General features: G+C 30.4%; 6 protein-coding genes across 13 annotated transcripts; 4 read left to right on the top strand and 2 right to left on the bottom strand.

The window, feature by feature from the left end:
- Nucleotides 1–7,479: 7,479 nt before the first annotated feature.
- LOC129949961 (probable protein phosphatase CG10417) lies at nt 7,480–10,979 on the bottom strand. Its single transcript, XM_056061710.1, has 6 exons — nt 10,318–10,979; nt 9,752–10,244; nt 9,187–9,690; nt 8,702–9,120; nt 8,440–8,637; nt 7,480–8,378 (listed from the first exon to the last, which is right to left on the bottom strand). The coding sequence occupies exons 1-6, from the start codon at nt 10,426–10,428 to the stop codon at nt 7,971–7,973; spliced, it is 2,133 nt and encodes a 710-aa protein (XP_055917685.1). The 5' UTR covers nt 10,429–10,979; the 3' UTR covers nt 7,480–7,970.
- Nucleotides 10,980–26,029: 15,050 nt separating this feature from the next.
- Nucleotides 26,030–72,381, top strand: LOC129951587 (heparan sulfate glucosamine 3-O-sulfotransferase 5). 2 transcript variants are annotated; one of them, XM_056063823.1, is made up of 8 exons: nt 26,030–27,562; nt 40,279–40,389; nt 53,812–54,739; nt 59,656–59,983; nt 60,558–60,773; nt 64,359–64,711; nt 65,074–65,267; nt 66,701–72,381. In XM_056063823.1, the coding sequence occupies exons 3-8, from the start codon at nt 54,666–54,668 to the stop codon at nt 66,922–66,924; spliced, it is 1,389 nt and encodes a 462-aa protein (XP_055919798.1). In that variant the 5' UTR covers nt 26,030–27,562; nt 40,279–40,389; nt 53,812–54,665; the 3' UTR covers nt 66,925–72,381. The 2 variants fall into 2 exon arrangements, with proteins under 2 accessions (XP_055919798.1, XP_055919800.1); XM_056063825.1 differs by lacking the exon at nt 40,279–40,389.
- Nucleotides 72,382–72,611: 230 nt separating this feature from the next.
- On the top strand, nt 72,612–75,104 carry LOC129951584 (probable cytochrome P450 12b2, mitochondrial). Its single transcript, XM_056063815.1, has 6 exons — nt 72,612–72,803; nt 73,172–73,298; nt 73,358–73,604; nt 73,688–73,804; nt 73,862–74,288; nt 74,347–75,104. The coding sequence occupies exons 1-6, from the start codon at nt 72,729–72,731 to the stop codon at nt 74,920–74,922; spliced, it is 1,569 nt and encodes a 522-aa protein (XP_055919790.1). The 5' UTR covers nt 72,612–72,728; the 3' UTR covers nt 74,923–75,104.
- Nucleotides 75,105–76,188: 1,084 nt separating this feature from the next.
- On the top strand, nt 76,189–82,623 carry LOC129951585 (uncharacterized). 7 transcript variants are annotated; one of them, XM_056063816.1, is made up of 10 exons: nt 76,189–76,496; nt 76,584–76,650; nt 79,341–79,618; nt 79,782–80,161; nt 80,236–80,496; nt 80,575–80,866; nt 81,202–81,309; nt 81,425–81,478; nt 81,551–81,682; nt 81,980–82,623. In XM_056063816.1, exons 3-10 carry the CDS (start codon nt 79,393–79,395, stop codon nt 82,078–82,080), a joined length of 1,554 nt encoding a protein of 517 aa, XP_055919791.1. In that variant the 5' UTR covers nt 76,189–76,496; nt 76,584–76,650; nt 79,341–79,392; the 3' UTR covers nt 82,081–82,623. The 7 variants fall into 7 exon arrangements, with proteins under 7 accessions (XP_055919791.1, XP_055919797.1, XP_055919794.1 ...); XM_056063819.1 differs by lacking the exons at nt 76,189–76,496; nt 76,584–76,650 and adding an exon at nt 78,417–78,548; XM_056063817.1 differs by lacking the exons at nt 76,189–76,496; nt 76,584–76,650 and adding an exon at nt 78,456–78,595.
- A 985-nt stretch (nt 82,624–83,608) lies between these two features.
- On the top strand, nt 83,609–98,473 carry LOC129951583 (multiple C2 and transmembrane domain-containing protein). Its single transcript, XM_056063814.1, has 14 exons — nt 83,609–84,568; nt 88,339–88,729; nt 91,196–91,707; nt 91,772–91,880; nt 91,944–92,086; nt 92,205–92,396; nt 93,738–93,889; nt 93,960–94,475; nt 94,540–94,720; nt 95,086–95,264; nt 95,326–95,445; nt 95,515–95,718; nt 95,784–95,991; nt 96,055–98,473. The coding sequence occupies exons 2-14, from the start codon at nt 88,705–88,707 to the stop codon at nt 96,133–96,135; spliced, it is 2,622 nt and encodes an 873-aa protein (XP_055919789.1). The 5' UTR covers nt 83,609–84,568; nt 88,339–88,704; the 3' UTR covers nt 96,136–98,473.
- LOC129951588 (uncharacterized) lies at nt 84,581–88,307 on the bottom strand. Its single transcript, XM_056063826.1, has 2 exons — nt 86,499–88,307; nt 84,581–86,432 (listed from the first exon to the last, which is right to left on the bottom strand). Exons 1-2 carry the CDS (start codon nt 86,508–86,510, stop codon nt 85,596–85,598), a joined length of 849 nt encoding a protein of 282 aa, XP_055919801.1. The 5' UTR covers nt 86,511–88,307; the 3' UTR covers nt 84,581–85,595.
- Nucleotides 98,474–102,857: the final 4,384 nt, after the last annotated feature.

Below are 102,857 nucleotides of genomic sequence, written 5' to 3'. Positions count from 1 at the left end.
TGGTATAGATTTGACCAAATGGCGAGTTTGCGGAAAACGTTCCTTCCAAAGGCTTTCGACCCCAGCGATTGTCTCTTAGCGGAAAATGCAAGCGCTTAAACTTATTTTTTGGGATGCCTGGGGTATTATTCTGGCTATATAAGTAGCAAAGTCCTTCAATTGATTTCTTATAGATTTTTTTCTGAAATTTGAATTTCACTCTTTTTTATTTCAATTGATACAGATTTTGGGGTGTTCAGCCCTTTTCTTCAAACTTTCTGACTATTAAACACCCTGAACGAGGAACATTTTGCGTGGGTTTGTTTTTTTTGTCTACTTATTTATTTGGTAATAGACGGTTTGACGAGGAACTTTATAGGTATACATAGTTTGCTTAACTTTTCCATCGAAATATCAGCATAATATTTAGTCAAAATCACAATTCTTAAATTTTGGCTAACTTCTTGTGTTTTATTATTTGTAATGATATAAAAAGTGTTTTAAAATTTTGTAAATTAAAACTATTTGCTGATGATGGTTTATTTTACGTTGAAGATAATGATTTAACAAACAGTATAAGACAATTGGTAATGGATATTAATAACATACAAAATTATTTAAATATGAATAAACTAAAATTAAACACAGAAAAAACTAAAATAATGTTATTGCCAGAAAATAAAATAATTTGTAAAATAAATGAATTTCAATGTGTACAAGAAACCAAATACTTAGGAATAGTTATTGATTGTTATTTGAATTTAAAAAACACTTTGAAATGCTTTCTAAAAAAATTGCCAACAAAATCGGGTTTTTTCGAAGAATACGAAAAACGCTTAGTATTTCTATGGCGATCAAGATATATAACCCCATTATACAGCCACATTTTGAGTATTGCCCGACAATACTATTATTGGGGTCTGAATTAATGCTTAATAAATTACAAATTTTACAAAATAAGGGGATGAGAGCAATCCTATGTTGTAATCGTTATACGTCTATGAATTATATGTTAAATACCTTGAACTGGCTTTCTGTAAAGCAAAGAATTGTAATGAATACTTTAATATTTGTTTTCAAAGTACAAAATAATTTAATGCCTATTTATTTACAAAGAAGACTGATAACAAGGAGTCAATTGCGTCCATATAATCTTGGAAATAATAATAACTTGCACTTACCGTTTTTTGGAAATAATAGAACACAAAACATGTTATTTCATAAAGGAATTCAAATTTTTAACTGCCTTCCTAATAATATTAAATAAGAAACTAATTTAACTTGATTTAAGCACTCAATAATTTATTTTGTAAAAGAAAATTATTAATGAATACTGTAAAAGAGTTTACAAATAGCAAATTTAATGCTAAATAAATATATACTACTACTACCCATTATTATCAACTAATTGTTTGTAAATGTCGTCGAAGTTAAGACAATTTATTAAAAAGAGACGATATAAATAGGAAATCACAACTGTGATACCACGCGGCACAAAAGAAACTGCAAAGATAAAGATTACGATGTCAAAATACTTGTTCAAGTTAGCTATGGCTCAGTCTACTCATTAAAAGGGTCTCAAAAAGAATGCATGAGAAAAATTAATTATTTCTGTATTTTACCGTTTGCTTTTGGTTTTAAGTAGCAAAAGATTCCCGTTACATTTCTCAGTTTACCATATCAAGTGGTATAGCATTACAAATAGTAGTGTCAAAATAATTTTTCCGTCGATTGTATATTTTTGAACATGTTTGCTTAATTTTAAGAAAGATATGATTTTACGAGCATGATACTGTTCAATGGCATCTAAGAAATTGATGATGAAAATCAACAGGAACGCATATTTACTAATTGCTATAAACACTCATTGGTAAATTATTTTAGATTCAGATTCAGATTCAGATTTAGCAGCTAGATTCCCAAAATCGAGTGAATTGAAATCGAAATTTAAATTGAAAATCGAGTGAAATTGTTTTCAGGGTTTATCATTTGATCGAATTTATAACTTCGAATACTTTTCGAAATCACTTCAAGTGAAAAAAAGCAGCTGATATACAATGGGTTCAGACAACATAAGGGACTTGAAAGTTAGGCAAGTTTCTAGTATCTGATTGGCCAGCTGCCATAAAATTACCTTCCCATTAAGGCAACTTTAATGGAAAGTTGACTGGAAAGTGAGGCAAGAAATATTTCGCTAACTATGAAGTCAAGTCTACTTCTATCAAAATGACAGTTAACAATGTTTTTTCATTCAACTAAAAGCTGAACTTTATTACTCTATTATTTATTTATTTTCTGCACAACTTAATTTATTGCTATCTGTTAAAGGGTTCCTCGTCAATTTAAAAAAGGAAATAAGTAATGTTTCTTTACAATACAAAAGACAAATCCTTATGGACTTGTCTGTGGAGTGTTTTGTAGACAATAATATGTTTGGTAGTTCTTGTACTATGAACTTCAAGTAGAGGTTTGTGAAGTAAAGTTCTGAATTTGAAATTCATGACACTTGGAAACTAACTAGTTGCCTTGGTCAAAATTTACGTTCAAAGAATGAAGTTGACTGCAAATGTAGTCCCTTATGTTGGCTGAAGCTGTCCAATATCATATTAGTCAATAAATAATTCACTTGATTGGCATAATTTGTATAAATTCTTATGTTTTTATTTGTCCGGTGCTTTTCAATAAACTAAATACAAAATATAAATGGTTTTTATTTGCATGGTGTTGATGCACATATCAGTTAGCTGTAGGTCTGCAGTTCTTTGCGATAAGAAGTTTCCGATAATATAGTTTGAGAAAAACTCTGGTGTCAAAGCTTTTGAATGCTTTTGAAAATTTGTTTACTCAAAATGTTTTAAAAAAGACATTTTGGCGTTCATTTTAAATGCTTTGACCGTTTCTTCAAGTTAAGGTTTATTTTAATAATAATATTACTACTGTTTTTAAATAAGTTAATTTGGGCGGATTCAAATCACTTTAAAATCAAAAATATTGGAATGCAGAACAAGAAAATTCACTTCGTTTTGAGTTCAAAAAAATTAAATCGATATCGATTAAAGTGAATTTCAGTACTCCAATTTATATTTTGAATGGATTTCAGTTTCTTTTCAATTAAAAGTCAAATGTCGTTTTATTAAAACTATAGATGACAATGTGCACTGGAGCTGCTCCCAGACTTTTCAGGAGAACTACAATAAGACTTTAAGATCTCTTTTGTAAATGACTCATTAACGAAGCAACGAAACGTGAGGCAAGAAAAACGATTGCCACGGGCTATTTATGAAGTAAAACCTTGCATTAATAAACACACTAATTGTGCAGAACATATGCAGGTCTGCTAAGTCCGAACTTACAAATTAAAGAAACAAGGCCTGGATTAAATATAATAAAACAAAAGCTGATAATAACTTGGTAATATATAATGAGCTAAGAAATGTGGTTATTGACTATTCAGATATTTTTTTTAATGACTTTATTTTAAATACTGAAACTGACATAAAAACAACCCAAACAACTTTTGGAGCTATAGTAATAGTAAGAGAAATACTGACGTATATCCAAACTGCAAATCTTTTAACAACGAACTTAGCCATGACTCTGAAAAAATTTAAAATATGTTTGCTTTTGAAGTAGCGAACTTCTGTCAAACGCCTGAGTTATTGGCCCTCTCATTTGAATTCAGTTAGTCTTTGGATCTCTAGAGATGAAATCGTTTGCAAAGCTTCAGAACTTGACGTTTGTTATAGCCCTGGTCCAGATGCTGTACCTTCTTATATTTTGAAAAAATGCGCATCCTATTTATCCTATCCTCTTCATATTCTTTTTAATGAATCGCTCAAATCTTTTTCCTGATAAAAAGGGTAGTAAAAATGCAATAAAAAATGATCTTCCCATTCCAAAACTGTCCGTCATCCCTAAGTTATTTGAGTCCATTATTTGTAAAGTCATATCATTTAATTGCAAGTCTATAATTTGTGCCAGTCAGCATGGTTTTGTTCAAAATAAGTCAACAGCAACTAAAATCTTTCATTTCAGTTCTTTTTGTTTAGATTCGTTTGAAAAACGGAAACAAGTTGACTGTGTCTTCAAAGACTTCAGTAAGGACTTTGATAAATTGTGCCATAAGACATTAACTTCCAAACTTAAATCCCAAGGGCTTTAACGATAAATTTGTTAGTTGGGTTTCGTCGTACTTATATAATAGAACACACAGCGTAGTTTTTAGGAATGAGCGGTCATCATATTTGTATACCAACTCTTGCGTACCACAACGTATCCACTTAGGCCCTTTACTGTTTATTTTATACGTTAACAACTTACCTGCTATTTTAAAACACTCATCTGTTTTAATTTACCCTGAAGACATTCAAATTTTCAAACTTATTTACTCACTGGACATCCTACAGGATGATCTAAATAGTTTTCGCGAATGGTGTTTTATAAATAAGCCTTTACTTAACATAGACAAATGTATATCAATGTGTTTTACAAGCAAACAAAATGTTTTGACTTTCAATTATCAATTAACCTCTTCTTATTTGACTAACCTTTCTACTTTCTCTGACCTATGTATTATTCTTAACTCAAAATAAACTTTTACAAATCATTATGACTATATTATTAAAAAGCAAATAAGGCACTCGAATTTATAAAACGGTTTTCACATGATTTTCGCGACCCTCGTATTCTTAAACTTCTTTATATATCATTTGTAAGACCAATATTGGAATATGGCTGCATAATATGGGCTCCCTTTTATTCAGTCCATATAAACAGAATAGAAGGAGTACAAAGAAGACTCATGCACTTGTGCCTGCCTTTCTTCCCATGTTCCAATAGGCTCGAACTTCCGCCGGACAATCATAGGCTCGCGCTCATAAGTCTTCCATCGCTTTCTAAACATACGAGTATAGAGAGTACATTCAGCTGTGCTTTATTATAAAATTAATCAATGGGTCAGTCATATCACTATCAATTTTGGCACAATTAAACTTTATTTACAGCCGCACAAGTATGAGAAGACAAGTTCCTTTGCGTGCTATATCAAGCAGATCGAACTATGGTAAAAACAGTCCCCTACTACGTGACTCGAAAGTAGAATTCAAAACAAACAAACAACGAATGTGTTTGCGAGCGAAGTTTTTTTTTGTTGTCAAGGTGCAGGTAAAATGTTGAACATGAGTTCCATCTACCACCCCAATTACACCTCGAATGCGTGATTTTTTCAAAAATAGCGTTTGGACTTTCGTTTCTCTTCCTCATTCATTTCAAAACTCATCATCAGCGGGCACATGACTCTTTCGATTGAAGTCAAAACTTCGGCAAGTATTTTTGACATGGTTTGCTGCGTCCAGCGTTCTTCACACCACCGATTTGGTTTTGGTAACCTCCTGTTGCCAAAAACTTTAATGCTACTGATAACTTAATGATAATCGGAATAAAATTTTGTCTTCTGCTAGCAGTCATGTCGGATGATATGGTGTCAAGTAAGAACATAAATCCGTCTTTAGAAAAACGATAGTTCTTAACAAAACCAAAACAAAAGTATATATTTTTTATTAAGAATGCGTCCAAATATTCTACCATATACATATGTATATACATATTTAGAAACCTTTTCTCACTCTGTTCTATTATGTTGGAATTATTTCTTATTCTTCTGCGTTCAATTTGCTCGCACCGTTCTTCATCTTGCAAATTAAACCAAATTCCCATGGTGTCCATTTTTGTAATAATTATTCTTGTCCAAAAATTTGATGTTCTATTTTTTTTGGTTTGCTTTTAAAACTGTCAAACACCACGATACTCGTTGGAAAGTACAACATTTTTTGAAAACAAGTTGGTATAACCGACGTCCGATTCTACTTTCATACGGTTTGAAAGTAGAATCGGAAATGAGTTTCGAATAGAATCAAAAGTAGAATCGAGATACATAGTAAGGCCCCAGAATGTTCATAAACGGCAGAAATTACCGCCACGGGATTTTTTTGATAACCAAGATGTAAACGGAAAAGACTCTATCAACCTTATTTATTTCAGTTCGTTAAATACCAATGGGAGCAATGCTTAATTCTTAATTTTTAAGAGTTCCGTCCTAGATAAGGAATTTTCTTCCAGACTTGGATTCTTTTTCCATGAGAATTATTCTTTCGATTAGAAGCTACATTCAAAGCAGCAGTTTCTTCTTTCTAATATTTATATTTTGCTTTCAACTCCCGCTGCTTCGGCAATCAAAAATAAAAGGATGCACAACCTGCTCGACGCTTATTTCATGTATGATGGTTATGCAAATATCTTCTGGGATTCATCTTCGTTTGTCGATCGCAAATCTGACTTTGTGAACTGTCTAAAGCAGACCTAAGTTAGGCAAACGTTTTATTATTATTATTTTGTTACAAGATAATAAAATGAATTACAAGATAATACAATTTAAAGCACTAGGCCCAGGACTATCAGGTAAAAATATAAATAAAAGAGTTTACACGAATTCGGAAAACGTTCAATAAGCTTATAAGCTTATAAGTTGAAAAGTAGATGGTGAGTATTTCTCTGTTGTTACAGAAGGGGATCTTTGAGTGTCCCATTCGGAGTCGTATAAAGCACCGAATGGCGGTATGTTGCCCATTCATTTCGTCTTATATTTACCGTTATTGATGTATCTTTTTTGTTTGGTATAAAAGACGTGAGGAGGGCTTCTTTGGCTGTCTTTTTAGCAATATCATCGGCAAACTCATTGCCTTTGATGTCGACGTGCCCAGGTATCGATAGAAGTTTTACTCTGTCTTTGTTCGCGATGACTATATCTCTTGTTTATCGTATGGTTGGTGAGTTGTTGTTTATGTTTTTTACAGCGTTAAGGGTAGAGAGACTATCAGTGGATATAATTGTTGCTTAATTTTGTCGCTGAAAGGATTGCAAGGGCTTCGGCAGACAATACAGATGAGAATTCTGGCAGTATACTTTTGTGTAGAATTCGTTCAGATCCATCAACTACCGCGGAACCAGTTCCATACTGTTTTTTGGTGCCATCAGTGTAAACGAAGTTCCAGTTTGCGTCCCCGTATTTGGTGGGTAAATCTGTAAAAGCAGCTCTGTAGATTTCGTGGCTTGTAGAAATTTTCGGTAGTTTGTTGAGATCAGTGATGATTGAGTTTCGTGTCAGGAGCCATGGAGGATATGCAGATTCTTTTGTTGCGTTGTTCAATGTGATTGGGCGCGGAGTTCAAATTGTTCCGCGAATGAGCAGACGTTTTATAACATGATAAATCTTTAAAAACGAAATCAATGCGACTATCAAAAGAAGTCGTAGATAAATACGAGAATCGTAAAACACAACCAAACGAAACAATTACGTGGGACTTTTGAAGTTTATTGTAATTCCTGATACGGACTCTCTTATGGAATAAACTACGCAAAAAAATCGTAGTTTTTTGGGCTTTTAACTTCTAGTTGAAAATACTAATACCTAGATACAAACTTTAAATAATAAAAATCACTTAATTATTTGTATTTAAATATAATGTATTTAAATTTATTGATATCTTCTAAAAGGTTTCTCTTTTTTATCGATTAATAATGTCAACTTGTCTTTTAAAAAACAAAATTTAAAAACATTCACCTTTGCATTTGCATAAAAATGAAAGGAATGATTTAGATTTTTGATTTTCTGACATCTTAATGTTTGGAATTACATAAAAAGAAAACTTATACAACAAAAAAATGATAAGGAAAAGAACCAAAACTAAGTACACAAGGGAACATTGTTTCACATATGTTTAACTGCTTATTGTAATTAACAAAAAAGAAATAGCGTTTCCTTTATGGAAACGTTGATATATAAGTTGTGAGAAACACGGAGATACCAAACTACGCTTAGCAAAGTTACATACAATTTTTATTTTTTTGTTTAATTTTTCTGTTTTGTTTTATTTTTGTCCTCCCAGTTGCATCGACAAAATGCGTCTTCTTCTCGATTTGTGAATTGTTTGTGTTTACGTTTTTGAAGAAGTGGAGCTTGTGGTTGACGCTGCTGCGGTCGATGATGTTGCCGCTGAGGAAGTGGATGAAGATGTCGATGACGATGTTCCACTATCGCATTCTGCAACATTTGAAGATGCAGCGTCTTCGTCAGTCTTCAAGCGTTTATTTGAGTTCTCGGCTCCATCGCTGTTGTTAGCTGATGATGGGGAGGCAGAACGTTTCAATGATTGCAGGAGACTTGCATCGGCTGCATCTGCTTCGGCAATCTGCTTGGCCAAAAGAACTGGCTCTGTTTCCTCCTCCTTGAGTTTTGTAGGCATGTTAAAGAGGGCATCCTTGAAGCGAACAATAACGGCGGTCATATTATCACACCCAGTTCCATCGCCCAAAGTGTTTGGGGCAAGACATTTATCAAAGAGCTATTAAATTAAATTTATTTAAATAAAACAACGACATTATTATACAATAAGATTAACAAACCTCTTCGCAGACTTCTGAAACCTTCTTGTTTGCATCTTGAAGTCTCACACGCACAAACTGCACTACCTCCTCGCTAGACATAAAGTTCCAGATACCATCACAAGCGAGGACCATAAATTCATCGTCTTTATCTATGATCAGCTTTTTGACGTCTGGTAATGCTGAGATCATTTGTTCCTCGGCCGAAAGTTCAGAATTCTGAATTGAAATAAGGTGTTTCCTTACCAACTTCTCCTTGAAACATAAAATATTGAATACAAACCATCTTATACGCATGGTCGCCGATAGCACGCGACAGATTTAATCCTCCGTTGACTCTTCCGTCGAGGGTTACTCTCCCACCGGCCTTCGTGATACGATTGCTCTCTAACTCGTCTTCTGGTTTGTGGTCTAAGCTCATTTCTATGGCTTTTCCGTTGCGGCAGACCACGCAGCGAGAGTCTCCAGCATTAGCAACATATAAGTCGCGGCCGTGAAGCAATGCAACTACAGCGGTACATCCGCTGTCTTTGCCGGGCTCTTCGATCATATTCGCGCAAAAGTTCTCATTTGCCCGGGCGTCTTCTTCATCGTCCTCGTCTTCTTCTTCCTCCTCGTCCTCGTCTTCTTCCTCGTCATCGTCATCATCAGAACCAAAACCAACTCCTCGTGCATCTTCATCAGTGCTAGAGTTTTCTTCAGCTAAGAAATTTAAAACCAAGTCGTAAGAGCTTGAAAAATTGCTTAGTTATTGTTGTGTGTATGTACCTTGAAAATCTGCATCGCTATCGCAGGAGCTGTCATCATCCATGTCCGTAGAGGATATGCCGGATTTAGCAATTTTTTTTGCTGCACGAATAAGGGCAATTCCGGAGCACTTATCGCTGGATGTGGCCGGAGCAGCATCACAAGCTTGCGAAGGCGATGATACTTCTCCGTTTTGTTGCTTAATACTGGATGCAACAGGTGAAGCTTCGTTCGATGCTGCTGCGTCAGAAGAGGAGACACCCTCTGAGGCTACTGATTTGCCCGAAGTTACGCTGCCATTTTGAACAGACTCTTTGACAGCCACTTTCACACTGCTGTCTGGACTGCAGGTTACAGTCGATCCGTTAGCGGTAATGGGTGATTTTTTGTCGGTAGTTTCTTTAATCTGATTAGAACTGCTGCTAACTGTAGAATCATCATCCGTTTCCATTTTGGAATTCTGCACTGTTGTGGTTTCGGGTGTTTCTTCCTCACTGAGTTTTGAGGAGCAAGAAGCAGATTCATCTAAAAATATTTAAGAGTTATGGGTTCTGTTGTGACTTGAGAAGATTATTTTTACTATTACCATTCTCTTGGCGTCTTCTTCCTCGCAAATATGGCGACTGTGGCTTAGAACCACTTGGTCCGTCGATGAGTTTCTTAATGCTGGGCATAGATGGAGCTACGGCCGCCGCCGCCGCCGCAGGTGCTACGACGCCTTTATACTTTTCAAGTACAGCGTCAAGGGGCAAATTGCCCTCTTCCCGCAATTCAGCCAGATTTTCGACCTCAGCGTCGTCGTCTTCGGCTGCTTCACTATCGTCCAATTCAACATTGCGTTCTCCAGCCAAGATCTTTAATATCTGAATGACATCGGCTTCCAAAAGGGTTGCATCGAAACCGAGGAATGCGTTTTTCAGAGCCACTTCAAAGTCACCGTTCTTGTACGCTTCGAGATTCTTCAGGAACTCCGGAAGTTTATCAGCGCAATGAGCCGCAACTTCCGCACCCCCGTGCCCGTCATACACCGCAAAGAACGACGTATTCTTGTCAAAGTCAAGTATCGAGTTGTGTGCATCCTGGACACGAGAACACAAAAAAAAACTCATATCAAAAAGCGGCACAAGTCAAGTACACAAATAATCAACTCACCTCTTGACTGTTCCGCCATCCTTGCATGGAGCTAGCGCCAACCGAAAGGAAGTCACTCATTTCATCCGTGGAGATCTTGTCCACCTTTGGTTCGGATAAATAGGCTCCCATTGTTTCGCCGTCGTCGTCGTCGAAAATATATTCCACGAGCGGGAGAATGATTTCGATTTGGATTTCTTCGTTTTATGCTTTTGGTTTTATGGATTTGTGAAAATTTTGTTCATCAATAGTTCACCACAAAAGCGGCGAAGACCACGGAACGGACGCTTCCTTTCCTTTTCACACTTGAATGTCGTCAGATAATGCCACCCGAGTCAATTATTAACAGAAGAGCACAGATATACCGACGTCGATGGTCGACGACAGAATCCCTCAAAAAATAATGTATTTCTCAAAAAATTCTCACCACACGCTTTGTGATAGGGACAGGGAGTCTCAATTTTACAACTTTCTTCCACTTGCAAGCGAAAAAACTGTACGATTCATAAATGAACTGGGGTCTAATCTATTTAAGTAGCTTGATTGGATTTTCATTTAACACTTTCGGTTACAAAATATCGAATTTATTGTAATTAAATTGTAAAATTATGTATTTTATTAATTACATGCAAAAGCAAGTACGCATTGACAGAACGCAAGGAGAAGAAATGCGCGAATGGAATGGCGAATGGCGAACGTCGAACGATTTGCGAAATTTTTAATTTGCGTATGTGTCTTTCTCGTTTGCGCTCATTTGTTTGACGTGGTTTTAAAATAGAACATCTTTTACCGGTGTTTGGTATGCTAGTTGCCTCTTTTCTAATTGCAGGCAAATCCGAATGCTGTCTCGTTCCGTAGTCACATTCGAAAGGATTCAGTGCACGAAGATTAGGTTGGCAGTTGGCAAATGTGGTATAACACTTTCTGATTATGGTTTTACTTAAGGCGTAGTACTCACTATTTATTACCTTTGTTCTGCTTTGTGAGAGGAAACAATAATTTATTTGTTGTGGTTTTATTTTGTACTTCACTTAAATGCATGAATTTTAAAATCTAGTATCCATTTAAAACAAAAATAAACATCTGAAATCCATGTCACACAACAACACGTAATGTTTCTGTGCAAAAACGTCACGTTTATATATTTTATATATATATATACACTCCGCTCCACTTGAATATAAACAAACTTTTTTCTTACTATCAGAACGTGTAGCACTTTGGTAAATTTATAAATTCACCTCTTTGTTTTAGTTCCTATAAGAGGAATCTACAACGCACCAATCCACAACGCAAGGATCATTAAAAGTTATATAGCCAAGAGAAATGTTAACTTACTTCAATGGCCACCGTACTCCCCGGACCTAACCTGGACCCGGACCTGGCGTAAAAAAAACAGTGTTTTTAATGAAGTAATTAGAAAAGTGTTTAAAATAAGCTAATTGTATTTTCCTGAATTATTCTCTATATGTAGTTTTATTTGCAATAGATCCATCTTATAAGAACTAAAACAAAAAGGTCAAAAAAGTTTGTTTCTATTCAAGTGGAGCGGAGTGCATGTATGTACATTAATAAGAATAATTTGCTGGTATAAATAAAAACAAACACAAACAGTTAGACGAGATAAACATTCCTGCTTATGATAAAAAATAAAATCATTAACAATTATAACTGTTATATGGGCAAAAGTTAAGGTTTTTCTTTTAAAGCTCTGAGCAGATCACATAACTGTCAAAAAAAAATAAAACAATTTTTTTTAACAAGATATACATACATACAATAATAGAAGCATAAAATGTTTACATCGGAGTTAGCTTAGGGCTTTTTCAATTTGCTCAGAATAATTTAACCAAACAAATCGAGCGGAACCATGATCGAGGCGAACTTCACTTAATTTTTCAAATACAGTAATGTATTAGCACCTGGTAAGTTCCTCTTCACACCACCTGGGTGTCAACGCATGTACTGATTTTTTTTATTTCTTTTTCAACTCATGAGTCTGTTTGTATAAAGTACCCATGTGTATAAGATTTAAAAATATAAGTGTAAAATAACTTTGTCTTCAAAGATATAAATAATATTTTATTTGTCAAAAAACTTGTGATTCATCCCAAGACACAACTCATCCTAGGACAGCTCATCCCGGAAATTAAAAATACTTGTAAGCATACTTAACGAAAACAATTGTTTGTGTATTCAACTAGTTCGTTGAAAGCTTTTTCCTTTGGATAGCTTTATTTTAATTTCATATTGGAAGAACCAGGATGGAAAATAAATTATCTGAAGACAAGAAAGAGGAAGAACATGTATGTTTAAATTGTAAAGCAATCGCCTATTGGTTGTGTAGTTAGGTAGGTGTCTAAAACGAATAAGGAATAGTTCATTGGCGTGCAGATATAAAGATAGGGTCATGTTTATGATGATAATGAAGGAATGTTATTGGTAGGTAGAAGTTACTTAAAACAATCTAATCACCTTCCTTTTTTTCTTTTTTTCTACAAACATGGCGCAAACATGGAGTTATAAGGTTCAGTTTATTTTTTTCGTAAAAGTTAAAAAAAAAAAACAAACAAAAACGAACAGGTACAAGAAATTGCTATTTATGTGTTGTTTACAGTCAGGCTCTTGTGCGTTTTGGATTTTAGTTATGAAGTGACACGTAAACAGTAGTTGTAGACGTTGTACGTAATACAATATATAGGTGTACGTTGAAGAAGTGATTCTAATAGAAAATACATATACTCTTTCTCTTACAGTTAAAATAATTTAAAGAAAAACTATTCAAAATTTTACGTGAAAAATAAGTTTGGCTTCAAAAATTTAAATGACATTTCATAAATAAAAAAACTTTTTTCATTTTTTTTAACCGTTAGAGCGTTTTTATTTCAATTAATTTTTTATATATAAAATTTTTCAATATTGTTCAAAAATATTTTTGGTATGCAGTTGTTTAGTGATTGTGAATATACGCTCTACATTTGAGTTTCGTAAAATAATGTTGACCCGTTTTTGAAATATAGAATTCAATATTTCAATTTTTTTTAAAATCCAAAAAATAAAAAAATGCACTGCAAACTGCAAAAAAAATATTTAAATCAGTTCATGAGTTGCTGAGAAAATTAAAAAAAAAAACAAAATAACGGTTCTATGGGCGATAGCTTTTCGGAGCAATACAAAAATATGTTTCTCTTACTAAAAGAAGCCAAGTTAAAAAATACAGTTTTAAAGAAAATTTAAAAAAAATCTATCGGTACGTTTTTGAGAAAATTCTAACTTTCGTTTTTTGACCAAAAAAAATTGTTAGTTTCGATCTTGAAAAAAAACGCCTAAAGCGAATCTGCTCAAAACCTTAACTTCCAACTTTGAACTCAATCGTCCCAATAGTTTAGGCTGTAGGAACGTGGACAGACAGATAAAACAGACCGGAGGGAATCGCGTTTCTATCTATGTGAAGGTTCTCGTGTCGACTGCCAGATGCCGTGACTTGTTTTTGTTGGTTTAGTGATTTGAATGTAAATAACAGTTTGGTGCTCAAGTGTGTTTCATTTATTTCATAGTTTTGATATAATCTGTTCAAAACATTGCTCTTACTGATCAGAGATTTCTTCAGAGACAAAAATAGGAAAAACGATATTTATTACTAAAATTGTTTCTATAACTACAAACCAACATTTCTGCATTGATTTTCTTCCTTTTCCATTTAACGAAAACAAATTTAATTTTAAAAACGAATTTCAGTATTTTGAAAGATGTTTTTATTATTTCCATATATACATATTATCGCACCTCCGGTGCAATAATGACGTAAATGCAATTTTCTTAAATGTTCAGGATATATCGCCCTAAAATAGGCCTACAGAATCGACTTCAAGAGTCCTAAAAATAGCTGACTATTCAGTGAGTTAGAGTTCATATTCTTACCTTTTATATCTTTTACCTGTTTCTTTTTTGAGCTTGTGAAGGGTTTGAACTATTGTGGAGCGCAAGGTACATTACGACTTTGTTGCTCCAAAAAATTTTATAGTTTAAACTTTTGTGTCAAACAAAAAAGTGGCCTCTTTTGGGAACTAGCAAAGATACAATCACGTCAATTTTACCACGGATAAAACTTGACATTTGGGACATTATGGCGTTCTTAACTCAATTTCAGAAAAAATTGCGATTGCGTCGATATTGCACCGGAGGTGCGATATGTATATGTATGTATTTTTTATATTTAGTATTTATTTGTCGGGCCATATGACATTAAAATGTTTAAGGTATTTTTTAGAAGTGTGTTTACAAGATTCAAAGCTAAATCTGTTCAAAACAACCTTTTTGTTTATTTTTGCTTCATCTTAAACAAAGAAAAAATAAGTTAGACCACTATTGTATATGTTAAGATATGTCCTAAAAGAGATGATAGCTTGTTTTAAGCTCCTTTAGCATGAAAAAAAAAATAAATGGTTTCCGATGATTGTGTTGCGGATAAAAGTTATACTAAATTTTTCACGTTTTTACAATGGCAAAAATTTCAAACGTTACATTATTTGATTCTCGTTGAATTCTGTAGTGGGTGGGTAATTTTCTAAAATATATAAAAGTAAACGGCAGTGTGAAAACAAATATGGGCCGCAATGTGCTTGTACGTGGCTAAGCTTATTTTGCAAATCTCTGCAACTATGGCCGTCTGACAATGTACAATCTATAGAAATTGTTTTATACAAGCGCATTAAATATTTGTTATTTATTTTAATAAAATTAATTTAAAACTTTTAACATTTAATTTTTCTCATTTTTTTGAGTTCAAAGTCAAAGTTTCGAACTGCTTACTAATTGAATCATTTTACTAAAGGTAAATTGAGATGTTTTACGTTTAGAACAAAACTCTACCTAGCAACATGATAGTGTACTACATCCTGATTTTACGCAAAATAAATAATAAAATATTTTTATTTTGAGTGAGTGAGTTCTAAACACGATATGTGTATTCAAAATCTTTACTTTACATCCAAAACAAAAACTTCAAAAATTATTTTTTTTCTTAATTGCAAAACATTCACAAAAATTAACTATAGTACTTCAGGGAGCCAGGACGTAGTTATTATAACGATTTGCTTAGTAAAAATAACCAATTTTTAAATAAGTTCAATTTTTAATTTTTGCAGATCACTTTCTTGGTGTTGGGAATAACCATGTTTACGGTACCTGTTATCATTTGAGTATATTAACTTCCCATAGGATATAGTAATCGATCCGCTTTGTTTCAAGGTCCCTAGAGTCGAAATAATTTTTTTAGAAATATGTCTGTACGTGCATGTGTACGTACTTTCGCGACATTTATTTCGTCGTCCATAGCTCAAGAACCAGAAGAGATATAGTCTTCAAATTATACAGATAATAATGCAGAAAGATGCAGAAAGGGCATGAAGAAAATTGCGTTTGTGGTTTTTATTGCCATAGCAGTTTTAAAAAATGTGAACATTTTGTTTAACGCTAAATATCTTACGAACTAATGACACAAGAGACTTGAATTAAATTTTATCCAAAGGTTTTTTTAATAAATTGAAAAAACTGAAAAAAACCTGTCACCTCCAAAACTTTACGAATAAAAAATGATTTAATTTCCAAACAATTTTGTACAACGAAAAATAACGTTTTTAACATCTGGTAAAATTTTAAGAAATATCAAATTAACAGTTTTTTATAAAAATAAAAAACAAAAAAAACCTTGCTCAAAGTTGATAAAAATTAAATTTGGACTCAAATATCTTTACAAACTTGAGATTATTGCTTCAAATATATTGTTTTCAACGTTCGGTAAAATTTTGAGAAAAATTTAATTGACTGTTTTTACAAAAAAATAAAACTTAAAAGAAAATTTAGCAAAAGTTTGTAAAATTTGATTTTCGACACAAATATATTTTCAAACATTTAAGATAATAGCTTCAAACTTATTTTAATTTATAAGAAATATTTTTTTCAACATTCAGAAAAAATTTGAGAAAAAGCGAATTGGCATTTTTTTTACAAAAAATAAAAGCCTAAAAAAAATATTAAGACTTGGTAAAAATTTGCTTTCGACTGAAATAGCTTTTCAAAAATTAAAAATATTGTCGTCAAACTTTGTTTTATTTCACAGAAAATATTGTTTTCGATATTCAGTAGTTTTTTTTTAATATAACAGTCCATTTTTTCATAACAAATAAAATCTACAACAAAAAGTACGCAAATCCGGTAACAATTGATGTTCGGTTCTTCATATCTCTCAAATTAATTTCATTCATCCAATTCGAAAAAATTTAAGAAATGCTACTTGAATTGGTAAACACTTGTTTTCGACTAAAATATTATGTAACAAAACTAGATTTTCAAACTAAACTATTTCTTTATATGAAAAATATTGTTGGTTTTCAATTCAGCTGACAACTTTTGTAACAAAATACAAAAGCTACAAACTTTTAAGCAAGGCAAATCGACGGACGGAATGGAAAGTTATCAGTGTGGGTCGCATCCTAGCCTATTTCTTTATATGAAAAATATTGTTGGTTTTCAATTCAACTGACAACTTTTGTAACAAAATACAAAAGCTACAAACTTTTAAGCAAGGCAAATCGACGGACGGAATGGAAAGTTATCAGTGTGGGTCGCATCCTAGCCTCTTTTTTTCTTAAGTGTTTTATTTCTTGTGCGCTTTTTTTTTAGCAGGATAAGAAGATGTAACCTTAAAATAAGTTCATCTTTACGAATTATTCCCAGAAAATAAGCATTAGCATTTTAAATTGTTCCTCTGCCATATATAGCATTTTTTGATACCTACTTTTATTTGTAAGGACTCAAGAGCATGCGAAATGAAGTAACGAACCATTTTGATATTTTAATCACATTAATTAGTCAATGCTAATAAGCAGATAGATAAAACTACCTAACACATGTTCCGAAGGGAGAAGTGAGAAAAAACCTAACTGGTGGTAAATTTGAATGAATTCGAGCATTAAAAAAGTATAGCAAACGAAAGTATAGATACATAGGTACTTCTTCTTGCACGTGCAATTCAATGTTTTGTTTAGCATTGATAGCTTCTTTCTCACAAAACAAAGCCTTATGCCTCTGCTAATCCTGATAAAATAGGAAAGTGTAGAAGGTAAGATGGCATAGACATGGTAGCAAATTGGAAAAGCCCTATTGAATACTAATGATCTTAATGAATATTTATGTAACAAGATTTTGAATTAACGTCCGGGAGTACAGTAATTTTGCATGCAATTAAGTTAGCATGCAAATTTTCTGTGTTTTAAATCAGACGAAAGTTAAAGGACACACTCACTGCTGAAATCGGGATGGAATGTGGAGCTAGCGCTAGCCCACTTCTAATCCTTGACTTTATGGAGTATAATATGAAAAATTACGTCCAATCTTAGCTTTATTTACTATTAACATAAAATGCCTTTCCACTCATATACTCAAGTGAGATGGAGAGTTATTTTCTCGTGCTACCTACCATCGTTTATTTAAAGGAGTTTGTTATTCTGAAGATTAAAGCCAAGGAGTTGTACATCAAAGAGGACTCGCCTCGCTTCTTCTAAGAAGCTCGTTTTGTGTGTGAAACATGTATCTTGCATGTTGAGCACATACTTCTAACAAGCGTTGTTAGGAATTGTACATTCTGCAACCAGCACGTACTGATTTATTCATCACGTTGACATTTGCTTATATTTTTGCTTAGCTTAGGAAAGTTTTAACTTTATGGAAAATATTATTATTTTTCGTATCCCTTAAACGTTATTCTAAAACTGTGTTAAGAAGGAAGAAAATTTGTAATATTGTAATAGTTGTGTGAGAACAAAAAACGTTTGCCTTTTGTAGATATATGTATAAATTACAAATATGTACATATGTATGCACACCTACAGCTTAGCCCAAAATAATAGAGCCATTTTTACTTTTGATTTTGTTTTATTTATATTATTTAAAAATAAGATGTCATGTGAAAGCTTCATTATAATAGAGGTTATTATGTTGTTAAACTATTCAATTGAATATGCAATTTCAAAAAGGTCACATGTCGGATATTTTGTCAAATATGTTTTTTATACCAATGTCACGTAAATGCTTGTCTAAACCCATTAAGTTCGAAAACAGCGCATCTCTGGTATTAATTTTATTATAAACGAATTTAGATACAAAAAAATAAAATGTATGCATCAATTTGAAAAAAAAAAAAACATTTTACATGACAATATAGTGGATGTTATTTATAGAAATTTACAATTTAACTAGTCAGAATAGTATAAACACTTGATGAATAGGTTAAAAAAAGTCAAATTTTTTGTAGAATTTTAAAACTACAATGGATTTGGAAGTTATGTTCATTTTTCTTTAAATATTTCAAATATCATTAACACACGTCTTGAAGTAATTTAGGCAGTCCATAATAAAAACATATTTTTAAGTGAGATCTCGAAAATGCCGACGTTCTGTAAGAATGCGACCTAATGTCATTTAAATGGAAAACATCTACGGAGACCAGAAGATATCCGTTAAACATAACTTTTAAAGTGAAAACTAGGTACTTAAATTGCAAAAAATTACACATGTTCAAACGTGGAGGTGGCACCATAATCCTTAATGCCTATCTCTCTATAGGTGACCTAGATTCCAAAATCTTGACAGCCAAATTAATTTGCTAAGAATCACGAATTAAAAAGTGTTTACAGAATAATCTCCATTTAAATTAAAATGTTAAATTTTTTGATTCATCGCCTTACACAAATTCTGAACACATAATATTATTCACATTATTTTGGCCATAACTGTAAATAAATAACCTAAAGGAAAGAATATGACCTACATACAGGTTTTGAACATTTGTACAATTTTATATTTACTTACTGATTAATAAAAAATGTATTTAACTCTGTTTACTAAAATATTTGTGAGGAAGTGTTAACAATTCACACCTTCACAACTTATGTTCATCAAAAACGAATACACAACCTCAATTAAAAAATAAGATCTTATTTTCAGATGGGTGCTAGATATACAACATCAGCATGGTATAATATACTGTGTATACGTAAACAATATTTGATGATGAAGTTATAATAAAACACAAACAATCCTATGGCTTTCGAGTAGGTATGCTGAAGGTCAACATGAAACGAACCTGCTCCTACGTAAATATGAGGAATGCTGATTCCTTTTTCAAACTTCCATCAACCAACCGACGGATAATTGTTACCCTTTGCTCTGAGCCTTTGCACAAAAAAAATCATTCCGCCAACGATTCGTTTACCCAAACATACTGTTTATTTTATTTAAAAAAAAAAACACCATAATAATTAAGTGAAAATATCTTTTCCTCTTTAAAACTTTTTCCATTTGGACTTCCAAACACATTTTGCAATCACAAACCCATCAAATAAACCCAAGTTTTCAGGTTTCATGGATATGCTACCAAAAGTATATATTTTTTCATCCTACTAAAATCAGCATATAAACATTTAAAAGACTCAACTCTCAAGGAAGTTGAATTTTCAACCCTCTATCGAATTCCCATTTTATTAAACAAATTGTAAACCGCCATAGCCATAAGACCTTCAACCTTTCCTTTCTAAAGGAATCCCACATTGCCACAGGATTTCTTTTGTTGGCCTTTCCGAATTCCTTGCTGCCTTTTTTTTCTGCCAAATAAACAAAAAATAAAAAGAAAATCAACGTAAAAAAACTTTATAAATATTTCTTATATGTCTTTAAAAAGTCGATAAGGAAAATTGCAACCATATTGCTCTACTTTCATGTATCTTTATACCTACCCATAACTACAGAATAAGGAAAAGACTCAGTATGATTTAGATGAGAACTTTCCTTTTCGTTTTGTCAATCGAAAAATGTGGGAGTCAGAAAGGGAAATATATTTTTACCTTTACCTTAATGTTAAGACCTTTTTTTTCTGTATAGTTTGGCTTCAGGAGAATACTTCACAAAACTTCGACGAGAAACATCCAAAGGGAAATAAAATCAAGGACTTTGGTTTTGCGTCTTCAAGATTTGCAATCACAAATGTGCCAAGGACATTTGAATTACAAAAAAAAAATGATGGCTTAGAGGTGAAAGGGAAGGAAAGTTGTCAGTCGTGAGATAACAAACGTGTCATGATATTAGCCTTCAAGTAAGGAAATTGATTCGCCTTGGAGACAAGAAGGATACGAACAAGAACACCACCGAGGACAGACGTTGCGAGCCTCCCTCAAACTCATCAAAATAGTACGTGTGCGCGGTAAGCTAACATCACACAATGCACGTATTCATCAGATGCTTTTTGCAATTGAATTAATTTTAGAAGGAATGAAAAAGCCAACAAAAGGTATTCACTCCTCTTCGCTCTTCAAGCACAGAATTGCTTGGAAAAAATATCCCTGAAATGTCAATAAAAAGAAAAACTGAAAATTTAAAGGAATCTTTATGAGTGAAACGTGTGAGGCTGAGGAGGAAGAATTTTTTGACTTCAAATACAATCTATAGACCTTATCCGAAGGATGGGTAGGAGAAGATTTATGTGTACAGTGTACTTCTTCGGATGTGGAATTTCTCATAAAATTCGTGAGGAAATGGTATGGCTAGAGCGCTTAAGTTAGGGTTGATGTATACATATGAAACTTCATATGCACCACGTCCTTAGGGTTTGGGGAACAAGTATCGGGTAAGCTATTTAGAACGTTTAAATATTCTTCTTGTGATCGATGATGGTTTGTGGTTGAGTTTTTTGAAAACGTTATACCTATCCAATTTTTTAGGCATATTAAATACCTTTTAAGAATGTCAATTTAAAAAATTCTACTTTATGTATACAAATGAGCATATATCAAAAACAATACTAGAATCCGTAACACTGTCTGTGAGTATCGTTTTCAGTATTCTGTACTCGTACATTATGTGGAATAAATTATTATTCGATGAATCGTTTCTCTAAAATTTAGATGGACTAAGTCCTCTTGAAGACGATATTTGTGGGTAGTTTATCTTATTTTCATTAAAAAAAGCCTTAACTCAATCGATTTCTGAATCTATTTAAAATAAGTTGATCGAAAGACTTTCGGGAAAACACAAATACAAATGATTTCATAAAAGCTCTTGGAGTTATTATTACCAATAATAAAATTAAAAGCCTTCAACGTTCTTCGATGCATAGTAAATTCAAAACTTCTGATACGAAAGTTCTGAATATATCAGGTCCTTGAACATTGACAATGAACACTTATCAATAAGAACTCTATAAGACAAAATATATATGAAATGTAGTTAGTAACAGTCCACCTCCTTTTTTTTTAGAACATAATGAGTCAAAAACCATCTTGTTTCAGTGAAAATCTTGTAAAATAAAGTTAGTAATAACCATTAAACCAAAATCTGAAAAAATATTTTTTACAAGCATAAAAATCCAATCATCATATAAAACATTTATAGCGCAATTTGCTCCCATTTAATCACCTCATGCATAAATGGTAGCCAAGGAGTATAAATTCCGGTTATTTTGTAATTTCTGTCACTTTTATGATTCACGGTAATGTATAATGAAGACATTTCAAAAAGAAATTAGTATATCTGGCACACATTTAAGGTTTTACGACAATTTGATGGCTATAGCATCATAGACCGTGTTTTGATGGCGTTTTTCATATATTATAAAGTTCGATTTGTTAACATTTAAAAAATTTCCAATATCCTTCTTACTATATTTATAAGTTTGTTAATGCTTATGTGCTTAAAATTTTATCTCAAAAACAAATATTAAAGAATTTTGTAACAGAAATTGCAACTTAAATTCTAATTTCATAAAAATGCAAGAACAAATTAAGTAACTTTCTGGATGAAGTCGATAAAAGCACACCAGGACAAGAGCTTAGATGCACTGAAAAGATTTATGAATCTTGGCTTCAGAGGCCAAGCGATTGACTTAGTTTTTAATCTATACAACTTGACAAAACGTATAATTTATGATATTTTCTTCTCGTGTAAAAAGGAATAATCAGTGTGAAGAACCTTTTATAGAAAAGAGAATTCTATTTAATCCCTGTTCCATTTACCACTTTTCCTAAGGGAAATATGAGAATTAATATGAATTTCTGCCACACTTCTTCATCTATGTTATCTTTCTACCAGGGATAGGTACCTACATATATCTATAGTATACAAAAAATCAACCCCATTGGTTGTGAATTTGGTTAAACATAAACTTCAGCATCTCTATCAGCTTCAGCAAAATGTGCAGTAAAAAGCAACAAGAAACAGAAATGATAGCCCAACAAATCAATAAAAATCCCCCTTGTCTTAGCCCAGTGATTTATTAGCGCACTCCAACATCACAGACCCCATTTTCCAAGGCTGCTTAAAAAAAAGCAAACAAACTCAAATGAAAACAGCACATTTAAGCCAAGCCAACTTAAACGCAAAATAATACACACACATGGAGCAGCTTCCCGTTCCCATTTCTAAACGAATTCTCCTATCACAGCAGAAGCAGAAACGGAGCAGTAGCAGCAGAAGAGAAGGACTTCTTCTGGATCATTCAACCCGTATTCATCGTCATCGTCGGTCGTTGGAGTAAAGCAGTTAGTCGTTGAATCTACCCTGTCAGACGTTGTGTTTTCACCTTCTAACCGGTTGTTGGCATCTATGCTCCTTTGGCCGAGTTTGGTGGTAGGTGGTGATTTGCCAATGGCAGTATAGCGTTAGAGACATTAGATAAATCCTTTTAAGCTTGTGTCTGCACTTCTCGAACGTGTTTGTTTAACAATATATTTTTGTAGGGAACCTATGGTTCTGCTGAGAAATGTGGCAATCTGTCCAAATTCATACTTTCATCCCCTTATATAAAATAAACAAGCACACGACAACAAATAGGGGTGTTCGAAATGTACTGGTATTTGGTAGCATATAGTATAACCCCGATTAATGCTTTGTGTTTTAAGTTAAATTTGTTTTTGCATTGAAGATTGGTTGGGATGTTTTATGAGAAGCAATATTGGAGTTAATATGTCGATGGAATCAGTAAAGGAGGAGCGATGCTTTTGAAGAGAACAATAATTTAGCATCGACAGTCACGTTCTTTAGTAATTTGTTGCTGAAAGGCTGATGAGTTTCAGAACGAATGCAAGTAAATAAATCGAGAATTAAAAAAAAAGAAACAATAAATAACGCAGAGTTTTAGTTAGAATTAGAAACATATTTAATTGACATCGTTTTCTAAAGTCAAAAGGGGGGGTGTTTTATTTATATCAATGAAGTAGGTAGAAACAGGTATACCTATATTATTTCCAATTTTGAAATTAATCACCTTGGGAAACATATCTTGCAGCGATCTTGACTCTTCAGGAAATGACACTAATCCCTGATTTACGATTATTTATTTAAAGTGAGCTGGATAGAGGTGGCCGTCTCAAATATTTTGAAAGTATCCGCCTTCTCAATCATTATAGCGTGTGCCAGGAGGAATTTTTGGCGATAAAAGAAAACGTGATATCAACATCTGATATCCGTATTTTCTCAGATAGTCAGGCCGCTATCAAATCTCTGGACTCTGTCTCTACAAACTCTATAACAGTCCATAACTGTCGATCATCTCTTATGGAGATGGGACAACAGTTTCATATTCACCTTTGCTGGGTGCCGGGCATTAGAGACATTCCGGGTAACTGTAAGGCTGATGAAATCGCCAAGAACAGTACAGTGCAGCCAACCCTACCACGTTTGGCAAATGCTGGCATACCAATCGCTACTTGTAAACCGTTCCTAATGCAAGACGCTATGAAGAAGGCAAACACCAGGTGGAACAACATCACCACGTGGCAGGCCACAAAATACATCTGGCCAACAATAAATTTAAAGCGATCAAGATGCTTGCTATCTCTAAGCAGAACGCATATAAGCTCGATAATAGGTGTCAGAACCGAACATTGTCCGCAAATCACGCCACGCGGCTAGGCTAGGTATTCTCAAATGACTTTTGCAGAAGCTGCTCTAGCTCAAAAACGAAAGAATTACTAAATCTAGATCTAAATCATATCAGCATAATCAGCCACTCACGTTTCGTAAGGAACCCAAAGTGGTTCCATTGAGCTTAGGAGGAAGCCTTAAGATCCATGTGGTATCAAAATGGGCCATTAACTTGCCTAAGTGTGTCCGTTTCCATCATGGACAGCCACTCTAACCTAACCTAACCTAAAGCTACATATTTCGATTCGATAGTAATTACTTAACTTAGCCTCTCATAAGTTTAAAATATAAGCTTAAATATCGCTTGACTATAAAGCCATCGTATTGTAATGACTCTTTGCAATGCGTTATCAGTGATTAAACGATTATTATTATTATATTGTCAAAACCTTTTTGTATAGGTGCACCTAAATCACGTTTCTTTATTTAAAATACATTTGTATCTATAAAATATATTTGTTGTGTATATATTCATAAACGTGAACATTGTACATCTTTCATTATTGCATTTTTATTAAATATAAATTTTGTTTAATATCAAACAATTTAATTCATAAAAAATAACTACCCACATAATGTTCATTTGATTAAATGAAAGCTTATATACATAAGTTAATCACAATCGACTTTAAATAAATTATGTGAGCCATATACGAAACCACAGTTTTACACTCAATCCTTAAAATTGAATGACTAAACCTACCTCAATATAACACATAAATATGTACATATGAACCTATAAACTCTATTTACAAAATGTTTGCCAATTTGTTTTTTTCCATAAATTGGAAGTGGCCTGGAAATTATATTCCGCCATTTTTATTGGAACTTAATATAAAGGGATTTCAAAAAGTATATTCTTTTCAATGGAAAGCTCTACTAACTAGAGAGAGAAAATTATTTTTCCACGAACCTGCGTATTAATGTCACGGCTTTTTAAACAAATCAATCCAAAAAAAGGTACGCTCACATCTAGCATTGAGGTGAATAACATTCTCATGGATTTATGTTTAAATTTAAATTAAGATATTCTTAAAAATGTGTATCGAAGAAATTTTAATTACTACGTTTAAAAATACCATACGAATCCTCTGTAATACGAACAAAAACTTTTTTTTTAAAGCATGCAGTGTTACAATTAAGATTCAATGCAATGCAGTTCAATTTTTTTATTTAATCGGACTCCTTATCATTAAAAATGGTTTTTGAAATCGTATTTTAACTTCCATTAACGTGATAGAAACTAAAAACCTTTAGACAAAAATATTAGGTTTTCAATAATAAATTGCTTCTATAAAAATATTTAATACAATTTCAAAATGTTTAAACATCAAACATTTTTAAAAGTATGAATAAAATACTTTTGATAAATATGGGTTTCTTATGGCGCCTTCCATAAAAGAGCTTATTCTTCAAAATCTCTAGGTTAGGTTTTGCAAGAGAGGTAACATTTTTTGCCATTTGGTGAAGAGTAATCATTTTTTTTTATAGATTTACAAATACCACCGGGAACTTTTACTACTATACAATCCAACGCATGGCATTTTATTATTTGCAAAGCTCAACAATCCTGCTCTCTTAAACATGACATTTAACATTTCCTTTCACAACAGCGACTTTCAGCTATTTCTATCCCGCTTTAATCCACTGGATGGACATAATAGAAGTATTTGGATACACCGCATTTTCCAAAGGTTTTCCCTGCAAGAGAAAGTGCTTTTGGGATCTCTCCTCAAAGAAAAGTCTTTCACACCAGAAACATGTAAAGTTGTATCGTGAACGGATGTTTAAATTGTTTCGGACTTTTTCGTGCGGTTAAAAACAGGACACATATTTTCCTTTGACAAAAACTAAAAAGAAACTACCTTGTGCCATTTTAAGTTTCATTTATATTAAATAATTCTTAAGTTGGATAACAAAAGTGACAAAATTACAAACAAAACATCTTGGTTTTGAAGCAGAAAATTAGAAAAATTATTCAAAAGCAAATAAAGCAATAAATCTGGGTCATTTTAAGGATGTTGGTTATATTTAAATACAAATACCACTTAAGAGGAAACTATGCCAATGAGAAACCTATTTCAGATTTTAATTTATAAATTTAAAAAAAATACGAATAGATATTAAAATAATCTTCCAGTGCTTGTGTTGAGTTATTAAAATTATTTGTTTCCTACCAAACATTTCAAACAAACAAACGAAAATGAGAAAAAAATAGTACGTATACGCCCCACCATTCGCAAATAATAAAATATTTTCACAAATAAAAAATGTTTTTTTTTCTGAATTCATTAAACACAACAAAAATTACCAAATAGCAAAAAAAGGCGCGCATTTGTTTTTTAAACAATACTTCCTGTAGCTAAGGAAAATACTAGTTTTGTTTGTATTTTATCATTTGGAATTGATTTTCCTCCTGCGTGCGTTTTGGTTTAGAATTTTGAACGAATCCTTTTTTTACGGAAAAAAATACAACTCTTGGTATTGCGTGTGAGTTGAGTTAATTCTTATCCAACAACCGACAGAGTTGGGTTGACATGTGATTGTGTTTGTTTGGATTTCTGTGTGTGTGTATATTTTCCTTTTTGTAAACGTTTCAAATAAATTAAAATCCCTTAAAGTGTTCCTGTTTTGCAAAATTGATCGCATAGTATTTTTGAGTCTTTTTTACCTTTTGTTTAACTTCGAACATGTAAACATTAAAACAAATTCCATTATTGAAAACTTCCTTGAGTCGCGAGTCATGGCGAAGGTAGCTAAGGTTTGACTTTTAGCTGAGACACCCCCTTGTTAGACGTATTCCACTTGTTACCCTTGAAACGAAAAAGACTTTTTGTGTGTATAAGTGAATTTCAATTGAATTGAGTTATGTGATGCAATCGTGTTTTTTTTTTGTAAAAAAGTTGATAGATATATAAAATGCAGGTATAGAATAGAAGAATTGAGTGTTTATTTTTCTTTTAAACTTCTAACCAAGTCCTGGGGTTGATTCCTCATTCGAAAGAAAAAGTTCAATTATATAAAACAACCAAGGCTATTCGTGTGTACCTATGTATATACTCGTATACCTATGTGTATTCTATATATTTGCATTGAAAAACTGAAGTCATTTTCATGTTGCTCATGGTCTCGAGAAGTATCTTTGACTTTTAATTAAAGAAAATACCAACTTTAAAGTATTGTATACTATATGCGCGCGCTCATATAGGATAAATAAGTTTAAAGATTTTTTGGAAATAATATTCATGAAGTTTCACGGCGCGCGATGCAAGACGTATAATTTAATTGAATGGTAAGTGTCTATAATTCAATGAATACAAATAATACAACACAGTATAATTTAAAAATGTATTATTTTTGATATCTATGCATGTGTATGTGTAGATAGTTACTAATTGCTGGGTTACGATAAAATTTCATAATCCTAATATTATTCTTTGAACACTTTTTAACCTACCAAAAACAAAATAGAACCGGATAACGAAACGTTTTTTTTTAATTCTTTAACCTATAGAGAGTTATTTTAACATCAATTACAAAATTTGTATCTCTTTCAGTACAAATGATTTGAAAATAATTATAGACTCACTTCTTACTTAAGATTAAAATGAATGACAACACGTAACCAGCCTAATTTTTGGAAGAGTAAAGATCCAGAACAATTCTAATAGAGAATATCAAATAAGTTTCAAACTTTTGCCCTACAAAACAAAACGCTATACATTTAAATTTTGTTGTTTTTTCTTTGTATATAATATAAGTTCAAATATATTATATTTTTATAACCATAAGTATGCATAACAAATAAATAATAATAAACACTTGACATTTTTGACATGCAACTGTTTATGGTACGAAAAACTTTATTTTATGCTAATTTAAAAGCTTCTGTAGATGAAATCAAATGTATACAATCATTTATTTGTTAGATCAATATAAGTAAAACAAATTAATAATATGTGTACATTGAGTATATTTTTGGCAAGAGCCATATAAGCTCATACAATTAATCATATTTACATGAATAATTCTTTTCTATTTATAAATCATATTAGAACATTTTAGCTAGGATTAAGATTTGAATTGTATCCTTTATCACAAAGGTTTAGTAAGTACACATCAATTGTTAAGTGGTGTTGAACTTACAATGTGGAAGTTTAAAATTTACCAACTTCCTCCTAGTTTCTTCACATATCCAAAAACATATTAGAACATTTTAGTTATGGTTAAGATTTGAATTTTATCCTTTATCACAAGGGTTTAGTAAGTACACACCAATTTTTAAGTAGTGTTGAACTTACAATGTGGAAGTTTAAAATGTACCAACTTCCTCCTAGTTTCTCCACATGAGGATTGTTTTGCGTCTATAGATCTAAAAAAAAAAATTAGGATAATCTCTATTTTAGGTTTATGATTAGATCTCATGGTACTTGCTATGGAATAAGTCTAAGCAAAAAATAAATTATTTTAAACCCAAAGTTAAAAGAGATTGTAGTTATTTATTTTGTAGTTGAAATCAATGCAAATCCATGACTTTCGTTAGTATAACGAATCATGACGCAATTTTTAAAAAAACTTATACAAATGTGGTACAGAAGCGTATAGTTTTTGCCTCATCCTTCATTAGAACCTTCATGATTTGATTGAAATGCATAAATTAATTGAGTGAGAGTAAATTAAGCGTGGGAGAATTCGTACCGCATACGGGCGTGTAAGACCAACAACCTTTACAAACCAAAAATATGTCTAATTAATCATTTTCACACCAATTTTTAAGTAGTGTTGAACTTACAATGTGGAAGTTTAAAATGTACCAACTTCCTCCTAGTTTCTCCACATGAGGATTGTTTTGCGTCTATAGATCTAAAAAAAAAAATTAGGATAATCTCTATTTTAGGTTTATGATTAGATCTCATGGTACTTGCTATGGAATAAGTCTAAGCAAAAAATAAATTATTTTAAACCCAAAGTTAAAAGAGATTGTAGTTATTTATTTTGTAGTTGAAATCAATGCAAATCCATGACTTTCGTTAGTATAACGAATCATGACGCAATTTTTAAAAAAACTTATACAAATGTGGTACAGAAGCGTATAGTTTTTGCCTCATCCTTCATTAGAACCTTCATGATTTGATTGAAATGCATAAATTAATTGAGTGAGAGTAAATTAAGCGTGGGAGAATTCGTACCGCATACGGGCGTGTAAGACCAACAACCTTTACAAACCAAAAATATGTCTAATTAATCATTTTCGTGCTTCATCAAGGCCAAAAACTGAATTACCAATTTTAGCAAATGCTATATGACTTAAGTTACTTTATATAATTGCCAGAATTTTTTACAGAGGAAGAGTGACTTGGTTTATCGCTTATCTCCGTACCATCGCTGATTGATACGCCTTCGTTCGAGTTACTAAGGAATGGAGCATTATTAACATATCTCAATATATTTACAAACTTACAAAAAATTCTTATATGAATATGAATAACTTGTGTACCATATTCTCTTTCGGTAGTAAAATAATCCGAAGAGTAGCGTTTATTTCACTATTCAACTTTAAATATAGATACTAATTTCATCCTAATTTGTGTTGATAGATTAACTGTCATTTATTCAATAAAAAATCATTTTCAAAAATAGGTTAAATACAATATTCTTTGGAATTGAGTCCCATTAAAACATTAAAAAATAATGCAATGCAGAATTTACACAGCAAACACCCCTTTTTTAATATGAAGCTTTTCACTTTATTACTTTATTTATGAAATTTGAATCCAGTTCATGCCCGTAACCTAAGTACGTACTCGTAGTTTAAATAAAATTTATTACGACTTCATATCCATGACGATAAATTAATTATCTTTATTTCAAAATGCACTCAGCATATCATTCTAGGTTATGTATCGCTTGATTTCCATTATTTATAATTACCATCAAGAAGGATCTTCAACATACTCAGATCAATCTGCTGTGGATAGAAAAAGCTTACTTACTTTAGGTGGTACATTTCATATTTATGAAGTCTATTTGCGAAGCACTAAAATTTCGAGTATCTCTATCACCACAGAAGAACCATAACCGGGACTAAATGCATACGCCAGAGAGAGTGCAATATGGTTTTCCCAGTCTTCGGTACTTCGGCAGTATCCTTATGCACCATTTATTGTGTTGCGTGTGTTGTGATGTGTATCGGATAAAATCATATATACATGGGTTTATATATACATACATTCTAAATGAGGAAGTGTTTCCAACCCTCCGGCAAGTTCCCGTTTAACAGCCATTTGTTTTTGGCGCAAGAAATTTTCAGCATAAATAGTGGTAGCTCTGACCCATTTGCATTTCGATAACACGGGAATTCGCTTCCGGCGCTTGTTTTTGTGTTCTTGGTTCTAGGGATCTAGGATTCTGTAGAGAGATCAAAAACAACAAAAAATAAAGTACAGAGAAAAACTTTCGACTAGCTCTATGCAGGAAACTTCAACTCTCAAAAGCTAAGAAAAAATAAGTTTATCGGGGTTAATTTCGAAGCAGTCACAAGAAAATATGTACGTTCTACTTTTTTCGTTAAATATTTGATGAAGTCTTTTTGTGTTGCCTTAAATTGAAAGCATTCTTTTTAAAGACGAAACAATATAGCGAGGCATGTGCTGTGTGTTGTATGTATTGCATTTTATTGGTTTTAATAGGCGAATAAATTCTCAACAAAGACCATATGGACAAATCGAAGAAATCTATTCTTTGACCTTTCATAAGACTGCTTGACGGAAACTTTATAGGCATCAAAATTTAATTAAATTCAAGACAATTTTTAAAAAAAATTCCAAGAATAACTTAAGATTTTATTGAAAACCATTCATCTTGAAATTTGTACTAAACAAATAAAATGGTTTTAAAGTCAAAAAAGAGGCTGGGATGCGACCCACACTTATAACTCCCCATCCCGTCTGCCAATTTGTCTTGCTTAAAAGGTTTGTAGGTTTTCGTGTTGAGTTATCAGTTGAATTATTCTTTAAAATTTTAAAATTACCAACAATATTTTTCATATTAAGAAATAGTTTAGTTTGTATCTCGAAAACTAAGTTCGAGGTGACAAATTTTTTTGTCAGTTTTTTTGACCATCCAAAAATATGGTTGTACATAATATATTATATAAAATTTAATTCAAGTCTCTAGAGTTTTTTGTTCATGAGATATTTAGGGTTAACCAAAATGTTTATTTTTAAACTGCTATAGTAAAAAAAAAACCACATACTCCATTTTCTTGAGAGCCCTTTCTGCATCTTTCTGCCTTATTATCTGTATAATTAAATTTATTTAAAGTCGATATCTTCTGGTTCCTGAGCTATGAACGACGAAAAAAACGTCGCGAACGTACAGACGTACGGACGTACAGACGTACGGACGTACAGACGTACGGACGACTCTAGGGATCTTGAAACGTCGAGAAATGTCAAAATTTTCAATTTGACAAATCGGACCCATTCAAAAAATACAATATCACTGCAAAATCTTAAAATGTTGTGTGATAATTTCCATTCGAATTACCATCACATATGCATAGCTTCATTTAATTATTCATCCTTACCTACATTTGAATGAGATTGTTCCAAGTAAAAGTGAATTTTTAAATCAATATTTAAAATAGTAAGTGCCAACAAAAAATAATTCTAATTATTTAATTCGAAATTTATTTAATTAAGTTGGCACAATATTTCCACAAAGATTAAGATAGCGAATACGAAATGAATGCATTAAAAGGATATGACTGCCAAGCTGCAGCTATATGCAACAATTGAATTTTTTGAGTACAATCTTTTTTTTGGTGAAAATGTGGCATAATTATGACTCGATTAAATTTTGAAGGGATGTTGGTCAGCTGCCAAGTTAAGAATCCGAATAAATTATGCAAAAAGGAGAAAAATAGGGTTTTAATCGACTTACACTTCTAAATCAGTATGATATCGTGATAAAAAAAAACAAGTAAAACAAAAAATACCTTAAAAACTGAGTTTTTTTTAACCTTTTTTCGGCTTTTCAGCTTTATTACAGGTGTTTAGTTTTTTAAGTTTTTATATAAGGTGTTAATTCTTGATAAGCCAAGGTGTTTAAATTGGTTGCTATCAAGTTGGTCGTGATCTGCTTAAATAAAAATGCATATTAACATCTGTAGGTATAGCATATAGACTTGTATTATTCTTATTTGAATTACATTTGAGTTACAGTTTACATATACAGATTTAAAATAAAATAAATATATTATATTTTTCGATAAATCAGTTTTTATATTATTAAAATTAAAAATTGTATGGTGATATAAATATTTGTACAAAAAACCTTCAATAACTTCGTAAGATTTTCTTTAATATTCACTCGAAAACTATTGGATAGACATTTTTAGTAAAAACCATATATTCGAATAAAATGTGTGTTGCTTTTTAATAACACCCATTATTTATATGTAAGATCGGAGTTAACATGGAAATGTAATCAGATAAAAACACCTTGAGCAATAATTATTATATAGCTCAATTCAAAAGGTGTACTCAAAAAAAAGCTTTTTTCTTTGAAAACGAGTACTGATGTAAGTATCAACCGGCCCTAATTACTTTGCTTATGTTTCGAATCAAAAAGATTACCACTAAGCTTAATTCAGAACAGAAGAATATACCTAAAATTGGTCGTTTTTGTATGTGCCTTTTCAAACCCACACTTTCCTTAATCGCCTTTCATAAAAAGAATGTCAAATTTCTTGATTAGATTTTCTGAAAATAGTGACGCCTTTATTTCCGCTAAAACAAAAAGGATTGAGTTGTAGATGGCGGGATAAATTCAGGAATTGATGTTGTTATCCGCATTTATTGGCAACAAATACAATTTATTTTCTTTATTTTTTTGTTGGCTATTCTTTCACTGTATTATTAAGAAAATAAACGTAGTATATTCGTGTTCATAATGTCGATACTCGTATCTTCATCTAAAGTGTTTATTATATTCTAGCAAAAAAATAGCAAAGGCAGTAAATTTAGTCCGTGTTTGCTGCTTATCGAAACATCACAAAGGAAAGAAGTCATTTGCAGGACTTTTCCTCAGCCCGTCATTTGTTCAGCTTCCCACAACAAGTTTTTTTACAACCTTGCTATTATTTTTGATGGTTTGTGTGTCCAATACATATATAGCATAGATTGAGGAAAAGGACGTCTTTCTGGGGGAACAGTAAAGTATTCCTTTGACCATCGCTGTCGGTTATGGTCAACTACGTCGTCGTCGTAGTTGTCGAAGTCCAAGTCGAAGTCGTCCTTCCAACGTTTCATGTTATTATTGATTTTACGAATTATGCGAGACGCCATGAAATTCTTAATTAATTCGTCTGTTGAGAGCTATAAGAAAGAATTGGGCCAGTCGTGTTTTATTTGAATGATTTTGTACGTAATGTACCTTCGTACATATATTTCTAAATATACGAGTATAGTAATTCCTTCTGGGATATTTGTAATTAACATCTCTTTCTAGGACCTTTTATTGTTTGAACCTTTTCTAGTTCAAAGCATGGATAAACATTTGGTATCGGGGAGATGCGTGATTTAGTATGTAGTCAGTAAAACATGAAAAAGTAAGCACAATTATTATCCTACGGTGTTTTTGCGTAGTTTTACTAAATTACTTATTATAATTCGTTATTAGGCTTTTTCCTGTTTATGCATAAAAATGAAATTTGCAAAATATAAGTCAGAATTATTCATGGAGTCCGAAATATTTATTTATAATATCGTTAGGCATTAGTAAAAGCTCTCACAGAAAGAATTTCGCATTTCGATCTTAGGAAAGGAAAGCTAAACAAATTGTGAAGTCTTGATATGAAAATAAAGCCTAATATCTTGAAAACAAATTATAAAAACTTAATAATAATAACTCCATAATAATGATCATGGTATGAAGAAATTCATTAACCTGGCTCTAGGATTATAGACAAATTAAAAAAAAATTGTAATAATAGCTGCTATTTTAAGTTCTAAATGAAAAATTCCATACTTATCTTATCGAATTGTAATAAACTCTTAAAAAATTATTATAATATTATGTGTTTTTTAGATTCGTAAGTGAAAGAAATGGTAACCTTATTTAAAAACGATATATTTGTATTTAAATTAGTTTGAATCTGTCGTTCGTTGAGGTAGGAATAACTTGTGAAAGCATAGGCTAAGTTATAAATAAATATAAATAAAATAAATTGGGTGGCGCAACAGTCCGTTTGAAAACAAGGGCCTAGTGACTGACAACTCTCAACCATATAATAAAAATAAAAACTCAAACATAACCATTTCTAAAATTCTTCAATAGAAGATTTGATTATGTGTCATATATCTTACTTTTTTCAAAAATCTTTTCGTTTTAATTAATTTAATATTAAGTACTTAAGAAAAATAATATGATTTTTATATGAAAAGATCAATGCGTTTATGGATTTTTTGTTCAGTTAAAGAAAAACGACCATTTTTGGTTAAAAATAGCAAATTTCATGTGTTCTCATAATTTAATACAATGTATTCATATCATTGCTATACTTCCCTGTAAATGGAATTGAAGATACTTAACAGTTTTAATATTTCATTCATATAAGAAAAGGATGTAACAAAGTGAATAAAATAAGATAAGAAATTTGAATAATTTGAGTTAGGACAGGGTCATTAATAAATACATTATTTATTTCTTTTGGCCTACATGGATTCAATTCAATAAATATTTGAATACACAGTCAGAATGAAACAGAATAACATGCATATGGGTTATTATATAATTCCAAATAACTTGAGATCCTAATCTTCCTTCATCTTAACCTTAAATATCATAAAGCAAACTTTTTTCCGCACACATACACAACACAACACAAATACGCAAACGCTTTTGCATATACATACATATTTTTACTTGAACTTAAAAATTCGTGAAGTGGAAAAAAACCATAAAAAGGATGAATGAATTAAACTTGGTTGTTCCTTCCATGAAAGATATTGCTATAAAAGATTCAACCCTTAATTTGCATTTAGACATTGGGTTTAAATAAACATGAATATGTGTGTGTGTGTGTATGTTTTTGTTTTTGTGTTTGTGTAAGAAATCCTCTTGGGAATCCTTAATGAAATCGATTCTTCGTTTTATGTTCTCCAATTGTTTTGTTTATCTCGTTTTCGTTCTGGGTCAAAGATAATTCATGTCTCATAATAGGGCTGAGAAGAAAAGAAGTTCTAATCTTATCTAAGGTCTTTTTACCTTTTTTGTCTGAAAACTGTTGAGCACAAGAACTGTGTTTTTCTTCTTGTTTTCGTATCTTTGAATGTAAATACATTAAGGGTTTTTTGGAATAGCTGTACACCACACCAACCTCAGGGGGCATTATCTTATATTTTACTGGCATTCTAAAATGAATTATAAGATGGAACTTCACTGTAAAGTAAAAATGTTTGATGTATGTACGAAATCATTGGTTTTCTATGATGAAGTGTTAAAAGGTAAAAGCATTAGCCTGGATTTCTTTCAGGCTAATGCTGTGTTTTGTTCCATTCTATTTTTAACTCGATAATCTTGTCAACAAATAGATACAAAACCTTATTCCAAAAATGATGCTGATAAATCGTATTTCAAAGAAAGACAGACCATAGAAGTGACATAAAAGTTTTATTTTGAATAAATTACTACATTCAAAGTAAATAGAAAAATCAAAGCTTTCAAGACTAATCTAAGCAAAACCAAATAAGAAAAAACCTCAGCAAAAAGAACCAATCCTTTTCATTCATTATTTTAACGATCATCTTTATAAACAAACATTTTTCCACAAAAAAAAATAAAATGTAAAATTAATTGCAAATGATTTAATAAGACTTTTAAATAACAGGTGATGTACTGTAATTGCTTCCTTTAGTCACCTTTAAGTACTTAAAAATAAAGTTTCGATCAAAACGTTGAAAGCAACTTTAGCTATTTTCATTTCCTGTTGTTCATGTTAAATGCTACATCTATTTGTTTAACCCGTAATTGTAACTCCACACCTATGTCAATAAAGCACGAAGCAATTCCAACTTCTTCAACCTAAAGGAAATGTTTTTTTTGTATCGTTGTTTTTTTTATTTCATTTTTTAGAAATAATAATATGAAGTTGTTTTCTTCCAACTGCCAGCCGCCTACAGTCAAGGAGTACAAGGAGCATAATATAATGGCAACTGTTGAGTTTCAGAATGAGTTCATGCAATTCATGAACTTTTCTTTCACAAAAAATAATATTTTGCCTTAAATACGGAAGTTGTAGTTGCAGTTTTTGCAATTTTACATAAATATATACCCACAAGTTCACAATATGCATTAATGTAGGTACGTAAGTTCAATCCTACTTGCAATTCATTTTACCAAACAAAATAATTTTATTTCTTTTGTTTTTGTGTCTGTTACGAGTGAATATTATTATTATACCACCTCTAAAAACTTGATATATGGTTTCCATAGAGAATATACACTGTCTTAAAGTTTGTATGCACAAAATCTTCCAAACGACCCAAAAATGTACATGTAATGTATGTTATTGGCTCTGCGCTTATTAAAAACCTTAAAAAGATGCCAACAGGGATTTAGTTCACGGATATAAATAAAAGTGATTACAAAAAACATTTTTAATATTTTTGTCTACAAATGTACATGTTGAAGGAAAAAGAACTTTAACTCATAGGTGACGTCAAGTCTTATTTAATGTGTACTATAGATGTTGAACTTAGAAAAGTTTGTATTCAAAATTGAATGCACGAAGTAAACATTGTCAATAGAAAACAAAACAGAACAAAACGAAAATTCGAAAGGACACTTCATTTACCTTATTGCTCATCGCTACTCAAAAACAAGCTTCAAACAAGGTTAAATTTGTGTATCCCCCGCAATTCTTCTTAATTAGCTTAGCAGTTCTTACATGTTCAAGGCCTGAAACGAAATCTACAACAGATATAAATACAGTTGAACTTTTTGCACGTATTTCTATGCTCATAATACGTACATTGGCATTGGATAAAAGTCCTTACGAGTATATAGTTGTATAGGAGAAATTTTAAAGCAACTATTGCTGGAGAAAGAAATCGTTTAAAAGTCCCTCTAGGATATTTGGCTTTAAGATTATTTGGCACATTCACTTTCCCCTGTGTCAGTCTGTCAAGGTTTTGTACTACTTGTCTAGGACTGACTTGTCGTTCCGTTTGCCGTTGTCGGTTGACGGTTGACGCTTGGTCGTCCTGTAAATAACTTCATGCTCATTTTTGTAGCTTTGTTTGTGGATGGTGTGTTTCTGTTTATACAAAACATTTGTTGTCGCACGCATAATACTTGTTGTCACACACAAAATAATTAAAATTTGATTATTCATACTATGGATGGGGGGAAGCAGGCGTTCTTTGCTCTTTCTGATTTAATTTTAGCTCATTTATTTTTTATGACGTATCCTAGAGATGGTGTATAAATTAAAAAATGTAATTGGATTTTTCGGTCACAAAGGAATGAACAAAATGGTGCAAATGAGATTTTGTTGTTCTATCTTGGTCACAAGAGGTTCGCAATATTATTGGTGCATAAGTTTTTTGATTACGGTGATGTTTTAAAACAAAAATATTAACAATTTTGTTTATTTGGACGGTAATTAAATTCGATATACATAACTAATGTAATGAATAATAATTATATACCAACTTCGTATGTATGTTTAAGTATGTACCTGGAATTACATTATGTACATTATATTTGTTTCAAATACTTAATGCTTAAAATGCCATATTTTGTTTCTACTTCTGAAATGAGTTTATCAAACTTTAAGTTTAATTATTGTTTATATTGGTTCGTAAAATCAACTTTTTTTTAAATTAACGCATTCAAACGTAATGCTTGAAATAGATGACAAGATACAATTTAGAAATATAAAATAAATATATACATTTTTTGACCTTATTTTTAACTTCCCATAGGAAGTTATTGTAATGGGTCCGATTTGTCAAATTGAAAATTTTGACATTTCTCGACGTTTCAAGGTCCCAAGAGTCGAAATAAAAGATTTTTAGAAAGATGTCTGTGCGTGCGTGTGTACGTACGTTTGTACGTCCGTACGTCCGTATGTCCGTACGTCCGTACGTCCGTACGTCCGTACGTCCGTACGTCCGTACGTTCGCGACGTTTTTTTCGTTGTCCATAGCTCAAGAACCAGAAGAGATATCGACTTTAAATAAATTTTGTTATACAGATAATAAGGCAGAAAGATGCAGAAAGGGCTCTCAAGAAAATTGCGTGGGTGGTTTTTTTACTATAGCAGTTTGAAAAAATGGTGAAAATTTTGGTTAACCCTAAATATCTTACGAACCAAAAACGCTAAAGACTTGAATTAAATTTTATATAATAGATTGTAACGTGATACCAAACAGGTATATTTTTTGAAAAAAATCAATATAACGGTTTTTTTTTTAAATCAATAAAACTGAAAAAAAAAAATTTGTCACCTCCAAAATTTTACGACTGAAATATGATTTTATCTCTAAAACAATTTTGTGCAACGAAGAATAATGTTTTTGACATCTGATAAGATTTTGAGAAAAATCTAATTGACAGTTTTTTTTATAAAAAATAAAAATCTAAAAAAAAAAACATTATTCAAAGTTCGTAAAAATTGAATATCGATTCAAATATCTTTTCAAAAACTTGAAATTAGGGCTTAAATTTTATTTTATCTTATAAGAAATATTGTTTTCAACATTCTGAAAAATGTTGAGAAAAATCGAATCGACAGTTTTTTTTACAAAAAATAAAAACCTAAAAAAAAAATTTATAAAAGTTGGTAAAAATTGATTTTCGACTCGAATATCTTTTCAAAACTTTGAGATATTGGCTTTAATTTACTTTTATCTTTCAAAAAATTTTGTTGTCAACATACAATTAAAGTTTGAAAAAAATCGAATTGACAGTTTTTTTTACAAAAAATAAAAACCTAAACAAAAAATTTATAAAAGTTGGTAAAAATTGATTTTCGACTCAAATATCTTTTCAAAACTTTGAGATATTGGCTTTTATTTACTTTTATCTTTCAAAAAATCTTGTTGTCAACATTCAGTTAAAGTTTGAAAAAAATCGAATTGACAGTTTTTTTTACAAAAAATAAAAACCTAAAAAAAAAATTATAAAAGTTGGTAAAAATTGATTTTCGACTCAAATATCTTTTCAAAACTTTGAGATATTGGCTTTAATTATCTTTTATCTTTCAAAAAATCTTGTTGTTAACATACAATTAAAGTTTGAAAAAAATCGGATTGATAGTTTTCTTTACAAAAACTAAAAACCTAAAAAAAAATAATTTATAAAAGTTGGTAAAAATTGATTTTTGACTCAAATATCTTTTCAAAACTTTGAGATATTTTCTTTAATTATCTTTTAACTTTCAAAAAATCTTGTTGTCAACATACAATTAAAGTTTGAAAAAAATCGAATTGATAGTTTTTTTACAAAAAATAAAAACCTAAAAAAAAATAATTTATAAAAGTTGGTAAAAATTGATTTTCGACTCAAATATCTCCTTAAAAATTTTAAGTATTGGCTTTAAATTAATTTTATCTCATAAGAAATATTGTTGGTAAAATTTTTAAAAAACCGAATTGACAGTTTTTTTTTACAAAAAATAAAACTCTAAAATAAAACAATACCAAGTTTTACTTGGTAAAAATTTACTTTCGGCTCAAACAGCTTTTCAAAACTTAAAAATATTGGCTTGAAACTTATTTTATTTCACAAAAAATATTGTTTTCGATATTCAGTAATTTTAATATAAAAATCCAACAGTCCGTTTTTTCATATAAAAAATAAAATCTACAAAAAGAGTACGCAAATTTGGTAAAAATTGATACGAGTACATAAAGACAAACTTTTAAGCAAGACAAATCGACAGACGGGATGGGAAGTTATCAGTGTGGGTCGCATCCCAGCCTCTTTTCTTTTTTTCAGATAAATTTGGTTTAAAATTTTTGGCCATTATGGACTTTGATTGAATAACAATGTAAAAGTTTTCTTATATATAACGAACGAGCCATTCAATCAGAATTAAGGCACACATTGGTAAGCAAATCATACAATAATTTCAAAACATCATAAGTTATTTTTTATTTATGAACTACAAAGGATCCATCTTGACAAAGCACGAGTCTGCCTTTAATGTTGTTCCTCATTATTAAGGGTTCCTTTGTCATTGTCATTGAATACAATACATTTGTTGACCAGTATGAATATTGACATGTTTATAGTGAAGAAATGTTTATTTTGTAATATTTTATTGTAGTAAACATTTCTATACATTCTATGAAGCATTCAAAATGGACCTGTTTATATTTATAAGTTCAATAAAAATGCTTTTTATAATGATGTAAACGAAAACTATTTTAAAGACTTAACTTTGAAAGAGCAATTGAAATCATGTCTTCATTATTCTTTTAACAGGTGTCTTGTTATACATATGCGAGATATTTAATTTCTTTATATTCCAAATAGGGTAAATTAAAAACCAAAGAAATCAAGAACACAAAAATATTACTCTTCAAACTTTTATGTACAATGTTATGTCTTAGGGGAAGACAACTTTTTTATTCTTGAACACTTTTTATAGTTACATATACTTCTATGACACATAAGTAAATACATTTCTTGTGTTCTACATAAAAGGCGAAGTATATACTTGCCTAGTACCAGCTATTGATTTTAGTTATGTTTTATGATTTTATTTAAGAATCTATGCATTCTTATACACAAACTTTTCGAAAGTCAATCTCCAGTAAAAAACTCATTTCATAAAATAATTGCAGTGGCTTACTTAGACGCTGAAACAATCAAACTTGTTCAACATTTTGCGAAGTTTTCTTTTTCAATCGTTTTGTCAAAGTTTTACTTCTGTTCCATGTACATAATCTCAACTTTTTAATAATAATAAGTCAATAGATTACTTCTCATAAAAGTTTGACATTTTAGCATTAATGGCTAACAGTTTTAAGACTTAAGTATTTATAATTTAGAAGCAAATCTAAAACTAATATCATATCGGAAGATTCAAATTAACCTCTTTATAGTCTGTTAAAGATATCAATTTTGTCTTTCCAACTTCATACAAATGATCAGCTTACAAAGTCCTGCCCAGTCTATATACGAGCAAAAATCATATTTATAGAACTTAAACTGTGAATGTAAAACTAAATAATTCCAAATATTTGGATTATTTTTTAATTCGTTCTTCGTTAAAATAGTTTTAGAAGGCAAATGCAAATTTATTGATTTGTTAATTTTACAAAGAAACTCAAAAAATTCTATAGAACATCAGATTTTCACTTCAAACCATCATATCAAGGACACTCTATTCAATTATAAGACCATTGAAGGAAGAAGCAATAAAAAAAGTTCAAGTTCATATATACAATCTAAGTGGCTGAGTATTGATTAAATATTCTTATTCAATTTAGTGCGAAAGTTGACTTTATTCGATATGAACCTGAACCCCCCTCTGATTTGTTTTTGAGTGGAACCTTTATACCACTTTCTAATATATATGTTTAAGGATCTTAATTTAAATACGCAGTATTTAATTATTATTACATCATTATGTAATTGCCTATTATCTGTGGGATTCAAATCTGTTGATCTAAAATGTTTTGTTCTTGTTGAAAGCATGGCTTAAGTCCAAAAAAAATTTATAACCCCTTTTTGCTACTTACTAATAGAGAAACTTGGCATAAATGATGAACGTGTCAAGTGGATGGCTTTCGAGCGTTTCTAATTATTTTTACCTTCACAACACTTCTAAGTTATTGATTAATTTAATATCTAAAGCCAATGAAAACAAGAGGAGTTAGCTAGTCTTTGTTCGTATTCTATTGTTATATTTTTATTTATAGAGTAAGCTTTATTAATTAATTTACTTGATGTAGTTATAATTTTAAAATGCTTATAGGTCAAAATCAAGAAGGTTAAAATTTTCTCTACATTGATAAGAAGGCTCATGTGTATGATGATTATTTTAGTTCAATATAATAATATTGGTATGAATAAAGTTTTAACTAAGAACAAATCATTTTCATTCATTTGTCATTCATAAGTTTTTTTTTATAAACATAGGAGTGCAATGAAAAATGTAAATATTGAACTTTTTGACCCTTTTTTATTATAAAAATAGCTAACTTTAGCTAAATACATAAGAAATACAAACACAGAATGAGCTTAAAACTTATGGTATGTACAATACATGACCGAAAATATATGTAAAGAACGATTCTTTTCAAATTTAAAAACTTTTGTTGAGTCCCTTTATTAAAATACATACCCTTTATACAACTTAATGTTTTAAAGCTAATAATGTTAAAAAAAACAGCACACGCCGACTATCACCCTATATTACCAATAAAAAAAGGACTTTCGTAGAGGCTGGAGTTCAGAGGCTTGTATAAATATATCTAAAAAAACCTTTTTTATTTGAAGAAACAATTGTACCTATACCAACAACCTTTTTTATATAAATCCAAGAAGAATAGAAATGATACAAATGAATACCTATAAACGACGACGACAACGACAACGAAAACGACGCCATCATAGACAGAGTCTTGAGACAACGAAAAAGGAGTTTGTCTGTTGGGAATGGGATTTGATCCTGTTAAACCAATGCGTTTGGGTCTGGGTGACTGTTTCCATTGTCATTTTGTCTGCGACTTAACAACTAAGAATATGTGATGTGTTTTCATACAAAGTGTACATGTGTACATATATACAAATTTTGTATATATTTTGATGTTTCTTACTGTTTCGATGACAGCAATCCCAAGCTTTTGTTTATTATTTTATGGAAAATTATCCTTTTTTGAGTTCATCCCTGTTGTGTTAAGTTTGATTATACTTCGTCTGCGACCGACAAGGACCGTCGAGTTGTTGTTGCGTTCTTTTATGTTGATTCTTTGTTCCTTTTTTATTTTATTTTTAAGAACACAAGCTATGTAAAATGATCGAAATTAGTACAAATAAGAAAGTCTTTTGATTTTACGGTTTGTTATTTTTGCGATTATACTTAAATAGAGTAAAATAATTCTTCTTTTGTTCGTCCTTTTGATTAACCATTGAAATCATTGATTTTAATTTTGATCAGATGAATACAAACTAAATTAATTCAAAAAGGAACCTGAGCTCAATCTAAGTAAATAAGACAAAGAGAACTTAATTATTTAATCATCTGGAAAATGTTTTTCTAATAATAGAATTCTTGCAGTTAAGTTTGTATGCTCCAATAATTAATCAATACGCTTATATTGATTTAAGTAAAACTAAACAAACCCTTTATCAACACCCATCAATGCTTATGTATATTCCTTAAATCAGTTTATCAGTAATATTATACTACAAAATACCCAAAATGAGTAGGACTTGAGATTAAATTTAAAATAGTGAGTTAAAAGGCATAAGGAGTAAGAAGGGTAAGTAGTAAATGTATATTTACAAAGTGGTACTCGTAAATAGATAAGAGGGGAACACATTTGATCAAACTGTACAATTCATAGATTATCAATTAAATTAAAGCTATGTGCTATCAACTTATTTTTCTTTTATAAGTATTTTTAAGCTTTCAAAGTACCATGAACATTTTTTAAATTTTACAAAAGTGTTTTAAATAAAAGGAAATTCTATATACTAAGTATTAAATTCGTAAGGTTAAGTAAAAAAATATCCCATGAGCTCATAAAATAAAAAAAAAGAAGGTTTATGATAGCAAAAATTTCATTCAAAATGAATTCAATCTCGCAAAAAAAATTATATCGATTGAAAATTGATTTGAACTTGGTATTGTTAAGCTATTCCAAGGTTACTTCTCTTCATCATATACAAAGAAATTACTCCTTTGTTTTGGGGAAACTTTAAATGAAAAGAATCTGAAGACAAAGACTCAATTAATTTCTTAGTATATTGCATGTTCGAAATTGCAAGTGCAAGTAATACTTTCATCCATCCAAAGCCAATTTCAAAATAACCCTTGTCGAAAACAAATTAACTGCAAATACAAACTCGTACAATTACGAGAAGCAGAAACAATGAAATAGAAGAAATCATTATTTGAAGGTTTCTAGTATTTTTTCAGTTTATCCTTCAGCAAAATCGACGAAATAAAATATGCTATTACACTTACTGATCCAATCTCTGAAACTACTGTAGATAGAACTTTTCAGGGCTCATTTTTTAACACATGCAATCCTTTGTGTATTGTTATTCGATCATGAAATGGCAAAGCAATTTTATTGAAGGATATATGAATGTTGTACATAAATTGCATTGAAGGACTCAACAGTATAAGTTAATATATTTTGTTCTATTATTTTTACATGTATTGACGATAGTATTGGTTAGCATTGGGGCAGTGTATAAAAATAAGTTTGTAATCAAGCTTGATAAAACTACATTAAAGAATTTCAGATACCGATAGTGTTCATTATGTAGCCTCGGTCGCATCCTTGATTGTCTGTAAGCTCGATTAACCACTTTAACTTTTTACTATTAAAAATTTATTTATAACCTCTTGAATATGCGCAGTATATAAATACAAATTTACATCACAAGACGGGCGTTATTGTTTAATTCTCAACCTAAGTCCATACAACCCATAAAAATATAGATTTTTTTTATAAATTGATACCAGCGTGGATAGTTACATTGTTCCAGGACATAACTTTCATGGCTATCAGTCAAACGGAGTTGAACTCTATTAACTTCAGATAGAATAAATATATATCCATCCATAGTTAATTAATGTTTCGGTTAGCAAATTATACAAACTTTAAATGCTTATTTATTTAAATGACCTCTGATGGTAAAAGCTTTCACAGGCAATATCATTGTGTTAATATTTATGTAATATAACAAACCAAAACGTGAACTATAGGTACGTGTGTACACATTGGAACTGAAACTAAAAATCGATTCAGTCCCTTGAATTATGAATCGAGGACATGCGATTTTTTTTCTTACTTTTATTTCACTGGTGATGACGTTCAGATAAGTTATACGACGACATTAATACTTCCATTCCATTATTATGGTACCGATATCCATAAATCATGGTTCAGTAATGTACAGTACATAACCGAAAACGTGTAACAGTTCCGAAAAATATTTTAACGACAACGCACTTGATAGTTTTATGTGCCTTTGCCTCTATAGCATAGGTACAAGTTGCAATTTATACCCATAACCTAGAGACATACAAGGTTAACATGAAAAGAAGGGTGAATAAATCCGTACAATATCAAAGTTTTCACACTTGGCCCTTTGGAGTTAAATTGTGGGTGGTGTGTCATGTTTTTCAGTCATTTAAGGGTATTTAGTAGTATGTAGGTGCAGGAAGAGAAAAGAATATACGAGTAAGTTTTTCTTCAAAAAACCTTAACGCCTTTCTTAGAGACACAATTTGTCATGGAAGACGTTAAATGAGGAACTCATTATTTTAAATGTCCTTTGAAGAAAGTATTGCTCTTGAATGTTCTCTAGACATGCAACAAATCAATTTCATGGTTAAATATGCGTGTATTGTGATGGAGATACACAAGTACAAGTATAAACATTAATAAACCTATATGTTCATACATAATGTATGTAGGTTCATTAAGGTGGGTCAAATTGTAATATTTTTGATTTTTAACAATAAAATAGGTGAAAGCTAAATACAAAACTATAATAAAAAAAATGTATTCCTTGTTGCAACCAAGTTGTTAGAAGGGAAGTGACTAAAAAGCTTGATTTTATTGATGTAATAAACAAGAAGAGTAGGTTTCATCAAAACCGTTATAGGAGGTACAAAACAAAAAAAGCAATGCCGAAATTCAACTTCAAACTAAGATTTTTACAAAATTATCCTAAGTTTTGTGTTGTAATACTTTTTGAATATTTAAACCAGTATTTTGTGCCCTTGCAGAAACGCATATTATATACAATTTAAGTAAATTTTAACTTAAACCCGGTTGCAGAAGATGAAGACTGATTTCTACAAAACTTGATAATATTGTGGTAATCATAGTTTATCAGAATTTCATCACTGTTACTGTAAAAAGATTTATTTTTTTTTCTTTATATATACATATGTGAACCACCCTAATGTGGGTGTATATATTTTTAAATACATAAATATCTAAACTAAGATTTTCCTTTGAGGAAAAAGCCATGAAAATTCATTTTTATTTTCAACTCATGATGAAGGCTAATTGATTTTGTATTCCATATTTTAATACAATATTTTTACGATTCAAGAAAAAGAAATTATATCCTTCTGTGTCATTCAAAAAATATAAGGGAACCTTTTCTTATACAAAGTTGATTTCAAGTATATATGTACAGTGTACAGAACATAGGTACATACTTATCTGCGTTAACATTAAGTCAATAAACTCGTTTACAGATGATTTTTTTATGAAATTCGTTGAATCAGAAAAATAAGGAGAAAAAACACTTAACGAGAAAAATATCGATTTATTTAGCTTTACACGCTTTTTTTTCTTCTCACAAATAAATAATTACTTATTTATACGGTCTTTGTCATAATATAAAGTTAGCCAAAGGTATGAGTTGTTAATATTTTGCGTTAGTATTATTTCGAAATAGTTTTTCTCATTTGTATTGTTTTCAATCTTTATGTAAGCAAGATACACTTTACGAATTTATTTAAAAAAAAAAATTCTTAAATTTCGTAATAATTTTCAGTAAAATATAATTTTAAGAATTAAAAGATACTTTTCAAATTATGCTGCATCTTAGTATAACTTAAATGACAACATATTAAGTTAAAAAACACATCATCAAAAAGCTATACTATTTTAACGGTTAATATGTTTGGAAACAAATCAATTAAGAGTCTTATAAGTAGAAATTCCGTCCAATACCCTTTGTTTATATAGATTCACAATTTAGCCTGTGAAAATAATATTTTCATTTATATGCCTATGGCATACAGCTCATTATAATTTGACCCTTTGCTGAGAAAAATCACGCTGTAGCTGTAATGAATGAGGATTTACACCTGGCTTAAAGCACCTCAAATCAACACCACTTCCGATCCATCGTAAAATTTCTCATCCTTCGATTCTAAGCCGCTTAAAGTTGGAAGACATAATAAATGATTATGTCAGCACAGATAGCAATCTAGGAATTATTTTCAACCACAGTCTTACATGGAATGCTCACCTTAATAGTGTTATTTAAAAAGATTAGGGTAATGTTCTTTTATTTAATATTTTATGTTAAATAAACAAGAGGAAAAAAAAAACAAAAACAACTAACAAAAAATAATAAAAATCAAAACACTTAAAAATCATCAAATGGATTTCAAAGCATACAAAAATGTTAATTGGTGGTCAAATTTAAATTTCAATATTTTTTAGGGCCACCTTTAGCCATAATCACAGCTTATAGTCACCGCGGCATTGATTCAACAATTTTTAAGTAAAAGACGGGGGTATATTTTCCCAAAATTCCGTGATCTTTGCTTTCAATTGACTTTTGTTGGTTGGGTTGCAATTCTGCAACCTTCGCTTTATTTTTCCCACAAATTCTCGATGGAATTAAGGTCCGGTGACTGAGGTGTGGTCTTGAGCTGGTTTCTGGCACTTACAGCAACCATTCCTTCACAACAAATGATGTTTGTTTTAAATGGTTATCTTGTCGGAAGTGAATGGTTGCTGATGAATTCAGTTATTCTGCAGACTGTCAAATATTACTTTTTAGAACGTCGACAAATGTCCACTTGTTTATGATTGTGTCATTAAATTTAAAGCTTTCAGTCACATTTGCCACCATTGACCCCCACAACATAATATTTTCTTCCCCAGTGGCAAGCAAATTCACTACCTTGAACTGAATATTGGGCTTTCTTCAAACAATTTGGTGTCCGTCAAACTCAAATTAATTAATTTTGGTCTCGTCCGAGAACAAAACATCATTCCAGAAACTTTTTTGAGGTGCTTTTTAGCGAACTCAAGATGGTTTAGCTTATTCATTTTTCCGAGCAACTCTGCCGTTTAAATCATTCTTCAGAAGAACGCGACGAATAGTTTCGGTCGAAACTGGTCTTTCAATAAGTGTCGCTATTTCGGCCGCCAAATTTGGAACACTCGTTTTGGGGTTTACTTTGAATTTTCTTAAAATAACTCGTTTGTCTTGCTAAGAAAAGATTTTGTTCGTACTCTTTCAGGTTTATTTAGGGTCGTACTTTCATACTGATATTTGTGAAGTATTTTTTGGACCTTTGAATGTGTTCGGCCACAGATTTCGCCAATTTCACGTAAATATTTATTCTTTAAATGTAGTTTTAAAACTAATTGTCTTCTAGCTATGTCAGTTTATTTTATTTTCTCTGCCATTTCCACAAAAAATGAGGAAGTAAATATTGAAGCGAAAATTATTTCTGCGACGAACGTTGGTTTCAAATTCAATTTAAAAAACTAGTAATTATAGCAGTACATTTTTTGAAAACTTGATTTAAGAAACCATAAATAAAAAGTGTAAAATGAAATATTGAGATACTGAAGTTTTTTTTAAATATAACCTTTTGTTTATTGTTTAAGTTATGTTTTTGTATGTAATCGTAAGAAAAAAAAATAATAACAAATTAATTCCTTATTCCTTACTAATTAAAGAAATGATTTTCAACTTAATATCACAAGTTCAAGAACGTTAAAAAAATATTTATCATTTCAATTAAATGGTTTACATATTTTAAATGTTTTGACTGATACTATTGCTAAAGACTTAATTGCCATTAATGTTACCATTAAAATTAAATTTGTCTGCTTCTATTTTGGCCGCAATTGTATACATACATATGTAGATATTGTGCACTATTTACAGTGTACACATGTAAATAGAGTAGCCAAAAAAACTATGTACTACCCACCCATGCTCACTATACTTTACATAATGCTTATGAATTTGTATTCAAATTATTATAACCTAACGACCTTTATTTCAAATATCAAAAAATATATAAAACACATGTTGGGAAGTGGTATTCTTTAGAAAGCACAAAAAAAGCACGCGCCTGATTCTGAGTACGCCATTATATGATGAAAATAGAAAAAAAACACAAGTTCCATTTACGAGTATTTTCGTATTTTCGCATCCTCTTGGCATAAATAAAAATTACACATCCTCACAAGCAGATTCTATTCTCTAGCTTTTCTGCATATGACTTCATCATAAAGTCACAATCTGATGTTGAGAAAAAATAAAATGGGAACATGCATTCAAAGTCAAAGCAAAACATAAAGTTAAAACAAAATAACAAGGTTGGTAGGTCATGTTGTCGAGGAAGGATCAAAGGCTTCTTTGTTCTTGCAATCATTACAAATTATAAACCAATGGGACGGTGCACGGAAAAGGGGTGAAAATCGCTATTTGGGGAATAATAATTGAACTTAGAATAAAAGATCACATAAAATGGCTTTTTTTCACGTATACTATGTTCAATGATGCACGAGTTTAATGCAGTAGTTGAATGCAGGGACTCAAATAAAAATATTACTCACGGGAATTCAAATTTGGCTCTTAATACTTTTGCTAATAGTAAATACAATGTAGGTTTATAGTATGTTAGAAATATTCTATGTATATGAATATGTACTTCCAAAAAAATATTAAATAAACTTAAAACACTAAACATCAATACCTGGTGCAGAGTTATTGATGTTGAGAATTGTTTAAACCACCAAAAGAATATTTATAATCAAATTATTACAAAAAACCTTCATCTATAAATATTTCAACTATGTTACTTTCCCAGATAGTGGAACCGGCTCCCTGAAATTACGCCATAGGAAATTACGCCAAAAACTGTTTTGGAAAAAAAGCCCAAACAATTTTGCCGTAAAAAAATAGGAAAAAGCGCCCAAAAACAAAAAGGAAAATACGCCAAAAAGTGTGGAAATTACGCCAAACTTTTGGAAAAAGAGCCAAAATACTAAAATGGAAAAAACGCCCTAAAAAATAAGAACTTTTTGGTGTAATTTCCAAATTAGTTTTGGAAATTAAGCCTTTAAAGAATGAACAGAGCTTTTTCTGGCTTAATTTCCAAAATTAATTTGGAATTAAAGCCCAAAAAGTCTATAAAAGAATCTGAACGTACGACGTAACATGGAGCGGCGCGGTGCAACCCGCGTGGCGCGGCGCAACCGGCGTGGCGCGCCCCCCCCCGCCGTTCATTATATCATAGGTACTTGTTCCATTGTTTTGTAGAACACATTTTCTTGTACCTTTGTTTATTTAAATTTGTCAATTTTTGTGTATGTAAACCTGAAGGACATCTGCCACATTTTTCCGACAACACGGACATTGGTCAACGAAGTTCTTTGCTTTTACACACAATCCATCACTTTTTACTTTCATCTTAGCAGTACAATTGTTAATATAACAAATGTAAAGAACATCTTCTTTATACACACATTTTTTTTTATAATATATCATAATCAAAACTTTCCATTTTGTCCATCACTTTATCAAAATGCTCTTCAAAATTCGTGAAAAACATGTAAAATACTGTTCTTTGCCGTTATATATTTCTGTATACCATATGAATACATTCGACTAACATGTACTTTTTTGATTTTGAACAACGGACGGTTAATTTTCTGGCTTTTTTTTCTTTATTCGATTAGGAAAAAAAGCCAAAAAGTTTGTTTTGTGGCGTTTTTTGCTTTAAGATTTGGAAAAAAACTAAAAAGTTTATTTTTGGGCTTTTTTTCCTTTTTTGTTTGGAAAAAAAGTCCAAAAGCAAATTTTTGGCGATTTTTCCAAACAAAAATTGTTTGGCCTTTTTTCATTATTCTAAAAGGAAAAAATGCCAAAAAAATTTCGGAAAAAATAGCCAAAAAATCCGGAATTAACACCAAACTCTTTAGGTTCTTTTTCCTAGGAAAAAAAGTCAAAAAATTGTATGGAGAATTTTTGGCGTTTTTTCCATTTTATTTTTTTGGCGTAATTTCCTATGGCGTAATTTCAGGGAGCCAGTGGAACCATTTTAAAAATAACAATGTATCAAAGTGTCTTCAAAGCTTTAATACTTGTAATCCTATACAAAATTATAAGTTCAGCACAAGTTGGTATTTTAAATGGAAATATTTACAACTCTTTTGCATGAATATTTATTAACTTCCCATAGGAAGTTATTGTAATGGTTCCGATTTGTCAAATTTAAAATTTTGACATTTCTCGACGTTTCAAGGTCCCTAGAGTCAAAATAAAAGATTTTTAGAAAGATGTATGTGGGTGCGTGTGTACATATATGTTCGTGCGTCCGTAGGTTCGCGAATTTTTTTTGGTCGTATAGCTCAAGAACCAGAAGAGATATCAACTTTTTAATTTTGTTGTAAAGATAATAATGCAGAAAATTGCGTTGGTTGTTTTTTTACCATATCAGTTTAGAAAAAGGAGAAAATGTTAATTAACCCTAAATATCTTACGAACCAAAAACGCTAGAGACTTAAATTAAATTGTTTATAATATATTGTAACGTGATACCAAATAAGTATATTTTTGAAAAAAAAGTCCAACTAACTGTTTTTTTTATAAATAAAAAAACTGAAAAAAATGTGCCTGTTCCCTGGAAAATTTTACGAACAAACTCTGTTTTTAACATCTAGTAAAATTTGAGAAAAATCTATCAAGCAGTTTTTTTTATAAAAAATAAAAATCCAAACAAAATTACTCAAAGTTGGTAAAAATTAAATTTCGACTCAAATATCTTTCTAAAGCATTGGGTTTAAATAAATTGTATTTTATATAAAATATTGTTCTTAACATTCAATGAAATTTTGATAAAAATCAAATAGACATTTTTTTTAACAAAAAATAAAAACCAAAACAAAAAATTAATACAATTTTGGTACAAATTCATTTTCGACTCAAATATCTTTTCAAAACTTTCAGATATTGGCTTTTTAACCACTTTTATCTTTAAAAAAATATTGTTGTCAACATTCGGACAAATTTTGAGAAAAATCGAATATACAGTTTTCTTGCAAAAAATAAAAACCCTAAACAAAAAAATGAATACAAAATTTTAAAAATTGATTTTAGACTCAAATATCTTTTGAAAATTTTGAGATATTGGCTTTAAACTACTTTTATCTTTTAGCTTTTCAAAAATTGAAAATATTGTCTTCAAACTTCCAATTTTTATTTCACAGAAAATATTGTTTTTGATATTCAGTACTTTGTTTTTAATCGAACAGTCCGTTTTTTCATAAAAAATAAAATCTACGAGAAATAGTACGCAAATTTTGTAACAATTGATGTTCAGTTCATGATATCTCTCAAATTAATTTCAATTATCCAATATGTACAAATTTAAGAAATGCTACTAAAATTGGTAAAAAAAATTTTTCGACCAAAAATCTATTTAACAAAACTAGATTTTCAAACCAAACTATTTCTTTATATGAAAATATTGTTGGCATTTCAAAATGTTTAAGAATAATTCAACTGACAACTTTTTTAACGCAACACGAAAACCTACATATTTTTAATTAAGACAATTACAGACGGGATGGGAAGTTATCAGTGTGGGTCGCATCCAAGCCTCTTTTTTACCTTTCATTTAAACTGTTGATTGCAGCATTATTGCATCATTATCTGGATGGGCTGGCAAACCGTATTTTCATATACTCAAAACAGAAGCTTACCAAAAAGAAATGTCCTTGAAAACTGTATTAGTCTTAAAAGGAAACTAAAATAAATAAATTAATATTCTAAAACAGTAATTGAAGGGTACCAACATAAAAGTCCTTGTGCTTGAAGAAACAAAGCAAAGAACACCAGAAGCTTCATCGTTATAAAAGTCACGACTTTTCTTAAAGTTACAAAACACACTCACCCCTCTCCATCTTTTAGATGTGTTCCCTGGTTCGTGCAGTAAAATAATGGATGAATCCGAATCCGATATTCGTTTTGCCATTTGGGGATAGCATACTTACTCTCAGGCCTTAGTACATGATGACATTGTTCTCGGATTAGCGTGGTTACTTTGTCCAAAAGTTTTATCTTAGAAATAAAGGACGCAGCTGTGCATGAATTTTTGAGTTGTTTTCTATACCTACAAAATTATATAACAGAAAGGAGAATATATTCTTATTTCATTAAGTCTTGACTTTGTGTATATTCTCTGTGGATATCTAAAAACTGAAATGACGTGCCGGAATAACAAACAAATTACCCTTAAAAATGTGAAATAACCAAATCGACCAGGTGTTGAGGTTTTCTTTTCCAGCATTACAGCGTCTCGAAACAATACGAAAAATCTAACTAATAAGCCTCACTGTTCAATTGTTACATTGAATGGATTGAGAGTATTTTAAAAATTGTTAAAAGTAAATCTAAAGTTTTCTAGGAAAAAAAAACAAGCTGATTTTGTTTCATTTGATTACGTGTACAGCTTATTATTGTGTTTTTATTTTAAGTATATTTTCATATTTTATTTTTCAGAGAAATCTTTCACCAACATGGAAAACTATCATCACCATTTTACAAACGAAAATCGAACAGGAAATTCCCAACAAGCCAAGAATAATAACAAATTAAACATCCAACCAAAAGCGAACAGTTTCCGAAACTCTAACCAAAATTTAATTGAATGAATTGTCCTTCAAGTAATGACATCCTTTGAGCTGTTGAATGGACGCCAAAAACGAATCAACATCAGCCACGGTCTGCATCGTTGTCGTTGTCGCTGTCGCTGTCGTCCCATCTACGTTCCTTTCGTTGTCATCGTCAATGTCGGTTGCTTGAGGGCGGAAATTTGATTCTGTCAATAACTGCTACCAAGAAGGGCTCATGTTGACGCCATGCCAGTGAGATTTTACTCCTTCACTCAACATATATACTCGTATACACAAAGCACAGACCATCATTCAGGTCCTTGAACATGAAGAGCGTTCGAAGCGAATTTCGATTAAGAAAAGATTAAAGGATATCCTCTGCATACACGAAAAAGCTTAAAGGGAGGTTTAATATTTGAAGCGTCGTCGTCGTCGTCGTCCTCGTCGTCGTTCGGTCGTCTTCTTGACGTAATTCAAAGATATGGTAGTTTTATATTTTGATAAATTATTTCCGTGAGAATACCAATTGACCACAATCAATAAAAACGATACCCACCACACAAGTGTCAAGTGGCGAAATATTGTCACTTGAGATTCAGGAACAGACAACATATCAAACCGAAATACACTCGAGATTATTCGTCTCGGAAATCGTCATCTACCATCTTGAAGCTAATGGATGCATCCCAAACTAGAACAACTCAAGATCCACATCAGCAGATAAAAAATCGCTTATAACTGATGATCGCAAAACGACGCAGCGACGAGCCGACGACGCTGAGGGATTGTTCGGTGAAGATACCTCTGGATATTCTGTAAGTACTTATCAACTTCTTTTTGATCTCTTATAATCATAATATGTTTTCAAGTTTGTATATACATGTATCATATAATTTTCAACGAGTTTCAAAGCCTATGACAGACTCAGATGTTCCCCAAAACTGCGCTGCGCATTCCAAACACGCGTATCGAGAAAAATGTTGCCTTTTTTTGAGAGGCACTAAAAAGAAACACATGTCTCTGGGCTGTTTCTTAAATGAAATTTGTAGGGAGAATATTTTCCGCCAAAGGTGTTTATACATTGGAATTAAATTAAGCAGTTGGTAATGCATCACAAACTAAGCCTAGTTGATAGATGAGAATAATCAAAATTGTTAGGCAAAATAGATCCATAACCTTTCCGGAAAGCTGGTAGTAGAATAATTTTCTGATAGCAATATGGAACTTAAATTAGGACAACTTTCCTATTCTATGCATGAACGCTATATATGTAAATGGGAATCTACAGCATTTCCAATGTTTAGTTTTGTATTTTTTCCTAGGGCTGTATGTTGAGGGTGGGATAGATTTCACGACAACGCACGGTTTACCACACACGCAATTAAATTTACCTTTTAGGTTTACCCGAAACTTTAAATATATGCGGAAATTGATCTGAAACGAAATTCCTTTAAATTTAAAATGAGTGCAAACTTCATATTTACAAATTATAAACAATTCTTTAAAACAAATATACTTAATGATTAAAATATACGTACAAGCTGTTTTCTTTTAAAATTCAAACTCTTCGGAACACTCTAGATTCAGAAGTTTCTTCTTACGTTCCTAAAAAAACTTTATTTAAAAGTTCAAATAAACCTATTTGGTTCAACAAAGGTATATCAAGACTGAAAATATCTTGAATAAAATTAAAAAATCTTCAATTAATTTAAATAAACAGTTCAAACAAATTATAAGGCAGTATGAGTTTTTGAAAAAAAAGTATACAAGCAATACATCTCGTCCCTTGACTCGAATATTGAGAATAGCCCTTAGAGTTTCTGTTTATTTATTAACACGAAAAGAAACTCAACTGGGATTCCATCTAGCATGACTTAAAATAATGTGTTGTCCGATGATATTAATATAATTTGCAATAACTTCGCGTCGTTTTTTCAATCTAATTGTATTAATTTCAAATTAGACTATGCTATCACAATGATCCTATGGTTGATCTTGGTAATTTGCAGTTATCTGTAGACCATGTCTGACAAGTAGTTTTATTTCTTGAAAAAAGTTTTTCTATTTTACCAGACAATATTCTACCGATTCTTTACAATATTTGTGCTAATGTACTTGCTACACCACTTTTCTTAGTTGAAGGGTAGTGACCTTGGACCACTTCTTTTTATTATTTTTATTAACGACTTACCATTACATCTTACTTTTTCTAAATGTCTTCTACTTGCTGACGATTTGAAAATATTCAGTTCCATAAATTCACTTAACGATGCAAAAAAAGTTAAAATTGATTAAATAATTTGATTAAATGGTGTAATATCAATGGGCCATATTTTAACAATAAGATATAGCGTTGTGAAATTTTTTAGAAATCACAGCCCATTATATTATAATTATAAACTTGAAAACGATATTTTACAAAGAATTTGATAGCCAAAAGGATGCAGGCGTAATCTTCGATTCTAAAATGAATTTCTTAAATCACATAGACCATGCCATCTCAAAAGCAAATTCTATGCTAGGGTTTGTTTTTCGAAATTCAAAAGATTTCGAAGACCCCTATACATTCAAAGCTCTTTATTATAGTCTCGTCCGACCACATTTAGAATATAGAAAATAAACCGCGTCTAGCATTTGTCGTATAGTTCAAAAAAGGTTTTACAAAGTTTGCTCACAAAAAATATTTGGTTATTTAAATGTTCCATCTTATGAGACGAGGTGTATTTTAATTGATCTAAAACCTCTTGCTCAGAGAAGAAAATTAAACTCAATACTTTTTGCTTTTTATGTCTTGAATTTTATTATTGACTGTCCAGTTGTTTTATCTATTTAGAAAATTGTATCCTCGTGACTGTGATTTTTTAAATGTTCCTTACCACAGTACTAGCAGTGCTAAGTATAACCCTATCACAAGAGCTTGTATGGATTTTAATGAATAAGATTTTGCAATTAATATTTTGAGTTTGTAGTAATTGAATATTTTGAGTTTGTAGTATATTCAAATCTAATTAAGATTGGTACACAAGACAACTTAAGGCTACAGAAAGCGTTTATATTTGTAACACATAATAAAGATTTAGCTTTTCTAAAGTGTTTAATGCACTTGAACTTAAAGGTGTTTGAAAAAGTAAATTGATTTTTGTGGTTACCATTTTTTTGAAGTCCACCTAATTTAAACTTTGTTGTCCAGTTTATATAACAGAAACATACGCCCGACTGTCATAAAACAATTATTACCTTTTAAATAATTATTTAAGCTCGATCAGTTCGTCTCTAATATTTTCGTATTTCAAATTACTATATTTTCTTCCATTTATTTGTTTTGAATTACTTTCATTTCAAACATTGACTCAGTATCATTTCGTTTGGTTCACCCTAACAATTCATTTGTTTTGTTGGCAACCTTTTCGACACTTAGGCATTGTAACGCAAATTTTGTCTGTAAGGAATATTCAACTATCAGAAGTTCAGAAGGAAGAAACACAGGGTGTAAAATATAATGACACCCATTAAGCTTTGAAAGGAACACACTTTTATGACTTAACTTAATTGCTTTGGGGAAAGTAACCATAAAAACGATGTCAGTTTGGTGAGTTTATTTTTGTAGGACATTCATGTATGAACAACATACGCAAATAAATCTTATTCACTACCAGAACCAAGAGTTCTAAGTTTATTAATCTAAAAATTCTCAGGGATGCAATAATATTTATGTGTTTACATGTTAAAATAAAGAACAAACAAATGAATGTAGAATGAACAACAATGTACCAAAAAAAAAGGACACAACATAATATACCTTTTTCTATATAGATAGAATATTTTATGATCTTTTAAATTTGTGGTAACTTGAATGGGAACTTAAGGGAAACATTTGTCCAAGAAAATACGACAAAAATATGTATACATGTTCAATAGAACAAGCATAATTAAATGAAGTTTTTAGTACAAAATTGCATAGTCCTTAAACAATTCTGTATAGTATGTATGTTTTTTCTAGTTTTGCGTTTACGACATAAACAAAAATAAAATCTTATTTGTTTATTCGTATTTAATATAAGTTCAAGATTTTTCACAAAATAAGCGATGAAATTCCAAAGGAATCCTTTTTCCTTTTCCATTTTTGACATTCGTTTGAATAGTACTGATGTAATTATAATCTAGGTTAACTATTAAATACAAAGATACACGATGACAAATCTGTATGATGTTTAAAAGACCCTCGTAACTTATTTCATTTCCGCCTTTAATAAAAGGGAGGTAGTTTTAAGAATTTTCTGCTTAAGTGACGTTTTTTAGGTTTTTTATGTCCTTATTTCGATATAAAAACAAAACCTGATTCTAGACGTTTATGACACATATATTTGAACACTCCATGTCTCCCACTTTAAGAACGGTTACCACCATGCAAGCAACGTCCTAGTAGGAGGTCTCTTTTCTCCTGTGTCCTGTCTACCCACTTCTATTAAGTGCGAAAAATTTAAGACTAAAAAAATAACGTCAGTCAGGTCTTTAAGGATAATTATTTTAATAACACGTGATACATGGTTCGTTCTTTCAACGACGACGACACGACGACGACGACGACGTGTATCCATCAAGGCACACGATGGGAAATATGCATAATATTACCTTCTGGTTTTAGACACATGTAGGAGAGTATTTTCTCTTAGGACCGAAATGAGGTCGGCTGTGGATCTAGAGCTTTTGAAAACTCTTAGGAAGTGAATTTGTTGAAAGTAGACTGTCTGCTACCTTTTTATAAAGGTTCATTATATTGAGATTTTGAAAAAGCAATACAAAAAATTGTTTTATTTTATAGATACATATGAACATACATACATATATGTAAGTTTCTGTACGTATGTACTCTTGTGTTTTATTTGAATACTTGACTTTTTGAATTAGTAGCACACTTTTCTTTGACGCGAAACTTTTATATTTTACGCGGCATTAAACCTTTTTATATTAAATGCATAATCGCTAGTGGATTCATTTTATTTTTTGAACTCAAAATTTGAGATTATTCCTTTATCCTTTAAAAGAGTAAAAGAAATAGAATAAATGGACTCTGAGTAACTAATTGTGATGTCTTCATCTTTAAATTGCAAACAGAATCTCTCTTTAAACAGGTACAAAAGTACTTTACTTTTTTCGTTATTGTCTAGAGACTCTAAGCTCAATGCCAACCTTGTAAACGTACCCTCTCTTAAATACATGAAAATTTTCTTTCTTGTATCTTTAAAATTTCAAATTAAAGACAAACGCTCATTAAAACTCAGTACCTTATAATTAAACTTAACAGCTGAACACTCAACAACATCATAGCCTGAGGACGTAAATTGTTTGTATAGGAAAAATTTTAAAGGTGCCTTTCTTGTGTGTTTTAACTTCTGTTTAGCTTTTAATATTAAGTTGATTTTCCCGTGAGCTGTGTTTTTCACTTTATTTTCCGCTTTTATATGGCAGTGGGCGCAATGGTAATCCTTGACCTTAAACTTCTATCTACTATAAGAGGAATACAGCACTTTAAATGTATTTGATATTGATTTTTTAAATTTAAAATAGGGGAAGTTCTTACACATTTTTTTTTTTAAGTTATCCATTTGTTTATATAGAATATAAATGACATGTCGTTATCTTTTTATTTAAATTCCAAGTTTAGTTTGAACATTGAATTTCTATTAATCTAATTATAATTAATTAGATATGTTCTTTTTTGTTTTTGCAGATGGTTGCCCAAATCGGCGATGAGGCCGGTAGGGCCAGAAACATCACACACCGACTGCATCCTCGTAGTTGGCGTATCCCGTCCTAAATTAGCTGCTGTTTTCCTCACAGTCATGCTACTTTCCTTATTTTTAACATTTCATGTTCTTTACGACAGTGCCGTTTATAACATTCAAGCAGCGCAAGCAGTCTCCGAACGCCGCAGATTTACAATACTAGCACACAGAATGCCGGAGTTCATAAAGCCTGGTGAAATGAGCCCAATTAATCATCCGATGGTGTTTCCTAATCGTGTACATTTTCCGAAGACAAGTAGACGATTACCACAGGTACGAACATTTCAAAGGGTTACAAAATCTAAGTGTTATTAATATTATTATCATTTCTATTTTTCAATATTTTTTATTTTGAGAAGACAGAATAATTTCACCATTTGGTTTTGAATTAGAAGATTAGATTGCATGTTTTGATTGTGCAACTATTATTTTTTGAAAATTTAAAAATTTAAACTGTTTTGAATTATGAAAATATGCACAAAGTTCTTTAATTCCTTACTTGTAAATTATCTTCTATATTTATTTATCTACACAAACAGACTCTTATTTTAAAAGAACATAAGTGACTTGTTCAAATTCAGTTTCGCTACACAATCATAGCAGACGCCATTTCTAATTCTAGTTGAATAAAAGGGACCGTACTGAATAATTAACACACACTTCTTGAATTAATTTATTGCGAACACATAGCCCTAAGATTTTCATTTCATTCGCATACTACCAAAATTGACCCCTTATATTTGCTTAAACAATAAATCTTTCTCTAAGCCTTTAAAACGTATCTTTTTGTAATCCGGTAAAATTGAGTTATATAGCAACCTTAAGCTTCTTCTTTGCATATTATCAGGCTCTTATTATTGGAATTCGAAAATGTGGGACACGTGCTCTTTTGGAAATGTTGTATTTGCACCCAAGGATTCAAAAGGCTGGTGGAGAGGTTCATTTCTTTGATCGTGACGAAAACTATATGAGAGGACTGGAATGGTATCGAAAGAAGATGCCACATTCGTTTCGTGGACAAATCACAATAGAGAAGAGTCCGAGTTATTTTGTTTCACCAGAGGTAAGGTTTTGTTTTAATTGAAAGAAAATGTTTTTTATGTTCAATTTACTTTTTATTACGATGATTTGCGTTGTTTTTAAACGTGTTAATATAATCGATGTTAATTTATGGTATTCTATAGCTAAGAGTTTTCAATTTTGATAGTACATTTAACAATTGGCAAAGATGTTAACCTGTGTTTAGTTATTTAACCATTGACAAACTTAAGCTGAAACGAAAATTTCAGCTTATAAAATTTGATTTTATACAAATATTACAGCCATATTATTGAGATTCTTAAAAAACAAGTTTTTCAGCCAAAAAATATCAAAAGAGTTTTGAAGTTTACAGTTCATCACAAATTTTATATATCTTTATAATTTTTAAATGATAGTGATTTTACTGACATTTTAATATTATTTGTGGAAAACTTCAAACCCTTTTAAAATAGTTTTGCTATAAAACTAAATATTTAAAGAAATTTTGATTGTCTCTAACAACTAAAGCATTTCAATAAATCATACAAACATTTTATTGGAATCAAATTTCATATCAACATTATATATTTACAATGGACATACAAATATAAATCACTGCATATACGAAAAAATAATGTTTTGAATCCTATGCATAGCATATTTATGTGTAATTATCTTAATTACCTATCCTCACAGTAATCAATTTTAATTAAGAGTGTGAGTGGGTATGAGGGATTCATGCGTTTCACAGAATCAAAATCAATATCAATAGGAAGCTAGTTCCTTTTCCTCTTTAGGTATCAGTAAAATATTCCAAGTTACGAACAACAAAAACCAAGGCGGCTTCACTTGCATGAACTTTAGGTGGATATGGGATATATGAAAGCAAAAGTCAAAATCAATTGCACGGATGAGTTATCAGGGATTAAAAAAATTCATATCAATTCTGCAATTGAAGTGGTTTTGGAGTGAAACATATTAATATAATAAATAAAATCCAACAACCACTCTTTTTCAATTGAACAATTTAAAACTATATAGAATTTCAAAATTATAGAAGTAATTCTGTGCATTGTGAAAATTATAAGTTTACACAAAAGTTTGCGGGAAATTCCTTTTAGTTCATTTGGTAAAATGTTGTGTAATTGAATTAGCTGTCCGATAAAGGTCAAATATTTAACATCAAACATTGTTTTTTGAACTTACAAAAACTATTTCCTATTTTATAAATTCGAATGAAATTGTGAAAAGTTTATATTCAAAGATGACGAACATAAGTAACAAATATAAATTAATTCAATTATTTTAACAAATCACTCTTAATGATTAAATTTATAACTTTTCAAAAAAACTGATGGTTTGTGTATTTTTTTTAAAGGAGTTATATTCTTGCAGTTAAAAGTCACAATACTGTTTGGTTAAGTTTGCCAGAAAAATTTGGATAGTTTTATCCACCAAATTCCTTGTGTAACTATTTCCCAAAATTTAACAGTTTATTTATCACGTGGTAAACTTAACCAAATGCTTAACTTCTCCAGTGTTTTATATGATTGCATGAATGCCCTTATAATCGGTTTTACATTTTTTTAAAAGATGTTTGGGTAGAGGGGAGATAATCTACTTTAAACTGAAAATTAAAACAAAAGATAAGTTTAAAACAATGTGGGTTTTATTTATTAAAAAATAGTCCGACCCACAAATGGCTTCATATGTCGTGCGATATCTTTATTTTATTTTTATTTAAATAGGCAATCATTCTGCTATCGTTTTCGAGAGCTGATGTTTTTTTCGAAAATGGTACAAATATCATTGCACTCTTCTGAGATAATCTGTCTGCTCTTATTACTCTCATGTTCAAACATTTATTTTCGCCTCATTTCTTGTTCAACGACATATGTAGTGTTCGCTATTCAGTCAGTAATGCCCAAGTCTTCTTGTGTTTTTGTTGTTGTATTTAAAAGAGGAAAAATAATGAGAAAAGTCCTTATTCACATTGCATTCAGGTTTATTCGTCCTTATTATTTCATCTTATGCAAGACATTAACCGCATCGCAGAGCTCAGGAAATACATGAATGATATTTCTTTGTCATATTGTGCATATGGGACATTTTAACAATGCAACTGAGTTCAGCAAACTTTGGATTGTGCTTCATATCATACGGAGTCAAGTGCCTTAACATGAGTTGACATACATAATCTGTTATATACGAGAATGGCTACTATATGACTAGGAGTAGCATTTTGTATGTTAGGATTTCGTTTATTGTTGTAGAAAACGTAAGGCTTCATTAATTCAATAGGCAGTTATTTTCAAAGTCTTAAGATATACAAAAGAATGCTATACCTAACATTCAACAAAATATAGTATGTACAAAATAAGTTAAGAAAAATAAGTCCGAAATTGATTGAAATGTATTTCTATTATTTGTTAACCAAAACGTTTTTTGTCAAAATTTATTTCTTAAATTGACGTTAGCAAGGTGCTTAAAACCTAATTTTATCAAGCTAATTACTATGTTTTAATATCATCAAGCCATGTGCACCCACCGACCAACGAAACGTCTCCCTATATATCAGTATAGTTTCAGAACAAAAAATATATCCTTGTTCATATATGTATGTTTCTATTTAATTTAAAAATTAATATATATTCAGTGAAAACAGGCACTTGCTTGGTTTTAAACTGCACTTATTTGTCAAATTTAAACAAAATAAAAAAATGAGTTATATTTCCTAATAAGGAACATTTTAGTTAATTAAGTTTAATCGTGCTTTTTGTGCCAAATAAAATAAAAATAATAATAAATGGGATTCCTCGATTTCGTCCGTCTGTATGTTTGTCTGTCCTCACCCCTTCAGCCAACACCATTGGGAATATTGACTTCAAATTCTTAAATTAAGGCTGTAACCGATCCGTCTAAGCCGTTTTTTAATTTTATTTTTTTTTAACAACTAAAAACCGCTCTATCGAATTTTAAGCAAAAACAAAAAAGGTTGTTTTTTGAAAAATCAAATGGCATTTAAATTTTTTAAAACAAAGTAAAATCAATTTCAGTTTGGATGGACAATATCGATCAAAAACTAAATTTTACAAGTCGTATTCTTACCGATTTGTATGAGTTGGCGATATATTGGTGCTCGTATGAACTTTCCCTAGTTTGTTATTTTTTGAACAAAATGCCATTAGCAATATGGCCCTACCGTAGAAAAATTCTTAAATTTTCTTAAAAATGCAGTATGTCAAAAGTGTAATGAACTGATATATTTTTTCAAGCCAAAACCTATCTAGTAAAAGTAACTTTAGACAAAGTAAAATACAAATGCGCTCAAAATGCTTCTTTTTTTAACAATAAAAGTAAAACTTTTAGTCTTTTTAGTATATTAATACTTTTTTATAACAACGTTGATTAGATACCAATTACTAGTTTCCAATACAGTATTGGGTACAAAATTGCAACATCTCTACAAAATTACAATCGTTTAATTTTTTAGACAAAACAAACTCTCACAATTTTTGTTCAATAGCAACAAATTTGAAATCTAACTTTTGTTTTTAATTTTTAAATTATAGTATATGCAAAAAAAGGAATTCAATTTTATTAATTAACATTTTAAATTTTTGTCTAGGTTCCGGAACGTGTTAGAGCAATGAACGCCAGCATAAAACTCCTTCTCATTGTACGTGAGCCGGTAACGCGGGCCATATCCGATTATACACAATTACGAAGCCATGCTGCAACAGCTACATTGCCTTTTGCAGCAGATGGACCCCCACCACCCTCACAAACAGATAAGCCCCATTCGTCATCCTACTTTTCCTCTTCATCTTCCTATTCGTCCGCGATGCACAATAATAGATTGCCATCGTCCTCATCGCAATTATATGACAGTTATACTGCAAATCGACCGAATGCTATAGGAAGTGATACAACTACGACGACGCCATCGTCAACAGGAAATGGAGCCTCCTTTATACCAAAGTAAGTGAACAATTATTCATATGGTCATATTAATCATCCACCTCTAGACTTTGTTTTCATGTACATAGATAAATATTTTATAATGAACAATGCTTTTTGCTTGGTAATTTAAATGACCTTTATATGAAAAATGCATATATGACTTGACTCCGAGCGAGCTAGCTTAATGGAATTTATGAAGTAAACGTCCTCCACAAAATATTTCATTTTATGAATTTTTAACACACAAGTTTATAATACTTGTACTCGTCAAAAATTAAGTTTAACTCAGTTAAATAGTTTTGGATTTTTCATTTTATACTAATCATTCTATAAAATGACAAAACCAATATTGTGTTTAAAACTTTTTACCTTTTTTGTAGGTCATTTGAGGAGCTGGCTATATTTCCAAATGGCACGGTTAACGAATCCTATCGTCCACTAACCATTTCAATGTATCATCTTCATTTGCATCGATGGCTTGAAGTCTTCCCTCGTGAACAATTACTTGTTGTCAATGGTGATCAATTGATCGAAGATCCAGTTTCGCAACTCAAACGGATTGAGTCGTTCTTAGGTAAGCAAATAATACCCGTGTTTTGTTGGAAAATCTATCATTATCTATTATAGTAGGATTTAACACGAATAACAAAAACAATATTCCCATTACTACGGATGGGTTTTTGACATTTATACGAGTCTCGAATTGATCTTATGTGATTTCGTTCTCAAATGTTGGTACGATTGATATTGCATTTGTATATCCATGGCTGTGTTCGTTGAGTAGTTGTGCATTTGGAATCATGTGTTTTCCATTGGGGATAGATATCAATCTATTACTGTTGATATTATTTAGTTTTGATGAAAATGGACTAAATGGTTTTTTTTTGCAAGAGAAAACAAAAGAAAAGATAATTAAGTTTTGTTATGTTTCCACTAAGGGTTTATCTCAGTTTAGATTAAATAAATCTTTTTGGTGTTTCCCCTGCCCAAGAAGATTTAAAAATGATTAAGTTTGACAGCACTTTCTAAAATGCAAATGGTGTTTCAATGTTTCTAATGAAGTGCAAGTGAGAGAGTTTGATTCGGGTTAAACAACTAAAAAATTAATAGTTCAGCACCATATAAGAATATGCTACCTACTCCATGTGATTTTTTTTTTAATTTGATTAAAACAAAACTATATTTTTTGTACATAAATATGCCAATCAACAGACTATAACGCATTATCAGTAAAACCAACTACTTCACACAGGTTTTTCTTCACAAATTTTGACTCGACTCCGGTCCCCGACTGGAATCGAGGTGAATCAAATACATTTCAACTCGATTCAGGTATATAAATAACGTAGGCTCGCTTCAAGCTCGATTCAACACCACATGTTAATGAAGTAGTCTACGAACAAACCTCTTTCTTGTAGTTTTTCTTTTATGTCAAATTGTTTAGTTAAAACTTTGAAATCAACTATCACTTTACACAGACATATTTTTCTTGATTTTGATAGTCAGCTATCAAAAACTAGCTTACACGGTTTCACCCCTGGTTTGATTTTTTTTTTTATTTTTTGATAAATTATTCTGGCAAATATTCAATTGTATCAACTTTCAAATATAAAAACCGGACTACTGCGGATCATTTTTTGGCAATTTCTCACTGTACTATTTATGGAATACCAAAAAAACACGGCTAATAATTTAAACGATCACGCTACGAAACGATGGGTCCAATTGTTTCCCAAATGTAATGACTTTTTGAATGCATTTCATTTTTAATGTTTAACAATCATTTCAATAAAGCAACTCAAAATTAAAAACAAATAGCTTAACCTCGTATCAGAAAATATTAAAATTAAAATTTTATTATAGTCAAATCAAATGAAACTGACTTCAAAATATGTAGACTCATATATTTAAAATAATATATATATGTATATTATATTATAAATTATAGTTTATTTCTATACTCATGTAAAAAATGTTATATATTCCCAATTGTGCTCTATTTTAAAGGTGTTGAACATCGTGTCACGAGCAATCATTTTTATTTCAACGAAACCAAAGGATTTTACTGCCTACGATATGACAGCGGAGATCGATGTTTAAGAGAGACAAAAGGACGAAAGCATCCACACGTCGACCCGCTGGTTGTGTCGAAATTGCGCAAATTTTTTGCGGAACACAATCAGAGATTTTACGAACTAGTTGGTGAGGATTTGGGCTGGCCAGAGGAGTAAAAGAACAAAACCATTTTAAAAAATAGAAAAAAACGCTGCACAATATTACACGTTACAAAATATAAACAAAAATAGAACAAAAGAACTGATGGTAAAACTGGGGATGTTGATTTTTGTTTCTTAAAAATTGTATGTATATTATTTCTTACTTTTAACGCAGTTACTTTTTTATGTATATCTATGTGGGTCGTAAATGATAATTAATTACATAATATATTTTTTTATATTCGTATATAGTATATTGAATATACACATGTACAATATTAGTTAAATTTGTTATATAAAAGTGAATGACAATTGGCTGCGTGTGATTGACGGTGAATGTGTAAATTGTGTGTTTTACTTTGTAAATTGTGTATGAAATTATATCAATGATAAAATCATTCGGGATGCGCGAAAATATCCATTCAAACATTTTGTTTTTATTTTAAATTCCAAAATAAAAGCCAAAGTCATCTGCCCAATTAGTAGGTGATGAGGTGTAAAATTTCGTACCAACATCCTTTGCATTAGACGATATTAAAATTGAAAAAAAAAACATACATTCATATCAGTGATTGGAAAGGGTTTTCTTTAAATTTTAAGGTATAAATTGCTTATACCTTAAATTAAGTTTTTTATTTTAATAAGATTAGTTTTTTTTTAATTATTTGATAACACACAGATATTTAAAGATGATTCAAAAAATATGTTTAATTTTATTTTATTTTAGTAATTACTTCCTATATTAACAATAAATATCCGTCCAAGCAAGTGCAGTGAATTAGCTGTAGTTCGAGAAGAGTTTTTTATAATGTCAAACATTTGTTTTTATCGTAATTAGCAAGAGTTTAATTTTTTGACTTTCCATGTCGTTGTTTCCATCTATAGGCTTTAAAACTAAACAAAAATAGCTCACATCTTACTCCTAATCCGTATATCAAGCTGCTGTTTATCCTTTAGTTTTCAAAACTGGTCTAGTTATCTTTTTGTACTAAGAACAACATTACTTTGTTTATGTATGCATATGCATATTGTGAAAAATTGATCTTTTTCAAAAACTAGCTCCTAATAAACATCGACCATGTTATTTAAAAATTCCTGCAAAATCAATAGTTTTAATATACCTTTAAACCAAAAACCGTTTAAATATCTATCCTTAAACTATGTATATGTATCTACGAACATACCTACAACTATAACTTGTTTTACAAAGAGCATATAAAGTCAAAGTAACCATAACCATAAACAACCCTTTAAAACCAAACCAAATTTCATAAAATTTAAAAGCACATAGAACCCTTTTACCAAATAGTACTGCCTTAACTTCTTTTCCATTAGACTTCCGTCGAAATGATTAAGTTTATTGTGCTTGTATACTTTAGTCTCAGGTGGTGTTAGGAAAACGAAAGGAATCAGAAATATTTATGAATACCGTAGAGTGTATCGTGTAATAAAACTGCTTTTCAAATTATTCTGAGCATTAAAATATTCTTTTTTTTGGTTAAAGGAAGTATCGTTAAATACATTCGGACGGTCGGTTTAAAGTGGTGTTCTCTTTTGTAGTCTTATAATTCTATAACGCGTTAGAAAGGCTTTATTTGAGGGGTCTATAAAAATGAATAAAATGGGCTATATAATTATTTGAATAAATGTAAAAAGAAAATTAGGAAATATTAGCATGAATTTTGTCTTGAATCAAACAATTTGATTTGAGAGTAAGGAATTTTTGTATGGTATCATAAACACTAGAGAATTTGAATTGATTCTTTATAACTAATAACTTAATAGATGGATATAAATTTATAACTTTTTTTTAATAGTTGACGGTATTACCTTAACTCAATTGCAAACAATGATTGTGATAGCATACATAAACTTAAGAAGATTATAAGAACATTACTGAACTACAATCAAGGTTTCTTTGAGGAAAACTTCTAAGTCTGCAATCACAAATAACTAAATAGGATATTTGCATTTAAAAGCTTCTTTTCCAACAGTCGTATTTGTCAACACATTTATATTCTTTGTTAAATCTCAACTTTGAGAGGAATAATGAAAAACATTTGCTCCTTAGCCGTCAATGAGTTATTGGAGTGATAATGTCACTCTAACCAAAAATATAAAATTACATAATTAACTTATTCTACCCCTGAACTTTATTGTTAAGGTGCTAATCACTGCATTTGGAATTTTCTTATTTATTTTATATAAAACTTTACATTCACTGATAGGAAATAGTGTTCATTTAAACCCATTTGATACATTTAAACCAAAAACGAATTCGTAAGAAAAGCAATACAATATTTACAAAATATTTTTATCCATTAAATAAATTTAATACGTTTACGCATAGAATTTAAGTTTAAAATAAAATTGGAACTGTTTGGTGAGAATGAATGAAAATTTTATTAGTTTTTAGTAAAACTATAAATTAATTAAGTATGTAAGAAAACTAAATGTGATTTTTTTAGTATTTTAGGAAACAAAACAAAAAGTAAATATTAAATATCAGCTGATAAACTAAGACTTAGAATAATGAAAACAAAAATCGTTACATATCAATGTACACACACAAAAAATGGGTGACATATCAAGTCATTTTGGCGATAGATTTAAAATATTATAAATAGTAATTGATACATATCATGAGTAAACAAAACATATCAAACTTTAGACTTACATTATATACATTAAAATAAGAAAAAAAAAAACATTAAAATAAAACGTACTATTTACAATTCTAGTAATTAGATGTTATGAAACATGTTTGAAATTATTAATTTCAAGTTCTTACTTAAGTATTTACAAAAGAAAAATTATCAAATCTTAGTTAATTCTTAATTATTATGTATTTAAATGAATTCATCGTTGTTGCACAAAAACTATTTACATATTGCACAAGCTTATGTTTTCAATTTGTTTTTTTTTGTCATTAAAGCTAAAATGTTATTAAGAAAATTAAAATATTTAACTGTTCAATATATTACTTGTCCTATTACAATCTGTTTCGATTGATTTAATAAATATTTTAACGATTGTTATACAACTTTAAAATTTAGTAATACTTTTTAAATTTGTCATCTTAATGTGGAGAATTTTTTAATTTACATATAAAATAATAATTGTGATTTCTTAAGTAACACTATATATAGATAAAATAGCATTTTAATGTCTAAAAATTGTAATAATATAATTTTTTTCTTTTTTTTAAATAAATTTAACAAGGTGTTTTTTTATAAATTAAACATATCGTTATAAGTTATATAAAGTTGTTAACCTATACTTAACACATTTTGTTTTAAATTTATAATTTTAAAATTGTTTATATAAACCTTATGTTTTTCATTTGTTGATCTTATTTTGGAAAACTAGAAGCTATTTTATAAATTATAGTTAAAATATACATGTATCCACGTTTATATTAATAATTTGTTCTTAACTAGAAATTATATCGAAATCAATAATTATTTTGTTGATATCAAAACTAAAAAGAAGTTCTATGGTTTTGTTCTAATGACTTTTAATTAGCTTTGTTTCTGTCGATTTATTATCTCTTAATTTTGTGTATTCCTTTGATTCTATGTTCATTTTTGATCAAATTTTTTCCGAGAAGACTTTATGGGCAAGAAATAGATAGAAAAGTGAAATTCAATTTTAAATCTAGATTTCCGTCTTCTTTCTTTATATATGTACATATTATTTATTTACACAATTGGTATTTTTAATTTTGCTATGTTTCTGTATTTCTGCATATATTTTATTTAATTATTTGAATTCAAGTGATTCAGAAAAATTGTTAAAAGGCCGTTATTAATTCAAAGCATTACAAAAATGTATAGACAAATTTGTTTGGCCTAAAACCCACGAGGGGTTTTTATAGGTATGTATACCAATACCCATTCTAGTTCCTATAGAACCAGTTAGCAAAAAAATTAAATCAAGTTAATAATATATTTATATCAAAAATTTGTTTAATGCTTTGTTTTTTGTTTTTGTTTAATATTGTGTTAAATGAAATTATTAGTATTAAATGCTTTAATTTATAAAAAAAAATTATACAAATATTATTAATAAAATGTACCTATCCCTTGTTTGTTATATCCAAGCTTAATGATGTTAATCTTTAAATGAAATAAACATTAAAATAAAGAAATTTTGTTTGAAAATGAATTCATTTTTTAAGTAATTTGTTGAACTACGCATTATTTTGTAAACTTGTTTCATATTGAACTTTTAAAGTCTTAAATTTATGTTTGACTAAAAAAATAATATTCAAACATATCATTAATGCAATTCTAAATTAACTAAACGATTATAAGTAATAACATACAAATTGGTATCAGTTGCATATTTTCTAAGCCTCTCTATTCCATAATTGATTTTCAGATTACTTGTTCCGACAACACTCAATTAACAATCTTTGCTAAAAAATTTCATACAGCATTTGTTTTATTTAAATTCCCATGAGCAACGGGTCAAACAATAAGTATTGCTATATTAAAATAAAAGTTATCTCATTTAGCAATTTATAAGTTTGCAGAAGCTTAAAATGTGTAGTTCCAATGAAAACCAAAATTATAGCAATACAGAAAGTATATTCGAACATATTTTCGTACCAAAACACCACACAAAATGTTAAATTTCTAAAATATATACATTAAAATAAAAACATCATACATATCAATAAAACACTAAATCAACTTAAGCAGTTAGTAAACCAGAAATAAACAACGAAATTATTTTTTACAAATGTATATTTTATATTAAAAAAAAAACCGTAAAAAGTATCATAATTATGTATTTATATCATAAAATAAAAATATTATTACATTTTTATAATACATACTTATAAACAAAATAAAAAATGAACATTCCACTTTCTTAAGTTTAATGCATGCATATTACATACATTTGCAAGAAAAAATATATACATATATTTAGACCACTCTGTCAAAATTAAAACTTCAAAAAGTTAAATTTATTGAAAATATTAGTAACGCAAAAATAACTTCATATATTGTAAAAAAAATATAACAAACCTATTCACAGTAACCAAACTAAAAATAACTTTCGAATTTATTTTTAAGACAAATTTTACCACTATTATGCAAATTGTATTCGGATATTAAAATAAATATTACTCATCTTTCAACTGTATACTAACTTTATTTATTTTATTCTTAAAGTAAAAATTCTCTATCGCATATTGCCACCACTTTATACATCTTCATACAGAATTTAGAATACAAATTAAAATAAATCAAACCAATAGAAGCAACCAAATTATAAATTATAAAAATAAATAAAATTCATCAATATAAAGAAGATATTTACATGAAAATCATCAAACTTTAATGTACCTTAATTGCTATATAAATAATTAAAAAAATAGACATAAAGAATGAAACCGAAACATATCATTGTAAAAACAAATTAATGAGAAAATTATATTTAATAAATGTAAGAGTAATTAAATTTTCTTTTTTATTTTATGTTTAAGTTAAAATATACTCAAAAGGTAAGTAACCGTGATTTTCAACGAATTATTCAATTTAGCTGATACACAAACCTAACGTGAAAGCTAACAACCGGGGTACTCTGTACAATTTCCTTAAATTAAGCTCTGAGCTTTTTTCTTGCCAAATCTATTTACTAAAAATAGATAGCTATCATAGAATTGTTCTAAAACAGACAGTTCAAGTGGAAGTGCAGTTAGTTTCCTACCCTCGCTCTGGGAACATCTGTGTTTATTTTTTCCAAGAGTTGTAAAATCTGCAACTATATTTACAATTGATAAAATACTTTTTTTAATAACTCAAATAATGATTAGTGAAATTAAGTTAGGAAGCTTTGGACATAAGTTCTATAGACGGATGTCAGTGCAAGTTTCAGCAAAAGTAAGAACTAATAGTATATTTTGCAATAAACAATGTTTGTTATTGTTAAGATGCATTCTTTCAATCGAATACACTTAAGTTTACGTTGCGTAGAGAAAGCTCAATGGTGTAGTAACAGAATTATTCTAATTGACTGGTATTATTATAGACTTGTAACGACCTTAACTCAAGTACATTTGCACTGAGTAATGATACTTTTTATGCGCTTCATTAATTAATTCATTCATATGTGACAAGGGTACATGACATTAATTAATTGTGTGTTTTTAATATATTGGTACATCTGTTTTGAGTTATTTCTGCCATTATTTTCGTACCTTTCGTTAAATAATTACAAACATAACCATGTATATTTTTAATCGATTAAGCTCTCAAACACTGAAAATGGACCAAAAGAGGCATCAAAACTCGATCGTGAGTGGTTGAAAGCTAAGGATTTCAGTGAAATTCCAGGACCGTCAACGTTCAAACTACTATCACATTATCTTCCTGGTGGTAAGTTTTGTTTCAAATCATATATACATATTTATTTATTTAAATATTATTTTTATTAGGAAAACTACATAATTCCAATTTAATCGATTTCTATAAACTACTTCGTGATGAATATGGCGATATTTCTCAAGTTAAAGGGATAATGGGTAAACCGAATGTTGTTTTTACCTACAACCCAGCCGATATAGAAAAGGTATATCGAACTGAGGGTGTTTGGCCTATACGCGTTGGATTAGAAACCTTTACCTACTACCGAAAAAAGATTCGACCAGATGTTTTCAAAAATGTCGGAGGATTAGTTTCAGAGTAAATTTTTATTTTTATTTTCCTTGTCTTATACAAAAACAAGCGTATTTTTCCATAAAGCTAAAATATATATTTTATTTTAGACAAGGAAAAGCTTGGGCGGATATTCGAAACAAAGTTAATCCCATAATGATGAAAGTGCAAACTGTTAGGCACAACTTGCCTGATATTGATGAAATTTCCTTGGAATTCTTACAAAAGTAAGTTTGTACACAATTTGAATAACAACACTAACACTTACTTAAAATACTATACAGGCTAGAAAAACTTCGGGATCCAGAAACCAATAAAATTAAAACAAACTTTCATGATGAAGTCAAACTTTGGGCGTTCGAGTCAATCTGTTGTATTGGTTTGAACAGAAGAATGGGATTCTTAAGCAGTTCAGGAAGTATTGATCCAGATGCTTTGAGACTATCGGAGGCTATGTCAAAGTTCTTTCAATTGAGCTTTGAGTTTGATGTGCAACCTTCCATTTGGAAGTACTATGAAACACCAAAATTCAAAACCCTCATACAAACCTATGACGAGATAACTGACATTTGCACCAAGTACATCAATGAAGCAACCTCAAATTTTGGCAAAGGTGAAGGCCCTTCTGGAGTTTTGGAAAAACTCTGCTGCATTGATAAACAAATTGCTGTAGTTATGGCTATCGATATGTTAATGGCGGGTATGGATACTGTACGTCATACTTTTATTCGTCAGTAGAATTTGGTACATTTTCAATTTTTATTTTCAGACCTCCTCAGTTTTTCTTTCAACCCTGTATATGATTGCAAAACATCCAGAAAAGCAAAATGCCCTTCGTCGGGAAGTAACTGAAATTCTTCCAAACAATCATACTCCTCTGACAACAGAGAATACGAAAAATATGCCTTACCTTAGAGCCTGTATCAAAGAGGCTCTCAGAATTACTCCGATAACACCAGCCAACTTTCGTCTCACAGGTTGTGATGTAGTTCTTAGCAACTATAAAGTTCCAAAAGGCACTGGAGTCTCAATGGGTATGATGCCCCTAACCAATAGCGATGTTTATTTTCCAAAAAGTTCTGAGTTTATGCCCGAGAGATGGCTTAAATCCGGTGAGGGAGCATGCCCTCATGCAAAAGCAACGAATCCTTTTGTGTATTTGCCCTTTGGATTCGGTCCTCGGACATGCATTGGAAAACGAATTGCTGAAATGGAGATGGAAACTCTCTTAGCAAGATTAATTCGAAATTACAAGGTTTCATGGTATGGGGATGATCTCAAGTATACGAGTAATATAATATTGATACCAGCTGGCAATATGAGGTTTAGATTTGAGCCGTTATAAGTCTAGCATTATTTTTCGTTTGATGTTAAATTATTTTAAGTAACAGTATTTCAAATATACATGTATGAATGTACATACATATTTACAAAATGTTTGTTTCGTAATTTGAGTTAAATAAAAGAATGTGATTGGAGGTGTGGAACTTTTTGCACATCAATACTTAAAATACCTGTAAAGCAGAAGCTATGTATTTTATTTAAAATAAAATGTTAAAAGGTGTCTACAAAGTTACACACTCAGAATGATATGAACACAAATTTAATTGAGTATAAGAAACGTGTTTTTTTAGTTTCTAAATAGATATTGAAGATCTTTTTAGTACCTGTTGTAAATAAGAAAGTACAGACAGAACTGCACAGAAAACTGCAATGTTGTTCAAACAAAAAATTAAAAATAATGAAAACTTTTTTGTGAGTTCGTATTTAAATTATAAAAGTAAGTATATACTTAGAATGAGATAGGTATTCAGTTACGAATTTAAAAGTGTCTGTCTTGGGTAATTCTAATTATTTGTGATGAAATACTTATACAAGTTGTGCTCGTTTACTTAAAAACAAAATATTAATCATGGAAAAGTTTTAGCGATATTATTTGTGTTATTGTAAACTACATATCTAAAATGCTACTCAACCAATCAAGGACGTAATGGTACCCAATATTAAATTCTGATTATTATTAACGTCAACTATAACATAATACGATCCAACGCTTTTTAATAAAACCAATAACTGACCTTTTTTCTACTAAAAATAAAAAAATATCTTTATCATGTTCATTGTGCAAAGGTTAATAACGCCACTATCTCAATGGCTTAGTCGTCGGTCACCCACAATAATAAAAATATTCTGTTTATTTTGTATTTCAATAATAATCCATATTCACTTCACAAACTAAGATTATCTACTTTTAATAATATGAAGCCATACTTTTCCTTAGACTTGATGTTTAGCCTACAGGAGAGTATTTTACTATAAAACATATGCAAATAACAATTGCAGAACGAATAAAGACTTTTTTATAGCCTGTCCGGAAAAATGTGTAGCTTATGCCCTATATTCATATAGGTATTACATATTTATAGCAAATATGGTCTGAAAATAACCTTCAGTCCTTATCAAGACCATTATCTTTTCAATTAAGTGAAAATTACAATTTAATGCTTTTTAATGGCAAAACAATCCACTGTCAATCGTTGTTATTATTATATAAATTAAATCGTTTTATAGAAGCGGCAGCCCAAGGGACCACAAGTCTTGTGGCAGCCCAAGAGAGAGCAGCAGTATTAAGTTCAAGCCGTACCTACATACAAACATACATACAATCACGAGCTCATATTTAGAATAAAGCAAGTAAGAGCGAAATAGCTTTCTCGTTTCTCACTAGTCACCGAAACCATCTCCAGCATCAACATCAATATCAGTACGGCACAGCTCAGCACCTTCTCAATTCGAAAAGCCTTCTCGCATATGCCCATAAATTAACGCTATTTAGTTTAATTTTGCCCTTCAACGTAGCCGATTTGCCGATATATCGCCGCCAGTACAGAAATATTCATACAATTTTATCCATGAGAGGTTTGATGAATTTATTTTAAATTATTAAAAAATATTTTATTTCGTTGAAATTTGTTCTAATAAGTGAACTAAAAAAACTTTGTTTAGTTCCATTGATTTAAGTGCACTCGGTTTTTTTAATTTCGGAAGTCGTTTGTGGGTGAGCAATTTAACGGTGAGTAAAAATGCTGTTATACTAAATATAATATACACATGTACCTTCTTTCAAATAATAAGTAATTTAACCAACAAATTTGATGATTAAACCGATATTTTTTCGTACTATTTTTGTGGGTATGACCATTTTTTAGACCTAAATTTGAAGAAACTGTTCTGGTCTTAAAATCGATCAGATATAATTTATTGTATTGTTTATTTATTAAAAGTTACTGTCTGGCAATAAAAAAAAGTGCACCTTATCAAAAATCCCATAAGAAATATTCATACTCACTTTTCTGGTAAATCAGAAAATATTTTTTGACACTTTTCACTACGAATCTACTGATAATGAATATTCCTTTCATTTTGTTGATTTGATTGAGAAAAAATAAATCTTTGAGGCGCCTTGAACCCTACAAATAAATACAAAATTGCACAAACACTGCAAATAATTCGTGCCATTCTTCGAGAGCCCATTGCTGTTTTCATTTACCGAAGACGACGTTCTTTTATAGATACACTTTGCTCTTTGGATCACTGATATATGTATGTTATCAGTGCAGAAAAAACTTCGGTGTAGGTACGAAAATATTGTTCTATATATTTATTTAGGTTTTTGTTTGGTCTTTGTCGATGTTTAGCAATATTTGGTTTGTACCATAATATCTTCTGTTCCCAAGTTGTCCAAGAAAAAGCAATATGGATATAATTTTTCTAAACTCATAAATGATTTTTAATCGCTTTTTATGTTAAGGTGCAGTATGGCAAGGTGCATAGTGCACAGAAAATATAAAAACATTTTATAAAGGTTAATTTATTTTCAAAGAATCTCTGAAAATATCGATAACAAATACTAAAGTTTTGAATCCGGATAATTGTCGAACAAAATTGATAGTTTACAAAACAAATAGTAATGTGTTTTTTGTTTTAAGCATGCTTTGTGTTTAATCGTAAGGATATTTAACGTGACAAAAATTACAGTTCTCTAAAAATGTGTGTAAGTTATATTTTCGCAATTTTGACTCAAATTTTTCTAAGTCTTATCAGACCATAAAAATACTTTTTATTCCATCCGTAATGAGTCCAAAATCAACCGAATCCAAACTTTAAGACACATTCACTTAAAAGGCGCTTTTATAATGTTATTTTATGCACTACATATTTTTCGTTTTATAAAAAAGTTAAAATTCCTTGCCAACTAGTGGTATAAGAAAATATTCTTAAATAAATGGACGGCGGTATACAAAAGGAATACAAGAATATATGCAAGTATTTCAAATGAAATTATGAGATGCTGATATCTTATGAAATTCGGAAGCGTTTATTATTACCAATAGTTAATAAAAATATATCTATAATTTAAGTAGAAACATAACTTAGTTTAGTATTTGGAAAAATAAAAGCAAATACTGAATTCAATCAAATAAATACATAATACATAAATAAAATGAATTTTATATTCATCGAAAACAATGCATTTATTGTATTGTACCCATTGTCATCTACATAATTATTTGATGATTGGAGCAATCACATGTAATTTCACTTTTTCTTTAAAATTTTCCATCACCTAGTGCGTACATTCAAAATTTATTTTAAACTTCATAAGTTTTATATTAAATTCAGATCACGGTCTCAGTAAGTGCATTTTCTCGGTACAAAAGCTCAAGGCCATTCTTATGTTTAATAACAAATCAAAACTTTTAGTAGAAATATAATTCTATCTAAAAGTCGGAATAGATAGAATTCGAAAAAAGAAAAACTGTTAGTCGTAATATATTGGTGGCGGAGCGGAGTGCGCGGAAGCATTGTTTAAGCTTACGGAAAGCTTATAATTTAATATACAAACAAGCGAGGTGTCTTATCAATTTAATGACTGTCTAATATTTACTCCCGAAATGGCTTATTTTGCCGGTAATTCAAATACTTAGCATAGGCAAAAGCAGTTTGTGATATTTTTAGTAAGTGATTAGCTTCCCCTAAGTTAAAAGTGACTAATCTGTATGTGAACAAGACTTACTTGAATTGGTCTAGTCAGCAAATATAATTTGTTCAAATAGAATAAGATTTCAATTGATAGCCAAACGATGACAATGTAAACGAATAACAACGAGCTTTAGTCTAAGTGTAAAGTGTTTAACAGTTTTTTAACTTGATGATAGAGAAACAAATATTGCGTTTTCTAAATCTTGTATTATAACATGTGCTTGCAACACCTTTATTTACAGAATCTATTGATAAGTAAAGTTAGACTTTTTAAATTTAAATTAACTAATCAAGAAAAAGTGTTTTTCACAAACATTCAAAATCATTTCTAATTATAGATTTTTGTCTAGTATTAGGTATATGTATTACTTTTGCATATATTTTTTTGATTGTAGGTCAAATTCGGTAAACTTTAATTGATTGAAGTATCACCGTAACTATGATTAAACTAATAAGCATACAAACAAAATAGTAAAACCAACAAATCTAAGAATATATAAAATAAAGTAATTTATTAAATTAAAAATTACGTCATTTTCTATTCGGGTAAAAAGTCACTTTTGACATTCGCCCTGTATACTGATGATAACTTTTCAATAACCGAGAAATATGTTTGTTGATTGAGTTATTAACAAATAAACATAACAACAACAATTTTAAATCAATAAAATACATACCAAAAACAAAAGTGCACTTTTATTAATTTGAAAATATTTCTAGGCTTCCGTCCGGTGTATAAGAATTGAGTAAAACGCCCATATTATACTTTTCAATGAAAATGAGTGCTGGTGAACCAATTCAACGATTTGATTTCAACAACGACATCGATGTTGAAGAAGTTGAGGAATCAGAATACACAAATGGTCGACTTTACGATCAATTTTACGAGATGGCAGAAAAATTTTCTGGAACTTATATTGGCCAGTATATAACGGGGAAAATTGATAGCTTTTTGAAATTAATTGAAGATACAGCCAAATGGAGCTTGCCTCCAAAAAGTAAGTTATAAACCAACTAATTAATGAAAAACCCATTTCAAAGATTAATAATTGTTTTGGACAACTAATTTTGTAGTTTAAAATACAAAATGTATTTAATTTCGATATGTTTAAAAAAAAGGCCATTCTAACTTTTATAATATTATTGTTTTATTTTACAAAGACACAAACGAATCAACTGTTCCACTTAAACGACCCCTGCCTTGGATACCATTTATTGCGTTGATATTGGTGCTGCGCTTAATTCGAATAGGCCTTTCAATAGGTGGACTTTTAATCGGCAATGCACCTTTGGTTCCAAGTGATGTTGTGTATTTCATCCAAACCAGAAGAAGAAAATTAAGAGCGATTCGAATTGCTGGAATGAAAGAAATTGGAAAGAATGAAGAAATTCAACAAAACAAACAGAGAGGCGGCTTGGTATCAAAAATAACATCAATAATGTCAATGGCTATTTGTCGCCCAAAGTTAGTTGAAGATACTCATAAGATTTTGGTTAGTGGAAATTGTACTGAAGAAGCCGGAAGTTCAGGTTTAAATATGGTAATTTTTACACACTTTCAAAAAAATAAACGAATTATTCATTTAGTTATAAATTGTATTTCTATCTCCTTAAGACTCAACAAAACCATAATTCATCTAGAACTAAGTGTTTGGAAGATGAAGATGCCGACTTAAGCTTAAGTCAAATGCTCGACAAATACGGAGCTAGCAGCAACGAAGATGATGATTCTGATTTCGTTCCACCCGATGATGCCTTCAATGATGTAGACACTTCGTGTACTTCAACATCATCCACCACATCCGATGAGGAATATAACGATGAAGCCGAACTCCAATCTACAGAAAAGGAAACGCAACAAACAATGTCAAATAATGTAAGAAAAATTTGAATTGTGTTGTAAAATTTGCCAAAGCTTACGACATCAAATTAATTGGTAATCCTTTTTTAATAGATTGCTGAACCCGAATCTAATGATTATGTAACAAACGGAAATTCAAGCATAGAAAGTCAAGAACTTAGTATGGAAGTCAGAGAAAATGGTGAACATTTATCCACAAAACTCCGAAAACCAAAGATAATGCCAAAACCAATAAAAGAAGAACCTCTGCCACTACCTACTCAAGAAATTAAACAAGAACTTGTTGACACTGATGAAGATACAAATAGAATAGAGTTTGAAAGATCTGAAGATGTTAACAAATCCAGCGGCTTTAACCCCCATCACCACCAGAAGTCCATTGTCGGTAATGGATACTAAATAAACTATTTCTATTTCTTTCCATCGTCATATAAACTTCAATATTATCAATACAACATTTCAATATTTATCAATATAACATCACACTTTGTTTTAAGCTAGCAACTTGCAGTACAATTGTTATTAATATTATTTATTTATTTACAAATATTTTTCACATTTAAAAACTAAAAGGAAACGAATAAATAAATAGTTCATAATGCAATTAACATTTTTGTCTTAAGCAGTTACTTCATTTTTACCATATTCTTATATACTGATTTGCTTAGCAAACTATAATTTTAAATAGTTTCCATAATATTTTTCAATGTTTTGTTTTAGAATTCGAAAATGTTAACAAGGGACCTACTAATAAAATTGGCATCACTGAAAATGGCATAGATCAGCAAATTGAGAAAACAAATGGCGACCAAAAACTTATTCAAGCAGGTATTCATTTACTTTTTATTTTCAATCTGCCTTTTACTAACCTGGTTTAATGGTGTTTTACATTTCGCCTTTTCTTCCCTATAATCTGTGTTATATTCTGACAAATATTTTGAAGAAATATTTGTCACTCCTGCTACTTCCGCTGAAGATTTGTTCTTTAGCCCAGTCGGTGTGTGTTATATGATGTCTAATGTTGTCTTTTGAATTAAAACCATTGAATTGTTGCTTTTGATATTTGCAGGTTCCCCTGACTTGTGTGGTACTTATGGCTTTCAACCAACATCAATATTAAAGAATTGTCAAGCTGTTCAGTTAGAACAGAGAGGTTTCACGGGTGCAGGTGACTTTTCTTCAAACGAAACCTTTATGCAAGGTTCGTACTGAATGTTTAAGTTTTGTATATATAATTAGATTTTTAATAAGAATATTATGTTAGTTATTTTATTATATGTGTTTTGACTTTTCTATCCTCATAAAGATAAAAATAGCTTTTAATTCAATTTTTCAAATCATTTGCACAGAATTGGTTCAAAAAATGACATCAACTTTTTCACTAACATTTTTTTTTATTTTTTTATTGTTCAGAAATAAATATTTTTATATTTTGTTTGTAATAAATACCTACATATGTACATATTTTCAATTAAATAATTTAATTTAACTACCTTAGCTGAAAGTACGAATGAATCAGAAGCAACATCCAGGCCAACAAAGGGCACCAATCACTCAGGAAAACCAATCAAAAATAAATTCAGGGGAAAAAGACGATGAATGTATTGCTGTTTTATAACCATTCAACGATATTTTAGCTTCTAATGTTCCTGATAATGTAAACATACATATTTTGCTAAGCATTATGTTTAAGAGCTTTATTTGTATATCTACTGAACAAAAATCAGTTTTAGTTCTTCGGTAGTTGAAGTTATGTATGTATTTTTTTTTAAATAACTTAATATCTATTTATATAAGAGAAATCGAAAATTGTGTTATTTAAATATAAAATTACATTCTCTTTTTGTTATTATTATTGTTATTTTATTATAGGCTGATTTGATCGAATTCTATGCATTGCCTTAATGTAAACATTGTCGTCAAGAACTAATCGGTAGATTCACGCATATTAATTTCTGGGAAAAGAAACATGTTTATTTGCCAAAACCATATTTCTATTTGTTTACAGTATCAATACTTAATTCATAAGCAAACATAATTTTGCTGTTTCAACCAATAAAAATACACAAACATTTGATTAGATTTTTGGAAACAATAATAAAATAACTTCATATTTGAAGTTAACAATTTTACAATGGGAAACATTTTACTATCATTCACTGAATAAAAAATAAATTAATTGTTTGATTTTTGAAATAAGTTTGAATAGAGAAAACATAATTTTTTGTTAAAAAAGAAACAAGGAGTTATATTTTTTTTGAATTTGTATTGGAGCCACTTGAGTTCTTCAACCATCACATTTTGAACAAAAGTTTAGTATTTTGCGGTGTCAGCTCAATGCATTTCAGAACAAATAAAAAAATGCTATAATTTGACGATTTTAAGAACAAGTAGCCTATCCATCCATTACTCGCACACAGGAATGGTTGAGAGTTGTAAGTCTCTACGGACTGTTGTGCTACCTTATTATTTATAATAATATAAGTTGCATACAAATATAATAAACACAAATATTCAGAATTCAGAAGTTTAAAATAAGGTTTAACTAACCTTGTTTTTAAATTAATGAATCATTCATAAAGATAAGGTGTTTTGAAATTCTTAATTTTCATACTTTATTCAAATTATTTTTTATAATTAAAATTTAAAAAAATGAACTTTACTTTAATTTCATTCGAATAAAATAAAAACAGAAGTTTAAACAAATAACCGTCGATTCGAAAAAGCTCAACACGGCGCGTGACGAATTAAATAAAGCTCTACCTTTGACGAGCTGACATAATGCGTGCTTCAAAAATAATTCAGCAATAAATAAATAATTGTTTATTATTTTCAAACAAATTTACTGATGACGATTTCCATATGTCGTATCCATTCACAAAAGCCGAAATCAAGTACGTTAGTAATGAAAACATGTAGGGTTTACTGGCTTACTATACAAACACGACACGCGCAATAATTGTATATTGTTGCTCAATCATACAAAAAGCTTCATTTATCTGAGAGCCAGAGAGGAAACGATTCAACCGAAAACTTAAGTCGCACCCCTTGGCTGGCACGTCTTACCCCAAAGTCAGAGTCATTCACAAAGTTTAGGGGCTCTAGATTAGCATCAACCCTATCGAGAACAGTATTCGGGGATAAGCAAAGCGCTCCGGTCGTTGCGTAATATTTTTGGAGCTATTAATCGGTTGTGTCTACTATCCGTGATTTCAAGAGTGAAATACATAAAAAATATGAAATTTATGTATACAGAAAAATAAAACATTGCAAAAATACGGGAAATCACGAATTCAACAAAATTAGGTTAAAACTAAATAAATTACCGATTATAATTGGAATAGTTAATATAACTTCATCACAATATTAAACGTTTCGCTAGGCATCGTTTCAGCCAGCGCCAGCGTCAAAGAAAATTGCATATTTTCACCATTTTAAAGGAAAAAGATTCTCCTTACCAGGACGCAAGTGTGAGTTCTTCCTTTGGGTGTTTCGTGTTCATTATTTCTTTACTCTTGGTGTTCAAACGAGTACTGTTCGTTAGTTTCTTTGAATTAATGTCAAATATTTGCTTATGTATAAATAAGTTTACAAAAACAAAACTATACATGAGTACATATTATGTTCAGATGTTATAATATTTGTGGTTATTATTCTGCAGAAACTTATGTTTCACAAATGTGGTCTTCCTCTTCGAGCAAATAGTAGTGATTTAATAACAGAAAGGATCAACTCCCAAGAGAATAAAAAAAAAGGAACGATTGTTGAGAGGAATTGGAAAATCTGTGTTCCGAATAATTTAACTTGATTTTGTTCTTTTTGTTTGTCAAGGATAATCGAATTTAGTTTACACAGAACCACCAGAAACGAAATTATATCGGTTCCGTTTTGTTATGCAACGTTTTTTAAGCAGTGAATAATAGATTGTGTAGTGTTGATTGTTAATCATAGTTAAATTATTTATTGATTAAGTTTGTATACTGTGTGGCATCCCATTGACATAGTTATCTTAAATTAATATATGTATCTACTTACGAAGCAAGGGGTGTTACATAGACAAACAGATAAAAACTAAGATGGTGAAAACGTAAGTATTGAATTGTATCTTTATTCTCAATCGTTGTGAACAATGATGCTGTGCAATATTTTGTATCAAAGGGGTGTTTCATCAGGCATTTAGTTGTTTAATTGTTCAGAAAGATTGATTTTTGGGACAAGTTCAAGGTTCTTAAATCGAAACTGCATTTATATGATTCTGGTAGTTATTACAAAATAGTTTCAACCCTTGTTTTAAAGATTTCTTTGTCAAATTAAATATATGTTATCAAATACAATTAAAGGTTTTCTTATATCGATAAAAACATATTGTATCTATTCGAAATACTTTTAAAAATATTTTATTTTCGTTTAAATTGAAGAGTTTATGTTTCTTGTTCTACGTAGTATTTAGGTTCATCTTTCAATGGAAAAAACTGTCTGAAAAAATATCACAAAGGCTCACTTTTCATAGGTTTTGAAAATTAGTAAAACAGCATAATCACTTAAGACAAATGATAACAAATCCAGAAACACTAGATGCTTGTAAATATTGTATGTGCAATATAATGGAATGTGTAATTCTTGTATGTCAATTAAAATACGTGCATCAAATTTTGGACTTCATTATGCACTCACTAGGGCGGTAAAATAACGCAAAACTATTTTAGAATGCAATAAAGTGAAAAATATCATCATTTGTGTTTCTCTAATCTGAAATTTTACTGATTACTGTATATGCGTTGAGCGTTTTGGAGTGCAAATAACTATATTTTTTAATCCAACACTATGCAATTTTAACTTTCTGTCCTTCTTCTCTATATTATATGTATCTTTTAATTAAGATGGTATTAGACCGTGAGGAAAGAGTAAAATAAATATACTTCAGAATATTTTTTTTTCTTGTGAAATAAAAAAGCATCTTCTGAAAATAAGACTTATTTTAATAGAGCGATTTATTAAAAATAAATTTTAATATAAAATATTATTACTTATAATGAATGAATTTACTAACCGATAATTAATATGATAAATATGAAATCTTAAAACTTATTCGAACTTCTTTCTTAATTTTTTTTTTAATTTACCAACCTAAAACCATTATCATCAGCAACCCATTTGACTGAAACTGGTTTTCCATTTGCATCAATATACTCATATTGTCCACGTTTCACAACAGTCTCCTGGCCATTTCCATATTGAATTAATTGTCCTTCCTCTGAAACTTTAGTTCCATCTCCATTCTCATACGCATGACCAAATTTTTGGTTCGAGCTAGTGTTGTCACTATTTGAAGAACTGGCTGTCATCATTTTTGTAACATAACCACCGGTACGATAGTCAGGAGAAATTCCAGTAATCGGAAGATCATATAAGGTTGCAGATAATTGAGGTTCTGGAATTTCAAACTCATGTGTTTTTACTCTTGTTAGGACATCATTTTGAGAAGCAGCTGGTGAAGACTCAATAAATTTATTTAAGTTGTTATTTCTCCCAAAAGAACTTATAGATGATTCATCATAAGAAGATGATGGAAGCACTGTGATGGGCCTTACTAATTTAGTATTTGGCAAATCAACACGTGCTTTGACTGGCTGGTAATGATATTGAATTGGAACTGTTTTTGGCGTAATTCTAGCATGATAAATTGATTTTTGATGTGGATACAACTGATATGTGTAAACGGGAACATATTGCACTGGTGGTGGAGGTGGAGTATTAGTAGGCACATAGTATGTACTACTTGCCAATGAACGAAGATAATTTTGATAGGCAATATTATCGGTTTCACTTTTTGGAGACTCGCTCACAACTGCATCCGGTTTTCGAGTTGGGTTTGATGACCCAAAAAGTCCAAAAAATGATGCATTTATATCTTGTCCTAGTGCAAGGATGAGGACAAGAGTAGTTGCTATCTAAATATATAATAAAATAATATGAAAACAATTTAAATAAATATAAAATACCGAATTTTTGTTTACCTTCAGAGCCATGTTATTAATAACTAGAGATTTGTGTTCGAACTGATAGTTTAAAATGTTTGGTTCGATCTTTTATACTTAAATTAAGTGATTTCAGAAGGAGACACATGGCAGAAAAACATCACAGAACATTAAAGTGTTCATTACAGAACAAGAAGTTAAACAATGGAAAACAAATTTAAATGCCATTAAAAATGAAATGCCCTAGCCCTATGACTAATTGCATTCTAAAAACGAAGCACTATCATCAGAATATCTTTAACTGAAAAGAAACGAGAAACCCTCCTATACATAAGTATCTAATTAAAAAGTGCTCTTTCGATGACAATCAAATTGGAAAGTATTGATTTATATTCAATGTAATATTTCTTTAATTAATTTCTGTTTAATTAAAAAAGGAACAATATTTTTGTGTCAATGGTATAAGAACAACTTATTTTGTAACATTATTTTCTTAACTAATTAGTTGGATAACAAAAGTTTTATGTCTAGAGATTATCTATCAAACCTTTATTAAAAGAATAATATGCATGTTTTTAATATAAGAGGCTTTAATTCACAAAACTATAATTTGTCATCAGAGGGTGAGCATGTCTCCACCAAAAGGAACAAAAGAAAGTTTGTGCTTGGAAAAATGTTTTAACTTTTTTTAAATTTGAACAGGATGTATAGAGTTAATAAAGTAGGACTAATACTTGGTAAGACAACCATACAAATTTGCAGAAACAACATGAAATTCTTCACTCTAATAAAACAGCTTAATAGCGCAAACAATTTTTCATTAACAAATTGAACGCTGCTAGTAGATTACTTTAACTTTTAGGATGAACGAATTTAATGGCTTGATTGCCAAATTTAATGAGCTTCACAGATATCTTTAGTTGAAAAAAAAAACAAATAAATTAAGGTCTACAAAATAGACACTTATAAAAAAATATAACTTAAACTTATAGTGAATGATGCATTGGGATTTATGAAAACTTATCCCAAACATAGATTTGTACCTACAAAAGTCTGGTTAATTCAAGTAAATGCTTATTTTTGTGGCCCTTCATCGAAATGCACAACGTACAAATATTATAAGTTATTCTTTTATTTTCAACATTTATTTTTAATATCAATAATAATAACAAAGTGACAGCGTATTTTTTAAATTAAATTTCTGTTATCATTTTTATTTCTCAACATAGAATTTTAAAAATATTAAAAATAAACTTCAGACAATGTGAGTATCAAAACTTAATTTAAAAAGTCACTTTTGAGCTTTTCTAACACGCCTCCATGGAAATATAATTTTATTAATTTAATTTAGTCCTTGTGTTAAATGTATGTATGTATTTTTATGCACTTCTTTACCACATGCGAGTAGGTACTAGGACGAATAGAAAATATTCATGTTCATAACTCTGTGTGTGTTCATTAAGTGAGCAGGGAAATAAAATGAAATCCTTTTCGGCTCAAACCATGATAAGCCATTCCTATGTGATTGTATCTTTGAAGCACTTAACATGCGAACAAGCAGTACACGCTATGACCGAGTTGTACACTCATAAAAATTAGGGTTGTAAAAATAAGTGAATCATAAAATCAGTTATATCAAACTGGAGAAGCTTAGTTAGGAAAAACAAAGACAGTATGATTGAGAATACTTAGGTAAGCAGTAAGCGCATAAATTTTAAACTTTAGAGAAAGATTTATTAGGATATTTAAAATAAGAAACGTTGTATTATGTACTCTTAACAGCATATTCATATTTTTGTCAGGATAATTAACCTCAACCTATTACTAATCTTCCATTTTTACATTCCATTTAAATTCATATTTTCGCATTGAATTTTAGAATATCCTTATGAAAAACAAAAACGATGAACAACAATGGAAATATTGAACGCACATATGTCGACGAACTGCAGACGTACTATGAGAAATAGTTCCGTAAAATGCTATTGGATCAAAACAATGGCAGGGCAACAACACGTTTGCATGTCAAACGACCATAAAAACTACGTTAATATGGAAATTGTATGGGGTACCTATGAAAATATAAAAAACAACTTTTGAACTCCTTTACAACGAGGAGGCTCCTGCACAAAACCACTAACCCAAAAGAACGAATGTCTGTAGTATACACATGGGTCCAGCTGAAAGGAGTCTATATAATTTGATTTGAAATATTTGATTCTATTACCAATCAAACGCCGACAACATGGCTGAACATCTACAATCAACAAGTAAGTATCATAGTGCACTATTATTTAAAAACCAGAATTACATATTACAAACTTTGTATGACAATTTTTGTGTAAAACAATCCTGAAATTATTTAAGTATAATTATACATATGCACATACATACACATTCCCATTTAATAGATTTTGTTATCCTTCTGCAAATCTTTTATTTTTGTAATGCTTCCAAGTATTGGCGTGTCTCTCGAAAGTCGTAATTTTCAGTTTTTGCTGTTGTGGTTTTATTTTAATATGACGATTTGGACATGAATGTTATTTATTACACTCAACAGTTGGGTGTTGAAATTTATGATGACACCTTGGAAAGTTTTTTAGATTTTACCTATTGAACTTGTTTATGCATCAACTACATGCTTTTTGAAAATGCATAATTTCATATTCTTTGATAGTTTATTGCAGACGCTTGTATATAGAAGTATCTGCTTCTTTTGACTTGAACTTATTTAATTATAGCATTTGGAGGTTACCTTCTTCTGGTATTGTTCATATCTTGCAAGTAAATTGTTGAAAAGATAGATTAAAATCATCTTTTTAAATGCTATTTCGATTAAGTTAATTGTTCTTGAATCTAAGCTTATGTTGGAAAATCCTTTAAAGTTCACATTTAGAAGTTTGGTTCGATTTCAAAATTTTGTATTTTATATGTGTATGCATTTTTACAAATCATTTATAAAAGGTTTACTCAAGTCTCTTATTGCTTATGGATTAAGTTGATTACTCTTTTCAATTTCGTGGGGCCTTGTAATATACTTTTTGGCAGCCATGTACGAAATATAACAAACAACTATTTGTTAAAACCTTCAATGTTTTGTAATGTATGGTTAAGTCTTGGAATAAACGTTTAACTTGGCCAAATGACAATCAATAGCGTCATATAATAAGTGTAAATTAGTTAAACAAGGACGTTTACTAAATAGCGTCCTTTACGATAAATTTAGTTTGAATTGATATAAGTTCGATAGAATAAACCATTGGGTTAAATATTTGCGGTACTGTGTTAAAATTGAATTAATTTACAATTTTTTCCCATATAATCTATCCTTATTCATTTTATTGTAAATAAGTTGATGTAATCTTCATAGCTATAGACTAACCTAGATTTCAAGATTGATTTATTCGGACAGGATTACAAAACAACTTTACAGCACACATCAAAACACATCACTTAAGAAATAAATTCAAATTTGTCCATGAATAATTGTAGCAATAAATTAAACAAACCTGAATAGACACAACATAATTTTATTTCTTGGTTACGCAAGTGGCGGCACTCTTATGTAAAGATTAAGGACATTGTCTGAGCACATTGAGGAAGATGACACAAATCAAATGTTGTAGTATTTTAAAACCCCCTTTACGATTAGTCCTTTGGCTTCAAACAAACATCATTAAACATATACACAAAACAAATTAAATTTAAATTCGCTTAAGGAAAAAAAATAAATTCAATTCCAAAATATAGATTATTCAAATTTTAACCGTGAAAATAGTTTTTGCAGATGTTTTTCACTCTTTTCTGTTGCTTTTGCATTATCTATATTCCGGTTATAAAAACAATTTTGTTGGACATCAAGTATTAGCACTATGTGTCTGAATAATATGAAACCGTATATCTCTTTACGCCTGTATCCATTGTTCAGTGTTTATTGTTGAAGAACTACACACCTCCCACACTGTTTCCGGTTGCCTAAAACGTGGTGGTTGGTCCATGTAGAGATGCCAAGAATAATATTGGGAAGCATTTGCCTTCGTGTTATTTTTGTATCCTTTAAACTTTTCTCATAACGGAAAAACGAGTAGAACATATCCATTTCATTTTAATTTTAGTTTTACTTGAGCTCTTCCACGTCGAGGTTTCTGTGTGAAAACGTTGTTCTTGTACTGCTAAAAAAATTAATTTTTGAATTTGTTTCCGGACATAAAATTGGATTACAAACAATTACGATAATTTCTATTTAAAATTGTAATAAACTTTCTATTCCGTTGAACGAAGTTTTTAATGGAAAGTTTTTCTCATAATAATTTGAAAGAATTTTAATTAAAAGTCTTAACAGTGACAGTGAGTGTGCAGAATAGAATAGAAGGTTTCTGAGCGAAAAAAAATTAATTATTAAATTTTGTATATACTCACATAAAAACATAGTGTTATTTTTACTATTTTCTAAATGTCAACCTTCAACTTTGTAAATGCCAAGAAGAAACATTTAGAAATATAAGTTCGATGCTTGTGAGTTACTTATGTTCTTAAATTGTGTTTGATGATGCGTCTATTTGTATTTTATTTACTTTATACCTATTTGTTTTTACTATACATAATTATGCTTATATACAAGCATTTTAATTAAAAAATAATAATATTGACATAAGGAAACAAATTCATAGGCAATTTTTATGAAGCGGAACAAAATATCAATGAATAACATAAAATAAAAAAAAATCACTTTGCAGTTCACCCACATCCTGGTGACGACGAAATCATCAATGACTCACCTACATCTCAACGACTGGGTCGTCATCTCAGCAAATCCGCATCAGAACTGAATGGACACGATTGTTCCATTGATTCACCTAATACGTCACCGAAACGTGCCAAAAGTGCTGCCAGTCCTTCGGTTGCTGGTGTATTCCAAAAAACCCATGGATTTCTCAATAGCTTAAAGCATCGTTGGGGAAGAGCGCGTAGTAAAGAGAAAGTAGGACGTAGATCACCTAACGATCTGCTCGAACAGGAGAGCACAGATTATGCAGCCGACTACAGTTCAGAAGGAAGTTCTGCAACGCATAGTCCCCGGCATAGAGCACGAACCATTGAAGGATCACCGCTTGCTCGAGAGCTTAAGGCTAGTGCGAACATAGCTGTAGATAATCGTTTACGGTTTGGTGGCTCCATGGAGGGAAGAATTGATGAGGATACTGAAATGAGTGATAAGATAAGCCAGGATCAACTTCAGGTACTGCAGGTGATATACGTGAATATGGTGAACCTTTGTTTAACATTGATCAAAAGCAATAATTTAATTTTAGATGGAAGAGCAGCGGCGAAGGAAGGAAGCTGTACTACGGCAATATGTTTTCTTTCAACTTCGTGTTCATTTAAAAAGCGGAAGTGACTTAGTCGCCATGGACAAAAATGGTAAAAAAGACATTTAATACATTTTGTATTCAAGCGCGTAATATTTTGTTTGCTTTCAACTAGGCCTAAGTGATCCTTATGTTAAGTTCAAAGTGGCAGGACGACTGTTACATAAATCCCGCACAATTCACCGTGACCTTAATCCAGTCTGGGACGAAGTATTTGTCGTACCAATTGAAGACCCATTCCAACCTGTTGTCATCAAGGTTAGTTTCACAGCCCCATTGCAAATGGGAAATCCTATTTAAGCATTTCAAATGTCGTTGCCAAATTCCGTTTGTCTATTTCATCTTAGAGCGCATTTTGTTGTTCACTTTTTTTAAGGTATTCGATTACGATTGGGGCTTGCAGGATGATTTTATGGGAGCGGCCAAATTAGATTTAACACAGCTAGAGTTAGGAAAAGCGGAAGAAATGACTGTGAAACTGGTAGACTCCACTCGTCCCGAGCGAGAGATGGGGGAAATTCAAATCAATTTAACACTGTGGCCAAGAAGTCAAGAGGATAAGGAAGTGGTAAGTGAAGAGTGACATGTTTCTATTTTATTTTGTACGTGACTTCCTGGAAATGAAGATTGTTTGCATAGCTGATGGAGCTTCATTTATAATGACCGAAAGTTATTTGGGTGTATACTGTTTTTTGTTTTTTTGAATTTTTAGAAGTTTTTTAGATAAAAAACAATGATGCAATTTTGTAATTTAATTGTTTAAAGCTTTGTTCTCTTCTTCTTTTCGTGAATAAAATGAGGTATACTAATTTATACTATTATTTATTAACGAAGCTTACGTTATTGTTTGCATCTTTTATTGACATATTCAATTGAAAACATACCGACAAAAAATACATCGATACAATAAACTATAAATATGTAAATTTGACGCCACTTGTCAATTATTGAAATATAAAAATAAAAAGCTCTCTTAATTTTGTTTTGCAATCATACAGTCCCTGGCCATATTATTAGACGCACTTTTGACTTTTTGCAAAGTCTTAATCTAAATCAGATTTTCGAATATTGTAAAGCATTTAAATTATTTGGTATGCAGAATATAAACTACTTCCTTGGAATAAAGCAACAGATTTAAAGATTTTTTTAAATTAATATTTTCAGTTTTTTTGTTGTTGTTATTTTTGTAATTTTTTACAATATTTTGTAGAACCTCCTTTTGCTTTAATAAGTGCCTCAATAATTCTAATGGGCATACTGTCAATGCATGATTCGACTGTTTCCTGCATTTGTGGGTGGTGATTCAACATGTGAATTACTCTTTCAATAAGTGACCGCATCTTAAGCCACTTCCCTCTTCATCAGCTCCCACACGTTTTCAATTGGGTTCATATGAGGGCTGTTTTTCGGACAGTCCAACCATACATCCATTCTTGAGTGTTATAAATATTGCGAATAATCTAATAGGTATAAAAATTCTACAGTGCGTCTTATTATATGGCCAGGGACTGTAACTTAAGAATTAAGAACAACTTATTTGTTTCCACAACATGTATAGCTGTTGAAGTTGAACTTCATACTATAGGTTAATTGAAAAAGTGCATTCAATTAAAATCGTGGCTAAACTGGTTTTAGAATTAAAACAAAAATAGTAAAAAACTTAACAAATCTGTTATTCCCACGATATTGCATTATACTTATAAGGTCATTTGAATGTTTTCTTTCAAAGATGTTATGACAAGTTCAAGTTAGAAACAATTATTGTTCTATTAATCTATTACTATAATAATATGGTATTGAACTTGCAGTTTAGATTTTGCAAAACCTTGGAAACATCGTCTCGCTTAGTCAAGAGAATAGTCTACATTTTAATAAGATATATACAATGAAGAAAATGTTATTCTTTCAGCATTTCCAGAGAAATTCAAAACTAGCTGAGTCATCAAAAAGATTAAAGTCGCAAATATGGAGTTCGGTTGTAACTATTCTGCTAGTCAAAGCAAAGGACTTACCATTTTCAGAGGACGGAACCAAGTTAAACGACGCGCATATCAAATTCAGGTACGTTATATAGGTGTATAATGTATTAGCTTTTTCCACTAAATCAAATTAACCATTCAAAAATATCAAGGTTAGGTAATGAAAAGTACAAAAGTAAATCTTCATGGACTGAACGATGGCTAGAACAATTTGATCTTCATCTTTTTGACGAAGATCAACTATTAGAACTCTCACTGTGGAATCGAAATAACCTCTATGGAAAGTCAACAATCGATCTAAGTGCATTTCCTCGCGAAACTACTCATGGCATCTGGAAGCCCTTCGAAGACTGCCCTGGAGAAGTATTTTTAATGCTAACTATCAGTGGAACAACAGCGCTCGAAACAATAAGTGATCTTAAGGTTTACAAGGAAGACCCTAGAGAAGTTCGTGCTGTGCATGATAGGTATTGTTGGCACCGATGCTTTCAAAATCTACGAGACGTTGGCCATTTAACTGTGAAAGTGTTTGGGGCCACGGGGCTGGCCGCAGCCGATATTGGCGGAAAATCAGATCCTTTTTGTGTGCTTGAATTGGGTAATGCAAGGTTACAGACGCAAACTGAATATAAAACACTTACACCGAATTGGAATAAAATCTTTACATTGTAAGTTGTTTACGCTAAGGAGCTTTCTTTTTTTGTAAATAAAGTGAAATATAATTTTTAACAGCAATGTGAAAGATATAACAAACGTGTTGGAATTGACTGTATTTGATGAGGATCGTGACCATAGAGTGGAATTTTTGGGCAAGCTTGCAATTCCTCTAATGCGCATTAAGAGTGGCGTCAAGCGATGGTACACCCTCAAGGACAAAAACCTTTGCTCTAGAGCAAAAGGCATATCACCCCAGGTAAAAAGAAAACACAACCTTTTTATTTTTCTTGGTAACATAGATTATATTGCATTTTTGTTCTTCATTTCGATTTTTTTGATACTGATATAATTTTTGTATATTAATTGGTTTATTAATACCATGGCCGGCAAAATATAATGACACCTTTAAAGTAACCAATGTTCCCACTTTATTTCCTATTCAATATTCAGTAAATATGTATCAAAATTGTTTAGAATGAAAATTTAATTAAAAACTTCTGAAGAATGTGTCTTTTTACAGATTATCGTTTTTGATCGATTAAAATAATATTATAAATAATAATAATGTTATACCCAAATTTAACCTAACTTTTATCTTCATAAATTTTAATTTCATATCAGATTCTTCTTGAAATGACAGTAGTATGGAATCCTGTCAGAGCAGTTTGTCGTATCTTACAACCCAAAGAAGAAAAGCTTATTCAACAAGAAGCTAAATTCAAGCGGCAACTTTTTTTGCGAAATGTTAACCGTCTCAAAGTAATTATTATGGATATACTGGATTTTGCAAGATATGTTCAGTAAGTATGGCAATATTTGGCAATACAAATCAGAAATTGTGACTTGTTTTCCTCCTCGCAGAAGCTGCTTTGAATGGGAGTCACCAATACGTTCGATTATTGCATTTATCTTTTGGATTTTAGCCTGCGTGTATGGGAATTTAGAGACCATTCCATTAGTGTTACTTCTTATTATGCTCAAGTAAGTTAATTAGATTTCACTTTTGTCTTTGTCCTTTTATTCAAGGGAGCTCTTTTACTAACTATTTAGAAATTGGTTCATTCGGTGGATAACAGGCACATCATCTGATTCAGCCAACAACTACGTTTATGACTACGATGAAGACGACGATGATGACAAGGAAAAAGAAGAAAAGAAATCTATCAAAGAAAGATTACAAGCTATCCAAGAAGTCTCACAGTCCGTTCAAAACACTATTGGCTATTTGGCATCGTTAGGGGAAAGCACGAAAAAGTATGATAACTTAATATGTTAATGAAAAAGTCATTAGTTTGCAACGAAGCTTATACTTTTTGCAGCACTTTTAATTTTTCCGTCCCTGAACTAACCTGGTTGGCTGCTGTTTTGCTTATAGGCGCTATTTTAGTTTTACATTTTATACCAATACGAATCATTTTATTTTTTTGGGGTGTAATGAAGTTCTCTAGGCGAATTCTGCGACCAAATACTATTCCAAATAACGAAGTATTGGACTTTTTATCAAGAGTGCCGGATGATGAGGAAATTGTAACTAAATTTAATAATCTTTGTATATATAAATGAGTAATTAATGTAATTTTTGTATTTAAGAACCAATTTCGTGAGCTACCACCATGTTCCCAAAATGATGCAATGCGGGCAAATCAGAAAAAGAAAATGAAATCTTCATAGTCCAAAAACATGGATAAACCAGTAGGCAGTTATGATTATGATATGCCAACTGCTGTACCTCAAAATGTTGTAAATATATCTTCTCGTTCCATTAAGACCGCTTCATCGTACTTAAAATCAGGGAAAAATACTATAAAAAATGTCGCAAAAAAGAAAATTATAGGTGCTTTTAAAGGCGAAGACTTGGAAGTCAAAAATTGGCAAAATTGAAAAGGAATGAATAAGACCTAAGAAGAAAGATGGAAAACTTATGTGCATCAATGTTTCTTTTATGACTTAATGGCAATTTAAAGTTAAAAAATTGTATTTGTTCCTTTAATAGTTAAAATAGCTACGACTGTATTAAGGAGGGGTAAAGTTTTGAAACAAGTTGAAACTTTACGAGCTTTAAGTTAAGTTCATTTCGAAATCAAAACACAATTATTCTTACGCATTTACTCGATCGCACATAGAATGAATAATGCGTCTATATACATACATACGTCCAAACTAATTAATAGATATTACAGAAGGCTGTCAGCTTGAAAATCATGGAAAAAGTATTTTTAGTAAGGTTAATTATTCTTAGTTTTAAGAATTTTGTACCTTGAAAATTTTATCAGTTAACAATTTTTTAATAGTTAAGAAATGCTTCAAACATATTTTGACACAATCACACAACAAATAGCTTAAATAAAAACATTGTTTTTTTTATATTTCTGTTGTGAAAAATATTTTCAGCTTCTCTTATAAACTGCTACATTTAATACAGATGATGAAGTGTTGGAATTAAAGATGAAAGCCTTAATTTTATTACGAATTACTCTTATAAATATTACGTCCAGTAAAAATGAATTTCCCTGATAATGTTTTTCCTTAACGACAATTATGTTATTAACAGAAAATAAACTTTCAATAATTTTGGAAGTTATTCCATTGAATTTTGTTACAGGGAAATTTATTAAAAAAATTTGTGATCTATGAAAATACTTTCAAGAGAAAATGATATAATATAATTTTATGTGTATAAAAACGTATGGTTTATTTCTATTTTAAAATTAAATTTTGAATCGTATTAAAAAAAAAGAGGTTTTTAGAGTAAAAATAATTTTTTAAGTTACTAAACATATTCAAAGTCTTTTATTATTTAATCATACTTTGTGTAAAAAATTTTCATAATTTTTAGAAGAGAAGTATATTATGTATTTTTTTTAAGAACTCTCACACATCGGTTTGCACAGATTGTTTTCTTAAACAAATATTAATATAAGTATACTATCTTTTTTTTCATGAAGTTGGTACTATGAATCGCTAAAACTTTGAAAATATTTCTTAAAATAAAATTAAATTTTGTCTCAAAAAATAACACGCAATTATCAATTAACGCAATACATTTATTTTTTTAAAGTGCATGCAATATTATGAAGTTCCATTATCTAAAAAAATTGTTTTAATTTTAACTTACAATATTAAGTAGATATTCGAAAAAAAAAAATGTCTGTGAATACAAAATCAATTAAATTACCTGCATTTTATTATAAATATGTCTAACTACATAATTATTGAACAATTTTTAAATATATGTATCTTAATAAACTCAAATCTTTAAAAGAAATAGTTGTTAATCTTAATACTCAACTCCACTCGAAAATATTTATTTACACAATCAAAATGATATTTAACTAAAATTAAAAACATGAAAACTAAATGTATATTTACAAACGCGCACAGTTATGTTTTGAATGTAAGTTTATTTTAAAGTAATTAATTGCAATAATTGAAAATATATTCCTATATTATGTTTAGTGAAAATTATGTGATATTTTCTTTAAAATTAAGTTTATTAAAAAAATGGTAATTTTACAAGCTTATAGCTTTGTATTTGCATTGATTAAGGGATACAGATAAGAAAATGATATAAAATTGATCCTTTTTATTAATTTATGAAAATTATAGCTTCCAAATTAATACTTTTTATCTTCCTCCATGAGTTTTTCTTAATAATTCATAAATTTTCTGGAAAGTTATTTATAAATTACGTTTAAAAAAAGCTTATTAAATCGTTTGAAATACTTAATAATATTAAGAAATAGAAACTAGAAAATCTCTTTTACCCACCTTACAGCAAACTATAAAATATTTTAATAAATATTTGCATACCATACATACTTAACAGAAATATAATTTTCGTATTCCTAATGCAGACACTTATTTTCTTAGTATAATATAATATTTTAATGCTTTAGACTTTTAAAATAATTGCCTTCAATTTTTTACATAAAAATTAGTTTAAAAAAATGTTAAATAATCTTAAAAAAAAGAAACAAAATCAAATTTTTAAACGTACGAAATACAAATTATGAATTTTCTATTTACATAATAAGGTGGTTTTCATATTTAATAAAATGTTAATAAATGATGATTAAGAAAATGGTAAGTAAATGGCAATAGTGCTTTTGGTTCTTAATTAATTTGAATTACTCATGCATAACTATTTTCGAAATGATTGCCAAAATTCTTATTCTGCTAAGGTCCTTTTGTAAATTAATGTTTTCATATCTAAAAATTGAAATATAACATTTAACCAACGCAAATGATTCCACATATACATGAACTTGCACAACAAATTAAAACGTATAACTATTCTATTCTAATGGGTCCGATTTGTCGAAAATTTTGACATTTTACGTCGGTTCAAGGTCCCTAGAGTTGAAATAAAAGATTTTTAGAAAGATGTTTGTGCGTGCGTATGTACGTCTGTACGTTCGCGACGTTTTTTCGTCGTCCATAGCTCAAGAACCAGAAGAGATATCGACTTCAAAAAAGTTTAGTTATTGTAACGTGATACCAGACAAGTATATTTCTTGAAAAATATCCAAAAACTAATTTTGATAGTTTTCTTACAAAAAATAAAAACCTAAACAATAAAATTAATAAAAGTTGGTTAAAATTGATTTTCGACTCAAATATCTTTTCAAAACCTTGAGATATTGGCTTAAAACTACTTTTATCTTTTAAAAAATATTGTTTTCAACGTTCAGTAAAATTTTGAGAAAAATCGAGTTGACATTTTTTTTACAAAAAATAAAAAAAAAAGAAGAAAATTTAACAAAAGTTGGTAAACATTGATTTTCGACTCAAATATATTTTCAAAACTTTGAGATATTGGCTTTAAACTTCTTTTTTCTTTAAAAAAATACTGTTTTCAACATTCAGTAAAATTTTGAAAAAAATCGAATTGATAGTATTTTTATCCTGGAAAAAGGAGACTCTCTGAACAGCACCAACTATAAAATCTTCTCTGCCGTAATATGTGAACGTCTAAAGCCCATCGTCAACAACCTGATTTGTCCTTATCAGTGTAGTTTTAGACCAGGAAAGTTAACAATTGATCAAATATTCACATTACGGCAGATCCTGGAAAAAACCCAAGAACACCAAATCGACACCCACCATCTTTTCATCGATTTCAAGGCCGCATATGACAGCATCTACAAGGACGATCTGCAGGATGACCATGGAGAATTCACGCTGCTCCATAAAGGTTGGAAACAACCTAACAAAACCTATCGATGTCAACAAATGTTTTAGACACACGTCAACACTAGAGGCACTATCTTTCGAAGTCTGTGTAATTACTAGCATATGCTGATGATATTGACAAAATCGGAAGAACTCAGCGTGATGTCAATGGGGAGTTTGTGAGTATTGAGGCAGAGGCGGCAAAAATGGGTTTAACGGTTAATGAGGACAAAACAAAGTTCATGATGTCGTCAAGACAGGACATACAACACCCATGTCTTGGTCAAAACGTCACCATCGACAGACGTAACTTTAAGGTAGTCAAGGACTTCGTCTACCTAGCCTCCGCTGTAAACGCAGAAAACAACACCAGCGCTGAGATCAAACGAAGAATAACTTTTGCTAACCGCTGTTTTTTTGGACTTAGAAAGCAATTGAGTGGTAAAGTCCTCTCTCGAGGGACCAAACTGTTGCTATATTAGTCCCTTATCATCCCCGTCCTGCTATACGGTGCAGAAGCATGGACTATGACAAAAGCGGGTGAGAGCACCTTGGGTCGGTTCGAGAGAAAAATTCTTCGTTTGATCCATCGAAGGGGAGTGGAGGAGAAGATGGAAGGACGAGCTGTACGGCTCGACGTAGCTTAAGTTAGAAGGGTAAAAGTCCAACGACTAAGATGGCTGGGTCACTTAGAGCGCATGGAAACCAATTTTCCAGCCCGGAAAGTCTTCGAATCCACACCCACAGGACCACGTATCAGGTGGCGCACAAGTGGAAAGTGACCTCACCCAATTAATTTCACTATTCAATTTGTAAAAATTTAAGAATCAAATCAAATCAAATCAAATGGGGTGGCGCAACAGTCCGTTGTGAACCAGGGCCTAGTGACTTACAACTCTCAACCATTCCTGTGTGCGAGTACTGTTGTCAGGAATGGAAGGGACCTACAATTTAAGGCCGAATCCGAACGGCTAGTTTGAGAAAGCACTTTTTCATGACAAGAATTACTCTTGAAGGATTTGTCAATTCCTCGCAAGAGGCAGTACCCGCGAAAATTATTTATTTTTTTAAATTAAGGTGGCACAGGCAGGGATTGAACCCAAGACCTCTTGCATGACAGTCCAACGCACTAACCATCATGCTACGGGTACTACATAAGAAATGCTACTTAAATTGGTAAAAATTTGTTTTCGACTAAAAATCTATTAAACAAAACTAGATTTTCAAACTAAACTATTTCTTTATATGAAAAATATTGTTGGTCATTTTTTTAAAATAATTCGACTAACAACTTTTTTAACTTAACCCTACAAACTTTTAAGCAAGACAAATCGACAGACGGAATAGTTGTTATCAGTGTGGGTCGCATCCCAGCCTTTTTTTTTAAATTTATTTGCAATCGTACATAAATCGGTAGCATTGCAACAAAGTGAAATTCATTACAAATGTGGATCGCTTAAGAGTATAGAAAAGGCAAAATGCATGGGTCTTATTTTAAAGAAGCAATAAAATAATGATAATGATTATTAAATTGTATAAGTATTTTACATTTACTTTCGGCTAGTAATTTTAAAATCCAATAGTGGGAAAAAATTTATAAAATTGATTTGAATTGAACATTATCAACTTGTTTTTGCGCAGTTACTATTTGGTCTTGCGTTATTTAACCGGATGCTGGAACTGACAACTAATGACATGCTTCCCAACCAAATGAATAATTATGACGCCTAACATGGTGGAACTTTTTACAGTTTACGAGGAGGTGTTTAAAAAAGCATAAATAACTATGAAGTTTAAAACTCTCCATTCATTGCTTTTTTTTAATGTAATTTTACCGATGGGCATAGACATAACCGTTCTAAAACCAAGATAATTGAGGTTCACATGCAGGTACACAAAACTTTGATATGGAATAACTCATGAATTACCTAGGTAAAAAGTCTCTTCAATTCAATAGTTATTTACAGTGATGGTTATTTTTTTATATTTTATTTGATTGCTCACTTTGACTGTGGTATAATATACATAATCGTATGTATATATTTATTATATACTCATAAAGAGTCCCTGATTTAAGGTTGCAGCTTGATTTATACTTGGGAGAATACAAATAAAATATGACCAAATATGCAATTAGTTTTGATACCAATTCGGTGCCATATATTTCCACATGCATTTACTTTAAAGGTAAGTGGTTTTTCGTTAGCTATTCATAATTTGTTAATTCACCTCAATGGTGCATACGTAAATTTCGATTTCTTATCACAAATAGTTTGAATGCCAATTTAATTACAACCAGCACATGTGCGCACAGCTTAAACCCAGACTTAAAAAAAAGTGAAACTCATTATAACTTTCTTCTTATGACCAATATACCATTATTTTGTCTTAGTTCATAACTTGATTCGATTGGAATGTTAAATTTCAATTTCAACAAGAGTCATTCATTAATGAAAATAATTAGACTTGAGTATTAGACTAGGTAAAATAAGTAGAAAATTTAAAAACGGTATACATAATTTTCCGCTATGGAGAGTTTACGCGAATGTTATGTGTGCATATGAGACCCAAAAACGACTAAAGACTCACCATAAAAGTTTCCATGCTACACACCAAAACATAGGAAAAATCAAATAACATCTTTAAGGATAAAAGTTACTATCTTCAAATTACAAAATAATTAGCGATGTAGATTTCCTGTAGTTTCAAGCTGATATTTATCGTTAAATAATCCTTTTCAGCTTCTACGCATATGTACATATGTCTTTAAAGTTATGTTTTGACAAAATATGTTACAACCAAACCGATACAATTTATTATATCACAGCAAAGCTGTAGCATTATAATGTCCGACAAATGGACAATCATGTCAGTTAAATTGTTGAAGCAAGTGCACAACAATATAACAAAGCTTCCTTCCGTATGTCTTTATTGGCAATATTGTATAAAAAATTCCATAAACTATCTTGGCATTACTGATTTTCTTGACTAGGTGATCAAAACTCGATCAAAACAAGGAAAACCTCATTTAAAAAATTGTTGTGTAATATGAGATGCAGCGCAAAAATCAACATGTTGCAGAATAAGATTCGTCTCAGATACTACGGAGACTTAAATCAATATACATATGTATACTTGAAATATATATTCCATATAAATTTTTATAGGGTAAAGTAGATACATATGTACCTAAAAGTTTAAGTAAACAAATTAATATACGA

This window comes from Eupeodes corollae, chromosome 3 (genome assembly GCF_945859685.1).
Source record: "Eupeodes corollae chromosome 3, idEupCoro1.1, whole genome shotgun sequence".
Lineage (NCBI taxonomy): Eukaryota > Metazoa > Arthropoda > Insecta > Diptera > Syrphidae > Eupeodes > Eupeodes corollae.
This window is presented reverse-complemented; position numbering and strand designations above follow the sequence as displayed.

Excerpts from the sequence above, each read along its gene's own strand:
- LOC129949961 (XM_056061710.1), bottom strand. The coding sequence starts at position 10,428 with ATGGGAGCCTATTTATCCGAACCAAAGGTGGACAAGATCTCCACGGAT. Across the intron at positions 9,691-9,751 it reads AAGAAGACGCCAAGAGAATG|ATGAATCTGCTTCTTGCTCC; the intron begins GTAATAGTAAAA and ends AAATATTTTTAG. Across the intron at positions 8,638-8,701 it reads GCGACCATGCGTATAAGATG|AATTCTGAACTTTCGGCCGA; the intron begins GTTTGTATTCAA and ends ATTTCAATTCAG.
- LOC129951587 (XM_056063825.1), top strand. The coding sequence starts at position 54,666 with ATGATCGCAAAACGACGCAGCGACGAGCCGACGACGCTGAGGGATTGT. Across the intron at positions 54,740-59,655 it reads AAGATACCTCTGGATATTCT|ATGGTTGCCCAAATCGGCGA; the intron begins GTAAGTACTTAT and ends TTGTTTTTGCAG. Across the intron at positions 60,774-64,358 it reads GTTATTTTGTTTCACCAGAG|GTTCCGGAACGTGTTAGAGC; the intron begins GTAAGGTTTTGT and ends ATTTTTGTCTAG.
- LOC129951584 (XM_056063815.1), top strand. The coding sequence starts at position 72,729 with ATGATTAGTGAAATTAAGTTAGGAAGCTTTGGACATAAGTTCTATAGA. Across the intron at positions 73,299-73,357 it reads ATCACATTATCTTCCTGGTG|GAAAACTACATAATTCCAAT; the intron begins GTAAGTTTTGTT and ends TATTTTTATTAG. Across the intron at positions 74,289-74,346 it reads TAATGGCGGGTATGGATACT|ACCTCCTCAGTTTTTCTTTC; the intron begins GTACGTCATACT and ends TTTTATTTTCAG.
- LOC129951585 (XM_056063816.1), top strand. The coding sequence starts at position 79,393 with ATGAAAATGAGTGCTGGTGAACCAATTCAACGATTTGATTTCAACAAC. Across the intron at positions 80,497-80,574 it reads AACAAACAATGTCAAATAAT|ATTGCTGAACCCGAATCTAA; the intron begins GTAAGAAAAATT and ends CTTTTTTAATAG. Across the intron at positions 80,867-81,201 it reads CCACCAGAAGTCCATTGTCG|AATTCGAAAATGTTAACAAG; the intron begins GTAATGGATACT and ends GTTTTGTTTTAG.
- LOC129951583 (XM_056063814.1), top strand. The coding sequence starts at position 88,705 with ATGGCTGAACATCTACAATCAACAA. Across the intron at positions 88,730-91,195 it reads TGAACATCTACAATCAACAA|TTCACCCACATCCTGGTGAC; the intron begins GTAAGTATCATA and ends ATCACTTTGCAG. Across the intron at positions 95,719-95,783 it reads TTAGGGGAAAGCACGAAAAA|CACTTTTAATTTTTCCGTCC; the intron begins GTATGATAACTT and ends TACTTTTTGCAG.